This window comes from Quercus suber, unplaced genomic scaffold (assembly GCF_002906115.3).
Source record: "Quercus suber isolate HL8 unplaced genomic scaffold, Cork oak 2.0 scaffold_94, whole genome shotgun sequence".
Classification (NCBI taxonomy): Eukaryota; Viridiplantae; Streptophyta; class Magnoliopsida; order Fagales; family Fagaceae; genus Quercus; species Quercus suber.
The window spans coordinates 408,685-552,863 of NW_027069559.1; the positions used below are offsets into that span (position 1 = coordinate 408,685).

General features: G+C 34.4%; 6 protein-coding genes and 3 long non-coding RNA genes across 12 annotated transcripts in view; 1 reads left to right on the forward strand and 8 right to left on the reverse strand.

Annotated features, from left to right (window-relative positions):
* Window positions 1-13,250: 13,250 nt before the first annotated feature.
* LOC111984882 (AP2-like ethylene-responsive transcription factor BBM1) lies at window positions 13,251-18,012 on the reverse strand. The gene is made up of 9 exons (XM_024016511.2): window positions 17,537-18,012; window positions 16,493-17,174; window positions 16,287-16,369; window positions 16,115-16,123; window positions 15,915-16,003; window positions 15,507-15,580; window positions 15,345-15,395; window positions 14,763-14,839; window positions 13,251-14,493 (listed from the first exon to the last, which is right to left on the reverse strand). The coding sequence occupies exons 1-9, from the start codon at window positions 17,775-17,777 to the stop codon at window positions 13,625-13,627; spliced, it is 2,175 nt and encodes a 724-aa protein (XP_023872279.1). The 5' UTR covers window positions 17,778-18,012; the 3' UTR covers window positions 13,251-13,624.
* Window positions 18,013-40,049: 22,037 nt separating this feature from the next.
* LOC136067993 (uncharacterized) lies at window positions 40,050-40,543 on the reverse strand. The gene is made up of 2 exons (XR_010629379.1): window positions 40,432-40,543; window positions 40,050-40,185 (listed from the first exon to the last, which is right to left on the reverse strand). It is a non-coding gene; the product is annotated as an uncharacterized LOC136067993 (long non-coding RNA).
* A 6,531-nt stretch (window positions 40,544-47,074) lies between these two features.
* Window positions 47,075-89,597, reverse strand: LOC111989521 (alcohol dehydrogenase 1). The gene is made up of 10 exons (XM_065774550.1): window positions 89,395-89,597; window positions 52,591-52,727; window positions 49,165-49,211; window positions 48,638-48,963; window positions 48,459-48,541; window positions 48,288-48,363; window positions 48,146-48,207; window positions 47,877-47,972; window positions 47,609-47,770; window positions 47,075-47,206 (listed from the first exon to the last, which is right to left on the reverse strand). Exons 1-10 carry the CDS (start codon window positions 89,429-89,431, stop codon window positions 47,090-47,092), a joined length of 1,143 nt encoding a protein of 380 aa, XP_065630622.1. The 5' UTR covers window positions 89,432-89,597; the 3' UTR covers window positions 47,075-47,089.
* On the reverse strand, window positions 85,816-88,041 carry LOC111989518 (alcohol dehydrogenase). The gene is made up of 8 exons (XM_065774551.1): window positions 87,909-88,041; window positions 87,417-87,742; window positions 87,238-87,320; window positions 87,068-87,143; window positions 86,914-86,975; window positions 86,608-86,703; window positions 86,345-86,506; window positions 85,816-86,095 (listed from the first exon to the last, which is right to left on the reverse strand). Exons 2-8 carry the CDS (start codon window positions 87,625-87,627, stop codon window positions 85,979-85,981), a joined length of 807 nt encoding a protein of 268 aa, XP_065630623.1. The 5' UTR covers window positions 87,628-87,742; window positions 87,909-88,041; the 3' UTR covers window positions 85,816-85,978.
* Window positions 89,598-97,370: 7,773 nt separating the features above from the next.
* LOC136067974 (uncharacterized) lies at window positions 97,371-100,107 on the reverse strand. The gene is made up of 5 exons (XM_065774500.1): window positions 99,973-100,107; window positions 99,005-99,197; window positions 98,188-98,756; window positions 97,919-98,040; window positions 97,371-97,758 (listed from the first exon to the last, which is right to left on the reverse strand). Exons 1-5 carry the CDS (start codon window positions 100,105-100,107, stop codon window positions 97,371-97,373), a joined length of 1,407 nt encoding a protein of 468 aa, XP_065630572.1.
* A 4,560-nt stretch (window positions 100,108-104,667) lies between these two features.
* On the reverse strand, window positions 104,668-105,581 carry LOC136067994 (uncharacterized). The gene is made up of 2 exons (XR_010629380.1): window positions 105,210-105,581; window positions 104,668-105,051 (listed from the first exon to the last, which is right to left on the reverse strand). It is a non-coding gene; the product is annotated as an uncharacterized LOC136067994 (long non-coding RNA).
* Window positions 105,582-114,442: 8,861 nt separating this feature from the next.
* LOC111989553 (uncharacterized) lies at window positions 114,443-119,395 on the forward strand. Of its 4 annotated transcripts, none has more exons than XR_010629382.1 (3): window positions 114,545-114,747; window positions 116,534-116,623; window positions 117,174-119,395. It is a non-coding gene; the product is annotated as an uncharacterized LOC111989553 (long non-coding RNA). The 4 variants fall into 4 exon arrangements; XR_002880559.2 differs by having other exon boundaries at window positions 114,547-115,893; XR_002880557.2 differs by having other exon boundaries at window positions 114,443-115,893; window positions 116,534-119,395.
* Window positions 119,396-124,745: 5,350 nt separating this feature from the next.
* Window positions 124,746-136,047, reverse strand: LOC111989549 (auxin efflux carrier component 6). The gene is given in 8 exon segments (XM_024021340.2): window positions 124,746-125,401; window positions 126,771-126,847; window positions 127,032-127,147; window positions 127,150-127,188; window positions 127,461-127,546; window positions 128,388-128,589; window positions 134,221-134,879; window positions 135,542-136,047. Coding segments are annotated over 8 exon segments (1,674 nt in total). The 5' UTR covers window positions 135,970-136,047; the 3' UTR covers window positions 124,746-125,334.
* A 4,734-nt stretch (window positions 136,048-140,781) lies between these two features.
* LOC111989522 (putative transcription elongation factor SPT5 homolog 1) overlaps window positions 140,782-144,179 on the reverse strand; it is a 12,778-nt gene continuing 9,380 nt past the window's right edge. Inside the window, 11 exon segments of the mRNA XM_065774552.1 lie at window positions 140,782-141,105; window positions 141,393-141,493; window positions 141,929-141,967; window positions 141,970-142,071; window positions 142,179-142,296; window positions 142,396-142,450; window positions 143,242-143,320; window positions 143,492-143,586; window positions 143,656-143,716; window positions 143,798-143,965; window positions 144,084-144,177. Of these exon segments, the coding sequence (XP_065630624.1) occupies window positions 140,860-141,105; window positions 141,393-141,493; window positions 141,929-141,967; window positions 141,970-142,071; window positions 142,179-142,296; window positions 142,396-142,450; window positions 143,242-143,320; window positions 143,492-143,586; window positions 143,656-143,716; window positions 143,798-143,965; window positions 144,084-144,177 (1,158 nt within the window). The 3' untranslated portion in view covers window positions 140,782-140,859.

Sequence of the window (144,179 nt, forward strand, 5' to 3'; positions counted from 1 at the left end):
ATATATAAGAATAATCCCAAATAACCCATTAAAACTGGGTCCTTCTCCAAATGCAAAGTTCTTGGATTGCATTTTCTTTTTTTTTTTTCTCGAAATCTAAGTGTGCGTTTGCCTAAGGATTATTAGTCATTTTGACTTTTTTGGCTGAGTCCCATGGCATTGTTCATGATCCAGCCAAACTTCAAAAAACGCGCATAAGCAAGTCAGCCGTGGGTCCCATGGCACTATTTATAGTTTAAAAATTATTTTGTTACAGTATTTTTAGTAATAAGTTTTAAGTTTTTAACAAATAAGTAGTATCCAAACAGATCCTAAATAGAGCCTAGAAATAGATTGGGAGAAATATACTGGGTGGCTGGGTGTGCTTTATTCTGCATAGAATCCCTGAATTTGGAGAAACTACTAGCTATTATGGGAAGAGTTGACCGCCGAATTTGGGTTCAAAACCATTGCATTCCTCAAGAGGCTCATCTCCATCTATGAATTCGATCCCCTTTCACTGGCTTGATTTGTTTTGACACCAAATCTAATATTGCTTCAAAAATGAAGCTAAGGGCATCAGTTCCTCATATCTACTATGGTTTCCGTAGGCATACCTTGTACTCCAGGAGATATGCGTGACTTTGGGAATTTCTTCGTATTCGTAGAACATGGATACAACAGATTTATCTATTATTTAATTTTAGAGCTGGACCTGGTCTGTAACAATTTGTGATAAACATTGTTCTTATATGTATGCAACAAACATTGTTTGTTCATCCAGATTTATTTCAAGAATTCCGAGAAAGCACGGAGGAAACGAAAAATATATTTTAGGAATTTTGAATTTGGAGAAGGAACCGGTTTGGTGGGTTGATTACTTAAATTATTTGGGTTTACGTTTACCCGGTTAATGTGATGTGTAATTTTTTAATAATAAATAAGCTGTCACATCATTTAAAATATGCCATGTCAAATTTTTGTTAGATGCTTAAGAAAATAAAGTAACTGATTTTTTCATTTTGAGAAAAGTAACTGAAGTTAATAGTGGGACTAATAGTGCTATTTTTTTAATTTATTTTAAGGACTTTAAGGACCAAAAGTGTTTAATAGGAAATTTTACCGGCAATGTAGTTTTTCCATAATAGAAACACCAATCTTATCTTAATAGAGAGACCCTTGAACGCTAGCTTTAGATATACTGTAACTGCATCTAGAGAAAACAAAAGGTCTTAAGTTTATTTTTATTTTTATTTTTTGTTATGGTAAAATTTTGTCCCCAGATATAAGAGCAACTTCAACCTTCAACTTTCAGATTTGGATGAAATTCACCTGATTATGGAATTTGATCTGAGTTCGATTTTGTCTCTACAAATTTAAATAGTTTTAATTTTATCATTAAAATTTTTTAAAGCTATCAATTTCATCAACCCATCTATTTCCATCTATTTGTTTTTAAATTAATTAGATTTAATGTCACATTAATTTAAATCCATGTCCTTTTAGTTTATTTATTTTTTATAATTTCACATTAGCACTCTGTCTTTTACGTATGTAATTTCTTTACTAGGGAGAGAGAAAATGACATTATAATTTTAAAATTTGAATGAAAAAATTGAAATTAACTTTATGAGGGAGAGAGAAGATTAAAGGAAAACAAAAAATTCAATAAATATAAGATTGGGTACGGTAAACTACCACTACGCACCCTTGGTGTGGTGATCACTCCACAAGTATAAGTGTTTATAGGATGAGGGGGGGGGGGGGGGGGGGAGGGGGCAAAGTCTGGGGTTCAAGTCTCCAGGTGGGAGATTCATACATATATATACTTAGATTATGTTAGAGTAGAATTTCTATCTTGTATATAAAAAAAAAAGATTGGGTAAACTACGTATTTGGTCCCTATTTTTCACACCATATTTCAATTAGGTCTCTAACTTATCAATTGTGTAAATTTGGCCCTTAACATTTCAGTACCTTGTCAATTTAGTCCTTGCCATTTAGGGATGCTAATGGAGTGGGGCAGGGTCGAAGGATGGGGTCTTCACCCCGCCCTACATAGTTTTGTCTTGCCTCATCCCTGCTTAATCTTACATGATAGAGAAACTTTTCTTGCCCTTCCCCTCCCCTTTGGGCCTCGCGAAACCCCGTCCTACCCCGTAAAATTCTACTTCTTGTTAAATTTAGGAGTGACAAAATCTGACATGACCTGCGAACTTGATACGATTAACTTGTTTATAAACAGATTCAGGTCATATTCGAGTTGACACGGCTAACCTATTTAATAAACGGGTCGTGTTCGTGTTTAGCATGCGAACCTGTCTGACCTGTTTAACTTATATACTTATTAGTTATTTTGATATTATTACTTAATTTATGGTTATTTTTATATGTTTATTAATATATATATATATATATATATAGAAATACTCTATGTATAATTGTAATTGCATTTTAATTTTATATACATGGGAATTGATAAAAATTATATAGGCTAGGTATGACCTATTAATTAAATAGATCATAAAACGGGTTATTTGTATTCACCTTTATATTACTTGTTAATTAAACGAGTTAAACGTGTCAGGTCAGGTTGACCTATATAATAAACAGATCGTGTTTGGTTTGAGAATTCTTGACACGTTTAGTAAACAAGTCGGGTTCGGGTCAACCTATATAGCTAAATACTCATGACTTGACACGACATGAACTCGACCCACAAATAGGAATTGCCACCCTTAGTTAAATTTTTTTTAATAAAACATTTTTCATTAATAAAAATATACTTGAAACTAAATCTAAATTTATCTCATTAAATCAAACTAATTTTTAGCAAAAACTACATAGTATTATCCAATTGTTTAACAAGACAATATCACAACAAAAATAAAAATCGCATAATATAACTCATAACAAAATAATCGAAACTACTAATACATAACAAAATTGGTACCTTATTTCCAACCTTGCTAAAGAGAAAATAGAGGCACAGAGTCACGTTGGGCAAAATAAAATAAGCTAATATTGATACGTTTGTTTAAATAGTAGGTCTTAGCTAGGGTACAAAAAATTTAAAATTATATATCATTTATCAACATGGGGTGGGGTGGGTCTAAAAAGTCTAAATCCATCCTCTTTCTACCTCATGTGGGGCAAAAATCTCATCTCATCCCTGCTCCACCACTTTTGCGGGGTGGACAAAACCTGCGTGAGGCTAAGCAAGGAGGGGTGGGGCAAAATTATTGTTCCTATTGCTATTATCTCTTGGATAGAAATTGCTGACTTGGGTAAATTACCAAAATAAAAATTAATTTATTGCCACATCAAAATAAACTTTTTATTTTTATTTTTTTATTTTAGCTGTTTGTCATGTCAGAAATTTCCATTCAAGAGAAAATGACATGGACTAAATTGACATGGTACTGAAAAGTTATTGACCAAATTGACATAATTGAAAAGTTAGGGACCAAATATGTAATTTAGCCTATTAAATTAGCTTCAGCCGATCACAGGATTTCTCACTTTATTTTCAAGCTCAATTTTAGTCTTTTATATCTACGTTAAATGGCTACAATCATAACTCCTTAATTCAAGCTTTTCTTAATCCTTAAAATCTCTCACGAATCATACGTAACTTCATGAATTAACCACCTTAAGTTTGTGCTACCATTTGAGTTTTGAGGTTAATATATAAAATTCCATCATACAAAAAGGTATAAGTAATACGACTAGTAGTCTAATATTAAAAAAAGAAAAGAAAAAAAAAGGGGATAGTTTGCAATTCCAATGTATTTTGAAAACTTAACAGAAAAATCAGTACGAATTTTACTTGTATTTTCTAAAATTCAAATTTAGAAATGTTAGAGAATTTTGATAACCAAAAATGTAAATTGATTACCCTTGCCAGCTGTTTTGACCAAAGAAAAAAAAAGAAAAAGACTATGCTTCATTTTGAGAATAAAAAACGAAATATAATGTGTAAAAGGCCGTAGAAAACTTGAGTTTGAGAGCAAGAAAAAATGCTCACCAAAATATTATAATAAAAAAATTATATTTAGTTTAGGCATTATATATTATTTTAATAGTGTTGTTAGCAGTCCTGTTTGTATCCTTGGCTAGCTAAGGCTGCTTGTCCATCATTGCTATTTTTGTAAAGAAAGTGTTTATAAATTAAACTTTACCGTAAATCTTGTATTACATGGAAATGGAATATTATATATGTTTGAAACATATATATATATATATATATAGGGAAACAAAAAGCTTATTTCATTCACCCCACTTGTGCAAGTAGCCAGAAAAATCAAATTCTCACCTTCTCAGAATGATTAAAAAAAAGAAAAAGAAATGCAAATTAGGCAAGGTGGTACACCATACACGTGGAAGAAGAGTACCTTAATTAAGTCGCACGCAAAAGTGTATGTTGTTTACATAATAAGTTCATGCATGCCACCATAGAGAGATTTGGCACATACACACACACACACACGCATGTCAAGAGAGAAGATCAACGTAGCTATCTATATATGGAGTAAACACTTGAATCCAAGATACTAATCTCACCTGCATTTAGTTCAAGAAGTAACATGTAGTTTTCTTTTTCTTAATTTATATATATATATATATAGTATTCCCAAAAGAAAAAACAGTGGGTTAATCTCATATTAAAACATAAGTGTGAGTTAAAGAGATTTAAAGCATGTATTGTGTATCCAAAAGTTAGGTCCTTTTGGATATACACTATTGTAAGTTTCTTTAAAAAACCTTATTCTCTCTCCCCGTGTGTGTGTTAAAAATACTTAATATTCTCAATATATATATATATATATGTGTGTGTGTGTGTGTATGTATAAATTTGGGTTGTTCAAATGTAAAGAAGGGGAAGAGTTAAGTCAAGGCGGTCAAAGTCAAAAAGGTTTGAATCCCAAACAGAGTTTCCAAGCCTACTAGGGTTTTGGATTTAATCAAATCAAGATGAATGAAAAGCCCAAGAAAGAGACGAGAATGAGCATTCCTAGGGCTTGTTAGCTTATGAGAGGATTCTATTTGAGATAGTAAGGGACAAACACAGACACGCATGAGGCATGCATTTAAAAAAAAAAAATAATTTTGGACAAATGAAAGCCCAAATCCCATCTCTCTCTCTCTCTCTCTCTCTCTCTCTCTCGTTGAAATCCACAAAATTTGGTAGGTCCACACCGTAATTAACCATAAGCTTTTATTTGATTTGTTGTCGGCATATACATATAATTAAAAAGGTATGTGGAGTGTGTACTAAAAGAAGGGTATGGTAAAATGGCAACATTAATTATATGAATGTTCAATATATAATGTGATCTTGTAAATTGTCTTCTATCTAAAAAATAAATTAAAATTAAAATTTCACACATATATGCGTGCTTTGCTTAGAGAATTTCATTTTTTATTTATATTAATTTAATAGATGAAGGGTAGGAGATTTGAATTGTGAATATTTTTATTTATTTATTTATTAAAAACACTGCTAGGATATATCAACTTAAAAGGACACTTAATGAGTAAGCAGGAATTGATTTCATGGAAAATAAAATTTCTAATCATAGACATGCATGCAAATGTAAAATAAAATGGAGAACACGAAGTGATTAACGTGGAGACAGGGCATGGGAGCAAAAGAAGGGGCATGGGTTTGGAGTCTTTATGTGTAGTAATTTTCATATAGCTTTCTTTAATAAAGTTTTTATTTTTATTTATTTATTTGTTATTTTCTTGGAAATCTCTTATTCGATGGAGGAGAGAAGTTATTGCATGGATAAGGGTGCAAAGGTAAGGGTAGCTTAAGAGAGAGAGTCTGCAGTGCTAGTTGGTATTCTTTCCAAGAAGGCACGGGTGCTCCGCTGATTTCTCCAATGCAAATCCCAGTTCCCCACTGCTTTTATTTTGGCCTTTCAATATTGCTCTCCTCGGTTTTCTTGCTACTTAATTATGACCTTAATGTGCGCTTTTAATTCTTCTACTCTTGTGTGACTAAAAGTGTATAGTAAGATTATTTTATAAATTTATTTTATTATTTAGCTTATTTTTATTATTCTCTTCGTCTCAATTTGTTTGTCCTGTTTGAAAAATAAAACTCTTTAAGAGAATATCATTTATTATTTTATTTACTTTATAAAAATGTATAAGTTTACAAAACAGTTTTTAAATGAATTTATCAATTTTTTTTTTTTTTTAAATTTCAAAAGAGTTATTTTTAATGAGGCAACTAAAATGGTAATCTAATTAGATTGATTTTTTAAATATTTGTTAGTTTTTTTTTTCAAATAATTTTTTGAAAAGAAACAGGACAATAGTTAATTTACTAATAGGAACATTAGTAAATTAATGACTTTTATTTTTAGAAATAGGATAATATTTTAGGACATTCCAAAATGGAATAAAGAACAAACAAACTGGGACGGATGAAGTATTATTTATGAGTCTCACTTCACTTTTTTGTACTATTCATGGGTCACACTGTATTATTCATGGGTCTCATTATACTATTTCAGCTAATTTTTACCTTTATCTACCGTGCTTTCAATAAAAAGTTTTCAGTTTCAACAAAATAAGCGGATCCCAAACAGACCCTAATTAAGGACACCAAATTTATGATACTTATCATTGTACACATTTTTTTAACCTCTGTTTTTTTAAGTAAAAAAATTATATATAGAAATATATGAATACAAATATTTTTTTTATAGACAATAAATACAATAGAATATTTGTAACCCATAACATCCACTCTATGATAATTATTTTTTATTATCAAGTTAAGACATTTTTTTTTATTTTTTATTTTTTGTAGATAAGGTTCCAACCTTAAATTTTTTATTCAATAACAAAAAAACTTTACTAATCGAGTTACTTGAAATCCACATAAATAAATAATTTTACCTTCAAACGTTCATTATGCTATTCTCATACGATAATTTATGATACTTTATCATAATATATTTCATCTGGGTATTTTTCTTATTCAAAAATTCAAATATTTATTGTTCTTTTAGATGAAAGTTGAGGAGGGCATTGACCCCATTTAAACCCCACAAAAAGGGTTGAAATGCTACAAATGACCATTGAAAATGATGTAAGATTCTTGTTACAAAGGATTTTCTTTTTTAATTGTTGGGTTACACGATGGGAACAAAAAATTTATTTCTCTCTTGAACCCCCGATCCCTAGTTTGCACGAGATTCAATTTGAAATTAAGTCTCATGAAAAAACTTTACTAATTAGACTAGTATAGGCACCTATAATATAGAAGAAATACTTGTACAAGACTACGAACTACTATAATATTTGAAATGTTTTTTTTTCTTTTTGGGAAACAAAGGAAGATAAGAAAATATTAAATTTTTTTTTTGAGAGAAAAAAGATAAGGAAATAAATGATATAGTAAGTTAGTATAACAAAGGGTAAGCTACAAGATTCTTTCGCCAATTGGTCAAAGAATCCAAAAAAGTAATAATTAGAAGGCAAAATACAACAAAACCCCTACTTTGACATGCATGAACGAGAAATAATTTTCTTTATATATTTATTTCCCTAAGGGAAAGAAAGGATGTATATTAAAAAAGGTGGGGAATTATAGTTGATTGTAAATCCTTGTACTCAAAACAAGAAAAAAAAAAGTCATTGTAAAACCTAATCATGGAATTAAAGCTAGGGTTTCAACTCGTAACAGACTTTGAACTGCATCAATGAGATATAAAGAAAAATGAATTTAATTTTAATGTATGATGAACAAATTCGTTTGGGGGGGGGGGGGGTGGGGGATGATAAATTTATCATTCAATTAATTGAATTCAATGCAGGGAATTCAGAATTTCGGATATTGGCCCATCTCCCTTGCAAATGTGTTTGAACAATATTCATGCCATTTCCAGTTGATCAGAAATTGTCCAAAGAAAATAAACGTGTATATATATTGTAGGGTCAGTTTTTGCGGCCCAAGCCCAAGGAGGTATGGATTTGGGACCCTCTGAGCCCAAAACAATAAATTTTGTAGAGAGTGGGCGAAAGGCTAGGCAAATAATGAAAATTACAGTATTAAACAGCAACACCAATGAGAGAAGTTGAATTAATGTGCTCTCGGACTAATGAGTACTCTGTCCGAAGAGAAGTTGTTCATTGATAATCAAGGGTTACAATTGCTGGAGCTACAACCATCTAAGGTACCCTTTCTCTCTCCTGTTTTTCGATCCCCCTCTATCAGAGGTACCCTTCCCTTATATAGCATTGCCTTCTTACATCTCCTCCGTCCATTTGTTCGTCATCCAGGCACCCACTTGAGTACATGTCCCATCACTCCACTTTTAGCCTTATGCGAGTGGCGGTAGCTGAGAAAGCACTGTTCAGGGGTCCTATCCACATAAATGCGGCCAGGAAGGTAGGTGCAGTGCATTAAATGCGGTGGTTGAAGTATGCCTCCTTGATATTTCTCTGTTGTCGTTATCTCTATGTGTGTCCGAGGTCCTTCTCCCTCTTGACACTTGTCAAATAGATCACTTGAACCTCTCATACTCGTGTTTGATCAGACCTCTTCGGATCCGAGGACGCATGACTACTCGGACATATGAGTATCTCCTCGGATGGTATACGTGCTCATCCCCAGGCGTCCCCCATTGGCGTGGGCTTCCGACTGAAGGCCTTATCTCCTCGGGTGAAGAGTGTTCCTCATTCAGGGCCTCGGGCCCAATAAGTTGGGCTGGGTTTTTCTCCCCCCACATAATATATATATATATATATATATATGTGCGCGCGCATATATGTATTAGTGTATATTAAATAATAAAAAAAAGTCTAGATATATTATAATATTAAATCATCATGATAAACTTTTAAGTAGGCCACACTAGTCTTTTATCATTCTCATCAAAGATTGTAAAAATTTTAGCATTTAGCATCTCAAAAAGTCACTTTATCAATTTTAACAACCCATTTTACAATACACCTAACATCAAAGGTTCTATATTTTTTACCACTTCATTTAAATATTCTTTTTATTATTTCTTTATTCTTCAATATATATTTCTTTCTCTCTCTTCCTCTCTGTCACTTTCAACCCAGCAAACTCACATAGACCATCTCAACCCAGCAAATCCATATCCACCATCATTGGGGGGAAAAAAAAACACCAGCCACCCATACCCACCTATCTATCCAACAAACTCACACTCTTCCATCTCAACCTAGCAAATCACACCCATTGCCACTAGCCACCACCGGCCACACCCACAACAATCACTACCACCATCACCATCACCATCACCATCAACCACAACCACAACCACCAAAATCACAAGCCCAAAACCACAATAGCATCCACCAGTTAGAAAAAGAAAAACAAAAACATTAGATATATGCACGACAACACTAAACGACAATCAAACAAAAACAACAACACGGAGGAAGACCAACATTGAACCCAAACCCACAACAACGATCATCACACGGCAAAACACCAAATGACAATCAAATGGCATCACACAGAGGAAAATTCTTCAAACGGAGTCAATATGAGAGCAGGATTTGCATGCCAATCTCCACATTGGTGCTGATTTGGAGCCCCCCCCCCCCCCCCCCCCCACAAAAAAAAGAAAAAAAAGAGAGAAGCTTGATGTGAGAAAGAGGGAGATGGAATGATTTGGAGTAGGTAGAAAAAGAAAAAAGAAAGAAGCTTGATGTGAGAAAGAAGGAGACGGAGAGGCAGAGAAAAAGAGAGAAAAGGTAGAGAGATCAGAAAGAAAGAGAGAGAGAAAGGGTAGAGAGAATGAGAGATCAGAGGAAAGAGAAAATATTAAAAAAAATTACACCATCTTGCTACAGTGCGCTCTCATTTTTGAGAGTGACTTTAGCAAGATGTCAAAATTAATAGCATTTAGCATTCTTGATGGAGTGTGCTTTTTACAAATTTGATGTTAAAAAATAGCATATATAGTGTGGGGCTAGAAAATCGGGTAGCCTTGGCCCACTCCAAGCCAGGCCCAAATGGCCCACATCGAGAATGCATGATGGGTCTGAGGATGACCCTGTCCTCGGGCGTCCGAGACCTCGGAAAAACACGAGGACCATCCTACCAAAGGACTCCTGGAATATCCAAGGAGGAGAGGGCCCAGTGCCACGCGTTGACAACAGAAGTACGGAGAAGAGGCAAGCCTTGGGCGAACTATCACCTCGGCATTGAATACGCTCACCTAACCCTTCTGGCCGCATTAATAGGGATGTAACCCCTTGGTAGGGCAACATCGATCAGGGTGAGCCACCTGACCACGAATATGACCTCTGATGGGACAGACGGTCAGAAGGGAGGCTAATAGATGATCAACTGGAGGAGGAAGAGAGGGATATATAAGAAAGGGCAACAAAGTGTAAAAGGGGGGGGGGGGAGAAGGAAAAACCTCCTCGGCCATGGGCCGAGGAGTATCCCCCAGTTGTAAATTGGTCTTAGTATTTTTCAATAAAAGGAAAGTAGTTGATGCTTCATGGTGGCCGGTGAGCGCCTAAACCTTCAACCCACTCTCTACAAATTCATTGTTCTGAGTTCGTTGGGGCCTGGGGGAACCCATATCTTTTGGGCTACAAAATCGGACCTCACATATAGCATTTAGCATTCTTGAAGAGAATGCTTTAATTAATGGAGATAATCCTACATATGAATTGTTGGGGAATGCTAGAAATGGGTAGTTGTGAGAATCACAACCTAATAAGTCACAGATTATTTGGATTCTCTAGTAGCAAATCTCATAATAGAGATTCCAGTGCAGATATGTCCTCTTAAATTAAGGGACTTGTAATGAAGTTGCTACTTAATTTTTTAAAAATAAAAATAAAAACAAAAACTTTGACTTTATAATTTGAAAATGAATTACATTGGCCTAAAGTGAGAAGGTGTTTGGCTTTGAATCCTAATTACATTCTAAAGAAATAAAATTCATATCGTTGTATTTCTAGTTATAATTTACTGAGAAATTTAGACCTTAGTTATAGTTAATTAGTTATTCAAGTTGATTAATTAATCAAATTATGCAACGGTCCAATTTAACATGTGATGGGCACAATCATATCACAAAATTGAAGTGTAGTGAAAATAGAAGTACAACAAAACAGAATTTACTCAATCATAGTATTGCTATTTACAATAAGAGTAACTTACGTGACCATACGTAGCTCCAATCTAGTTGAACTCTTTTATCTCGTGAATCTCTTTAGCATATTAATTTCCAATTTGTGTCTTAGGCTGTGTTTGTTTCGTGTAAATCGTTCTCCGGAAAATACATATTTTCCGGAAATGTTATTTTCCGGAAAAGGAAAATATTTTTAAAGTGTTTGGTTGAATTATGAAAATTGGTGTGGAAAATATTTTTATGTGTTTGGATGTTTTTTAAAATGCTATTTTCCGGAAAATTTTTCGCATTATTACAAAAAATTTCAACATCGCATCCAATTCAACATCAATTTCCGGCAACAAATTCCAGCAACAACAACACCACAACAACAACAACAACAATAATAATCATTCGAGGAAGAGAGAGTGTGGAGGCGACGGTCTGGGTCGGCGACGAGCTCGAGGTTCGTGGGTTGCTCTGGGTTCGTCGGTTCGTGGGTTGCTGGGTTCGTGGGTTGCTGGGTTCGTCGGTTCATGGGTTGCTCTGGGTCGAAGCCGATGGGTTGCGCTGGGTCGAAGGCGATGGGACGTCGAAGGCGACGGGTCTGGGTCGGCGATGTGAGCTATGGGTTCTCAGATCAGGACGACGATCGGGCTCGCCATTGAGTGGTGGTGGTGGAACGGCGTCGAAACCGGCTCGGTGACGTCTGGGTTTCTCGGATCGGAGGTGGATCAGTTCGCGTTCTTGGTTCTCTCAACACCGATCAGCTCGCCGGCGTTCTCAATCGTTTTCTGTGGCTGTTGATGGCTGTTTCCTTGTTCTTTTTCGTTCTCCCTCAAGTTCTCTCAGAGCTCTCTTCTCCTTTACGTTTTTTGTGCGAGACCCGGAAATGGTTTGAAGGTAAAATAAAAGCGTAAAACCATTTCCGGGTCAAAGGTGAAAATATGGTCAAACTTGAGGCATATTTTCCGGAAAATAAATTTTTCTTTGCCAGCCAAACGCATGGGTCAGGTGGTAAATGATTTCCTGAAATCATTTACCACCAATTCAAACGCAGCCTTAACTTCACCATAAAAACTCTTTAATGTATTAGTCCTGATGTAATGTCTTCACATTAACACTTTAGATCTTTAATGACTCTTGGAGAAGCAACTTGGTACAAAACCCTTGGCGAATAGTCGTTGCAACATGATCTCCAACTTTCATGGGGTGTTCTCCCTTATGTTATGATGACCTAGAGAGGGCTTCAACCGGTTGATAATAGTCAAACCTAGAGTTGAAGTTGAGGTTCACTTAACCTCGATCGATCGAGCTGCAATAGAGGTAGCGAAACTTTACTATCTTGAGCAAATTTAAAATTGGTCACTGGAATGATCTATTTATCCCTCATCCATAAATCAAAGATATATAACACTGTATATGTATTGGTGTATGTATGTGCTTTGAGTTTGTCTTTAACGAATATATCAAAATCATTATTCGGCCCTCAACAAACTCCATCCTAACGCCCACTTGTAAGATAATGTTCAGCGGCAAAGTATAATGAAAATATTATAGAGTAACCAAAATTAAGGTATAGAAGTATAATGTTTTTAACTTAATTTGGACAAGCTAGCGAAGTCAACACGAATCACACATATGTTTAAAGAGCAATGACACTTTAAATTATACATATTCCTATAGCCACTTGCTAACAAGAAAACCTTGGAAGGTCCATATACTCACATATTCAAGAAAAGCAACTTCCTGGATCCTGGTTTGGTAGATATATCATATATGTCAAAGCTAACCTTTACGTCGTCTAGCAAGAGAAATTCGATCTTTTGCCCTTTGAAAGATCACATAATTTGTGGCAAAAGTATCTCCGACTTAAAAAAAGAGCAACTTTTGTTGTGACTTGATCATAAGCAATTTTCATTACTCTATTTCCCCTTTTCCCAACTCGATCAACTTTGTTTTTTTGAGCAACTCCTCTTTGTATAACATTTGATGAATTATCCTCTCATAAAATCTTTATGTCAAATAATTGTCACCATAATTCTTGACTAGTTAAAGCCTCATTAAGAGACCCCTCGTTTGTAATGCCATGCACATAATGAGTCATAACTCATAATCACATTCACAAAGAAAAAGAGTACAACAAAGAGGGAAACCCCATTCTTTGTATCATCATTATGTTATTCAAAATTACAAAGGCTGGTTGGGTTAATTAAACTTTCCGAGGATCCATCCATATATTTCTGAAGTTCCCAAAATTCATAGCTAGTGAACATGTAAGCTATCACTTGCTATTGCTGAACTTCAGCTATAGACCCTTTTAAATTTTGCATGATGCAAAAGTTAGAATCCAAATAAAGAGAAAAAATAAAATAAAAGGAGCCTATCTTCCTTAGGTCATTAGTAAACATAGAAGGAAGAGAGGAGAATGAAAAATCAAAATTAGGAAATCATTAGTGTATACATCCTTCGTTTCCCTAAACCCATTCTTCTTCCTATGCATTCTTCTTCCCTTTCCTTTAGGTATCATTCCATACTGTGAAAGTTGGAGCTCCATGGCAAACAGCCATATTGTTAGACCTTGGTGCAAGAGTTGGAACTGCAGTTGGCACCCAATTATTGCAAGCAGAGCCTTGATCATACGTGCTAGCCTTAACGACACCCGTTGATGATTGTTGTGAAAGATAATACAAGTTCCTTGCATGATAAGGATCAGTTGAGGCAAACACATTGTCATAACCAAGTGCCTTCACTTCACCATCCCCAAAACCATTATTTCCTTGGTTTTGGATGTTGTCTTCATTAGCAATCACTGTAGTCAAAGGCATTATATAGCCACCATTGCTTCCATACCCATCTACAGTTGCACCTCCTCCATTGCTATAAATGACAGAGTTAGAACCAGAACTATGTTCCATTGAAGCTGATTCCATGCCCATGAGGTTGTGCAAAACTGAATTAGGCTGAAAGAAATTATGGGTATTTCCCAATTGTAACTGATGAAGATCTTGAAAGCTATGTGGGGGATCAGAATCCTGTTCTTGCTTGCACCATATCCTTTGGCCATATGGGTAGTGCATGCTATAAGGCTGAGCTTGTTGGAATGCAAGAGTAGGCCAACCATGATGTGGTGCACCTCCATAATTGTTGATTCCATCAGTTAGCTGAGAACTCACGTTGTCATGATCATCTGTTCTTTGTCCATCCACAGTCATTTCAGCCTGCTCAACATCTTTCAATCGCTTGGCTGCCCCGCCAATTGGCAATGTGCTGCTCTCGAGTATGCTCTTTACATCGTATCTGCTCATGTCGAAGTTTGTCACTGCATTCAGTCCTCGGAACTTAATGGCAGCAATGTCATAAGCCTCAGCCGCTTCCTCTTGGGTGCCTAGATTGAAAAAGAAAAAGAAAAGTTGAACTAATTAGTATAGCGTACCAACAAAATTAAAAACACAATTATATTCTTAGAAATCAATTAGGGTATTTCATGCTCCATTTTACTTCTTATCTCATTTTCTGTGAGAATATTGGTTAAACAATTATATTAATTTTTGGAAGAATTGGTAATTTAGGTTTGGAAGGTATAGTGCTTTGACGTAACTGGCCTATTTATATCACAAGCACCCAAAGAAAAAGAAAAAGAAAAAAGAGACTTACTGAAAGTTCCCAAGTAAAGGTCTTTGTTCCCCGCAACTCTTCCAATCCTTGCTTGCCAACGTCCATGTTGGTGGTGTCTGTTACAAAAAACACACATTACAAGCTGTATAAGAAAATGCATATTGCTCCTCTATCATAACAGCTCGAGAATATTGGGATTATAATTGATCAAATTAGGAACATTATAGCTTAGTTAAGAAAAAGCATATTGCTCCTCTATCATAACCGCTCAAGAATATTGGCGATTATACTTGATCAACTTAGGAACATTATAGCTTAGTTAAGAGACAGATTGCTTTGCATGAATACAATGTTTTTTTTCTTTATTTTAAGAGCGACTTAAATCCATAAAAGTTACACTTTATCTGATAGAGTAGAAGTGGAAGTGCAACACATTCAACAAAAGTTAAAAGCATTGGGCTGCAGCATATAAAAAATCCACAACATGAAATTCAACTCAAAAGAGAGGATACAACCTCCACAAAAGTAAATAATAAAGACTACTGGAAATGAATAAGATAGATTGGGGGATTTTTTTTTTAAAATTTTTTATTTCATTCTCATCACGCATTAGTACATTACCTTGTTACACCTCTATAAATAGATGCACCCCGAGAAAAACCACTACTTTTCCTGCACCAAGAAAAATTTTTATTGTATAATTATTTAATCCAGAACTCCATGATCTTGATTCATCGAACAAACATAGTATTGTAGCATAGAGAAGTATAATTTTTTATGTACCTTCGCAGAGACGCAACATACTCTTGCCTGGTCATGTGCTTCATTTCTTCCAACTCTTTTTCATAGTTGCTAATCTGAATTTTTTTCATTAAAAAAGCAACAAAGATGTAAAATATCAGCAAACAAAACTCTTAACATATTTTGGTAGACAACATCCCAGTTAATGTGGATACTTTATATGAGTATAAGAACATGTATAGTGTGCATCTTAATATAATATTCCTAAAATTTCTCCACTGTCTTTAGGTAAAAGTACTGTATGTCAATGGCAATGCCAACATTGAGTAAATTTTTGAAATTCAAGTTTTTTTGCGCCCTAAAATAAAGTAAATAAGAAGAATGACTTGGAAATCACTAACTGTGAATCACTTTAATTTATTGGAAAAGATAAGAAAGGTGGAAACTTACTGGAAAATTTGTAGTGGTAGTGGTTCCCCAGTATTTCAATGCCGCTAAGTCATAAGCTCTAGCTGCCTTTTCTTCTTTGTCATAACCACCTACATAAAATTAAAACAGAAAGGGCATAAGCAACAAGAAAAAAATAAAATAAAATAAAATTGAGTAATAAGCTTAAGAAAAAAGAGTACAAAAGGTCCTTTTAAACTTACCTAAATAAACTGCAAGAAGGTTGAGGAAGTCCCACATCAAGATATGAGAAAAAACCCACATAAGAAAAACAAGAGTTAATACAGCATTAAGGTTACTTTAGTCTAACATTATAGATAAGAAACACTTTCCAAATTGGAGATGCAGCAATTGGCAGAAAATTATATGATGTACCTTGCCTTCCTTTACGAGTCTGTCCCTCTCTTCTACAACTATTATCCCATAGATGAGCCTCGTATCTTCCCGTCCATCTATGCCTGTAAAATCCAACCCCATTAAACAATTATATTTCACACAAACAACTAGAATAAGTCTACTATTGAAGTACAAGCATGCAAAGGATACTAATGAAGAAAATCTCATGGATTTTGTTAACAAACCTTGTTACACCACGATAAATAGAAGTCCTTTGTCCAAATGTATCAATAGACTTTCTTGGCACTGCCTCAATAGCACCAGTTTGGCTATCGAGCCCAGTTGTGGCATTAGGCTGCTTATTATTATCTGATGAAGAACTCTCTCCACCACTTCCACCGCCGGCAGTACTTGCAGTAAGAAGCGGCAAAGTAGAGCTTGATTGTGACCCTGTGCTCATAGAAAGAGACAAGGTTTGTGCACTTGTTAGGCTTCCATTGTTACCACCACCACTTGCACCACCATCATTCTTATTAGTATTATTATCTTGCTGAGTCTGTGGTGCTGGTTGATTCCTCAGCCAGGTTTTGATCATCGACAACCCAATAGAACTATTGTTATTGATACTACCATTACCACTACCACTACCACCATCACCAGCAGTACTATTTGATACACCATTTGTTGCCTCAGAAGGAAGCTGTAATGAACAGTTGTTGAACATGTAGTCACCAGTAGTGTTATTGTATGCAGTGCTTTGATCATGATGGCCAAAAGAGTGTCTTCCAAGAAAGTTCTCCAACTTTGGCTGATGGTCTTGGTTTTCAAGGCTTTGGCTACTGCATGAACTACCCATTAGCATAGACAGGTCTGAGGTGGTCTTGTAGTTTGCACTTGAGTTCATTCCTAAACTCTTCATATTCCAATCTGCAAAAAAAAATAAAAAAAAAAAAGTAAAAAAGGGACAAAAATAAATCAGAATCTTTCACTTTGTATAATAATATTATTAATTTTTCCTCTTGCACCAATTTTTTCTTTTTTTAAAAAAAAAAAAGAAAAAGAAAAAGAAAAAATAGCTCTGACTGCTTGAAGTTTGAAGATAAGAATGCAATTTCAAGTATTTTTATTTTACTTTTTCACAGTACAAACACAGCCAGATGATTTTGTTATGCTTTGTGAAAACCAAAAAGAAGCTTAGGGTTTTAAGGCTTAAAGTTGTACAAGAAAATATAATGCAAAAAAAAAAAAAAAAGAGGAAAAAGTGTGGGGTGAGAGAAAAAAGAAAAAACCTTGAGGTTGATTGTTTCTATTGAAAGCTTCGAGTATGCCAAAAGGAGGAGGGAGATTGAGGGATGGAGGGGTTGAGTCAGAAGTGAGATCAAAGCACTCGCCAGAGACATCAGTGCCAGAGATGTCATCAGAGTTGAAGCCAAGGCGAGAGACTGCGTTTTGAGAGTGATCTTGATCAGAAGGCTGGGATGGGAGTTCTTGTGGGGAAAGAGAGAAACCCAGCCAGTTCATTGAAGCCATAGTGATTGATATTTGTGTTTGTAAGTTCTAGTTATAACTTGTAGGTTGAGAGTTGAGAGTAATATATATTTGTTGGACTTGAGAAAGGGAGACGAGGGAACTAGTTCATGCATGAAGAAGTGAAATACAAAGGAGAAACTAGGAGAGAATCCATGAGTTTTTAGTAGAGAAGTGAAGGGAAGAAGAAGAGGAAAGGTCAAAAAATATTGAGAAGAAAATGAGAAATCATTTCTTCCAAAGCAAAATGAAGATTTATATAACTCTCTCTCTCTCTCTCTCTCTCTCATATACACGCATGAAGTATAAATGGGGCGCTTCTTATTCAGGGGCACTTTCTTAGTTTCAAACTCAAAATTCGTCTAGAATTAATGAGAATAGCTGAATAGGACACGTTGGGTAGTATAGTAATAGTGTATCACAAAAGGGTATGATTTTAATAAGAAAAATGAGGTGCCCACATCACTATAGAATAAGGTTTTGATATATATACACGTAATCTCCTCTCCCTCTCTCTCTCTCTCTCTCTCTCTCTCATATTGGGAAGATTACAACACCAAATCTCTCTCTCTTTCTCATAAAATCCAAATATATAAGAGTTGCTGCAAAACTAATGAAAAGGTACACGAGGAGGAATAATTATATTTTGAATGAAGCCTATTGTACTATTTGTCAGTAGAGGAGTAGTTAAAATCTTTTTTTGCTTCTCAAACCCAAAAAAAAAAAAAAATTTCTACAACCGCAGATTTGTTCACACACTTTAACACAATTTAAAGTTTTAAACACATAACAAATAATAATTAGATTATTTTTCACTATATAAGTATTATTGTATCAATGGTAGACTGTTTGTAAATAATGTAGTTCAATTATAGATTGATAAATATATAAATTGTGTCAAAATGTGCGAAACAAGTGTCCAAAAAAGAACTTATCCAAAATTATACAAGTTGGACTGATCCTCATGCCTTTGAAAGTTCATAAGTGAGTATTATATGAGTGGTAATAAGCCTAACACATGGGTCATAACTCTTCCACCATGTGCTTTCGTAATCTTAAAACAAACTTGTTATCCTCCCTACCCCTCTACCCCCCTTGGACTTCAAAGAAATCCCTGATTCTATTCACCTTAACTTATTCATCATATTTATTAAACTAATTAATTATTAATCAAACTCTAGAATATCACATACACTCTCTCTTTCTCTCTCTTTGCTGTGAAACACCTGTAGAAGATGATGATATAATATAATCTGACAAAGTGTGACAAAAACCCACACGCAGCCCCTCTCCACACCCACTTATTCATGCCCATTTGGACATTAGTCATTTCATGTCAGATATATTTTCTGCAGACTCAGACCCCCTCTCCTCCTTTTCATTGCATTGCATGCTTTCTTTCTCTGAGAGAGTCTTTGCCTACAAACAAACACCCATAACTTTCTCACATTCCATCCTTCCATATCACATTATTTAACTATTATCCCTTAGTCCTAATCATCAAACTGCTCCCCCGCTACAAACGGGAGTCTCTCTCTCTTTCTCTCTAACAAAGACTTTTCTTTCTCTCTCAACTGTGCACAAAACAATAATTCATGCATGACTGCCACTTTTTTTTTTTTAATTTTTTTAATTTTTTAATTTTTAATTTTTTTTTACAGTGATAGAGAAATGCAGAGAGGGGGAATCCTAAACATATTCTTATAAAAAAAAATTTTAATTAATTAATTGAGATAAATATGGAGATGCGGTTTGCACCTTGCACCCCTATATGAGGACACTAACCCTTGTCTTCCGGGTCTTGGAGAGCTTATTATTTCATTCTCAAGTTTTAATTGAAGGGACAGATTGTAAGAAAATCTAAGGATCTAAATGGAATTCTCAGATATCCCCCCCATTCAGTGCTTTGCTTTTGTCAACTTAACACTTTCTTTCACTTGTGAAACTCATTTAAATTCTTTTGCTTCTCTGAATATAATCAAACTGTATACCTTTTTCTTACCCACCAAAAATAACTCGTTTACTATTGAACGTATATTAATGCATGGTAGTTGTGAAGAAAAATACTCCTTATGCTTAGATGTCTCTCTTTCTGATAACTTAATTTATTGTTTACAAAAAATACATTTTACTCCTTTACTATTGGACCGTAAATATCAATGTGTAGAAATATAATATACATTATTTTAATTTTTTAATAATTATTCACTTAACCTATTATATTGGTATATTATAAAAATGGTGTAAAAGGTGGATATATTAAACTGTTATATTACTCTAATAACAACTTGCCACCATAATTAGTTATAAAGTTTTTGTGAAAAAAAAAAAAAAAAAAAAATCCCGTCTCTAGCATTGCTAGTAAAACATGGAACCTTATGAAGTTTAGTTTGTAACAAGTTATTGTTTATGGTTATATCTAAAATATAAAAGTCAACATATAAGCCATACAATTAGAACCTTGTTATAACGTTCAACATTTTCTTTCCTCATATTATCACTTGTTTGTTTATAATACCAACCCCACCCCCACCCACACACACATATAACTAATTTTTTATTAATAAAAGAAATTAAACAATGTCATTCAACTATAATACTCTTGACATTATTATCATCAATTAGATATATAGGATTGATGGTATGTATGGGATAAGGTATATAATTAATTAGCGACATAATATATATGATTGGTAAATTTGACTTTAAACTTTGAGCTTGATCACATAAAGAGGTTGTTTTTTACAAACTAATCTGTAGAGGCTCCCTATTTTATGGCTTAATTACAGGGGGAAAAATATATTTAACCCCTCTTGCTCTTTTCGTGAGTTAACAGTTTTCATCTTCATAGATCAAATAGACTTTAGGCATAATACAATTCTTTATTTATAAAGAGACAAAACTGAATATATTCTTGTTTCTTCCTGCTGCAAATATATATCTGGTTTTATAAGATAATTTGTGAAGGAGATGATGAGTTGCATAAGCCAATTTGCATAAATTATAAGTCTATCTTAATCCAAAAAAGAAAAAAAAGAAAAAAGAAAAAAAAAAGAAAAAAAAGAAAAACAAACAAAAAAAACTAAATGGTTTGACTAGAATGTAAATGAGGGATAAAAATTCAAACATTGCATTGCATAAAAAAGTTCATGTTGTATTCGCCCTTTTGGTCACACGTTATCAAACCACACTTTAAAAATATAGTTTTAAAATTTTTCACTCTTTTTAGGTTTTTATTTTTTTATTTTCAAAAAAAAAAAGAAGAAATTGTACCAATCGAGTATATCATGCTAGATTCTTTTATTTTATATATATATATATATATATAGAGAGAGAGAGAGAGAGAGAGAGAGAGAGAGAGAGAGAGAGAGAGAGAAGTTGATTTTGGTTCCTTCGTGGCTTTTTATTTTTTATTTTTCTTATAGAATTTCAACCAATAAAGTTCACTTTTAATAATTGTGTTTTTTATCATCAAATTAAGACACCGATCAATTTTTGGTGTAAACAAAAATTGAGCTTTAGATCTCTTATTCTATCCTCAGAGACTTATCAGTTGATCGAGTTAACTAGAGCCCACAAACTTATTATACATATTGCAAATTATTGCACATATTGCACTTGTATTATGTTTTTAAAAAGAGGTATGGTCAATGAACTGTTTTTTTGTCCTAGTTCCCGATTTTTCTAGTTTTCGACCAATTTTAGAGGTTTTTATCGAACTAGATTAGTGCTTGATTCCCGATTGAATTGGTTTAGTTTTTAAAACAGTGCTTGTATATGATAAATGTGATAGTCGCACAATTTTTAATTTTTTCCCCTTTGAAAAGTTAAAATCATCAACACTAATATGCTATGCAAATATCAATGATTTTTGATAGCTTTTTAGACCCAAAATTACTAGTTGCTTTATGGCCAAGTTATTAATTAAACCAATTATGAACCTTAGTTATGTGAATCAACACCAAATATTGTGCAAATAAGAATAAATTGTAGTACAAGTAAACAACGCATAATATGGTAACTTAGAGAAAACTAATGGAACAACTATTTCAAATAAAAAATCACTAAGGGGAAACCATTTCCAAAAAGAAAATCCATTGTATTGGGAGAAATCTACAATCTAGTACAAAATCTTTATATCTAGACTCTACAATTTGTAGATAACTTACAATAAAAAATTTCCATTGCTTCGTAACTTTTGAGCTCTTCAATATATATATATATATATATGTAAGCCTTCATGGATAATGTACCTGTGTTCACAATCGTGATCTCCAACCAACTCCAAGAATCTCTTGAAGCTTTCTTTCATAGCAGAAAGTATACGGTAATTCCATGACTTTAGCTTTGATCACTGATAAGGACAAAAACAGTGCTTACTCATATCAAGGCATAAACTGACGTTCACAGGTAAAACCGATAGGTATAAGCTGACGGTTATAGGTAAAGCCGTCAGCTTTTATTGGTAAAAGTTTCATTAGTAGAAATTGACGGAGAGAGATTTGATAAGGGTGCTTAAGGGAGTTCGCAAAGCACAACTAAGGGCTGACACCATCAGTAAGCTGACACTGATAGGGCTGAAGGTAGGATAAGTTGACGGCCCTAAAGCTAACGGTTCTAATATAACCTTGACTTGGCCATCACGCCTGAGTATATAAGGAAGTGGCTTGTATCCCACACTTGGTGTTAGTCTCTTACAAGAAAAAAAAAAAAAAACAAAAAGAAGAAAATCATGTAAATATTGGAATACTATATAAGTAGCACAAAACACATATTATATGCAAATACGTACGTACATGTAAAAATGTATTTGTACATAACATTTTTATTGAGCATGGACTCATAGGTACAGATGAAGATGAAAGATGAAGTGGTAAGAAACATATATGATGAATACTTTAATGTGGGGGAGATGGGGCAGAAAGTTAGAGAGAGATTAATCTCGAAGGGTGCAAAAACCTCACTGTAAGTTTGACCGTCAAGAAAGGAATCAAAGACGGTAAAACACATGGCCTCTAACCCTTTTTTAAAATATAGTTATTAATATTAAAAGCCTGCTCCCACTGTAAAAAATAAATGCTCTCGGTAATCCAATCAATAATCATGCCCCAACCTTAGCCCTCTTCTTAGACAGAGAAAGCAAAACAATGAATTTTATATACAGAGAGAGAGAGAGATAGTATGACTTTTGACCTAGGAACCGTCTTTTCGGGTTGGCATAATATGACTAATTTATAACCCTAGTATGAAAAAATGGTTCTTTAAAATTTTACTGTTTGAATTTACTGTGAACCCCATGCGTTGTGTGCATAACTTTTTGGACTGTATGTACGTTGTACACTTTTCTTTTTCCTTTTTGTTTGTTCCTTTTGGGGTCTGCGATTATGCACCTGAATCATGGAAAGAAACACTGTTCTAATGCAAACAATATTCAATAGATATATTTTATATATGTGTATGTGGAAGCCATCCATAATTTATGTTATGAATGAAGGCCATGTGTTAGTCTACGTATCTTGGCACCCATAATTGGAAAATGCCATATGTTTCTCATGTTATGATTGTTTGTGGTACCTTGACGAAGCATATATATTATTAATGGAGCATATGCAGGTTGCAGGATATGGTAATGTGAGTAGTGTTTCTATTATATTTGTGTACATGTACACTTTAGCCACCCAAGTATGACTATGAGGATCATATATATATATATATATATATTAATGGAAGACAGAGTAAATTATGATTTGCTTGATCGAATATACTTAGAAGTTCCTTCTTAATTCTTAAATCAGTGCATGTGTCAGAAAAGGGGGTTGGCATAGCCATGTAGGTTTCTAATTTCAAATACTGTTCAAATTTAAAAGAAAAAAAAAAAAATTGAGGGTAAACCAAGATTCAGGAGTATATGTCTAGTTCGGATTCTGATGTTGCGTGTGAAAATTTTATTTTAGAATTGAAAATGGGTAATTATTAAAAAAGAAGAGACCACTCATTCACATGAATCAGTTAATTAAGAATCTATTTGGATTGAGGGGGTAGGAAGGAGAATGGAAGGAAGAAGGGTAGAATTTGCTAAAAATAAGCTAATTCTGGGCTAAATTTATTTTACTCTACTCTACTCTTCTCAATTCAAAAAGGAAAATAAAAATACATTTTATATTGGACTCATGAAGTTGTCAAAAATTATGGCTATATTAATAAACTGATCTAAAAGTCGCGCTTTCATTTCATACGTACGTGAAACAAGAAAGTTAGACAATTAAAATGTAAATAATGGTCACTCTGATTGAAATTAATGCTAGAAAGTCAGAGAATTTCATTATATAGAATAAAAAGTGCAAGTTGTGCATGAACAAATTAATGTGCATGCAAGTAGGTATGATACATACATACGTTACATAAGCGCTTAGAAATTAATTAGAACTGCTGTTTATTTAGATTATTAAAAAAAAAAAATTTATAGAGGAGGCAAAGGTGGAGCAGAAGGAGGAGGAGAATTGGAGTAACAGTGATATTATATAGATGGCTGCCATATATGCATGCATAAGCATGTGATTGAATATATACAGAGCACATCGATCTATCATCAATACTAGCATATATATATATATATATATATAGGAAAATCCTAACAGATATTCTTAGGACAGTGATTAATAATTTATTTAAAGAAAAATTTTATGGGAAAAGAAAAGAAAAACAATTAATATTTTGACAGTTTTTTCTATTTCTTATAAATGTGGTATCAAAACTTTTCTAAAATAGATTGTTAGCAGTTGTCTTACAGGCACCTGTTAACATGATCTATATATATATATATATATGAGAAATTGAATTGTTGAGTTGAAAGGAAAGGTTAAGTGGCCACGATCACGGCCTTGGGAAGATGGAGAGTTGCTGAGCGTGAAAGATTTTCTTCGGGTGAAGTTTCAAAATTAATAGGGCAAATTATAATTTATCCACGTGTGATTTGATCAAAATTTAAATTGATTAACTTTGGTTTAAAATTTAACACTTTACTCACATAACGTTACCTTAGTTAGAATTTCGTAACTCACCTCTATTGAAAATATGACTAAATATGTAATTTTGCTACACTTTTATGTCACTCTCTTCCCAAAACAAAAAAACACATACAAAAACAAGACAAAACAAATTAAAAAAGGGAAGATTTTGTAAAAATTAATATTTGAAACCTATATTCAAAACCTTTCGTTTGTCTGTCAAATCAAAAGATCAATCTACAATGTATTAAGGCAGTAAATTTTGTTTCCAATGCATTCTCTTTTATTGTGACATACTACCACAATGTTTTACCATGATTCTATTTTCTGGGCCATCTAAAATGTATCTTATTTGTTCCATTTGATATCAGTTTTAAGAAGTTGGTCACCTTTTGGGAAGAGGAGATGAAGTGACAAAGCATTTCTGCCACTGAAAACCTACAAAAGCAACTTGTGGTTGAAAGCAGAGAGCCATTATGGTTTTAAGGACAATAAGATATTTTGTATCATCAAAGACCTGTTGGATTCATCTACTGGCTTTGCTAGACATGAAATATCTGTCTATGGGAGAATGGTTCTATATATAAAGATGCATGCCAGTTAGATGAACAAACGTGTCATTTTGATGTTAATATTCATGGCTTTTATTTCCATGTCAAGCCACTATATGTGAGTCAATTGGAGAATTAGCATAATTATTTTAAAGTTTAAACAGGTTGAAACTTCACTCATTATTCCCCATCATTTAGATTTAAAATTCTAGTTATGGACAAATATTAATTTTTACAAAACTCTCCTTTTTTGATCTGTTTTGTCTTGTTTTTTTGTATGCGTTTTTTGTTTCGGGAAGCAAGAGAGGTAAAAATGAAGCAAAATTACATATTTAGCCATATTTTTAACAGAAATCTAATACGAAACTCTGGCTAACTGAGTTAATCTTAGGTGGGTAAAATGTCAAATTTCAAACTACAGGTAGACAACTTAAATTTTAGTTAAACTATAGGTGAGTAAATTGTAATTTATCCAAATTAATAAGAAAATGTGATAATTAATTAATTAATTAATTAATGATTAGGATAAGGCTACACAACTCAGGATAAAAAAAATAGGGGACTCAAAATGATTAGACAAGGTTATACTTATGACTAAATCACGAAACTCAAATTTGAGATTTTTGAAGACGTACGCAAGAATTAAAATCTTAGGAAGTAATTAAAAGTAGTGACTGTCAAGTGGTTGTTGTGAGTTCATTATGTTTGTTGGGACCAATTTGGTTGATTTTACAGCTTAATCAATCAACTTTATTAAATTAACCGGATATGAATTCTGATTGATTTTCACGTTAATTACCACACATATGCACCAACATATATACACCATATGAAAAATAATAAACAACAAAAGAAATAACACGTACAATATATATATATATATATATATATGTATTGTGGTATACAGAAATTTAATAAGGTAATAGTGTCACATGTCATATTCGAGGCCGAAGAGGCTGATGCAGTTCAGAGGAGACCATACCCTCGGAGGGCAAGGCCGGGGAGGTAAGCCTTGGCCACGTCAATGGCACATTATCAAAGGAGGTCACACTATAGAGGAAGAGGTTCAGAGAGGGAGTTAGTCCTGACATGTCTAAAGGGATGGTAGCTGCCACCATTTTTAATGCACTCCACCAAATCTCTTAGCCGCATTTATGTAGAGAAGACCCCTGAACAGTGCTGTTTTGGTTGTTGCAACTCACAGAAGATTTGGGAAGGCGTCTGATGGAACAAACACTCAAGTAGTAGCCTACATGATCAACAAATGGAGGGTCAAGATCAGCTGAAAGAGGCTATATAATGTAAGAGGTCCTCCTGAAACTAGGGAGGGGGAGAGGTTTATTGAGAATCCCAGAAAGAAAAATACTATAGTAAATCGTTCTTGAGATCAATCTAATATGAATATTTGCCCTCGGACCTTGGTCAAAGACTAGTATTCTTCATTGTTCCTTGTCTTTTTCTTCTTCTTCAACTATGCTAGGTTATTTGATTCAAGTTCCCGCCTCTACAAATTCATTGTATTATGTCAACTCATTCTTGGCACCTACAATTAGCGCCGTCTATGAGAAATTTCACTTAATCTACTCACCTTCAAGGAGAACGCCAAAGGATGTCCAGCAAGGAAGGATCCATGAGTTCTCATCTTGGGTAGCAGGACTAGTTCGTAAACCTGGAAAACCACTGGGATCATGAGCTAGCTAGGTCTGAGTCCAGGAGCTTAATACCAGCCCATTCCAGTCAACGTAGCCATAGTTATTCAAGATCGCGAAGCCATCTCTCAAGTGAGACTGTTGGCCTAAGACAGGAGGCGAACCATCTACGCAGGTAAATAAGGTAGAACTAGAGTAACCGACAGAGTAGGAGTCTCACTGCGAGCTCAGGCTTTAATTCAGAGCTACAACGGGGCTGGCATAGGAGAAGTAGGACACCTCCCAGCGAAACGGAAACTGATTCTGCTAAAGATTCGCACAAAGAAAGGCAGCACCTTATGTGGCACAAACTCATCCCCGGGGGAGATAGGGGTAAGGACACCATGAGCAAGGCCCTTTCCTAAATATTCAAGTCACCCTTCACGAGGTGGATCGAGAGGGCCAAGCTGCCCAAACACTTCGCGTAACCCACCTTCATCGTTTACAACGGGAGGACCGACCCCATAGAGCACATTAGCCACTTCAATCAGAAGATGGCCATATACACCAAAAATAAGGCTTTGATGTGTAAGGTGTTTCCTTCCAGCCTCGGCCCAGTGGAAATGAGATGGTTTGATAGACTGTATGAAAGGTCTATTGATTCCTACAAGGAGCTCACCAGAGCTTTTGGTGTAAGATTCGTTACATGCAGTAGGGTGCCGAGGACATTGGACTCCCTGCTAGTGCTGTCAATGAGAGAGAGAGAAACCTTGAAAACCTACTCGGATAGGTATTGGGAACTGTACAACGAATTTGATGGGGACTTTGAGGACGTTGCGGTTTGCAACTTCAAGAGCGGGCTACCCACTGAGTTCGACCTATGGGAGTCCCTCACCATAAGACATGCTTAGACCATGAAACAATTGATGGATCGGATAGACAAGCATAAGAGGGTTGAAGATGACCGAGCACAAATTGAGGGAAAGGCAAAGGGCTTCCACAACCGGAAGGATAACTACTTAAATACGACAAGGGGAAATTGGCCCAAGGAAAACTTCCGCAATTAGGGATAGTCAAGTGAGGTCTAACCGGTCAACTCGGTGTTCAGGGTCCCAATCCACCAAATACTGTAGAAGATCCAGAACGAGCCTTACTTCACTTGGCCACACAAGATGGGTGGAGACTCGACCCAAAGAAATCAGTTAGTGTATTGCCAATATCATCAGGATAAAGGGCATACCATTGAGGAGTGCAAAATCCTACTGTCATACTTGAACCTTCTGCTTAGGGAAGGAAAGCTGGGAGAGTTCACGAACGAGACCTCAGCATAAAGAGGAGCCCTACATCAGAGATACCAGGGAGGGCAAGCACCACAGCCCCCTTTAGGGACTATTCATGTTATTCTCACCAAACCTGAATAGACGCTGGCCACGTCAACAGGGGTGATGTCCGTGTTTCCCCCCGTTATCAACTTCAGCAGAGAAGACCTCTGCAAGAGGGCCAGGACTAAACCCAGTCTGGTCATGGGTTTTTCTGAAGAAGACCTGGTTGGTACTGCCTAACCCCATGTTGACGCTCTGGTTGTCACAGTGCTTATTGGGGGCTTCGATGTCCTCAGGGTAATGGTCGACAGGGGAAGTGGGGCTAAAATCATGTACCCTAATTTGTTTAGAGGACTGGGGGGAAATGAAAAAGACTTGGAGAGTTACGGATCCCCACTCATGGGATTCGAAGGGAAAATGGTTATCCCAAAAGGAAGAATCAAGCTACCGGTCCAAGTAGAGAAGGAGGAGGTGTTGGTGGACTTCATTGTGGTGGATATGTGTTCACCATACACAACTATTCTAGATCAATCGTGGCTACACACTCTCAGAGCTGTATCATCCACTCTGCATCAAAAGGTGAAATTCCTCAATGAAGGTCGGATTGGAGAGATACGAGGATGCCAAGCCTTAGCGAGACAATGCCTCATCGTAGCAATCAACCACCGAACCCCTCTGAAAGGAATGGACGAGGCGCCACCAAAGTTATAGCAGTTAATACTTATCGCAGCTAAGGCCGAGGACGATAGGGTAGGAGTGGTAGAGGCCTGTGAGAGCCTTACCAAGGTGGCTATTGGGAGCAATCTCGACAAATACTTTCAGGCAGGAGCGCATCTGTTACCGGCAGAAAGGGATGAATTGGTGGCTTTCCTCAAGCAGCATATTGATGTATTCGCTTGGGACCCATACGAAGTGTCAAGATTGATCTAGATTTTATATGCCATCAGCTAAACGTGAATCCCAAAGCTCAGCCAAAGAAACAACCACCTCAGAGATCCTCAGATGAGCATTCCAATGCAGTAAAAGAAGAAGTCAACAAGTTGAAACAAGTTGGGGAAATAAAGGAAATTTTTTATTCGAATTGGCTGGCTAACACTGTGGTAGTAAAAAAGAAGAATGGGAAGTGGTGAGTTTGAGTGGACTTTACTGATATAAATAAGGCTTGTCCCAAAGACCCCTTCCCTGTCCCGAGGATAGACCAACTAGTAGACGCCACCTTCGAACACTCTCGGATAAAGCTTTCTTGATGCTTTCCAAGGGTACCACCAGATCCCTTTAGCACTCGCCGACCAGGAAAAAATAGCCTTCAAGACTCCCCTCAACAACTACCACTATTGGGTGATGCCTTTTGGGTTGAAAAATGCAAGATCCATCTACTAGAGGATGGTGACAAGAATGTTCGAGGCCCAGTTGGGTAGGAATATGAAAGCCTATATAGATGACATGGTGATAAAAAGTAAAGTTGCGTCCAAGCACATACAAGACTTGGAGGAAGCTTTTTCTGTGCTTAGGAAACACTAACTGTGGCTAAACGCTTCAAAGTGTTTGTTTGGGGTGAGCTCGGGGAAGTTCTTGGGCTTTATGATAACACACCATGGCATTAAGATCAACCCAAATCAGATTAAGATCATAAACGGCCTACATCCACCTCGGAACCCCAAAGACGGGTAGCGGTTGACGGGCATGACAGTGGCCCTGAATAGGTTCATATCACGGTTGGCTGACCAATATAGACCATTCTTCCAACTTCTGCACAAGTGGAAATTTCTCCTGGACCATGGAGTGTGATCAAACCTACCAAGAATTGAAGGAGTATTTGTCAAATCCGCTGGTGTTGTCTTGTCCTAGGCTATAGGAGGTCCTCTATGCCTACCTAGCTATCATATACCACGCGGTTAGCCTCGTCTTGATTCGGGTCGATTCTGGGGTTCAAAGACCAGTGTACTACATCAGTAAATCTCTACAAGATGTTGAGACTAGGTATCTTATGTAGAAAAAGCCATCTTAGCCCTTGTCCACGCTACCAAGAAGTTGCTACACTACTTTCAGGAACATACGGTGGTGGTCCTGACTCAGCTTCCCCTACAGGCGGTATTACCAAAATCAGACTATTTTGGAAGGGTGGTGTAATAGGGAACTATGCTAGGGCTTTTGACATCAAGTATCAGTCGAGGACATCGATTAAAGGCCAAGTCTTGGCTGACCTCGTTGTCGAGTTCTCAGAAGATCAAACCAAGGAGGGTGTACAAAACCAAGAAGGTGTTGGAGTTTTTGCCGCTGAAATTTCCCCTCCATGGACTATGTACACTGATGGGGCTGCCAACTAGAGGGGCTCGGGAGTTAGAGTTATCATTATCTCCCCAAACGGAATAGTTCTAGAGAAATCTCTAAGGCTGTCCTTCTTGGCCACTAACAATGAGGCTGAGTACAAGGCATTATGGTTAGAATTGGAGACAGTTAAAGGCTTGGGAGGAAATAGCATAGAGGTCTTCAGTGACTCCCAACTGATAGTGGGGCAAGTACTGGGAGCATATGAGGATAAGGATGCAAGCCTAAATGGGCAAGATAAAGCAACTCCAGGCACACTTTTAGGAGTTCACCTTAAAGTAAGTACCACGGTGCAGAAATTCCCTTGCTGATTCACTAGCTACACTGGCAATGATATCCGATGGTTCTCTGCCACAGTTAATTATAATGGAGGAATTAGACAGGTCGAGGTGGAAGGACTAGAGCCTAACCATGGTGCAGTCTGTCCGAGTTGGACCCAGCTGGATGAACCCTATAATGGCATTCCTAAGGAGTGGAGACTTGCCAAAGGATAAGGCAGAGGTCGTGAAGATCCGGAGGCACGCCCCACAATACTGGCTATCTTAAGAGCAAAAATTGTATCGACAGTCTTTTTTTGGGGCCATACCTGTTATGTATACACCCAGAAGTAGTGGAGCTGTTGTTGGAAGAGCTACATGAAGGGATTTGTGGGAGCCACACAGGGGGAAGATCCTTGGCCCATAGAGCCCTTACCCAGGGGTATTGATGGCTTAGTATGCAGAAGTCCACTTGGGATGACGTGAGGAAATGTGATCAATGCTAGAGGTACACCCCAAATATCCACCAACCTAAAGGGGTTCTGAACCCACTCTCTAACTCGTGGCCTTTCGCTTAGTGGGGTCTAGACATCGTGGGCCCATTCACTCGGGCTACTACAAACCGGAGATGGTTGCTTGTTGGGATAGATTATTTCACAAAGTGGGTAGAAGTTAAGCCGTTGGCTAATATCCGAGACCAGGACGTGAAGAAATTTGTATGGAGGAACATTGTCACGTGGATCGGTATACCAAACGCCCTCATATCTGACAATGAATCACAATTCGACAGTAAGGCTTTTAGGAGATATTATACTGAACTTGGAATCAGGAATAACTACTCTACCCTTGCATACTCACAAGGAAACGGGCAGGCTGAGGCCACCAACAAGGTGATCCTTGATGGACTGAAGAAAAGACTGGACGAGGAAAAAGGGAAATGGGTAGATGAGTTACCCCATGTACTATGGTCATACAGAACTACCCTGAGAAGATCAATCGAGGAAACCCCATTCTCCATGACGTATGGAGTGGAGGCAATAATACCCGTGGAAATAGAATTCCCGATGATAAGAACAAATCAGCTTGAAGAGCATAACAATGATAGTCAGTTGTGTGCAAGTCTGGACTGGGCTGAGAGAAAAGAGAGATGGTAATGATAAAACTGGCCCACTACCAACACAAGCTGAGGCAGGGTTACGATAAAAAGGTGAAGTCACGACCACTTGTGCCAAAGGACCTTGTCCTCCGGAAAGTGGTCAGTAATATGAAAAACCCATCTTGGTGCAAATTGGGGCCAAATTGGGAAGGCCCTTACCGCGTCACCTCAACATCGGGCATATTTGCATTTAGACTAGAGGATCTAGATGGAAACACTATATTACGACCCTGGAATGTAAGTAACTTGAAAAGATATTATTATTAATACAAGTATATCTCATTTGTTTTTCCTGAGTCATTGCAGCTAAGGTTTAAACAGAAATTCGGCCATGCCTAGTCCCTCGGACCACACACCTTGGGTAAATTAATGCCTTAATGAATTCTCTAAGGGTTAAACAGAACCTCGGCCATGTCTGATCCCTTGGACCTATGCATTGGGTAAATTAACGCCTCACATATCTCTGAGGGCTAAACAGAACCTCAACCATGCCTGGTTCCTCAGGGCCATGCCTTGGGTAAAATAACGCCTTATAACCTTACTAAGGGTTAAACAAAATCTTAGCCATGCCTGGTCCCTCGGCCACATGCCTTGGGTAAATTAACACCTTAACGAATTCTCTAAAGGTTAAACAGAATCTCGGCCATGCCTAGTCCCTCGAACCCATACCTTGGGTAAATTAACACCCCAACATATCTCTAAGGGTTAAATAAAACCTCGGCCATGCCTAGTCCCTCAGACCCATGCCTTGGGCAAATCAATGCCTCACATATCTCTAAGGGTTAAATAGAACCTCGGCCATGCTTGGTCCCTCGGACCCATGCCTTGGGTAAATTAATGCCTCACAACCTCACTAAGGGTTAAATAAAATCTCGACCATGCCTGGTCCCTCAAATCACATGCCTTGGGTAAGTTAATGCCCCAACATATTTTTAAGGGTTAAACAGAACTTTGGCCATGCCTCATCCCTCGAACTCATGCCTTGGGTAAATTAACACCCCAACATATCTCTAAAGGTTAAACAGAACCTTGGCCATGCCTAGTCCCTCGGACCCATGCCTTGGGCAAATTAACGCCTCACATATCTTTGAAGGTTAAATAGAACCTCAGCCATGCCTGGTCCTTTGGACTCATGCATTGGGTAAATTAACACCTCACAACCTCACTAAGGGTTAAACAGAACCTCGGCCATGCATGGTTCTTTGGACCACATGTCTTAGGTAAATTAACGCCTGAATGAATTCTTTAAGAGTTAAACAAAACCCCAGCCATGCCTGGTCTCTCGGACCACATGCCTTCGGTAAATTAATGCCTTGCAATTTCACCAAGGATGGGACCTAGGCATATGCATCATCAAGGAAAAACAAGGACTCATGTGCAACACCCAAATGAAGAAGTCAACCTGGGTTTTGGTTAAAGGTTCTGAAGGTACGTTCATGAGGTACTCTTGAAATAAAAGACCTCAAACACCTTTTTCTACTAAGTGTTTTGTTTGTCTATGAGGGCTTAAGCATTTTTACCAATTATACAATTTCTAGTGTTAACACATAGTCATTTTTCTCACTATTTATGTGGGCTTAATTTACTTGAATTAACAACAATTCATTATCGTTAGCTTTTTATTAAAGTATGGGTTTTCACCCTTAGAAGCATCATCAGTCTAACTTCTCAGCGAAAGACAGTACAATTTCTACAACCATTAGGGATAGATATTGCAGGGAAAATGAAAGTTCACTTGTTATAAAGCAAAAGTTAACATCTTTTCATTAATAAAAAAGGAAAGGTACATTGTAAACCATGGCAAACTGCCACAACAAAATAAAAATACATAAGAAGAAAGAAAGATCCTAGCTAAGTCTGGGTTGGACGAGGATCTTCTTTGTTAACTGGTTGGGGGACAAGAGGATCAGCAGCCTTGCTAGAGGTGGCCTTCTTTTCTTGGGCTACAGCTTGAGGCTTGACCAACTCGGACTTCTTTGTCTTTGAAATAGTTTCCTTGCCTTGGTCAGCCATTAGGCCCTTGGTCTCTAGTAGAGGTTTAGCTTGGGAGACCTCTTTGCCATGACTAGCCCCTTTGCCCTTAGCCTCTGGCCGAGTTCTACCTTGGGTAGCCTCTTTGCCCTTGGCCACCTTCACCAGGGCCTTGGTTACCAGCCTTGCCAGGCCCTTTGGAGGTCTCCGAGGGGGGAAGAGAGGCCTGGGTGATTGGAAGCTGCTCTAGTGCAGTTGTTACAGGGGTATCATCTATCTTAGGGCCCGAAGGTGCTTTAGGAGTTTCTCGAAGGTCTTGTGGATAGTAAAAATTCTCAGCCCTTCATGTAGTGGAGCTTTTTACGTTGCTCCTTGGCTTGCGCCTGAGCGTTCTTGAGGCCAGCCTCAACACTCTTCCTCTCCCTATCCTCAGTAGCTAGCTTCAGAGCAAGCTCTTTATTCTTCTTCTCGGTAGTGGCCGAGGACTTTCTAGTCTCTATGCGAAGATTATCCGTGAGTCTAGCCTTGGACCGGACATCTTTCACCCACTATTCGGCCATAAATACCTCCTGGATTGCCTACATAAAAATGACAAAGGAATACCCAATCAAATAAGAAGAAGATAACCTAGCATGAAGTTAGTAAGATGTGTTGAAGGACTTACCAATGCCAAGTCCCTCTTTAGGGATAGAAAAAGATCCTGTTGCTTCAAGTTTTTCAGAGCAGTCATATCCTTCGGCAATAGGAGGGGTTGTTCTAAGGCATTTGTAAGATACTGGGCGTTCCCTCTCTGAAACTCCCTAATGGTCGAGTTTCATGGTATAGTGGCCTTGTCCATCTCTAGTCAAGGATTCCACGTTGGGTTCGGAGGGCGCACCTCGACCACATGCTTAGCCTCTTTACTCTTGACCGAGGAAGCCCTTTACTTGCCTTTGGTTGTCTTTGGCACCTTCAAAGGAACCCCCTTATTGGAAGGGACCAACTCCCCCTCCTCGACTACCTCATTGTCCTTCTTTCTCTTCCTTAAATTGGCAGGCATGAAGGGGGAAGCTGAAGGAGGAGGAGAAAGTTGAAAGCCCGAGGCATCCTTAGACGCTAACCCCTTGGACCTGCCCACGAGGAGTTCATGGTGGCTTGGCCAGTTCTTCCTCTGTAGTGGCATTTCTTCTTCTTCTTCTTCTTCTTCTTCTTCTTCTTCTTCCAAACTACTAGTTATATGTGCAATGACAAATCCAGTGGAATGAACACCTGAAGATCTGTCAAGTTCGTTTTTTGAGTCCAAGACCTTAATCAGAGGCTCTCCTTGCTCTTCCCTCTCTTCCTCAAGCCTAAATTGGTCTATCTATTCCTTGAGCGACAAGCGCGAAGAAGCTTTTTCTTCTCTCGGAACTGCTTCTTCACAGTGAGAACGATGAGAGGGCAGCTCGACTTGCACGGTACCTTCTCAGGTTAGGAATCCGAGCACTGAAACGTCAAACTGAGCTAGCCGAGAATCACCTGCTCTGATCACATTGCCCACGTCCTGAAACTTATCGAACAAGGGCTTGAAATCAAGGATAAGATGGACAACTCTCAATTGTCCGTCCTCGCTCATGAACACCTTGGATCTTAGCACGCTGTTAAGATCTGGCACATTGACAAAGTTAAGATTGGGGGTCATGAATCTTTTATCTGCGTGAAAAAGCCAAGAAGCAAACTCACAGTTAGAAAGGTGAGTAATCAGTCAGAAGGAAAAAAACTACTAAAGAAATAAAGAAAGAAGCAAACTACAAAACTAATTCCCATGTTAAAGAACCTAAACCTCACCTAGTGCTCCCTTTTAGGTTGGGCAGTGAAGGCCGTCATGCCATTCACTCGAGACGAACATAAATTCATCTTTCATGCCTTTGTTTGAATTGGAGAGACATGAGATAAGCCTAACTTTGAAAGACCTAGACTTAAGGTAATAACCAAAGTCTGGAAGAAGATGGCACTCGTACATCTAGACAACGTCGTGCTAGGTGAGGCCCAACTCCATTTGCTCGTTGAGAGCGCCTACACTACCTAAGGCTTTAAACAGGTTCGACATGCATTGATGAGGGCAGATCCTATGGGTGATCAAGTAGTCCCAGGTCACTCTACCCATGGGAAGCCTCATTCCCCCTTCTACTAAGGCGATCATTGGAATAACGACCTCCCACTTCCTTCTGAGGGTGTGCCATTCACCCAGAGGGCAATACCGCAAGGAGACACCCCGGGAAATATTATACAGGGCCTAAAACCCCTTTATAACTGCGGGGGTATCTACTAAGTGAGCAAACCTACCTATCTAAGCAGACTAAGGTGAAGGGAAAGAACTTTTTTGACGAAAGAAATAAAAAACAGAAGGCTGAGGAGACTGGCCGGGGAGAAAAGAACCTAAGAATAAGATTGGGATAAACAGGGAACTTATGAAAATAATGACTGAAGTCACCTTAGGAGCTTTTGAAAGTTTGAAGATCTGGAAAATGGGAGAAATGAGTCCCTCAGGTGCCTTATATAGGAGGTTGAGTTGGCGTGGGAGCTACCCCGCCCAAATTTTGAGGAAAAATACCACTCGTATCTCTATCTCACGTAAAACGTGGGGAACAAGGCGCCATATGGAGCATTTAATGAGACGTTACGGACTCCGAAGCGTCAGGAGCGGTTACAGGGCATACAAAGTGACGTTCTCATATGGGAAAATCAAAGAAGCGTGTGGAGCCAATCACCCAAGATCAAAACCCCATTTTTCTCCTCGGACAAAAGGGAAAAACTAGAGTGCTATTGTGGGATATAGAAATTTAATAAGGTAATAGTGCCACGTGTAATATCCGAGATTGAGGAGGCCGATGCAGTTCTGAGGAGACCATACCCTCGGACGGTAAGGCCGAGGAGGCAAGCCTTGGCCACGTCAATGGTACATTACTAGAGGAGGTCACACTGTAGAGGAAGAGTTTCAGAGAGGGGGTTAGTCCTGATGCGTCTAAAGGGATGGTAGCTGTCACCATATTTAATGCACCCCACCAAACCTCCTGGCCGCATTTATGTGGAGAAGACCACTGAACAGTGCTGTCTTGGTTGCCACAACTCACAGAAGATTTGAGAAAGCGTCTAATGGGATAAGCACTCGAGTAGTGGCCTACATGATCAACAAATGGAGGGCCAAAATCAGTTGAAAGAGGCTATATAATATAAGAGATCCTCCTGATCCTCCTGTAACCAGGGAGGGAGAGGTTCACTGAGAATCCCAGAGAGAGAAATACTGTAGCAAATCGTTCTTGAGATCAATCTAATATGAGTATCTGCCCTTGGACCTTGGCCAAGGACTAGTATTTTTCATTGTTCCTTGTCTTTGTCTTCTTCTTCAATTGTGTTAGGCTATTTGATTCAAGTTCCTGCCTCTACAAATTCATTGTATAAAATCAACTCATTCTTGGCACTTACATGTATGTATCTTGGCACTTACATGTATGTATGTATGTATATGGTGACAATAAGAAAACTAACTAGAAGGCTCATAATTAATGAAGGAGTTTGATCTTGGTGTGATCAAGAGATGAAGTTAGGTTTAGGTATGGATGTGTTGTCCACAAACATTAATTGTAGTGGGAGCACACAATTACAAGTTAGAGCCATCAACGAAACTGAAGATTATTTGTTTGAATAAATTGTAGCACTTGTTTTTTGAAGGCTTGTCGCACTGATTATTAATTTGGAGTGTCCGTATGCATTATATTTATAAAATGGGAGAATAAAAGATGAGACTAGCTGCAGGTGGACATGCAAATCAATAATAATTTGAAAAGGCTTAAGATCTAATTACAAGATATATATAAAATTTGTTCAATATTAAATATATATATATATATGGAGAAATTTCATTACTAAAATCAAAGATACAAAGAAGTAGCTGAGTCGCAATATTAATTAAGCAACAAGAATTTATACTACAAGCTACACGTACAATCAAAACCAGCAGCTGAAAACTCATCCAACAAAATACACATACTAGATCTATAACTACATCAGTGCAGACTCAATTGGATGAGTAGTCTATGTTATACTATACTGCCTAGTGGAGATTAGTAGATCAGAAAACTTGAGTCCATTATCGCTCACATTGGGCCCATGCATGAATGCTGCTACTACGTGGAATTCAGTCCAATGATGCATGCAGCACAATTATAGCCCATACTCTATTAAAAAAGCATGCAGAGCATTATACAACATTTGGGGACCTACAAAAAGGGTTATATATTCTACTGAAAAACGACAACAGGAATAGAGACTTTTTTTTTTCTTCCTTCAAACTATTGCCTATATATAATATAGCATAGGATAGTATATATAGGGTTCTTTGGTGTTTAATAGATATATGGTCATGTTGCCAAAGACCTTGTAGATGAATTGACACCTCCATGCACAAAGTGCTTAGAGGTTTAGGGGGAAAAAGGTTCAAACTGCGGGGTTAGCAACATGTTGTAATTATTTCTCAAAAAAAAAAAAAAAAAAAATGGTCGTGTTAGCTAGACTTCAGTGTACAAAATCTTATGTCGTTGTTAAATATGATAGAGCAATACCAATCATCTAATTAATATAATCATGATTCATGAACGTATGAAAATTTATTATAGGAGAGATGTAACAATAAATTCCAAAAACTACTTGATCATGTAAACTTGAATCGACCTTTGTAATTTTGGATCCAATACTCAGCTCAACTGGCTATTTTACACTTATATAAGCTGGGGTTCAAAATAAAGTTTAAAAATAGCTTGAACTTGAATGTTTAATAAGTGTATATAACACTATGAACGTTTAGACCCCCAATTTACAAATTACCAATTCAAGCTTAATATCAAACAATGTGCGGAAAATGAATATAAGCTTATACCAGAATTGATAAACAATCAAAACCAAATAAAATCACATCCACAGCAGAAATTAAATGTCAAAGATTAAGAGAAGAGAGATGCAAACACAAGGACAACACAACGATATGTTATCGAAGAGGAAACCGAAGCCCTCGGCGTAAAACCTCTCCGTCGCCCTCCAAGTGGTCAATAATCTACTAAAGAATGAAGTTGGGATATATGAACAACAGAAGACCCTCCAAGCCTAATCTACCCAGTTTACCTAATTACTCCAACGAGATTGCGTCGAACTTTTGTCTTCTTTAGCTTACCGAATTCCGCTATAGCCCATAGCATCAACCAATAACCATTGGTCCATTCCTAACTGCTTCTCAAAGCACCAAATAGCCTTCTCACAGATGTGGGTATGGTAAGAAAAGGATTTGGGTAAGAACTTCTCAATGATATAACAATGGAGAGGGTGAGAGTAGAGGAATTTGAAGAGTCTCTATGTAAAAATTGTAGATGAATCAATCTTGTTTTTCTCTAAGGTCTCTCTCTCAAAATTCTCTCTGGAAGTTCTCTACATTTCGTAGGTATAAAGATCTATATATCGTGGTGTGTGTTTGGAATGCGAAGAGTCATTTTTCTAAAACAAGGTTGGCTGGCGGCTTGGCCTCGCGACTTGACTGAGCCGGGAGTTCAAGCCGCGAGATAACTGAATGGTTATTCTAGACTTTTTGTCCTGTAGTGCTCCAGTTGGCATAACGTTTCAGCTTCTCTGCATTCTTGGCACGTGAGCATCTTCTGGCGGCTTGCAAGCCGCGAGCTACCAGCGAGATCCAGTTGCGAGTCCCTGCATCACTGCACAATCTTGAGTATTTTTTCACACTCTCTCACACATTACTCTTACATGAATCCCACCTAAATACAGGGTTACTAAATGATAAATACAAGCAAATTTGGCACAGAATAAAACCAACAGAATGGTTGATTAAATTCAACCTTATAGAACTAAATTAAAAAAAAAAAAAAAAATAAAAAAAAAAAAGCCATAAAAATATAAGCTTTTTATATTTTCTATTAAAAAGATATCAAAAATTTTCTAAAATAGTCTATTAACAAATCCTCTAAATACATTGATGTAAAAATAAATAAATATATATATATATATATAAATATATCATCTGAAATCCAGTACCTTGGCTTCCCAGAAGTAAACATCAGTGTGGCAAAGAGCAGTGAAGAGAATCTTCATGCGGACTTCATTTGCCTGAGGTGGTGCCAACTCCACTTCTTCAATCACTAAAGGCTTTCCAGCCTCCCATGCCACCGCGGCTTACATTAAAAATACATACCCAATTTAGTCCATTAATTTCAAAACAATATCAAAATTTCAAGAATGAAGCAAGAGACATCATTTGACAATTTCTAAAAGTTTTAGTCACAGAGTTTATTTTTTAAAAAATAAAAAATGAAAAAATAGTAACAGAAAATGTGAAAGACAGAGACTACTGATCGCTGAAACCAGAAACAAAAGTCTATATAAAAGCCAATAACAAAAACATGATCATCTTGACTCACCTTTGCACTTAATCACCTGACCGGCTGTGCTTGACATGGCTTAAGTTGAATGACAACGACTGTTATTGTCTTACTGAGGTTAGTCCACTTTTGTTTTGAATGTGTATGCTCTGTTTTGTCTCTCTGTTGTGGTACTTATACTTTTGGTCTAGACTTATTAAGGAAAAGCCCAACTAAGATTTTATCTTTTATCTATCAATATCTAAATAAATACGGACAATCAACAGTTTTAGGTATATTTAGATTATTTTAAAAAAAGAGAGGTTATTTTTAAATAATTGATTGATGACGGAATTAAATCTAATATATTTTAAAATAGACAAAGTTTCGCTTTAAACATGGTCAACCATAGAAATATTAAATATGGCATTGTCATGTGCATTCATGACTCACTTAAAATAATTATATACAATTAATGTGTTTTGCATCTAAGAGTTAGACCCTTTTGGATATATACCATTGTTAATTTCTTTAAAACTTTCGCTTTTCTCCCTTTGTGTGTGTGTTAAAATACTTATGGTACGTTTGGTATGCTGTAATAGTTCTTGTAATGGAATAGTTTTTCATGTGTAATAGCAATTCGGTCATTTAATTGTCTTTTTATTACATGGATTAGTTATTACATTGGAATAACTATTCCTTAAATTGAAGAATAACTATTCCTCTTTAAAATGAATGTAATAGCTATTCCTTAATACATATAATACGTTTAAAAATTAATATATTTCCAAAAATATAAAGTTTCCTTATATATCATCATTTACAAGCTTTTCATATGTAACAACCAAATTTATGAGTAGTAATAGTTATTCCATTATAATGTTTTTTATTTCCAGTAATAAAGATTACTATCTCTAATGTAATCTACATGCAGTGTACCAAACGTACCCTTAGTATTCTTAAAAAAAAAGTGTGATTTGGTAAGTCTTGTACATTGCACATGTTAATTTTTGTTATTATTGGTTGTATCTTTAGATTACAACTAAATTTGTAGTCAAACTTCTTTTTTTTTTTTTTTGGGAGAAACATTTGTAGTCAAACTTTGTTCAAATAAAATAGGGACAATTATATGTTTACATTTATTGTTCATGTAAAGCATACACATTATGCTCCACCTCTTGAATTAAGAATTCTAGATAATTTTAATCCTCAACTTCTATCTCAATAATAAATCCCCCCCAAAAATAAATAAAACTAAATAAATTTGGGAATGCATACAAATTAAATTGCAACTATGCCCTCAAAGTAATAAGGAATTTTAATTGTGCCTCTTTATTTTTAAAATTTTTCATTTTAGTTATTGACATTATATATATTAGTGTATAACCTTATGCATATGCACAAATACAGTTAAAAATAATTACGAATACACACATATATGAGTTCCAATTATACCTAGTGTTAGAGTTACAACTTACACATTTTTTAAGCCATGAATTTTTAATATATGTAATGATTTCTTATTTTATATATATGTGTTGGGTTCAAGTTACACCTAGTGTAACTCTAAATAATGTTACACCACCTAATAACTTGTTATATAATTCATATTTTGAAAATCTCATCATTGAATTATATGATTTATATGTTTTTAACATTCATGCCAATTTTCATATTAATTGGATGTTATTTACAGTTCAAACTCATCTTTTATGTATTATTTTAAATTACAAAAATTTGAATTTAAACAATTGATTGATGACATAACTATTAATTTTTGACCACTTTGAAGTTTTCCAAGTATGGAGAATATACGAAGATAATGTAATTTAACGGTACATTTGTCAAAATTCATATCCAATTAAAAAATATTGAGTGGTGTCACACTGCTTAAAGTTATACTAGGTGTACCTTGAACCTATCCCTATATATATATAAATATAATTTATAATTTAATTGGATTTAGACTTTTTGGTTTTACACCCAATAATTTACTTGTCACAAATTTTTTTTAAAAAATTAGATAAGATAGGTGACGCAAAATTGAACTCCAATTGAAATCCAAGTTAGAATTTAATTGGATTTATACTCTTTCCATTTTTGCACTTAATAATTCATTGGACACAAAAAACTTAAAAATTAGATAGAACACGTGGTGCAAAATAGGACTCCAATTTAGAATCTGATTGAACTTTCTCTAAGTTATGGATTTAACTATATTTGTATTACTAATAACAGGATTCCTTATTTGGATTTTATTATTTTGCGTACTAAAATATCTTTACACAAAATTTTAAATTCTCTAAAATATCCCCATCTTTTAGTTAAATAATTTTAAACTTAAAATCAAATTGGTTAAAAGTATAATTTACTATTTTTTAAAAAGTTCCTAAGTTTTTAGGCTTTCAAACTTTTATCAATTCTTGCATAGAGAAAGATCCTAAAAATTATGACACTATTTCTATCTCATTTTTAAATATTATTTCATTAAACTCAAAATAAAAAATAAAAAAGAGTCTAATTGCACGCTTAAATCGCGTATGATGAGGCTAATGTATAGATAACATTTTACTTTGAACGATTTTATCATACCCATAAATGAGGTCGTCATCAAATGCTTTTTTGCACTTAATAATTCATTGGACACAAAAAACTTAAAAATTAGATAGAACACGTGGTGCAAAATAGGACTCAAATTTAGAATCTGATTGAACTTTCTCTAAGTTATGGATTTAACTATATTTGTATTACTAATAACAGGATTCCTTATTTGGATTTTATTATTTTGCGTACTAAAATATCTTTACACAAAATTTTAAATTCTCTAAAATATCCCCATCTTTTAGTTAAATAATTTTAAACTTAAAATCAAATTGGTTAAAAGTATAATTTACTATTTTTTAAAAAGTTCCTAAGTTTTTAGGCTTTCAAACTTTTATCAATTCTTGCATAGAGAAAGATCCTAAAAATTATGACACTATTTCTATCTCATTTTTAAATATTATTTCATTAAACTCAAAATAAAAAATAAAAAAGAGTCTAATTGCACGCTTAAATCGCGTATGATGAGGCTAATGTATAGATAACATTTTACTTTGAACGATTTTATCATACCCATTAATGAGGTCGTCATCAAATGCTACCAAAATTGGTCACATATGCCAGTTGGTTCAATAAAATCAAGTATTACGGAATTTTAACCTCCTAAAAGGGAAAATTTTGAGAGGTTAAAATTGTTCTTGCTGTTGGACTTGGAGGCAGATTTTGAAACTCAAGGGGCTGTTAGAGGTTTTTTAAATGCAAAGTTGGTGATGGTAGCAATATTCACCTCTGGTAAGAATTGGCATCCCATGGATGCTTAGTTAATTAGCTATATATTTGATGCTCAGGCTATATTTGCAACATACAGTTATCCTTTTGGTACGGAACTCTTGATCAGAGGCTTATGCATCAGGGTTCTCAGCCTGTTCAAATTTGTGCTGAAGATACATTGGTTTGGAATCCTACTACCAATTGTTGCTTTTCTTGCAAATAAGCTATGAGATATAGGAGTGCTGAAGTAACTGGAATAAGTTGGTTTGGGATACAACTATAATTCCTAAGCGTGTTGTGGGCATTAGGCCCACCTTGTTTACTTATACTACACACATACTTATATTACACACTCTACCTCCTATATAAAAGCACTCATGTATATTTTATTACTTGAGAAATACAATACATTCATTCAATATTTCTAACATGATATTAGAGTCATTACTCTAACTTTCTTGTGTCTTGTAATCTTGTCTTTGTCAATATTTTCCATTGCCTCAACTTTTTTGGTCAATAATCCTTTTTAATGCCCTCTCTGAACTGCTCTACTGTTGTCAGAGGTCCTCAAGGTTGAATCTCCGCCGCCAGAAGCCCACTCTCCGCCGCCAAGACCACTGCTTTCGTCGGATTTGTCACTTCTGACCTCCGATTAAGACACAAGCCAAATCATCGTGTAGACCGTCAACCGATCTACTCAACGCCGCCAGAAACGTCACCATCAGAGCATCCATGTGTTGCCACGCGCTGCTCAAAGTTTCAACGAGTTCACTCCACACGCCACTAGGTTTCCTATTGACGTCATCTCTGACGTTATCATTGCCATGTCAGCCTTAACGTAAGCCTTAGCTGACGTCATCCTCCACGTCATTGCTTATGTCATCACGCCGCGTCATCGCCACTTAGCATCCAATCAACTGCTTACGTCAACTTCTTACCTCATCTTGCTCACATCATCACCGTTGACTCCATTGACCGCGCCATTGACTTTTGACTTTGGCTTTAACAGTTGACTTTTTATAGTCTAGGTGCTCCCAATTCAGTTTTTCATGTAGATTCTATTTTTGCAGTCCATTTTTGCATATTTTGCTTCTAAATGAAGAATAAAGACAAGTATTCTTATTATTACAACAATCGTCTCTAACAATCCAGTAAACGTTTTTGCAGTTTTTGCAAATGTCTTGGCCATAATATTGAGACTTGCTATCATCGTAACAAATCAACTATTTCCATTTCTGCTGCTACTATTGCTAACACTGAAAGTATCCAACCAATGGCTCCCATCTCTGCAAAGTCCAAGTCTTTTGGATCCACTATCACCATTTCCACAGTTGACCTTCAAAACATCATCGCTAATACCATTTGAATGGTTGGTAATGCATCTTATTTCTCTTCTCTCTTAATTTTATCTGGTATGTCTCCTTCTTCTTGGCTTATGGATTCTACTTGCTACAATCACATGACACCTCAGTCGTCCTTACTTTCTCAACTTGAACTTGCACCACACCCTCTTAATATTCGCATAGCAAATGGTTCCACAATGTTTGTTCATAATATAAGTTCTATCTCAACCTCCAACCTCTCGGTTTTCTGGGGTCTTTAATGTTTCAAACCTTTCTTACAATTTATTTTTTGTGGGATAATTAGCTATGTTGGGTTATCACATTACCTTTGATGATTCTGGGTGTAATGTGCAGGATTCAAGTACGGGATAGGAGCTTAGGATCGGTCCCAGAGTTGGGTGTATGTTTCTGGTGGACAACCTTTGTCTTCCACCTGTTGCTCTTATTTCTCTTGCTACTGCAATTTCTTCTATTCCTTCTATTGCACTTTGGCATACCCAACTTGGTCATGCATCTTCCTCTTGGGTACAACAATTGGCTTCTAGAGGTTTGTTAGGTTCAGTGTGTACAAAAAATTTGGTTGTGTTTCATGTTAGTTAGGAAAACAACTAGTTTTGCCTTTCAATACTAGTGAATCAATGTCCACTAATATCTTTGACCTAATTCATTCTGATGCCAGGGAGCCTTCTTCTATCTCTAGTATTGGTGGATCTCAATATTTTGTTGTCTTTGTTGATGATTATTCTCGCTATAGCTGGATTTTTCATATGAAAGATCATTTTGAATTATTGCAAGTATTAGGGATGTGCAAAAAACCCACCGACCCGCCAAACCCGACCCGTCGGGTTGGGTCAGTTTTTAAGGCTTGGTAGGTTGGGTTGGGTTACAAAAAATTCTCAGTTCCTCCTACTAATACTAATTTAATATATATATATATAATATTATATAATTAATAAATTTTTTTAAAATAACCAGTTCTTCCTATTCTATATAAAAGCCAATTAGTTTACACAGACTCTAGTAAATTACTATTGTTGTTTAGTCATTAGTGTTGTTTGCCTTTAAGGAGTTACATTGATAGTAATCTTTGAGTTTTTTTTAATATATTAATATTTATATTTTTTTTCCACTCAATTTAATAATAATAATAATAATAAAAATTTGTTAAACCCAAGGGTTCAACCCGACCCAACCCGACCCATGTGGGTTGGGTTGGATTGGGTTAGATTTATGTGATGGGTTGGGTTGGGTTGAATTTTTTTTGACCCACCATAGTAGATTGGGTCAAAAAATTCTCTCAACCCGACCCAACCCGACCCATATACACCCATAGCAAGTATATTGTAATTTTGCAAAAATGGTTGAAACTCAATTTTCCAAACACATCAAAAATTTTTCGATCTGATAATGCTCTTGAATATACTCAATATGCTTTCCAAGCTATTTTGCATTCCTATGGCACTATTCATCAACTAACTTGTCTGGGCACCTCTCAGCAAAATGGTAAAGCCGAATGAACTTGTTAGTGGCTATGTTACAATGTGGTTAATGTAGGAATTTCAAAATAACATTTCACCAAATTAAATTCTATGCATGCAAGCCTACAATAAATCATTGTCTCAACTACTTGTGTTATGACACATCCATAAATTTAAATTGGACCAATCAAAACCAATTATTCTTAATCACAAATGGATGGACTTAATTCCTGTACTTGCATATTAACCGTTAAAATTTAATTTCGTGATATTTTTTTAAAATGAAGGTCTGATTGAGGCTCATGACCTGTTGTTTTGATTGTTATGCTTTCAAAATTTATCTTACGTATGCAATTGGAGATCAAATGGTCAAAATTACATTTTTACTCCTAGATGTGAAATGACCATTTTGCCCTTGAATGAAGTTAAATGTGAGTTACAAAATGGGATATTTAAATTAAGATAACACAAAAAAGTAACATAAAATCATAAATTGCTTGTTCTCTTTACATATAAGCTTATAAATCTTATTCAGAGCAAGATCTTTTGTTATAGATAATGCACACCATCTTTAACGGGAATGTTTTAAGCGTCCATGCGGATGATGCATCGGATAGACTCCCCTTTCAGCATGTAATCAAATGCTTTGTTGATCTCCGAGAAAGGGACTGAGTGAGTGATAAATTTCTCCACTTCCAACTCCTGCAACATCAATTAATGGTGTCATTGACTAAGTGATGAAAAAAGAAAAAAAGAAAAAAGAAAAAAAAGAATTAGGCCTGGTCGTTATGTAAAAGTAACTATCACATCCACTACCCATAATAAAATAAACTTGCACTCATTCAAAGTATGTATATTTTATTTCGGTCCGGTTAATGTATAGGAAATTTAAAAAACTATCAAATTAGTTAGTTATTTTTTCATTTTTTTATAAAAAAAATTTTAAAATGATTTACTAACATATGTCCTACGTGAATAAAACTCATTTCATAATAATCAAAGGAAGTTGCACTTTACTTATTCCATTTTCAGTTGCTTATATATAAAAGATACTTGTATTGATGAGAACGTCGAAATGGTTCAAGAATTGAAACATAAGCTTACCTTTTTCATGTACTTTTCCACCTGAGTAGGAATATCAGTGCGGGGCTTGTAATTGCCAAAAGCAGTACCCTTAAGTGTCCTCTCATTCAAAAAATTCATAGGATGAGTCTTGAATGCGTCGTTGTTACCTGGTACTCCAACAAGTACTGCAACACCCCAACCCTGAGAAAAATAAAATTTTATCGTCTGTGGAAACGTAATGGGAGACTTGGAAGGAAGCACTTGTATAATAAGAGAACATGGCTATATAAATTCGTTAAATAATTACATCATGAACGCATTCAAATGCTTGGATCATGGCCTGAAAGCTTCCAGTACATTCAACAGCCCGATCCACTCCTCCGTCGGTCATCTCAGCAATCACCTATAATTGAGAAGGCATAACCCTCATTAGTTTCAAAAGGGTGACAAGTGTAAACATTTTAAACAGAAAATATGTACTAGAAAAGAACAGAACATATAGAAAAAACCCAAAATACATGCGAGTCATGCCAACTGATTAATAACGAAATAGCAAGTCATGGCGTCGAAACTAACCTCTTGAACTGGCTTGTCATGATCTTTTGGATTCACAAAATCAGTAACACCAAACTTTTTGGCTGCCAAAGAGAGTAAGAATCAAAACCATCTCCAACATGTTAATAGGAACATATATTTATGTATACCATTAATGACTCACCCTCATTGAAACGATCAGGGTTCAGATCAACACCAATGATTCTTCCAGCCCCAGCCATCCTTGCGCCTTCACAAGCCTAAAATATCAGCACAAGATTAGAGATAGAGAAAACCATTCTAATCCTTTTGCAGTTGCCAAAAATTATAGAACATAGCAAAAAAGAAAACTCACTGCAAGGCCAACAGTACCCAATCCAAAGACGGCTACAGCTTGACCCTTTTCGGGTTTTGCAACATTCAAAGTGGCACCCATACCTACAGGTATAAAAACAAATAGATCGATGGAAACTAAAATTAGTATGAATATTATCACTGATGTTGTTAGTATTCTTGAAAAGAACTCCTCCAGACCTGTGGATACTCCACAACTAAGTACACAAACTTTGTCAAGTGGGGCTGCAGGGTTGATCTTGGCAACACAGCCAACATGAACAACAGTGTATTCGCTAAATGTGGAGGTGCCAACAAAGTGGTAAATGGGCTGTCCATTTTTGGAGAATCTTGTCTTGCCATCATTGAGCATAACACCCCTGTCGGTATTGAACCGAAGAGTTTCACACAAGTTGCTCTCCTCTGAATTACAGTGGCGGCAATCTCCGCATTCTCCAGTGAAGCACGGGAGAACATGGTCTCCTGGTTTGAGCTCAGTCACACCCTCACCTACACTCTCCACCAATCTGAGCAACAACAATACAATCAATTGGTACTTGTTCATGCCACTAAAAAATTATTAGCATTTTCAATTGTATTCTGCAGAGAGTTGAATTAAAAACTTATTCAGTTGAATGTTGGAAATAAACTTAACTGAGAGAGCATTATATTTAATTACTTAAGACTCATACCAAATAGACAGTGTCAAAATTTAGAGTTATACATACCCTCCAGCTTCATGACCAAATATGCGAGGAAACAACGGTGTCTGCCCCTGCAATGTAAAGGACAATTTAGTTTCAACTATAAAATCAAACGCACCAGTCTAATTTTACCATTCAGACTGTAAATACATTCATCAAATCCTGTTTATAAATTATATGGAGATAGCGGGGCTAACTTCAACCATTTGTTTCCCCACCTTAATACCAAATTAGATTTCAAAATTAATGACGGATCAATTACAAATATAACTGCATTTACTACTTTGCAATAATTCAATATGTTAAATTTTCATTTGCATGACCATAGCGCACCTTTGGTGCGATTGTCACTCTACAAGTATAAGTACTTATGGGATGTGGGGGCAACAGTCGAGGTTCAAGTCTCCAAAAAAATTCATTTGCATTGCATGGAGTTACTAAATAATATGTACTTGGCTCATCAAGCTTAAAAAAAGAATAAAATAAAATAAAAAACCGAAGTTCCTTCCAAAACTTGATACCCAATATTTAAAAAAAAAAAAAAAAAGTTATACTACTATGTTTATTGGTCTTATTATATNTCTCAAACTCTACCAACTAGATCCACACACTGCCCTCTCCTCCTCCTTATGGATTTCTTAGAGCAAGGCCAGGTTCAAACACAATGTTCAATCCCACTCTTCCTTACTTCACACTCTCATACATTAGCGCTTCATTAGAGCCTCCAAGAAGATTCCAAACTCAATGATCAGTTCTTATTTTTTTAATAGTTTTTAGTGTGTCTCAATTAAGATTTTGTTAATTTGTTAAAAGTGGACAAAAATATAATCATATATATTATATTAAATTGAAGTTCAATTTTAGAATTCAAATCGAATCAAATTAATTTGTAATTGTAATGTAATTTTGTGCTATGTGTCCAATTTGACTTTTAAATGTTAGTGTTAAGTTACCTCCATTCATAATGCTCAATGTGGAAACTGAATCTACCAAGATAAACATCTTATCATCACAATTGTTAATATTTCCGTGCGTAAGCACGGACTACATGCTAGTATAAATAAATCATAAAAAATATAATCATATATCTAACACTATATATAAATTTAGAGGAAGAGAGAGTTTGAATGATTTTATATTTATGAGTCTTTTTTTTTAACTAAAAACAATTCATTTGGCACAAATATATATATATATATATATATTAATAGGTAAAGTTTAGAGAAAATACAATTCAAAAAATCTAGAATAAGTGAACATAAAAATATTTTAAAAAATGGACAATTTAAATTTTCTACCTAATAACATTCTTACAAGACATTTTAAAGATTTAAAAAAAAAATATATATATATATATATATAAGAATGACTATTAATAATATTTAAATTATATATGTAAGATTATTATACTATGCATTTTAATATGTTTCTTTTAAGTATATTCATATATATGCATGGGGCTACAAGCTAGTATATATTACTCCCTCTGCCCTAATTTATCTGTTTTGTTTGAAAAGTCAATTTTTTTAAGGGGATATCATTTATTGTCTTGTCTGCTTTATAAAAATGTATAAGTTTACAAAATACCCTTAAATAAATATATCAGTTTTTGTTTTAAGAGTTATTTTTAATGAGGCAACTAAAAAGGTACCCCAATTAGATTGATTTTTTTAAAAATATTTGTTAGTTTTCTTTCCAAATAGTTTTCAAAATAAAGTAGGGGTATAATAGAAACATTAGTAAATAAATGATTTTTATTTTTAGAAATAGGACAATATTTTGGGACATCTTAAAATGGAATAGAGGACAAACAAATTGGGACAGATGGAGTAATAGGTAAAACCTAGAGAAAGTTCAATTAGAATTTGAAATTAGAATCCAATTTTGTGCCATGCGTTTAAAATTATGTGAAGATCACACTATAATTATCCACTTAAGTTTTTTAATTTTTGTGTCAAGTGTGTTAATGAGTGCAAAATACTAATAATCTAATATAAATGAATTATAAAATAATAATAATAATAAAACAATCACATATACTCAATAAAAATCACTGCACAACAAAGATCACCACACGTTTAATCTTATTAAAATTATTTAAAAAAAAAGAGAGAAGAGGATCATAAGTAGTATTAAATTTAGGTAAGAATTTTAATATGTGATTAATTATGTTTACTTAAAAAAAATTGACTAATTATTTATATTTTTATGATCAAAATTGAGTTAAATTTTAAATATATCTATATGTATGCATGTGCTACATGATATTTTTTTTTTAATAATTTAACTAATTATTTATATTTTATAACAAAAATTATGTATAATTTTAAATTTAAAATGGAATAGAGGACAAACAAATTGGGACAGATGGAGTAATAGGTAAAACCTAGAGAAAGTTCAATTAGAATTTGAAATTAGAATCCAATTTTGTGCCATGCGTTTAAAATTATGTGAAGATCACACTATAATTATCCACTTAAGTTTTTTAATTTTTGTGTCAAGTGTGTTAATGAGTGCAAAATACTAATAATCTAATATAAATGAATTATAAAATAATAATAATAATAAAACAATCACATATACTCAATAAAAATCACTGCACAACAAAGATCACCACACGTTTAATCTTATTAAAATTATTTAAAAAAAAAAAAGAGAGAAGAGGATCATAAGTAGTATTAAATTTAGGTAAGAATTTTAATATGTGATTAATTATGTTTACTTAAAAAAAATTGACTAATTATTTATATTTTTATGATCAAAATTGAGTTAAATTTTAAATATATCTATATGTATGCATGTGCTACATGATATTTTTTTTTAATAATTTAACTAATTATTTATATTTTATAACAAAAATTATGTATAATTTTAAATGTATCCATGTGTTTGTATGGGTTATATGCTAATTCACTATAAACAGACAATAAAAGGAGAAAGAGGAACTTTGGTAAACTAATCCAGATTAAATTTCTCATAAAGAAAAAAGAATTAAACTTGATCAATAGTAGTTGATCGGCCCCTACAACTTTTTTATAAGTACCTGTTATTCCTATTTTATGTTTTGCTCTTTTTGATCAAGAGAAAGAATTACGGCCTTTTGAAACGATTATTGTCTTAAAAAATTGCAATATTTTATTTTACACTACTCTTGCAAATCCTTCTATTCTTAGTAATTAATGGGCTGACAGTATGATAATTTATTCAATGGATTGCCCTTAATATTAACTTGGTCAATACCACCATTTAAAAAATAATAAAAAAAATTAAAAAAAAAAAACTTTTTTCCCAACATGGAATTTCGTATTTGTTATTTATGTTAGTTAATATTCATTTATAATGAATGTACCAAATATCCTTATATCCTATTTAAGAAAAATCTGATGTGGCAACATGGGGTTTTATAGGGAATTGTCAATCTAAAAAAAAGTATTATTTGAAATCCGTTACCTTAGCTTCCCAAAAGTAAACATCAGAGTGGCAGAGTGCGTTGAAGAGAATCTTGATGCGGACTTCATTCGCCTGTGGTGGTGCCACCTCCACTTCTTCAATCACTAATGGCTTTCCAGCCTCCCACGCCACCGCGGCTTAAATAAAACAAATACCCCAATTTAGTCTACTAATTCCAATAATACAACATCAAAATTTTATTAGAAATATCCGAAATTCAAATGGTCATTTCCTATTGTTGTGACTATCAAATTATTAAATAAAATATATAAATAAATAAAATGTCAAGAATGATGGAAGTGCATTAATCTATGATATTTGTCAAGAGTTTTATAACTCAACTGATTAACACTTGACTTTAAATCGCGCATCTCATCTATCAAATTATTCAAAAAAGTTTTTATCACAGGATTAACCAAAAAAAAAAAAACAGTTGAAAATTTATTTCTTTTATATTAATATCTTTCAACAATAACAGAAGCTGATCACAACCCATGAAAAAAAAGAAAACAGAAAAAAAGGCAATTCTTCTGAAACAGTCTGGATATATACAAATCTGACACAGAATAATAAGCCATGAAAGGGATCAACTTACGAAAACGCAAACACCAAAGCATGCATAGAAGAAGTGCATGTCTCTAAACAACAAAACTAAAAGGTGATCAATTTATGAAAGACAGAAACCAAAGCCAACAAACAGAATAGCTGCATAAGATCTAATAAAAAAATCATCATAGACAGAAACCAAAGCCAACAAACAGAATATGTGAAAGACAGTGACTACTGATCGCTGAAACTATCAAACTGAAGTTACTGAAGTATATAAATAAAGTCAACCCCAGTTCAGAAACAGAGAGGAACCCAACTACAAAAGCATGGTCATATTGAGAAAAGGAAGAGTGTGGTCAGTGGTGGCTCACCTCTGCACTTAATGACCTGACCGGCTGTGCTTGACATGGCTAACTTGGATGACAACGACTGTGATTAATTGTCTGACTGAAATTAGATCACTATTGTTTTGAATGTTTGTGCCCTGATTTTGTCTCTGTGATGGTACTTATATATACTGCTTGGTCTTGACTTATTATGGACAGTGCTACCAAGATTTTATCTTTAACCTGTAAATATCTAAATAAAGACGAACTATAATCCATTTTGAATATATTTAGACTATTGATGACTCAATCAAATCTAACCATTTTAAAATAGACAAAGTTTGGTTAAAAATTGTTTAATGATTGTAAGATAAAATTTGTCTAGATCATGTGCATTGACCTAAAATTAATAATTGTAAATAATCACCTAAGTTTAGTTTAGTAAGTCGTGTGTGCATTGCACATAACAATGATACATGTCATATTTCTATTGTTAACTATGTTTATACCTAAACTTTGTTCAAATAAAATAGATACATATTTAGGATTTTAAGCTCCACCATGGATTAAGAATTCTAGATAATTTAATCCTCAACTTTTAGTTCAATAATAAAGCCTCCTCAAAAATAAATAAATAAAATGGGGGGGAAAAACAAATTAAGTTGCAAGTTACTTAATTTGTGTTGAAAATTTTAGATTTTAGTTCTTGACATTATATAGCGTTTTACTTCGGACCATTTTGTCATACCCATTACGAGTTGGTCATCAAATGCAGCTGAAGTCGGTCACATATGCTAATTAGTCCAATAAAATGATCATGTCCATATGCTAATTAGTCCAATAAAATGATCATGTCCATGTCAATTAAATAGCCTATTTAAAAAATAATAATAAAGTCTCTATATATAAAAAATTACATAAAATTAAATACTTTTTTTTTTCCAATATTTTCTGGACATTCAAATGGAATGCCAAGAGTTTTAATCAACATATCAACCTAGAAATAAAATATCCAATTACAACTAAATAATCTCAACCCACCATACTTAACCACAAAAACAATCACTTCCCATGTACTAACAATAAAAAATAAAAATAAAATTCAATTAAAAAGAGAGTTAATCTATGAGAGACGGTGCCCTGGGCCCTTCAGCATTTTATTGGGCCAACTCCACATAAACGGGTGGAGTCGTGTTGGTGCCTCTCAAATTGATTGACTATATTCCCCCCCCCTCCCCCCCTCTCCCCCTCTCCCCCCCTAGATCGAGGGTTTATATAAGCCAAAAATTGCAAAAATTATAATTTTGATTCCGGGATCAAGGGAATGCTAAATGTAGTGTGATTTGTCCCAATTGAATGTTAGTTTACCAATTTTGAGTGTCTATGGGCAAAATGACCAAAATGCCCCTAATAATCAAAATTTCGTGTCCAAGGGAGAACATGGTCTCTTGGTTTGAGCTCAGACACACCCTTGCCTAAACTTTCCACAATTCTAAGCAATAACTATACAATCAACTAATAATTGTTCACGTAACTAAAAAAAACTATTTGAAATGTGCTATATTATCCCTAGCAAGTATTTAGAACCAAAACAAGCTTTTTACAGCTTAACCAATTTTAACCTAAACTAAACATACTAGTCCAATTATAAATGACTTGACCAATTTCCAAACAAAACAAGCTACACTATACAAAGCATGGCAATATAGTAATGTAAAGGAAATAAAGGGAAAAGAAAGCAAACCATATTAAACACCAAAACATATTTAGGAAGAGGAAAACCCAAGCACCGGGCGTAAAAACCTCTCCCCCGACCACCCGTCGGAAATCTCCACTAGAATAAATAGTTGTAGTACATGGATGAACATTAAACGTCCAAGCTTATTTCTCCTTGTGTACTTAATTCCTCCAAGCTCTAGCTAGAAACAAACTTCACCAAGCCTTTTCTTCGTCTAGCTTACCAGAGAACCTCCATTGAAGCACCCATAGAAACACCTCCAATAGAGATTGGATTTAAAGGTGGCTTCTCAAGTTTTCATAAGCTTTCTCTCATTCTCAAGGTCTGTGTTTATGGGTGAGGAAAGAGTTTACAAAATCTCAATCAAAACAATGAAAGAGATGGAAAAGAGAGGATGGAATGTGTTTTCCTCAAAATAAAGTTTCTCTCTTTTCTTATACTCAATGTGACTTCTCTTGGATATCTCTCTTATGATTTTTAGGGTTTGTATCAACCTTATCGAAAGTCTTTGTCATGCCTCACAACTGCATGTGTGTGTGTTGGCAAATGTGCATGGACCAGGTGCAGTCCAGGAAGCAGAGTACAGAGATCGTGTAACTTGCGACTTGGACGAGCCCTAAGGTCACATGGTAGTTGCAAGGTGCACGTTAGCACTCTCATCCAAACCACCTGTGACGTGGATGTCGCAGGCTAGGTAGGTTGCCTCTAGGTCATGAAATCTTTGTCCATGTAGCTTTCTAAATGTAAAGGAGAGACTCAAGTACATCTACCACAAATTACAATTAAGTCTCGGAAAGCTACATTAAAAATAAAACACAATTTATACAACTTTGTCATTGAATTAGGCCAACAAAAAATAGACTTCTCACTATTTTATAAACTTATTAGGATTTTTTATTGTAGCTTTTAGAGAGAGAAATTATAAACTAATTCAGTTGAATATTAGAATAAATTGAACTGAGAAAGCATTATATTTAACTACTTAAGACTCTAATACCAAATAGCTAGACTACTCGTCAAAATTTAGAGCTTAGGAGCTGAATTCCAAACCGTTGATTTATGTTTTGGTATTCTTTTCTAAAGAATATGGAGATTCTCTTTTGAAAAATAAAGTGGTTCTAATGTAAAAATTTTCCCCTTTTAAAATCCCCTTTTAAATTTAAGTGCTCCACCCTAAAAAGATAAAAGCCATGGATTCTTTGCTTCAAAACCCTTTTTAGAGAAAACCCATGAAAACCATTTTCTTAGAATCAAACCTTTTTTTAAAATGTTTAAATTAGGATTTCAAGGCATCTTTTTCCAAACAAGTTTGTTTTTCCCCTTTGTTTTGGATTCTATCCCAAATGATTTTTGAGCTTAAATCACAATTTTACAAAAACTCTTTTCTCTTTACCATTTCAAAACATAAAACTTGAATTCTTTTGAAAATGAACAAAAACCATGGTGTTCATCAAAACCATGGAATCCCTTTTCTTAAAAAACCAACTCTTTTTCATAAATAACCTTGGTTTTAATTTGGGTCTCTAAAAATTATTTTTCTAAATTTCCTAGATTCTTGCTTTTATGAAAATTCTTTTTTAAAATGCAATCTGTTAGGTTCTAAATATTTAGGATTAAATTTTTAGATTCTTATTTTGTGTATGTTGGTAAATTGAGAACAAAAACATGTCTAGATTAGGAGTTAGACATTGCTCAAGATTGTACAAATCAAGATTCAAGAATATTCAAGTTGCAGAAAGGAAAGTCAAGTTCTGTGAAGCTCGAAAGATCGAAAATCGCAGATAAGTAAATTCTGTAGAATTTAAATCAAGCCCAAGCCCGCGAAAATGTTTAGGGTTTCAATCCAACACTACAAGGTATAATGGAAAACCCTAATTATGTTTTAAAATCTTTTGGAAGTCTTGTGAGTTACTTCTGTGAGATCTGTGGGGTTTCTATAACCTTCTAACTCTACAAGTGTTTACCAGAACGAGATCTATAATCAAGAACTAGTGGAAACAAGTTGCTACATAAAGATTTACTACTGATGGTGATGTAAAACCTTTGAGTTGGATCTCAAAGTCACAAACGGAGAGTTTATGTTTAGCAAATCCAAGATAGAAGAGTTTGTGGAATTGGAGCTGCGCATGGTTGTGTTAGTAAGTTCTACTTAAGGTAGCTTTAGATTTAAAATTTAAATGTTTTGTAATCTTTCATTTTATCATCATGGATTTGTTTACTTTGAGGATAATTAGGTTAAATCCTCCCCAGGTTTTTACCTTAGAACGATTTGTTTTTATTGGTTTTCCTAGGTTATCACATTACTGTTTTCTTTACTTTTCCGCACTAATTAATATGTTTACATGTGTTTAACCTAGATCTCATAATTAACCTAAGTAAATACTTGGCTAGTTCATTAGGTTAAACTAATTTGTTTACAAACAAACACAATCATCTCTTCCAAATGTTTTAAAATCAAGTTTTAGGTAAGTTTTCTTTAAAAAAGTTTGATGTTTCATTCTATTAAAAAAGAAAGGTAAGTTTTCAAAAAGGTTTTTAAACTTTAAAAGTTTAGTTTCTTTAAAGTCATGCACAAAAAAAATGCTTTTATCTTCTTGAAATTAGCACTTTGTTTATGTTTTTTCATTAAAGGAAAATTCGTTTTCATGTAAAATCAAGAGAAGCCATTTTTAGGTCTTTTCCACACATACACAAAAAATTTTTTAAAAAAAAGTGTAAACCTTAGTTTCAAAATAAAAATTTTCCAAAAGTCATGAGTTTTCCTAAAAGAAATTGCTCATCTTTCCAAAGGTAAGTTTTGAGGTCTTTTTTGTATACTTTGTTTTAAACCTTTTGGAATTGCAATCTTTTTTAAGGTTTGTGTCCATGGTTCATTTCCATTGAACCAATAGACACCAATCAAGTTAACATATCCCCCCTTCCTCTTTGCACTAATGTTTTGGTTCATTATGTTTGTACATGAGAATAAGGAATTGGAGGATAAAATTGCAAAAATATGACATCTTTCCTTCCCTATCTTTTATTGTTTATGTATGTATTCATATATTAAATATGTAATAAATAATATTCACATGTTAAATTATATGTATTATTTTTCCAACACAGTAAACTCTCACATGTTATGTACATATATTTCACTTGTTTTGTTTGTAAATAATTATTTTCCAAAAATATTCACATGACATGATATATGTAAATAAATACTCATATATATATATATATATATATTGATTGTACATTTTTTCAAAAATCAAATGCCAAGTATCTAAATATTTTCTTTAAAATGTTAATGTTGGAATTAAAACTAAAATGGGTTACTATCCTTTGGATGGGTGGTGTGGGGTGACTAACACCTTCTTCACTCATAACTGAACTTTTGAATCCAAAATCTTTGGTTTTAGACATTGGTTTACCTTAATTAATTAATAACCCTTGAATCAGTTTTTAGTTAAAACAAACTAGACAAATAGGTGACCAATTACACCTAATACAAAGTCAATGGTTGGTGGTGACTCCTTAAAATAAAAATAAGAATAGAGACTCGAGTATCCTAAGCATGCATACGCATCCTCGAGTATCCATACGCATACTTAAATCATACATATGCAGCCTCGAGTATGCGTACACATTAAGGTTTCAGAAATAACATGCAAGGAAAGTTTTGATGGAAAATGCAGTAGAGCTAATCCTACATCACCTGGGAAGAGCCCTGCCTATTCTCTCTTAACACTATAAAAAGGCCACGTGGCTCTTTTCCCAAAACACACCAAACCTACTCCAAAAAAAATGATCAAAGAGATGCTTTTACTTTAAAAAGCATGCTAAAACTAAGGTTTCTTGGCTAGGACCTGTTTAAGTCAATTTATGCATGATTAGGTCTAGGGTCAATAAAATAACACGTTTTATTGCTTTGTAGTCTGGATCACATGATTAGAGTTTATGTCTTGGATGAACAATATGAGCATACATTGAACATAGTCATGCATTGATGCATAGGTGTTGTGGTGATGATGCAATAAGGTAAGTGAGGTAAAACATACATTATCACATGAACTTGCATATGAATCTGATTGTGAAAATGATATGCTTGATGAACATGATGGATATGCTTGGTTGATGCCATGAGTGGATGATGATATGCGTGCTGCCTTGTTAATGCTACCGCTATATGACATGCTCACTACCTTGATGATAATATGAAGAAGTGAATGATAGCATGAGATGATAAAATGTTTTGTGCTAAAATGTGTACATGATTAGATGAATGTTGGGTATATACATGTGTGGATGCATGCTTAGATGAATGTTAGGTTGGATGTTAAATGCATATTAGACATATCTAGCGTGAGAGAGAGAGAGTGAGAGAGGAGAGAGAGAGAGAGAGAGAGAGAGAGAGAGAGAGAGAGAGAGGGTGTTTGTAGTGCGGTTTGCTACAGTTTTGGCCATTTTAAGCACCACATTTTACGGTATAGTTTGGCCAAAATCATAACTGCACTACACCTCAATTTTGTAGTCAAATGTGAGGTGCGATGCGATTCAATGTATAAGGTGCAATTTGGTCAATTTTGGGATGGTATATTTTTCAAGATGGCATAACCAATTTCTAATTTACTATTAATAATCATGACAATAAGATAGTAAGTTTTTTAATATATATATATATATATACATAATATGTATTACAAAAAAGTAACACCAATATATACAAGACAAAAAAATCCATGATAAATTGATAGTAAACAAAAAGTACCACAAATATATATACAAAACAAAATAATAATATTAAACTTTTGAACTTTCAATTTTGTGAGAGTAAGAGTGTGAAATAGAAAAGTGAATGATGTTTTGAACTTTTGATTTTGTATTTAACTAAATCGAAGTCATTTTAATGTGAAACGAAGTCACTTTGATGCGAACCTCAAACGACACGCTTTGAGATCCAACAAACAGTATTGGAATAATTGCCCAAGAAAGCTAAAATTCAGATTTTGATAGAACCCTGACCCAACGTTTATAAGTGAAACGCGAACCAAAGGTATAAGTAACAGACCTTGACCCAATGATTATAATGGAATCATGAACCAAAGGTATAAAGTTTGAACGCCACAAGGAAGAATCCCTGATAAGTTCACAGTTCTTGAAGAACCAAAAGAAGAGCAAAGCCTCACCTTTTCTGATTTTTTATTCAATAATATATGAAAAACGTTTACAGACTTAGGGGCCTATTTAAGGGCTCCATAAAACTTGATAGACAAGAAAATATATTCTAAAATAACTCCTAATTGATACCTAACCATATCAGGAATCAAATTTGACCTAAAAAGCATTAAATGCACCTAAAAATAAGGAAATAAATCACCTAAACCTAAAATAACGTTTTTTACGTAAAAATACCAAAAATAATAAATTACAATAATTAAATAGTAAATTGTGTCGTTCATCACACTTACTTCATATAATATTTAATTATTAATATATATATTTAATATAAAATAAATAAATATATATGGGTGCGTTATGGTGCGGGTTTTTACGATTTTCGTATTATAAAACCACACTCCGCACCACAAAATGTTGTGCGGTGCGGTTCATAACCCCAACATGTGATTATTTAGTTTACAACTCTTAAACAATCTATTATAAAATATTAAGGTTACAAGTAGAAGCAATCTTACTATATCTTGAAGTACCTACCTACATTAGAACCTACTAATCTATCAAAGCTCAGCTCCAACCCAATTGAACTAATCTTTCTTGCGTACTTCTTCTGTGCATGAATCTCCTATCCATGACTAACTCTTACAACAATCCTTGATTGATGCAGTTGAACTTTGCAGTAGCTTCACACGAAACACCAATAAAATCTTCAATGGTTGGTGCCAAAGAAGATATATATACTTGGTTCAAAACCCAAATAAGTGGAGGTTAGGATTTTCTCTCAGAAATACTTAGGGTTTTTTCATTTTTGCATCTATAATATTATTTAAAGACAGGCTTAATGGACCTTTAAATAAGCCCTCCAACTAGGTTACAAAAAACCATAATTATAGTCATTTAAAATAAAGCATTTTTGGCAAATACAGTTGCCATGAATCTCGACAGGTCAACAAATTGTGTCACTACCATTAAGCTATCATTCGAGCTCCCATTTATACAATTATTAAGAGAATAGAAATTTTTGGTATTCACTTTTTAAATGATCCAAAATGTTGGTTATGTTTTAACCCATGGTATGGCTTTCTACTAAGTTTAACCAAATTCAGTTTAACCAAGTGAAGAACTAATTTTATTCTATTTGCAAGTTTGATAGATACAATGATAATAAATAAGTCACAATACAGCCACAACACACACACATACACACACAAAGACAGTATGTGATTTCAAAAAAAAAAAAAATTGTAAGGGACAAAAAATCTTCGAGACCTAGCCTAGTAAGTATAATCCACTATAAAGATAGTTGTAGTACATAACAACTTACAAAACCTCTAGTTATGCAATGTACATGTATTTGAGCCTCCAGCTCTTGCTAGCAACAAACTACACAAGTCATTCCTCTTCATACTCTCCATATACAAGTCGCGATGTTGACCTCAAGTCCAATCAATCAATGGCATTTGGTGTTTTGGTGAAATTCTCCTCTCAATGATGTTCAATGGAAGTGGTTGAAGTTATGTAAGGATACAAGGATTTCACTCAAGGGTCAAAGGAGGCCCCTACCTTCATTCTATATGGATTAGGGTTTTTTTTTTTTTAATATTTCATTCTTATACTTAGTACAGATCAAGGATTGGATGCCTACTCTTAGATTTGGAACCTTTCATATGGCAAGTTGCTAGGTAGCTAGCTTGATCGAGGTGATAGGTGAGTGTCAAGCAACTTTCTCTATGGCTAAATTTAATTCATTCTCTAGACATCTTGCTTGAGACTTAAGACTTTGCTCAATGATAACCTTCACAACAACAACTTTAGCTTTTTCTTTCAACCTTTATTCCTTGATTACACAATTGATTACAACTCAAATAAAATTGTTACATGAGAATCAATGTGAATACATTTGAAACTTTAACATGGAATTTGCTAACACTATTATAATCATTAGAATTTGATGAGAGAATTATATATTGCATTACTAGAAAATGAATGTACATCAGGTATATATACAAAGTTTGAGAGAAACTAATTTCTAACTAACTCCACGCTTTACGAATCTAGCCTCTACAACCAATCATATTATTACACGTGTATATGAGTAATAGCTATCAATTAAACTAATCCTAAACTATAGGTAGTATAGTTGTTTTAATAGTATAGCTGTTTTAAATTAAAACACCGTCGTTTATGTAGTCATAGCTACAACTCTTCCATTGCTCTGTCCTGATACTCTGCCTCTCTACCTGAGTCAACAACTGCAATCTAAACTTACTCGACCTTCAACCTAAGTCCTTGATCTTGTCTTTCTGATATTCCCCCTCAAGAGGAATAAGGACATGTATATTGATCACGTTCATCTTGGATAGAAAATAAGAAAATTGTTCTGAATTCAGTGCCTTTGTTAAGAGATCCCCAAATTTTGATTTAGTCCTAATGTGCAATAGTCTAATTACTTTAGCCAAAGCCTTATATTTGACAACATGGCAGTCTATTTCAATATGTTTTGTTCTCTCATGGAATACAGGGTTAGTTGCAATATGTAGTGCAGCTTGGCTATCACTGAAAAGTAAAGCTATCTTTGAGTGAGAAACTTGAATGTCCTTGAGAAAACTGATCAACCACACAATTTCACAGACTACAATAGCCATTGCTCGATACTTTGATTCTGCTGATGAACATGAGATAGTCTGCTGTTTCTTAGACTTCCAAGAGACTAAAGACTCACCAATGAAGACACAATAACCAGTGGTTGACCTCCTGGTATCTAGACAAGCAGCCCAGTCTGCATCCGCAAATGCTTTGATGTGTAACTCGGATTTGCTAGAGAATAATAGACCCTACCCAGGATTGCCTTTGATGTACTGCAGAATTTTGTTAGTTGCTAGAAGATGTGGCAGCCTTAGTTTAGCCATAAATTGACTAAGTTTGTGAACTGCAAAGGTAATATCTGGCCTTGTAATAGTTAAGTAGAGCAACCTCCCAATCAGCCTCCAATACATGCTGGGATCCTTCAATTCTTGCCCTTCATACTTGCTTAATTTCAGATTCTACTCCAGGGGAACTTTTGCTAGTTTACAAACCAACAGACCTGCATCTTCCAACAACTCCAAGGCATATTTTCTTTGACAAAGGCTTATGCCTTCCTTGGATCTTGCCACTTCCAAGCATAAGAAAAACTTCGAATCTCCTAAGTCCTTGAGTTTGAATTGTTTATCTAGCAACACCTTAAGATCTGCCACTGCTTGAGCATTATCACTGGCAATGAGGACATCATCCACATACACTAATAGAGCAACAAAAGAACTAGAATTGCTTCTTGTAAACAAGGAACAATCTGCTTTAGATTGATGGAAGCCTAGCTAGATTAATTGCTCTATTTTGATACTCTACCTCTCTACCTGAGTTAACAGCTGCAATCCAAACTTGCTCGACCTTCAACCTAAGTCCTTAATCTTGTCCTTCTGATAATAATCCTAACACAAAATACCTTTATACATTAATCACAATAAATAATTAATTGCACATATGATAAATGATAACACCTTCCCATATTTAGATAGTTTCTCACTATTTATTTGCACATAAAACAAGAGTCTTTTGGCTGAATATTGCTGAATCTCAAATTTATTTGCGTTATGGGCACTATTCCAAGTTATTTAGGGAATTGAGGAAAGAGAGTGAATTTCAGCAACAGTGTTGCTGAAATTCTAACAAAAGTATGAGAGAGAAAGAGGAAAAGTAGAAGAGAGAAAATTTGGAATTTCAACAATGGCATTACCAAAATTCTTGTTGCCCAAAAAGCTGACTGAGTGGGTGAGTGCCCGAAGTGTGCTTGTGTTAGGCGGGTGCCCAAAGGGAAATCAATTGTGGCAATGGCATTGCCGAAATAGGGGGGGGGGAATTTATGGGAGGGAAAAAAAAAAGTGGTGGCCGAAATCTGGAGAGGAATTAAAATAAAAAAAGTGCTACATACACAATATTTTTATAACATTTTCACAACATTTTCACAATAAATCTCATGTGATTAATTGTTATTAGTTCAAATTTAAATTTAACACTGAGATTATTTTTTTTAATCCAACAATAACAACTAATAACAACATGCCATTTATAATTTGTTGTTAAAATTATGTGCGCATATCATTTCTTAAAAAAAAAAATGGGGAATGGATTTGTGGCAATGACATTTTCGAAATGGGAAAAAAAATTGTGAAAATTTTAGCAATATCATTGCCGAAAATAGGGAGGAAAAAAAGTGGTTGATGAAATTTGGAAGGAATTAAAATAAAAAAAGTGCTACGTACACAATATTTTTACAACAAATCACATGTGATTAGTTATTATTAGTTCAAATTTGAATTTAACACTGAGATTACTTTTTTAATCCAACAATAACAACAACCTGTCATTTAGAATTTGTTGTAAAAATTGTGTGCACATATCATTTTCCAAAAAAAAAAAAGGAATGGATTTGTGGCAATGGCATTGCTGAAATAGAGGAAAAAAAATTGTGCAATTGTGGCAATGCCATTGCCGAAAATGGGAGGGGGAAAAAAGTTACAATTGGTTTGTGGCAATGGTATTGCCGAAATAGGAGGGAAAAAATTTGTGGCAATTGTGGCAATGCCATTGCTGAAAATAGGAGAAAAAAAAAATGTTGCAATTGGTTTGTGGCAAGGGCATTGTTGAAATAGGCGAAAAAAATTTGTGGCAATTGTGGCAATGCCATTGCCGAAAATGGGAGGAAAAAGAAAATGTTGCAATTGGATTGTGGCAATGGCATTGCCAAAATAGAGGAAAGAAAATATGTCAGGGCATAAAAAAGTACCCATATTCTTATGCATCATTATTTTTTTGACCGAAGCAGTTTGGTTTGTGTGTATGTCATGTTCTTTCCTTTATTGTAAAGTACCATATGAAGCAAATAAGGATAGATTCAAGTACAATGAGTACATTGATTCTTATTTTAAAAAAAGTACAAAGAAGAAAAAAAATGATTGAAGTGCACGCTGTAAATAAAAACAAAAAAAGTACATACATTCTTATAGAAGAAAAAAATGATTGATGTGCACGCCATAAAAAAAAATAAATAAATAAACAAACAAAGTATATAGATCCTTACAACAGGAAAGAAAAAAATGACTGATGTGCACACTGTAAACCAAAAAATGGAAAGAAAGTACATAGATTCTTACAATATGGAAGAAAAAAATGATTAATGTGCACACTGTAAACCAAAAAAGGCAAAAAAAGTACATAAATTTTTACAATACAGAAGAAAAAAAAATGATTGATGTGCATGCTATAAACAAAAAAAAAAAAAAAAAAAACAAAGAAAGTACATAGATTCTTATGTGTATAAAAAAAAAAAAAGGTGTAAACCTTAGTTTCAAAATAAAAATTTTCCAAAAGTCATGAGTTTTCCTAAAAGAAATTGCTCATCTTTCCAAAGGTAAGTTTTGAGGTATTTTTTGTATACTTTGTTTTAAACCTTTTGGAATTGCAATCTTTTTTAAGGTTTGTGTCCATGGTTCATTTCCATTGAACCAATAGACACCAATCAAGTTAACATATCCCCCCTTCCTCTTTGCACTAATGTTTTGGTTCATTATGTTTGTACATGAGAATAAGGAATTGGAGAATAAAATTGCAAAAATATGACATCTTTCCTTCCCTCTCTTTTATTGTTTATGTATGTATTCATATATTAAATATGTAATAAATAATATTCACATGTTAAATTATGTGTATTATTTTTGCAACACAGTAAACTCTCACATGTTATGCACATATATTTCACATGTTTTGTTTGTAAATAATTATTTTCCAAAAATATTCACATGACATGATATATGTAAATAAATACTCATATATATATATATATATTGATTGTACATTTTTTCAAAAATCAAATGCCAAGTATCTAAATATTTTCTTTAAAATGTTAATGTTGGAATTAAAACTAAAATGGGTTACTATCCATTGGATGGGTGGTGTGGGGTGACTAACACCTTCTTCACTCATAACTGAACTTTTGAATCCAAACTCTTTGGTTTTAGACATTGGTTTACCTTAATTAATTAATAACCCTTGAATCGGTTTTTAGTTAAAACAAACTAGACAAATAGGTGACCAATTACACCTAATACAAAGTCAATGGTTGGTGGTGACTCCTTAAAATAAAAATAAGAACAGAGACTCACATGCGCGCACACATACACCTCACCCTAGCCAAAGGAACTCTTTATTTGAAAAATGTTTTTGGAAGAGAAAAATCTTGCATAAACCCTAAGCATGCATACGCATCCTCGAGTATCCATACGCATACTTAAATCATACATATGCAGCCTTGAGTATGCGTATCCATTAAGGTTTCAAAAATAACATGCAAGGAAAGTTTTGATGGAAAATGTAGTAGAGCTAATCCTACATCACCTGGGAAGAGCCCTGCCTATTCTCTCTTAACACTATAAAAAGGCCACACGGCTCTTTTCCCAAAACACACCAAACCTACTCCAAAAAAAATGATCAAAGAGATGTTTTTGCTTCAAAAAGCATGCTAAAACTAAGGTTTCTTGGCTAGGACCTGTTTAAGTCAATTTATGCATGATTAGGTCTAGGGTCAATAAAATAACACGTTTTATTGCTTTGTAGTCTGGATCACATGATTAGAGTTTATGTCTTGGATGAACAATATGAGCATACATTGAACATAGTCATGCATTGATGCATAGGTGTTGTGGTGATGATGCAATAAGGTAAGTGAGGTAAAACATACATTATCACATTAACTTGCATATGAATCTGATTGTGAAAATGATATGCTTGATGAACATGATGGATATGCTTGGTTGATGCCATGAGTGGATGATGATATGCGTGCTGCCTTGTTAATGCTACCGCTATATGACATGCTTACTACCTTGATGATAATATGAAGAAGTAAATGATAGCATGAGATGATAAATGTTTTTGTGCTAAAATGTGTACATGATTAGATGAATGTTGGGTATATACATGTGTGGATGCCATGCTTAGATGAATGTTAGGTTGGATGTTAAATGCATATTAGGACATATCTAGCGTGTGTGTGTGTGTGTGTGTGTGTGTGTGTGTGTGAGAGAGAGAGAGAGAGAGAGAGAGAGAGAGAGAGAGAGAGAGAGAGAGAGGGGTGTTTGTAGTGCGGTTTGCTACAGTTTTGGGCCATTTTAAGCACCACATTTTGCGGTACGGTTTGGCTAAAATCATAACTGCACTGCACCTCAATTTTGTAGTCAAATGTGAGGTGCGATGCGATTCAGTGTATAAGGTGCAATTTGGTCAATTTTGGGATGGAATATTTTTCAAGATGGCATAACCAATTTCTAATTTACTATTAATAATCTTGACAATAAGATAGTAAGTTTTTTAATATATATATATATATACATAACATGTATAACAAAAAAAGTAACACAAATATATACAAGACAAAAAAAATCCATGATAAATTGATAGTAAACAAAAAGTACCACAAATATATAGTATATACAAAACAAAATAATAATATTAAACTTTTGAACTTTCGATTTTGTGAGAGTAAGAGTGTGAAATAGAAAAGTGAATGATGTTTTGAACTTTTGATTTTGTATTTAACTAAATCGAAGTCATTTTAATGTGAAACGAAGTCACTTACTTCATATAATATTTAATTATTAATATATATATTTAATATAAAATAAATAAATATATATGGGTGCGTTATGGTGCGGGTTTTTAAGATTTTCGTATTATAAAACCACACTCCGCATCACAAAATGCTGTGCGGTGCGGTTCATAACCCCAACATGTGATTATTTAGTTTACAACTCTTAAACAATCTATTATAAAATATTAAGGTTACAAGTAGAAGGAATCTTACTATATCTTGAAGTACCTACCTACATTAGAACCTACTAATCTATCAAAGCTCAACTCCAACCTAATTGAACTGATCTTTCTTGCATACTTTTTCTGTGCATGAATCTCCTATCCATGACTAACTCTTACAACAATCCTTGATTGATGCAGTTGAACTTTGCAGTAGCTTCACACAAAATACCAATAAGATCTTCAATGGTTGGTGCCAAAGAAGATATATATACTTGGTTCAAAACCCAAATAAGTGGAGGTTAGGATTTTCTCTCAGAAATACTTAGGGTTTTTTCATTTTTGCATCTATAATATTATTTAAAGACAGGCTTAATGGACCTTTAAATAAGCCCTCCAACTAGGTTACAAAAAACCATAATTATAGTCATTTAAAACAAAGCATTTTTGGCAAATACAGTTGCCATGAATCTCGACAGGTCAACAAATTGTGTCACTACCATTAAGCTATCATTTGAACTCCCATTTATACAATTATTAAGAGAATAGAAATTTTTGGTATTCACTTTTTAAATGATCCAAAATGTTGGTTATGTTTTAACCCATGGTATGGCTTTCTACTAAGTTTAACCAAATTCAGTTTAATCAAGTGAAGAATTAATTTTATTCTATTTGCAAGTTTGATAGATACAATGATAATAAATAAGTCACAATACAACCACAACACACACACACACACACACACACACACACACACACACACACACACACACACACACACAAAGACAGTATGTGATCTCAAAAAAAAAAAAAAATTGTAAGGGACAAAAAATCTTCGAGACCCAGCCTAGTAAGTATAATCCACTATAAAGATAGCTGTAGTACATAACAACTTACAAAACCTCTAGTTATGCAATGTACATGTATTTGAGCCTCCAGCTCCTGCTAGCAACAAACTACACAAGTCATTCCTCTTCATACTCTCCAAATACAAGTCGCGATGTTGACCTCAAGTCCAATCAATCAAGGGCATTTGGTGTTTTGGTGAAATTCTCCTCTCAATGATGTTCAATGGAAGGGGTTGAAGGTATGTGAGGATACAAGGATTTCACTCAAGGGTCAAAGGAGGCCTTTACCTTCGTTCTATATGGATTAGGGGTTTTTTTTTTTTTTTTTTTTTAAAAATATTTTATTCTTATACTTAGTACAGATCAAGGATTGGATGCCTACTCTTAGATTTGGAATTTTTCATGTGGCAAGTTGCTAGGTAGCTAGCTTGATCGAGGTGATAGGTGAGTGTCAAGCAACTTTCTCTATGGCTAAATTTAATTCATTCTCTAGACATCTTGCTTGAGACTTAAGACTTTGCTCAATGATAACCTTCACAACAACAACTTCAGCTTTTTCTTTCAACCCTTATTCCTTGATTACACAATTGATTACAACTCAAATAAAATTGTTACATGAGAATCAATGTGAATACATTTGAAACTTTGACATGGAATTTGCTAACACTATTATAATCATTAGAATTTGATGAGAGAATTATATATTGCATTACTAGAAAATGAATGTACATCAGGTATATATACAAAGTTTGAGAGAAACTAATTTCTAACTAACTCCATGCTTTATGAATCTAGCCTCTACAACCAATCATATTATTACACGTGTATATGAGTAATAGCTATCAATTAAACTAATCCTAAACTATAGGTAGTATAGTTGTTTTATTAGTATAGCTGTTTTAAATTAAAACACTGTCGTTTATGTAGTCATAGCTACAACTCTTCCATTGCTCTGTTCTGATACTCTGCCTCTCTACCTGAGTCAACAACTGCAATCTAAACTTGCTCGACCTTCAACCTAAGTCCTTGATCTTGTCTTTCTGATACTCCCCCTCAAGAGGAATAAGGACATGTATATTGATCATGTTCATCTTGGTTAGAAAATAAGAAAATTGTTCTGAATTCAGTGCCTTTGTTAAGAGATTCCCAAAAATTTTGATTTAGTCCTAATGTGCAATAGTCTAATTACTTTAGCCAAAGCCTTATATTTGAAAACATGGCAGTCTATTTCAATATGTTTTGTTCTCTCATGGAATACAGGGTTAGTTGCAATATGTAGTGCAACTTGGTTATCAATGAAAAGTAAAGCTGTCTTTGAGTGAGAAACTTGAATGTCCTTGAGAAAACTGATCAACCACACAATTTCACATACTACAACAGCCATTGCTCGATACTTTGATTCTGCTGATGAACATGAGATAGTTTGCTGTTTCTTAGACTTCCAAGAGACTAAAGACTCACCAATGAAGACACAATAACCAGTGGTTGACCTCCTGGTATCTAGACAAGCAGCCCAGTCTGCATCCGCAAATGCTTGATGTGTAACTCAGATTTGCTAGAGAATAATAAACCCTACCCAGGATTGCCTTTGATGTACTGCAGAATTTATTAGTTGCTAGAAGATGTGGCAGCCTTGGTTTAGCCATAAATTGAATAAGTTTGTGAACTGCAAAGGTAATATCTGGCCTTGTAATAGTTAAGTAGAGCAACCTCCCAATCAACCTCCAATACATGCTAGGATCCTTCAATTCTTGCCCTTCATACTTGCTTAATTTCAGATTCTGCTCCAGGGGAACTTTTGCTAGTTTACAAACCAACAGACCTGCATCTTCCAACAGCTCCAAGGCATATTTTCTTTGACAAAGACTTATGCCTTCCTTCGATCTTGCCACTTCCAAGCATAAGAAAAACTTCAAATCTCTTAAGTCCTTGAGTTTGAATTGTTTATCTAGCAGCATCTTAAGATCTGCCACTGCTTGAGCATTATCACTGGCAATGAGGACATCATCCACATACACTAATAGAGCAACAAAAGAACCAAAATTGCTTCTTGTAAACAAGGAACAATCTGCTTTAGATTGATGGAAGCCTAGCTAGATCAATGCATGAGAAAATTTGGAAAACCATTGCCTAGATGCCTACTTAAGGTCATACAAGGACTTATTAAGCTTACAAACAACCTCCCTCTTGCTGTGAAAGCTTGGGGGCAAGACCATGTAAACCTCTTCATCAAGATCACCATGCAAAAATGCATTGTTGACATCAAGTTGGAATATATGCCACCCTTTTACAATAGCCACTGCAAGTAAGGCTTTAATAGAAACCATTTTAACAACTGGGGAGAAAGTTTCTATATAGTCCAGCACCTCCCTTTTTGTAAAACCTTTTGCAACCAATCTGGCTTTGTATCTCTCAAAAGTACCATTTGCCTTATACTTAACTTTGTAAACCCACTTACAACCTATAGCGCTCTGATACCATATGAGAATTTGATGAGAGGATTCTATATTCCATTACCAGAAAATGAATGTACATTAGGTATATATACAAAGTTTGAGAGAAACTAACTTCACACTATACAGATCTAGCCTCTACAACCAATTAGATTATTACACGTGTATATAAGTAATAGCTATCAATTAAACTAATCCTAAACTACAAGTAGAATAGCTGTTTAAAATTAAAACACTATTGTTTATGTGGTCAAAGCTACAACTCTTCCATTGCTCTATTTTGATACTCTACCTCTTTGCCTGAGTTAACAGCTGCAATCCAAACTTTCTCGACCTTCAACCTAAGTCCTTAATCTTGTCCTTCTAATAATAATCCTAACACAAAATACCTTTATACATTAATCACAATAAATAATTAATTGCACATATGATAAATGATAACACCTTCCCATATTTAGATAGTTTCTCACTATTTATTTTCACATAAAACAAGAGTCTTTTGGCTGAATATTACTAAATCTCAAATTTATTTGCGTTATGGGCACTATTCCAAGTTATTTAGGGAATTGAGAAAAGAGAGTGAATTTCAGCAATGGTGTTGCTGAAATTCTAACAAAAGTATGAGAGAGAAAGAGGAAAAGTAGGAGAGAGAAAATTTGGAATTTCAACAATGGCATTACCGAAATTCTTGTTGCCCAAAAAGCTGACTGAGTGGGTGAGTTCCCGAAGTGTGCTTGTGTTAGGCAAGTGCCCAAAGGGAAATCAATTGTGGCAATGACATTGTCGAAATAGGGGGGGAAATTTATGGGAAGGAAATTATGTGTTCAAATTTAAATTTAACACTGAGATTATTTTTTTAATCCAACAATAATAACTAATAACAACATGCCATTTATAATTTGTTGTAAAAATTATGTGTGCATATCATTTCTTAAAAAAAAAAAATGTGGATTGGCATTGCCGAAATGGGAAAAAAAAAATTGTGGCAATATCATTGCCGAAAATAGGGAGGAAAAAAAGTGGTTGCTGAAATTTGGAAGGAATTAAAATAAAAAAANTTCAAATTTTAGATTAATGAATTATTTTTTATGGTTATCTAATTGAGTTCATTTTTTTTTTTTTTTGCAAGTATCACTCTATAATTCTCACTCTTTCAGTTGGTATCACAATTGTGGTAAGCATCTCAACTCTCTAATTAAATTTATGTATGTGTTTTGTTAATTTTGAAATTATTTAATATTATTTATTGTTATTATTAGTATATGTTGTTGTTGTTGTTGTTGTTATTATTCAAATTTTAGATTAATGAATTATTTTTTATGGTTATCTAATTGAGTTCATTTTTTTTTTTTTTTTTGCAAGTATCACTCTATAATTCTCACTCTTTTAATTGGTATCACAGTTGTGATAAGCATCTGAACTCTCTAATTAAATTTGTGTTTGTTAATTTTGAAATTATTTAATATTATTTATTGTTATTATTAGTACATGACCACAAAAATTGTAATAAATTGTATTATTGTGATCTTTTTATAATCAATATGTGTTTTGTTATTATCAATTATTACATCTATTACTTGGAAAAATTATATTGCATAATATGTTTGTTGGTTTATAATAAAGATATGTATGTGTATTATTATTATTATTATTTACTACAATAAATCGTACATTTGTGTTTCTTTTTCTTAAAAGTTTAGTTGGTATAAAAATTTATTAAGTTTCTTGAATCTTTACTTTTTAGGGTGGTTATAGGCTGGGAAATGAAAATTAATTATATGCTTTATAAATATTATATATGGTTATATTATAGTTAATACTAATTATTGTGTGTATGATTATTTTTGCTAAAACTATTATTATTATTATTATTATTTAAAATTATGCTTCATAAATCCTTTATTTCAGTTTCTTTCAAATTTATTATGAACTACAAGCATTGTAAGTTATATTTAATATCTAGCATAAAAAATTTTAGTAGTCAGTATATATTAATTTTATTATTTTTTATTATTGTTCTTTGTTTTTATTTAGGATTATATTTTTTTTAGAAGATATTTATGAATATTTGATTGTGTTTTTTTTGTTCTTTCTTTCTTTTCTTGCAAGTAGCACTCTATAATTCCTACATTCCTTCACTTCATATCGCAATTGTAGTAAGCTTCTTGGCCCCCTAATTTAATTGGAAATTATTTTCTTAGTTTGTAATTTTTTATATAGATGGTTTGTAAAAAATATGCCTTCAAATGGAAGTTGCATGGTTTAACTCATTGTAGCATTTAATGTAGGATATATTTGAAATGGAGCAACATCAATATCACATCTCTAATGATGCAATGGAAGGCAATGTACGTTGCGAGATCCAAATTTATTAATGTCCTAATAATATCTACAATTATTCAATTTACATGAAAATAGTTTCAACATGAGCAATATAACATTGTACATTTAAAAAAAATCAGGTTTCCACCTTACGAGTGCAACCCCGACCGTTTGCACCCCCCTGCAGTTAGGCGAGCGTATTATCCCATATTTGCAGCAATGTAGACTATACTGTGTTACCCGCCTACCACGTATAGATATTGACTGGGGTCTTATAACTTCTTTGGTGGAGCGGTGGCAATCTGATACCCACACATTTCACTTACTTGTAAAATGTCGATCACTCTATAGGATATAGCAATCCTTACAGGATTGCCTATTGATGACAAAGCAGTGTGCGGGCCCACTAATTTGAATTGGGAACAAGTTTGTGCTAATTTACTTGGGGTGGCACCACCTGCAATAGCATTGGCATATGGTGGCCTTAAAATAACATGGGTAAGGAATATATTCTCAAACCTACCAGAGGGTGCCAATGCTATAACAACCCAACAGTATGCTAGGGCATACATGTTCCAGGTTTTGGCTTTACAATTTGCAAATAAGAGCCAAAGTAGATTGCATTGCTGTTTTCTCAAGCTATTAGACGACTTTGGTGTAGCTGGGGAATATAGCTGGGGTAGTACCACACTTGCTTTCCTTTATAAAGAGTTGTGTACTGTTGTTATTCAAAAAAGTACGGAGATTGCATGTCATGTTTTCATATTACAATTATGGGCATGGGAGCATCTTCCATATCTGACCCCAATTCCAATAAATCCAACAAATTTAAATGGCGACGAACCATACGGTTGCAGGTATAATATTTACTTTTTATTTCTATACAATATTGTATACTGTAGCGTTTATCCTTGATACTTCCAAACCCTAAAATTAGTGGCAATCATTAATTGTGTATAGGTGGGATACCAGGAGAACGTTTACTCACACACCAACGCTTGTTCTACGTGCATATCGTTCTAATCACCACACACAATATAATGAACAGGTAATATATCACAATGCATCAATGGTTAATTTACTAGTTATATTATTAATTTGATTGATTATAACATATTTATTGTAATAGAAATTGCAGGTTGTTTGGACACCATATGATAATTATTTGCATCCATGGTGTCTTGTAGAAAGACATATATGGACTACAACAGCGCCATTGCTATGCTTCCAAATTGTGAAATATTACCATCCAAAAAGAGTCATGCGACAGTTTGGATTGTTGCAAAGATGTCCAAAATGGCCTACTGACAATTTGGATAAATTTGTGCATTGTGTAAAGATGACAAGGAAGTCTGGTGTTAATTGGCTTACGCAGCATGCACAATACCCCCGGCTTTGGAATGCGTGAGCTGAACATGTAGTTGGGGATGAGCATTTCGATTTAAGTGTGGACTACACAACATGGTACCATCAACATGGTCACCTATTCATGACACCAAAGGCAGTTGCCCATGTGTACCAGGTAATAATTTTAGCTTTTTCAATAATACTGCACTAATAAATGTTTTTTTTTTTTTTTTTTTTTTCTGTAGCAGCAAACTGAGATTAATAATATGTTAAATTTGGTTGTTGTAAACCAACAGAGGAATGATCTCACTGCACAGCAAGTCCTTACACCAATAGTAAAGGGCCTTACTCGAGTGAAGTTATCGATGGAAGAAAATATTTCTTCCGTCCCTACTCAAAGGGTGACACACTTCGGGCAACAACAAAGGCACCAAAGAAGACAGTTGCAAACCCAAATTGAAACCAAACTGTCCACCTCTACACAACGTGGAAATGATGAAGCCAGACCATCCACCTCTACACAACATAATATGTATAGCTCTACCCAAGCCGGGCTGTCAACATCTGCCGGTAATGAGCCAACCACCTTTAGTGAGTATAATTCAATTAATTTCAACGAGTACTGCATGAATTTATATCAACAGATTGGATTATCCACTTCCATAGGACAAGGATTTGAGGGTTTGTTTAGCTATGACCATTATTCCCAACCTATTTCAACACCTCCCTCCTATCACCCATCGCCACCTCCATCCTATGCTGGGCAATACAAGTATGGCCAAGATAGCCAGTATATCTATGATTTCAGCACACCACAACCTTCCCAACCAGCCCCTCATGTTGGTGATTTCTACACGCCACCAAATACATGGGCATGTGCTCCAAATAATGAGGAAGAGGCCTCCGTAACAGACTCTGAGGAAGAGGCCTCTGTAACAGACTCTGAGGAAGATGCCTCAAATGAGGACAGTGGGGAAGATGCAAAGGTTGATACTAGAACATAGCCGAGGCGCATGGGGAAAAGTCCTGTGTAAGCATGAAGGTACCCACAACGAGTAAATAGGCATCCTCCATGTTGTGGAACATAACAAAAACTTCATGTAACCCATCGTCGCAATGACTAATTTGATAGGCCACAAATTGAATTGACCCTTTGTGATAGAAATTAATTAATTAATTAGCCAAATTATTAATTAATTAATTTATCATGCAAATGCGTGGTAGCACAAACAAATCACCAAAAACTAAATATGCAGCAGAAATTAAATGACACGGTGATTTGTTTACGAATGGAGAAAAACCTGACGGCAAAAACTCCACGGGTGATTTTTAGGTCACCACTCTTGAATCTCCACTATTATCACAACAAGTGGTTACAAGTAAGAGAATCTCAAGTACCTTACCAACCTACAGTTGAACCCTTACCCCAATACCTAATTGAACTTATTCTGTAGTGACAATTCCCACTTTTGATGTACGGCTCCCATATGTGACTAACCAATGCGTGGATCCCAGTACGCGACTTCAACACCAACTTTGAAGGAGATGTTGGTTGCAAAATTCTTCAGTTTATTCTACACGATGAAGATCAAGAAGATGTTTGGTCACAAAACCCTTTGGTGCAAATACACAGCAACTTCTTCAGAAGAGATGAACTAGGTCAAGAACTTTGTCTTTGATCACAAATTGCTTGAACAGAGTTTGCTCAATGCTTTTGCAACTTGTGTACAATTTGACGCCCCTTAAAATAATCCTTTTATATGTCTAGGGTTAGGAGAAAAGAAGGCCCAAAGACACATTCATGGATCCCAAGAAGTCAGATCAGAAAATCTGATTTTATAAATCTCGACAGTTAGTAGGTGTCGAGAAGCTATCGAGCAGGTGTTGAGCTTTAATGAATTTGCACTTTAGCTTGTTTTTCTTGGACAAACTTGATGACTTCAACACTTGATCTTGAAACCTTGTTTTTTGAAGTATTAAAAACACCTAGAACTACCCAATTACAAGTAGAGTGCGTTTTGTCAAAGGATTAGCCAATTTACATAAAAAAAATGGCATATATTCTTAACAAGTGAAAACACATATGTCCTAACATAATTAATGTAAAATGACTGTTTATTAAAAATATATTAAAGTATTATCCTTGTTTATGCATCATTGTAGCAAAAAATATTATGCCTAGATAGTATACATAGCACATTATACTACTAACCGTAAGACCTTTGTGAAAATAAGAAATGTGTATACATTTTTTGGCATTTGAATTTAGTGCCCAATTAATCTAATCATACATTTATTTACTATAATTGTCAATTCCTACAAATCCAACATAGAATCTATATGTGTAGCCACAACTGTAGATGCAAAATAGCCAGAAAAAAAAAATTTGGTCAAACTTGTATTTTTATAGTTGATCCTTTTTCCTTTGCATGACGGCTACTGTGGTGTACATGTCTATTTTCATTCTCCACAGCCTCTCTTCCAAACCCTCGTAAAGTGTCAAAGAAAAATAAAACTTTCACCATCTAATTTTCGTCCAAATTTACAGCAGCAAATTGTGAGTTAATTTTGGCCAACAAATTTTGTGAATTTCAAAAAACTCAAAACATAAAAGTTGTAGATATTTAAGTCACGGTCCCATCCCATCTAGCCTTGAGTTAATTGGATTTTTGAAGAGAAAGATACGTCTAAAATACTGATAAGTGCTCAAATCTGATTTTTCCTCTTCAGATTATGGCCCTTTGATTTCTTTCCTTATTTGAGACTTTCAAACATGGTAAATGACCCAAGCACTCCATAAAATTTATACATTTTAAGGTGTTATCGAAACCCTAAACTATAATACACAATATATATATATATATATAGACACACACACCCACAGACACAAAATAAATAAACGTACACTCCAATCCAACTTGTAGTGATAGAAAACATTGTAGCATATGGAATTAGTACCATGTTCTTTCAAATAATACAAACTAACAATATGTTCCAACTCCTAAAAAAAATAATTAAATAAAAAAAAATAAAAAACAGTCTAACCAATCCATTGAAGTAGATTGAATACTTATGTTAGATCATTCAGTTTGGCCACTAGTAGAGCCAGCAACAGTTTGAGTGGGGCATGTTCTTCTATTATGGCCTTCTTGCCTACAAAGACTGCACAATGGCCTTGGTTGATGCTCTACCCCTTCATCCATTTCATTTCAAAGCTGAGTTATTCTTGGTCGACCTTTTTCACGGCGCAGCTTAACATTAGGATACAAGATCGGGAAATCAGGCTCATTCCAATGTACACTGTTTGGAACCATGCGAAATCTAGGTGCATAACAAGCAACTTGTTCTTCCAAATGGTAGCAGTGGTCAATATATCGTATTGCAGAGATGCCCTGATATTTACACATGGCAATGACATGTGAGCACGGCATCTTATAAACCTGACATTTTTTACAACTACAAGTGTTCTACCTCAAATTTACCTCATAACGATGATTACCCCTATATGCAGAGTTAGGGTTTATTGGTGTTCTGACTTCAAACATACCATCTTCATGACTGAACACAGTAACTGAATGCTTTGATGCCTTTTTTTCCCATTTATTGAATTTATTCTTTGCATAGGCCGTAATGAGTTCACCGCCAGTAACCTCTGCACGTGCCTTAGTATACCGATCGGCAAAGTAGGCTACACAACGGTAGTATGTAAGTTCAACTAACACAATTATGGGCAGATTTCTAGCACTCTTTAGAATTCCGTTGAAGCTTTTAGACAAGTTTGTCGTCATTGCCCCATAACGATGTCCACCATCGTGTGCTAACGTCCACTTGTCCACCGGTATTTCTGATAAATACTTCTCACCATCTGCACTTAATTGAGTAATTCTATCTCTGGTTATTTGATACTTTCGTAACTAATTCTCCATGCCTACCCACATTACCATAGCCTTCAAGTTTTTATTCCCAATTTGTTGATTGAAATTGTTAGCCACATGGTGAAGGCAAAAACAATGATACCAACATGTCAATTGACATATAGTCCGTATCGCTGCCATTATACCAAGGTGACGATCAGATATGACACAGAACCCTTCCCGATTAGTGACATTAATCTGAATACAAACCAAAAACCAATACTAGCTATCATCAATTTTCTTCTCCACAATGGCAAAGGCAAGTAGAAAAAGTCTGTTCTCACCATCCCACATTGATGCAATCAGTAACATACCTTTGTACTTACCATATAGGAAAGTTCCATCTATACTAATCATTAGCCTATAATGTTGAAAACCTTCAATTGATGGACCAAAAGCCCAGAACACTCTCTTGAATATTGCACAGCCTTGCATAGTAGTAGGTATTGTTCTCCAAATAACCTTGCTACCCGAGTTTGAATTAGTCAAAGCTTTCAACCATTTTGGCAATAATTGGCAAGATTTGTCCCAATTGCCAAATGCTCTACCAATAAGAAGGCCGGTATTGGTACTTATTGTAAAGAGTCTGTTGAAGTGAAGAAATATTTATGGTTAGATCATTTTTGACAACATCCCTCAACTCTTTCTCAATAACATGGGTGTCTAACTGCTCGTGATCTTGTGTGAGCGTGGACTCTGTACATGTGTGTGGACCATTTATTTCCTAACCTTAAACAACCCATGTGTAGCCTGAAAGCATGCTCGAAGATGCCAAGAACAATGTTTGCACCTTACAGACCAGCATGCTGGATCTGACTCTCTTACACAAAATGTTTGGTTCCTCTTTATGTGATAGTGTTTAGTAGTTCATCCTTATTGGCAAAAAGCAAGCTCACATAAAATTCTTGGGTAGGGTCCCAAATACTCTGAGTGGGCTTTTCAAATGGTAGGGTTGGATCAATCATATTATCTCACGTGTTCTGTGAAAAGCTTAGTGATAAAGGTTGATGGAATGCCATAACTGGATTGCTTTCATGATTACCTTCATTTAGAGGCTCCTATTCATCTCCAACACCATCAAGGACCTCGTCGTCATCAAGTTGGTCATTATTATCCATGGCTCGCATCCTTTCTGATAATGTGTGGACCACATTTTCAATAGTAGCAGCTATGCGATGTGTATCATTGGAATCATTAGTAATCTCTTGTGTGACATGCTCAACTAGATTATCATGGTCAGCATCACTAGTGTTCATTGGCCGATAAGGAACATGTTAGTCCTCAATTGCAACATGGGTATATGGGGCATGATAGTCAACACTACCAATATTGATTGGGAAATGAGCCGCATCTTTAGAATAATGACCAATACAAGTGGCATATGGATCATGGAAGTGCCCGCCATGTGAATAACTAAACAATGCACTCGGTCCTTCATTGACATATCGAATGGGAAAAACATCTCGGTGGCTTCTTATGAGCTCTACACCCATATATAACTCTGCACCTACAAATCCATATTGGCGATCTAACATATTGAATATTACATTGACAACATATCATCTTCTACCAAAACTTGCTAGTAAGTCACAGGATGTGGATGACATTGAAAAGGAAACCTATACCAAATAGTCAGTTTTGAATCTTCTCTGTTTATATGTAGCGTGGATGCTACTCCATCACATAAATCTTCAAATATAACACCCTAACTTAATGGGAGCATAGAAGGAGGTGGCCCTTCATAATAAACCCCATTTTCTCCATGTTTAATTATTCCGCGGGAATGGATGAGAAAAATGAACAACTTTTTTGCCATCTGCACTAAAACATAATAATAGTATTAATATATTAACACTACACAACCATTACAATGCAATACAAGAATGTAATCCATTAAAAATATTCAATGTTTAAATAGCTAGGGCTGAGAGAATTCTGTTAAAGATGATAATTTCACTGATAATAATAATAATATTAAATTCTTTTTTATTAAGGTTTATGAGCGTATACTAACCTTTTTTTTTTTTTTTTTCTTATAGCATACGTGTATATTATAGGCTAACAAACTAAGTATTTCTTTAAGGAAAAACTGGCCTGTCATGTTGAAATATATTTTTGCTATAGGAAATTTTAGGCAAGAATTCATAGACAAATAATTTAAAACATATCATACAAATCAGTTCATGTTGCAAAACACATAATACAAAAACAAGATTTGCATGAACAAATAATTTAACAAAAACAAGATTTTCATGCTTAGTTATGCCCAAAAACATATCAACATGAATATTATAAAAAGAAAAATAACTACTTAAGAGATGTAACTCACCTTCTAAGAGATAAAGAACGGATAGATATTTGCAAGTGTTGTTACTTATAGTTGTTTGTAGAATGTATGGCACGCATGAATTGAAAATGGTTGGTAGAATTATGAGGGGAATAAGAGTGGAGAAGAAGGTTGATGGAATTTATAGGGGAAAAAGAGTAGAAAATAAGAACCATGGAAATTTTAGTAACATTAGTGCTGTTTAAATAGGATGCAAGTTTCATATCAGTAAAATTCTTAGATTTTAAACTATATAATTAGATAGCAATTGACCAAATACAACACAACATAGATGGTTTACAGTGTGCACATCAATCATTTTTTTCTTTCCTATTGTAAGAATCCATATACTTTCTTGGTTTTTTTTTTATTTTTATTTTTTTTTTTTTACAGCGTACACATCAATCATTTTTTTCTTTCATTTCGTATTGTAAGAAACAAAACCAAACTACTTCGGTCAAAAAAATACTGAAGAATAAAAAGACAAAACAGGTACTCTGAGGAGTTGAGGGGAATATATTCGAGAGTTGAGGGGAATATATTCGATGCATGCAGAGAATAAGAATCAAATGAGATGAGGAGTTGAGTTGATTGGTTGATTGAAGCTTTGTTTTTTGTTACTTTGTTTACACGTCACATAAGAATCTATACTTCTTTGCTTTTTTTTTTTTTTTACACGTGCACATCAATTGCAGGTTTTTTCTTCTGTATGTAAAAATCTATGTACTTTCTTTGCTTTTTTTTGGTTTATAGTGTGCACATCAATCATTTTTTTTCTTCAATATTATAAGAATCTATTACTTTCTTTCTTTTTTTGGTTTACATGTGCACATCAATTATTTTTTTCTTTCCTATTGTAAGAATCTATATACTTTCTTTGTTTTTTTTTTTTTTTGGGCAGCGTGCACATCAATCATTTTTTCTTCTATAAGAATCTATGTACTTTTTTGTTTTTATTTCCAGCATGCACATCAATTATTTTTTTTCTTTCATTTCGTATTGTCTATGTACTTTTTTTAGAATAAGAATCAAGTTGCTTTGTACTTGAATCTAACCTTATTTGTTTTATAGGGTACTTTTACAATACGAAAGGAAAGAGCACGACGTACACACAAACCAAAGTGCTTCGGTCAAAAAAATAATGATGAACAAGAATATGTGTACTTTTTTATGCCATGACATATTCTCTGTCCTCTATTTCGACAATGCCATTGCCACAAACCAATTGTAACATTTTTTTTTCTCCCATTTTCGGCAATGGCATTGCCACAATTGCCACAAATTTTTTCCCATTTTTTCCCCCTATTTCGGCAATGCCATTGCCACAAATCCATTCCACTTTTTTTTTTTTTGGAAAATGATATGTGCACACAATTTTTACAACATTTTTACAACAAATTTTAAATGGCAAGTTGTTATTAGTTGTTATTTTTGGATTAAAAAAGTAATCTCAATGTTAAATTCAAATTTAAACTAATAACAACTAATCATATGTGATTTGTTGTGAAAATGTTGTAAAAATATTGTGTACGTAGCACTTTTTTTATTTTAATTCCTCCCAAATTTCGGCAACCACTTTTTTTTCCCCTCCCATTTTCGGCAATGGCATTGCCACAATTGCCACAAATTTTTTTTTCCCATTTTGGTAATGCCATTGCCACAAATCCATTCCACATTTTTTTTTTTTTGGAGAAATGATATGCGCACACAATTTTTACAACAAATCCTAAATGGCATGTTGTTATTAGTTGTTATTGTTGGATTAAAAAAGTAGTCTCAGTGTTAAATTTAAATTTGAACTAATAACAATTAATTACATGTGATTTATTGTGAAAATATTGTAAAAATATTGTGTACATAGCACTTTTTTTATTTTAATTCCTCTCCAGATTTCGGCCACCACTTCGTCTTTTTTTCCCCTCCCATTTACAGCAATGGCATTGCCACAATTTTTTTTCCCTCCTATTTCGACAATGCCATTGCCACAATTGGTTTCCCTTTGAGCACCCGCCTAACACAAGCACACTTCGGGCACTCACCCACTCGGTCAACTTTTTGGGCAACAGGAATTTCGGTAATGCTATTGCCGAAATTCCAAATTTTCTCTCTCCTACTTTTTCTCTTTCTCTCTCATACTTTTGTTAGAATTTCAGCAATACCGTTGCCGAAATTCACTCTCTTTCCTCAATTCACTAAATAACTTGGAACAGTACCCATAACGCAAATAAATTTGAAATTCAGCAATATTCAGCCAAAAGACTTCATAAAATAGTATTTTAAAACAGTATCACAGAAGAAGTTTTTTTTTTTTTTTTTTAATTTAAAAAAATAAAAAGGTAAAGAAGAAACCAAAAAAACAGCTATATATAGAAAAACAAATAAAATGACATAATCAAAATCGAAAGAGAACATTGAGAATCCCAGAAATAACATCACAAAGATGCTCCACCAGTTCTTCCCTCTTTACCAACATTACTGGATACGTTAGCCGTATAGTCCCTCTAAATGCATCCCCACAGTCTTTGGGATACAGCTTCGCAGCTTTCACCTCCAGCCTCGCAAGATTATACTGGTAAATACGCAAGGCCTTGCGTGACTCATCAAATGCTTTGCTCGCATTTGCATACATGTCTGAGCACAGCCTCACCATCCGCTGAAATTCAGGGTTTACACCATTCTTAAACTGTAGGTTCAGAAGGTAAAGGGACGTGGCTGAAGCACTTTCTTTAACTTTCTGGATCACAATTTCTGCTAAACCTTTTGTGATTGACGTGTTACTTAATGGGTCGGAGTTTATGGTTGATATACAAAGCTCAGGGTATTGGGTGCTTTGGCATGTCTTTAGTATCAAGTCTTGGTCACTTGCTACAAGAGAGAAATGGTGGAGTAGTAGATATGTGAGTGATGAGAGGAAAAGTGGTGGAAAGGAGGAAGCTGGAACCATGGGGCAACGGGAATAAAATATCTGTTGCTGCAATGGTAATAGGGAAACAATGAAAACATTAAATGGGTTATCTTTGCCTGCCACGAACTCTGTGATGTTTTAGGAAGGGTGTCCTCATCCAGAGTTTATGTGAGGAAATTTGAAGAGCATCTTTCTGAAAATTTACTCCACCTGTTTTGAGCTTTCTATTGGCCAAGATTGATGATTTTAATGAGTTTGAAAATGAATTCATTAATATTTCAGTAACACCCTGCAGGTTCAGTTACTTCCCCCCAACCATTAATGGATAGAACCGTTGCCATCGCAACAGCTTATAGATTGGGAGTCAAGAGTGTCCCAATAGCCCCAGACACAGACAGGGCCGGCCCAAGGCCTAGGCAACTTAGGCCTAGGCCTAAGGCCCCATAACGTTAAAAAAAAAAAAAAAAATATCCCTACTGAAAAATGGCCCCATCCCCCTCCGGAAAGTCCCAAAATTTTATAAAAATATAACATTTTTTAAATAATTAGTACTTTTTTTTTAAGAGTGATGTTAAAGATATCACAAATTTTATTATAGGTCTAAGTTTAAGTTTAATTGATATGTCACCAATCACATAAAAAAAGTAATTTAAACACAAATAAATTAAGTTATTGAAATTCATCAATTACAATCATTATAACATGATATTGTGAATATTTTGTAATATTTTTAGTATTTTTTCTTTTTCATTTCTAACAGAGCTTCCAAAATAGGAGGCCAATAGAAATTTAAACCTATTGAAACCTTAAAATGTTTCAAAAAAAAAATCTGCAAATGTTATAGGACTAATCCCCTCTACAGTTTGAGATCTTAATTTTTGTATACTAATCTCGTACAAAGCCACACACCAAATAATATCTATCTATTTATCTTTTTCTCTTTAAAAAAAATATAAAATTAAAATTAAAATTACTATTATACTTAACTATGCAGTCATATATTCAAGTTAAAGTAAGTTTCTTTTTTAACAAAATAATATTGTTTTTAGTTCTTTTTGTTTAAATTTATTGTTAAACTATGACATTCAATCTTATGTATGAAATTAACCTTAGTTTGATTAGTATTATTCATCAATTTCTATATTTACATCAAATTAGTCTTAATTTAATTAATATTATATAAATTTATTTAATTAATGTTTACACGCACACACATTCAACATTGTAGATAATGCTTTTTTATAAATAAATAAATAAATAAAAAAAGAGAAAAAGAAAGAAAGAAAGAAAGAAAGAAGATTTGACCCCATGGCATGACATTGGCATCATAATTATTGCTCTTATAGACCGGATTTAAACCCAAGCTTTCATCCAAGATTTAAACCCTGTGGATACATATTTGTTTGCTGAATAACCCTGTGGATACATATGCGGAAACAAATTTCATAATGACAACAACAACATAAAGATATCCATCTAATAGTGATATTACAGATTAGTCAAAAGGAACATAAATAAAATTTTTATTTATTGTTAAGATAACACAAACAAGTAACATAAACTGCTTCACTCTACATATCAAGTTCATAACTCTTATTCAAAATTGCTAGCAAGATCTCTGGACATTAATGATACACACCATCTTGATCAGTAATGTTTTAAGCATCCATGCGGATAATGCATCGGATAGACTGCCCTTTCAGCATGTAGTCAAATGCTTTGTTGATCTCTGAGAAAGGGACTGAGTGAGTAATAAATTTCTCCAATTCCAACTCCTGCAAAATCATTGACGATGTCATTGACCAGGTAAAACACAGAATAGGCCTTGCTTGTTATGTAAAAGTAACAATCACATCCTGAAACCACTACCCATAATTATACACAATAGCACTTAATCAAAGTATGTTTATTTCATAATAATATAAGAAAGTTGCACTCTGCCTACTCCATTTTCAGTTGCTCAAAAAAGACATGTATATGAAGGAGAACAATGCAATGGTTCAAGAACAGAAACATAAGTTTACCTTGTTCATGTACTTTTCCACCACAGAAGGAATGTCAGTGCGGGGCTTGTAATTGCCAAAAAAGGTACCCTTAAGAGTCCTCTCATTCAAAAAATTCATAGGATGAGTCTGAAATGAATCATCTTTATTTGGTACCCCAACGAGTACTGCAACACCCCAACCCTGAGAAAAAGAAAATTTTAGTCTACAAGGAAACATAATGCCATTATCAGAAGCACTTCTATAATAAGATTAACATGGGTATAAATTCATCAAATGATTACATCATGAACGCATTCAAATGCTGAGATCATGGCCTGGATGCTTCCAGTACATTCAAGAGCCCGATCCACTCCTCCATCAGTCATCTCAGCAATCACCTATAATTGAGAGCATAACCTTGATAGTGTGAGAAGCGCAAAAAGTTTGTACACCAAAACAGGTTTTTTGCCTACTAATTTCAGCAACAGAAAATATGTACAAGATAAGAAAAGAACTTAATTAGGAGAAAAAAAAAAAAAACCCAAAATCCACGTTTATTATGTCAACTAATTAATCACAAAATAGCAAGCCATGGCGTCCAATCTAACCTCTTGAACAGGCTTGTCATGATCTTTTGGATTCACAAACTCAGTAACACCAAACTTTTTGGCTGCCAAAGAGATTAAGAATCAAAACCATCAGCCACATGTAAATATGAACATAATAAGATTAGGAACATGCATATATACAATTAATGTTCACCTTCTTCAAAACGACCAGAGTGCAAATCAATACCAATGATTCTTGAAGCCCCAGCCATCCTTGCGCCTTCACAAGCCTAAATATCCACACAGGATTAGAGATACAGAAAATCATTCTAATCATTTTGCAGTTGCCAAAAACTATAGAACATAGCAACAAAGAAAACTCACAGCAAGGCCAACAGCACCCAATCCAAATACGGCTACAGATTGACCCTTTTTGGGTTTTGCAACATTCAAAGCGGCACCCATACCTTCAAGCATATAAATAAATAGATCAATGGAAAATAAAAATCATCAAGAATATTATCACTTATATCATTATTGTTCTTCAAATGTAGAACTCCTACCTGTGGATATTCCACAACTAAGTACACAAACTTTGTCAAGTGGAGCTGCAGGGTTGATCTTGGCAACGCAGCCAACATGAACAACAGTGTATTCGCTAAATGTGGAGGTGCCAACAAAGTGGTAAATGGGCTTTCCATTTTTGGAGAATCTTGTCTTTCCATCATTGAGCATAACACCCCTCTCAGTATTGATCCGAAGAAGGTCACACATATTGCTCTCCTCTGACTTACAGTGGTGGCAATCCCCGCATTCTCCAGTGAAGCACGGGAGAACATGGTCTCCTGGTTTGAGCTCAGTCACACCCTCACCTACACTCTCCACAATTCTGAGCAACACGAACAGAATCAATTAGTACTTGTTCGCACAGCTAAAAATCGATTTACTAAAATCATTAGGATTTTCAGTTGTAGTCTGCAGAGAGAGGAATTAGAAACTAATTCAGTTAAATATTGGAAATTAACTTAACTAAGAAAGTACTATACTATACATACCCCCCAGCTTCATGACCAAATATGCGAGGAAATAGCGGTGTCTGCCCCTGTAATAGAAAGGAACATTTCAGTTTCAACTACAAATTGAATACAACAACCTCAAGTCCTCAACCACACCCCGACCCAGTCCAATTCGAGCTCGTTGAAAGTTTCCTAATCCATTTGTAAATAGATTCATCAAATCCAATTTATAAATTACATGGAAACAGTATTTCCTCCGTTGAGCAATACAAGCTGATCATAATATCTTTCATTATTTTATCAACTTAATCACGGATGGTGGAAAAAAAAATTTTAATATGTTCTTTTTATTATAATATCTTTCAAAAATAACAAACGCTGATAATAACCAAGAGATTTATTTATTTTTTAAAATTTATAAAAAAAAAATCAAAATATCAAGAATGATGCAAGAGTCAACCTATGGCAGTTGACTATTTTTAAAAGTTTTAGTAAAGTTTTAATCAGAGTTAAAAATAATAATAAATAAATTCCTTTTATAATAATATATCTCTCGACAATAACAAAAGCCGATCACGGCCCATGATTCAAACAGGAAAAAAAAAAAGGAAAAAAAGGGCGATGCAAAGAAAAAGTGCATGCCTCTAAAAAAGAAAAGGTGATCAATTTATACATATATTCCCACAAAAACAACTACATCATATCAATTAAAACGAAAAAAACAACAAAAAAAAAAAACACAATAGAAAGAAACCCAATTAGCCAAAAACGGAAGATGTGAAAGACACTGTGACTACTGATCACTGAAACCATCAGANAGAGAGAGGAATTAGAAACTAATTCAGTTAAATATTGGAAATTAACTTAACTAAGAAAGTACTATACTATACATACCCCCCAGCTTCATGACCAAATATGCGAGGAAATAGCGGTGTCTGCCCCTGTAATAGAAAGGAACATTTCAGTTTCAACTACAAATTGAATACAACAACCTCAAGTCCTCAACCACACCCCGACCCAGTCCAATTCGAGCTCGTTGAAAGTTTCCTAATCCATTTGTAAATAGATTCATCAAATCCAATTTATAAATTACATGGAAACAGTATTGCTAACTTCAAGCATTATTTTCCCACCTTAATAAACCAAATTAAATTTCAGATTTGAAGGAGCCAAAAAAACCAACAAATTAATGAATGAATAATTACAAATGATCATTTATTTAATGTATTTATCTTAAGAGAGAATATTAAGGAAACCGCACTTAAGTACTGTACCTAAATTTTGCCCTTTCCAATAATAAAACGAAAAAAACAACAAAAAAAAAAAACACAATAGAAAGAAACCCAATTAGCCAAAAACGGAAGATGTGAAAGACACTGTGACTACTGATCACTGAAACCATCAGACTGAAGCATATATAAAAAGCCAACCCCACATCAGAAACAGAGAAGAACCCAAAAACAAACAAAGAAACAAAAAAATGGTCATATTGAGAAAAAGTGGAAGTGTGTGGTGGCTGGCTCACCTTTGCACTTAATGACCTGACCAGTTGTGCTTGACATGGCTTAAACTTGGATGATTTTTCTGAGTGAAATTAGAGATTACTTTTGTTTTGATTGTGAGTGCTCTGCCAGTGGTGGTACTATATGGTATATATACACCGTTGGCGAAAGAGAATAGATGGACAGAAGTACAAATATACCCCCAATTGGGTTATGTGATAATGTCAATAATTCCAGCTTGGTGATCACTCCAAACAGGTGTCAATCACGCAATACCATTAATGGTTTTCAAAGGCGCCCTCGGATTCTCTCAATAGTGCTCATTACTTTAGTCATAAGCACAGTTTTGAAAATTTTCCGTTAACTGTGGCCAATAGTAAACCTGTTTGTTGACAATTACAGATAAATATTTGACATCCACCCACGCAAGATATTATCCTTTTTACCCATTCTTTTTTCTTACAAATTTAATCTATTTTAAAATAAAAAAATGTTACGTTCACAATATTTTTATAATAATGTTACAATAAATCATAAGTAATTAGTTATTATTAATTTTATTTGAACCTACCACTAAAATCATTTTTTTTATTTCACTAATAATAATCTGTAACAAACCTGCAACTTAAAATTTATTCTAAAAAATATTATATATATAGCATGTTTTTTTTTTTATAAATATTAAGTATTTTTATCACACATCTTTTTATAAGAGAAATTTTTAAAAAAAAAACTTACATATATATTAAAAAAACCAAACTCTTAAATTTACTTCAAATCCTATCTAAAAAAATCTAGTGTAAAAGTAAAGTAAAAGTAAAACCACTGCTGCAAAGTAAATATCGTTGAGAACCCTACCGACTTGCGTAAACTATTGCAACTTTTGCTTAACCTCATTCCAAGGTAAAAGCCAAACCATCATTTCATTTCATGATATAATGGCAAAATCGCAATTTTGACTGTTTTATTTCCCCATTCTTAATTGAAGGCAAATCTGGAAGTCTTCACGGTTCCAATGATATATTATGTGATTAAATTAAATTATCGCTCTTATTTTATCTATTTAAGGCAAAATTTAAATACAGTTCTTTAAATATAGATACCTAGGTATTTTATTTAAAATTAAAATATTTACCTGCTTACTTAACAATAAAAATGTCATTTTCTTATCCATTTACATTTTTTCTTTCTTTTATTTTTTTCCTGTTTCAGACTATGACTTCTCACGAAAAAACCACAAAACCCCAAAACTGTTTTGGATAGCACAAACTAGTGGATACACAAAACAATGACATGTATCCTTTTGTCAAAACCTATAACAAGAAGATATGTGTTATCTTTTAAAGTAATGTAAACCAACATTGCCATATAGCAATTAGCGGATTATGATTTGTACATGTCATAAATAATTGCCACGTCATAATCAGTCTCCTTAAAATACCCCTAAATAAATCACTATTACATATATTTGAAATTTGTAAAGTTTCTTGCTTAAATATTTATATTTAATTAAAAATTAAATGAGTCTCCTAAAATTACTTCAAAAAATTTTTTTTTTTCATTTAAATCCTATCTAAAAAAATCTAGTGTAAAAGTAAAGTAAAAGTAAAACCACTGCTGCAAAGTAAATATCGTTGAGAACCCTACCGACTTGCGTAAACTATTGCAACTTTTGCTTAACCTCATTCCAAGGTAAAAGCCAAACCATCATTTCATTTCATGATATAATGGCAAAATCGCAATTTTGACTGTTTTATTTCCCCATTCTTAATTGAAGGCAAATCTGGAAGTCTTCACGGTTCCAATGATATATTATGTGATTAAATTAAATTATCTCTCTTATTTTATCTATTTAAGGCAAAATTTAAATACAGTTCTTTAAATACAGATACCTAGGTATTTTATTTAAAATTAAAATATTTACCTACTTACTTAACAGTAAAAATGTCATTTTCTTATCCATTTACATTTTTTCTTTCTTTTATTTTTTTCCTGTTTCAGACTATGACTTCTCACGAAAAAACCACAAAACCCCAAAACTGTTTTGGATAGCACAAACTAGTGGATACACAAAACAATGACATGTATCCTTTTGTCAAAACCTATAACAAGAAGATATGTGTTATCTTTTAAAGTAATGTAAACCAACATTGCCATATAGCAATTAGCGGATTATGATTTGTACATGTCATAAATAATTGCCACGTCATAATCAGTCTCCTTAAAATACCCCTAAATAAATCACTATTACATATATTTGAAATTTGTAAAGTTTCTTGCTTAAATATTTATATTTAATTAAAAATTAAATGAGTCTCCTAAAATTACTTCAATTTTTTTTTTTTCATTTTTTACCTTAATTGGTTTGTCACTTTTTTGTTTTTTGCATTTTTTTTAAAAGAAAATTAGTTTGTCACTTTTTTTTTTTAAATCATACAATATTAACACGTCCTTTTATTCAAGCAAAAGAAAATAACACATGATAAAACTCCTATATTCCTTCTACCCATTAACATTTCTGGCCATATAAGTAATAAATAAATAAACAACTGACAAATAACGTGATAATTTGTTCACATTCATGTACATAGTCCAATTTATATCTCACAAAAGAGAGAGGGGGAAAGCCAACCGTTATATTAAATTTTTTTTTTTTTTTTTTTTTAATTGACAACGAGCGGAGCGTTTAAGAATGAGATGAGAGAATTGCAAATTTGCAACTAATGAAAATTTGGAGATCTGAGCAGTATTGGTGTTTTGTCTCTATAACCTCTTCATCTTCCTTGACTTTTTATCTCCCACTTAAATTTAAAGCACTGTTCAATTTTTTTTTAGGGTTTTGATTAATTGATCTATTTTTTAATTTGTGCAATATTCTAATTTTCTTTAGCTCAATTTTGGTGTTACTTCTTCCTCAAATTTTGGTGTTACTTGCTTACTGTTATGGCTTTTTGACATAATAAAGAAATTGTTTGCCTTTCTTAGGTTTGTCAATTCCCCTTATATTAGGAACTTCGGGAATGCAGACAAAATTACCTCATTCGGTATTGGTATGCCCATGATTTCCTACTAAATGACTGATGAAACAATGTATGAATTGTTTCATCTTCTTGATCTATGTTATATTGAGATTAGTTTTTCATTTTATTGGGGTTTTGCAGATAAAAATAAACATTTAGAGAAAGTTGGAACCCAAGATGGAGCCATTGTCAATGAACAATGAAATATTTGGACTGCACACAAGAGTTAGACAGGGGTTAAAAGGTTAGTTAGGCAATTGGATTTGATTTGTCATTCCCCGTAGTTGATTTATACGTGTTGGTGTTGTAAAGTCCTTTGATGGGAAACATGTAGCTTTTAAAAAGTGTAAAATGAAGGTAAAGTTGACTTTGACTCTGGTGAATATATGTATTTGTTTATGCTAATTGATCACTGTTAACATGATTGCAATTTAGTTTCTTGTAGACAAATTTAGCACTAGCTTATTAGTTCAATAAAAAAAAGTTCCATTATATGCTGCAAATGACTTAGTATTGTATTCCATTGCTGAAAATTTTCCTCTTCTAAGTATTGTAATTCTTTTATTTACTTTTGAAATATATGAGAAAAATGTAATTCATGTGACTTTGTATACAATGACGAAAATAATTTCATTTGATATTTGAATGTATAGTTTCAAAATTTTAATATAAATTTTTCCATGTGATGCACAAGTTAATCACTAGTTGGATTAAAGTTATATCCAAATGCATTCCTACGATTAAAGTTGATAATGTGGGATTTTGATGATTAATTATAATTGGTTAAAATTAATAAATGAAACTAATAATATCAGACTCTAAAATTGATTAAATAAAATAAAAAAATAAAAAAAAAAAGCTTCAAAGTCAGATTTCTTCAAAGGATCATTAGAAAAACATTGAAAATTGCAAAGAAATCAAATATTGGATCAAACAAAGGCTTCTAAGTCATCCCTTCTTAAGAAAGTGCTAATTCGATCGGCGCCTAGAAAAAAAAAAAAAAAAAAAAAAAACTATAGCTTAGACTTCGAAATTTTAGCTTTAGAAAGTGCTAATTCGATCGGCGCCTAGAAAAAAAAAAAAAAAAAAAAAAAACTATAGCTTAGACTTCGAAATTTTAGCTTGATCTTTCAATTTTATTTTATTTTTCAACTTAATCCAACAATTATATGAGATAAAAATCCCAAAATCCTAGCATTGGAGAGTTTGTAATCCATTCCATGCACATCAACCAAGACTTCCATCTCTATGCTTAAAGGATAGATTCACAATTTCAAAGGAAAATTTCCTCTTTGAGAGAGTTATTTTATTTTATTTATTTTTTATTTTTTATTTTTTATTTTTGGGGAAAGTGTCTTTTAAGTTATTGTTGATCATTTCTGTCAATAATGACACTCTACCCCCTTCAAAATGCTCAAATTTATGACCTCCTTAGCATAAATTCAACACAAAACAGAGCACCAGTCACTTCTCACATTCAAGACATCCAGTATCTACTGTTCTTTGCTGAAATCTTAGAAGATTTAAAGCAAGTTTCAAAAGAAACATTGGAGTAAGGAGGTACTGCCCAACTTTCTAAAGCTTGAAGAAAAGAGGTATTACACAAATTCCCAACCTTCCAAAGAACCTTGAAGGTAGGAGATGTTGCTAGTGAACCTCATCTTGAAAAACGTTTGAACCTGTTCTTGAAACCAAACCTACATGAAAGTATAAACCTAGAGAAAATGGGCTTTTGCCCTTTTTTTTTTCTTTTTTCTTTTTTTTTAAAATCCAACATTTTGCCCCCTTTCCCAAATTAATTAGGCAAATGCCCTTACTTTGAAACTCAATTTTCTAAAAATCAAGTTTCAATTTAAAACTCATTTTTTGGACAATTGAATTATAACAAACTGAAAATTTGAAAAAAAAAAAAAAATTCTGGAACTCGAGTTCCATGAACTCAAGTTCCATGCAAGTTTTTTTTTTATAAGTTTGATCGCTCCATACCTATAGCTGCGTTTAGGGAGCCCTATAGTGGCGTTTTCATGCAAGTTTTTTTTTTTTTTTTTTATAAGTTTGGTCGCCCCATACCAAGTTCAAGGAGCCCTATAGTGGTGTTTTAAAGCCTTATAGTAGCGTTTTCATGAAAGTTTTTTTTTTTTTTTTTTATAAGTTTAATCGCCTCATACTAGGTTCTAAAAAAAAAAAAAAAAAAAACCTTAAACTCAAGAATGGACCGTTCGTGACCCTCAAAGCTTTTGGCATTCCGTTCCCGCCAGATACACCACATCAAACAGTGCAGCACCATCCTCCATATAACTATATTACGATGACACCTAAAGTTACAAGACCAACAATCCAACAAGTCCACTACCCTTTGCGGCATCACCCAACAAATACCAAACAAGCAAAAGACCATACTCTACATCTCAAAAGCCAAAGGACAATGAAGAAGGAGATGATCAACAAATTCCCCACACCTTTTGCACATAAAACACCACTCAAGGACAACAAAATGCCTCTTCCGAAGGTTATCCATAGTTAAAATATTGCCTAAAGCCGCTGTCCAAGAGAAAAAAGCTACCCGGGGGGGGACCTTCGATTGCCACACCATTTTCCACGGGAAGGAACTGGCGGTAGAGGGGGATAGGGAGTGATAATACCTGCTCACCGCGAAACCCCTACTATTGGCTGGCTACCAACAAAGTTTATCAAAACCAACACCTCGCACCTTAGTGGAGTAGTTCAAGACCATACACGAATCCAAAGATTGTGACTCTTGATCATTCACTAGGCAACAAAATTGTAGGTCCAAAAAAATTCTCCCATTAGCAAAGCACATAACCTCCAAAACTGAAGCATCCCTTGTCCTACTAATATTATATAAATCTGGAAACACCTCTTTAAGAGGACGATCCCTACACCATACATCATCCCAAAACTTCACACGAGAACCATCACCCACATCATACCGAAGGAACTTAGAAAAATACAGCCAGCCTCTTCTAATGAACTTCCACAAACTAACACCATATGCTCTAGACGCGGATTTTGTACACCAACCACCCCACTCATTCCCATACTTCGCCCCAATGACTCTTCTCCAAAGTGCATCATTCTCCGCACCATAATGCCACAACCATAAGGGTCGTCAATGGGCCGGGTCGGGTCAGCCCAACCTATTTTGACTTAGCCCATAAGCACAATGGACTATTAACTAGTTAACGGGTCAGGTCAAGTTGGGCCAAAAGAGAAAATCTCAGCCCATGACCCTGTCTATGGGCAATGCCTATTTTGTCTTTAGCGAGCTGAGCTATCGAGTTGGGCCTAATGGGCTACCCACATGCTTATGTTAGCATATTATTTTATTATTTTTATAAGGAAATAATCAATTTTTTATAAGGGAATAATCAATCTATTTTTTTAAAGGAAAGAACTAAAGAATTTAATACATAATTAAAAAAAAAAAATTCAATCAAATCTATTTAATTTTTTGTTTTGTTGATGGAAACCTATTTAATTTTTTTATTTATTAAGGCTTTAAATAGTTTTTTTATTTTAATCTGTAATTAAAAAAAAAAAAAGTCAAATGGTTAATTCAAATTTGCTAGACTACTAGAAAAATACATATTTAGTCAACTAAGTTTAGCACAATTACTTTGAGTAACTTAGTGGTTGAAGGAGTTTTCTTAAGAAATTCCTCTATAATATCTCAAGATCAATCCGTCATACACTTCCTCTATATTTTTGTTATGAATTATGAGTTATTAGGCTGGGCCAACGAGCTGGGCTACTGGGCTAGCCCACCGGGTACCCATGGGCATAAAAACTAGCCCACGGCCTCACCCACTGAGCTAGTGGACTACCCATGGGCCTCAATAATAACGGGCCAGGCTGCCTATTAGCCCAGTGGGCCATCATGTTTCTGGGTCGGGCTGTGGGCCATGGGCTATTTAATGACCCTTACACAACCATTTGGCTAATAAAGCAGAGTTAAACCTTCTCAAGCACCGAATGCCTAACCCTCCATTCTTTACTAGCCTACAAACCTTCGACCAACTTACTAAATGAATTTTACGTTTGCCACCAATACCATTCCAAAGAAAGTCTCTTTGTAGATCCTCCATCTGCTTTGCCACCTTAACTGGAATAAGGAAAAGGGAAAGAAAGTAAGTAAGCAGGCTAGAGAGAGTACTCTTAATAAGGTTAACCTTGCCCCCCTTAGATAAATACAATCTCTTCCAACCAGTTAGCCTTCTCTCCATCTTCTCCAAAATAGGATTCCAAACCGTCTTATCTATAAAGAAAGCACCCAACGGAAAACCAAGATATTTCAGCGGAAGAGTTGACTCTCTACAGCCCAAAATCTCCACTAGCTCATGCATATTAGACACATCCCCAACTGGAACCAATTCAGACTTATCTAAATTAATTTTTAGCCCTGACACCTCCTCAAATCTAGAGAGAATCCCACGCAGAACTGTTATATGATTGCTGTCAGCATCACAGAAAGCAAGAGTATCGTCCACAAACAACAAATGAAACACCGTCAACCAGGAACCATTTGCATTCCCCACTGAGAAGCCCGAAAACTGACCTGCCACAATAGCTGCGTCCAACATATAGCTCAAAGCCTCCATGACAATATCAAAGAGAAAAGGGGATAATGGATCACCTTGCCTCAGTCCTCTAGTACTCCCAAAGAAGTCAAAAGGACAACGATTGATCAAAATGGACAATTTAACAATTGATATTCAACACCTGATCCATCTTCTCCACTTATCGGAAAAACCACATTGTTGTAACAAAAAAACGAGAAACTCCCAATTCACATAGTCATAAGCTTTCTCAATATCCAGTTTGCACAACACCCCTGGAACCCTTGCCTTCATTCTACTATCTAAGTACTCAGAAGCAATAAGGACAGAATCCAAAATCTGACGACCTTTCAGAAAGGCATTCTGAGATTCAGAGATGATACCGTGAACCACCCTTCGCATTCAATTGGCTAAAACCTTAGCAATAATCTTGTACAACCCTCCCACCAAACTAATAGGCTGAAAGTCTTTGACATCCACAGCATCATATTTCTTAGGAATGAGAGCAAGGAAAGTAGCATTGAGACTCTTTTCAAACACCGCGTGAGCATGAAAATTATGAAACACATTCATTATATCAGTTTTCACCAAGCTCCAACAAGACTGAAAAAATGCTATTGAAAAACCATCCGGACCTGGCACTTTATCACCACTGAAATCATGGACCACTCTAAAAACTTCATCCTCATCAAAGGGTCTATCCAGCCAATTGGCATATCCCTCAGATATGCTAGAAAAGACAACCTCATCCAAAAAAGGTTTGTGTACCTCATTCTCCGAGTATAACTGTCTATAAAATTGAGAGATGCACCCCTCAATGATCCCCTAATCCATGGATAACTCTCTGTCCACCATAAGCCTATCGATGGTATTGCTTCTTCTATGAAAATTTGCAATACGGTGAAAAAATTGTGTTCCTGTCTCCCTAGAAAAGAGCCCTAGATTTCTACCTCCCGCAGATTTCTTCCAACAAGGTTGATTTTTCTAACTCTCCACAAATCTGATCCTTTTCCAAACTCTCCTCCGCTGAAAGCATACGATCTTTCTCGATAACTTCCAACACATTGAGATCCTTCCACAAATTCTATACCCTGAGACCTATATTACCAAACTCCTCCACATTCCATCTCTTCAAATCCAATTTCAACATCTTCAGTTTGTTTGCCAAAATAAAACTAGGAGAACCTTGGAAATGGTATGACCCCCACCAAGAACACACCCTTTCTAAAAATCCCTCATCCTTTAACAACATGTTCTCAAACCTAAAAGGTTTCTTACCTCCAAGAAGATTCCCACCCTCCAGAATAATAGGAAAGTGATCTGAAAGCAACCTAGATAGCCGACATTGACAACCAGATGGAAATTTCTCCTCCCAGTCAGCTGAAAGAAGGAATCTGTCCAATCTAGAACTTGAAACAACCTCTCTAGAATTAGACCAAGTGAAGTTCCCCCCAACCAGAGGCAGATCAATGAGGCTAAGCTCTAAAATAAATGCTGAAAACCTATGCATAGCTGAAGTAAAATTTGCGGAACCAAAACGTTCAGAAGGAAACCGCACCACATTAAAATCACCTCCCACACACCAAGGCACTTCCCACCAACTACAAACGCCTAATAACTCCTCCCATAAGAGACATCTGTCTCTATCACAATTAGGCCCATAAACACCAGAGAAAGCCCAAACAAATTGGTCCACCACATTTTTGAATCTACAAGAGACTGAGAAATGACCCACTGCTTCCTCCAACTTCTCCACAATCCTATTGTCCCACATCAATAACACCCCACCTGAAGCACCCACAGATCCTAAATAGAGTCAGTCCACATGTTGACCTCCTCACAAACTACAAATGACACCCCTATTAATTAACTCCATCTTAGTTTCTTGCAGACAAACAATATCTGCTTTCCACTTACGGATCAAATTGCTAACCCGAAGCCGCTTCTCCTACTCATTCAACCCTCTCACATTCCAAGAAACAATTCTTAAATTCATTGATGCACTACAACAGCCCGATCCCTAACTACACTCCTACTCCTTTCTGCCTCATTCTCCTCACCCCAAGAATTCAATAAATTCTTTAATTCACGATGCCCTTTATGCCCAGCCTTAGCCATCTTCCTCTGAGAGGCTACCTCCAACATCCTCTTTTTTCTACGCTCTTCTAGAGCTAAGAGCAAACCTGTAATTTGTTCTTCGAACCCCTCCAATGAGGTCCCAATAGATTTCTGGAAAGCTTTTATTCTATTAGTTACCTAAAGTGACAACTTGGAGTTGTCGACATCCATTGTACACCCTCTCTCCTCAACCATAGGGCTTTTTTTTTTTTTTTGATAAATAACGTAAGAATATTATTAATAATAAAAAGATTGCCAAACCGAGTACATTGGGAATGTACTATGGAGGCACAAATCAGAAAACAAAAGAACAACGGTCAAGAAAAAAAGAAAAAGAAGAACAAGAAAAATGAGAAAAAACCACACTCCATTCAAAGAGAGTGTGTAAGAAAAAAGACTTAATCTCCAGCAAAGCTCGTTCACACCCCTCAAAGCTTCTAGCATTCCTTTCACGCCAAATGCACCAAATCAAGCAATGAGGCACTAATCTCCAAACATCAATGTGACGATGACGCGCAAACTTTCCTTGCCAAGCCTCAAACAACTCAATAACAGTGCGAGGCATAACCCATTGAATACCAAACAAACAGAAAACCAAGGACCACAACTCCCAAGCTATGGAGCAATGAAGAAGAAGATGATCCACCGACTCCCCACACCTCTTACACATATAACACCAGTCAAGCACTATCACTCTTCTTTTACGAAGGTTATCTGTTGTTAAGATCTTTCCTAAGGAAGCAGACCAAGAAAAGAAAGCTACCCTTGGAGGAACCTTCGATTGCCAAATCATTCGCCATGGAAAGGAAACAAAAGTAGAAGGGTAGAAAGAGCTATAATAACCTCTAACTTCAAAACCTCTATTCCTTGTAGGTTTCCAACAAACCTTGTCTGGACCAAACCCTTGCACTGTTGAAGAATAGACCAACCCCATAAACCGGTCAAAAGCTTCTTCTTCCCAATCTTGTGGTGGACGCCGAAATTGCACATTCCAGTGAAACCTCCCAGCAGACCAACCCATAACTTCAGCCACCGAGGAATCCTTTGACCTACTAAGACAATAAAGCTCCGGAAAGGCCTCTTGGAAAGTACACTCTCCACACCACACATGCTTTCAAAATTTCACTCTAGTACCATCCCCCACCTCATAAACCAGAAATTTAGAGAAGTTCAACCAGCCGCTTCTACTAAAAGCGAGATAGCTATTTTCCTCCCATCCCGAAATTCAATCATCCAATCATTGGAGTTACCCCTAGTTTTGCTCAAATCACCAACAAAATCACTAAGAGAAGGACCAAAATCCTATGGTGCTTTGGTGAAAATCTGATCTGACTTCTCCAATCCCTCTGATTATTGAGAAGTCCTTGCTGAATCAGCCTCAAAATTCCCCTCCTCCAACCCCATTCCAACCTTGTCCCTTGCCGGTAATCTACTACCCACCTTTTGGACTGACGGCAAAACTGGCGACTTGCTTGAGATCATCTGCAGAAGCTCAAAAACAGATGGAGCAGCCAAAGACGAAGACCCCAAGCCTGGAACCACCTGGAAAGGCACCAAGAAAGGAGATTCACATGCAAAGGAAGAGTTCGCACAAGTAGAAATCGAAGACCTAATCCCTGAAACATGGCAAACCGATACACTAGGCTGAAAAGAAGACTCACGCAATTGGGCATCGGTGTTGCAAGCAGGAGAGGATAGCTTAGGCGAAGCAACTGATGATTGGGTTTCACCGGATTTAAAGAAGGCCGGTTTAGAGCTAACACGTAGTGACTTAGGCTTAAAAGGAAAAACATTATGAAGCCCAGCTTGGGCTTTGGGTTTCCAAGCAGCATGGGGCCTTAGCCCACTTCCTTTTGTTAACACAGTTTCAAAACTGTGTAACTTATTGTTACCACTAGGCTTCACAGTAGCCGGGCCCACCTCAACAACCTTAGAAAAAATCACCTGCCACTGCCCATCATTCCCACGTTCCACGCGCAAGGAGATATCCAAGGTCGGCGAAATATAACCACAGCTACACGCAGCACTCTTAATGACTGACGTGACAACCGCCCCATCACTATCCTTTTCAATCCCGAAATTCCTTCCCCAAGAAAAATCCGGATTCAAATTTTGAAAGCCTGACATCATCTCCTTCCCTTTGTAAACAAAACCTTCAGGATTTTGCCGGAAATTCTCCAACACCCCCACCGGCTTCATGGTGGTTCTTCTATGCTGAGCACCAAGTTTTTGGCTAACCGGAAAGATAATCTTCCCCAAATGGACACCAAATCTTCTCCAGCCACTCCCCAAGTTCCCTTCCGATATGACAATGGAACCCCTCCGGCGGCCTTTGCCTAGTTCAGAGAACAACAGGAAAGTGCCATGGGCATTGGAGCCCAACTGAAGGATAAGCGTTCTATCTCCCTCCCGAACTGTTCTCGCAAACTGACCTGGCTGTAGCTTGGATGTCAACTCCTCAATGTGAGACAAAATTCTCTTCGCACTCTCCTTACCCATACAGACAAAACAAGTGGTTTGCCTACCTCTTTCAAAGATACAAAGTGAGAAAAACGAACCCCCTTCCTCAACAGCAAACTCAAAAGTTTTAGATTCAATAAAAACAAAAGTAGAACCTCCCATAACTTACTTCAAGAGATAATTGTCACATCCTTCAAACTTCCTAAGGAAAAGATCCCAATCAAAAGAAGTCAATCCCAATCATGTTCTAGATAGTTATAAGTTAACAATCATATTCTAAATTTATGAAATGAGTAAATATACCTTCACAATACCCAGTTCAATTAATGTGAACTATAAATTTTTAGATAGGACTGAAAATCTGAATGTAACCTGTTTTAGCAGCATCACTTGCCAAGGGTGGTTGCCCAAACTTATTGAGTGCGGCCATATTGCACATATCAAATAACAAAGGAAAGACCAAATTCCTATCTATCAATTAGGAGGTCTTGGTTCCCTCGAAGTAACCAATAAACTTAATTGGGTTTGTAACACTATAGTTTATAACTTTGTATTGTATTAATCAAAGATATTCGGGGAGTCTTTAATAAAAAAAAATAATAAATTAAAAGAAAAGGAAAATGGATCCGTTTATGTGGATTTTATTAGTATTTTTTTTATGAATACATTAAACAGTTTACTTGGATCTTGAACTAAACAAGAAAGAATAGTCTTATGAAAAAAAAAATAAAGAATAGAGAATGCAAACTATTAGAAGTATGTTGTTAAATAATTAAATTTATCATATCTTAATAGTTTAAACTTTTGGAACAATCGGTAATTTAACACAAACAAAGTATTCTTCCTAACAATTCCATCAAACTCTCTAAACCCAAAATTCTCTTTGATTTGGAGAATAAACCCATGAAATGTTGCACCAACAGACTCTCTAAACGGAATTTTTTTTTTTTTTGGCTAATGAACAGTAACTCTCTTGGTTTGAAGACCTCATTAGTAGAAGAATTAACCAGAATAAAAAAAATAAACCCAACCAATTAAAATATTCAACTTTTGCTTAACCTTCACAATGGCTGCAAACACAACCAAATCTAGATCCTTTCTCTCTCCAACATCTCTAAAACAAACTCAAAAACACAATCTTAAAACTACTCAAATCAAAACAACAAAAGCTAAAAATAAAAAATAAAATAAAACCCAAAAAAAAAAAAAAAAGACAAAGAATCCGATCTAGCCAATCTAGGCTACATGCACAAAATCTCATCAAGTCATGCTCTGAAATGATTTAGTGGGTATGGCGATTTTTTACAATCAATATAAGAGCATAAAACCTTGCCGAAGAAGAAAGGGTAGGATCTCTCTCTCTCTCTCTCTCTCTCTCTCTCTCTCATTAATGATAAATATTTTTTTAGAAAAATTAATTATAAGTTAATGAATAAGAATAATAGATTAATTCCAAATTACATAGATTTGATAAATTTTAGACTACATAAAATTTTTAAAAGATTTGCACAAGACGAACATAGATTTGGTAAAGGTGGACAAATAATTTATGCAAGCGTGAAAATTAAAATTAGAAAGTTAGCAAAAAAGGTGGTTGGAAAATTTGAAATAATTAAAGATGGGAGATTTAAAAAAATATACTTAGAAATGAACAAATGAAAATTAAAAAATATATACGAAAAAATGAAAAAATAATATTTGAATGAGATAGAAAAATAATAGAGAGTATATTGAAAAGCATATTTGAAAAATAAGAAAAAAAAAAAAAAAAAAAAAAAAAAAAAAAAAAAAAAAAAAAAATAAAAAAAAAAAAAAAAAAAAAAAAAAAAATTAAAAAAAAAAAAAAAAAAAAAAAAAAAAAAAAAAAAAAAAAAAAAAAAAAAAAAGATAAACATTAAAAGTAACTGTCTCTAAACAGTAAAAAATTTTAGAGAGGCTATTAGTGCTGGAGATGCTAATTACTACAGCTTTTAACTTTGAACGATATATACCTATAAGGGAGGATGCAGGTGTAAATAATATCTCCAGTGAAAACTGTGGTTCCACCTTTTGTGGTGATGTATGTGACGAAGGATAACTTTGGAGGAAAAAATCTTAACAAATCATTGCAGGGCTAAAAAAATGCCGTTACCGTTAAATAGAACCTAAGGTATATTTTTTTCTACAACAAGTAACAGGCTAACAGCATGCTTGGTTTTCCATGGGTTTCCAAAATTGGGGCCTGTTTGGTTAGGGTGTTTATATAATAATTTTCAGTGTTTAAACAACAATAACACTTTTGACACGTATTTCTATAACACTCAAACACGTATTTTTAAAACACTGAAAACTGAACAACAACACTTAAACACTGTTACCAAAATATTCCACATTGGTGAAACACACAAAATCGTGTTTTATTTGCAATAGAAATAGGAGAGAATGCTCACCAAAGTAAATCCCCAGAGAACAGTTTTACATTCCCAATTTTATTTCCTAACACAGGATAAATGGACTTATTAAAAAAAAAAAGATGCAATGGTGCCAACCTCATGATGAGAGCAGAATGAGAGTGCTGCAGCAAAAAAAGCTTGAGCCCTACATGAGTGGACTCTCCAAACTCAACTTGCTGTTCAATTATATGCTCTGCAAAACCATATATTAAGCTTTTGCTGGTATGTCACTCGAACCATGAGCTAAGACAAGCTCTAAATGAGATGGAATTGTGAAAAGAAAGGATAAAAGGAAATATACAAAAAAAAACAAAAGCCATATTTCTCGCATCTACCTTGGCCTAGATCATTTCTCGTGATTCCTCTATCCCCAGGTATTGGGAATGAGAGGCAGCAAGGAGGGCAGCTCCAATGCTAGAACCAGCAGTAGAGTTTTGTTCATCTCTATTAAAAAATAAAAATAAAATAAAAACGAAAACCACATTTTCATTCCTTTTACATTTTTACGCGATTCTCACTTTGGTCTCTATCTTATATTTTTACCGCTTTTAGTCTTTATTTAAAAAAAATGCCATCTATTTTAGTCCTTTCCGTCAATCCTCTAACAGCAAAGTCCTACGTGGCAGATGGAACTATTAAAATAATTAAAAAAAAATTATTTTGACATTAAAAAATGTCACGTCAACATCTAAATTAAAAAAAATTAATTTATTAATTTTAACTAAATAAAATACAAAAATAAAAACCAAAAATTACATTAATTGAGAAGTAAATGTGTCTTGAATGCGAACACAAAATTATAATCCAAAAATTACAAACCCAAAAACACAAACACAAACCCAGCAATAGATCTTCATTGTCAACCAAACACAAAAGCAACAAACACAAACCCAACAACTGATTTTTCTTGTCAACCAAACACAAAAACAACAAACACAAACCCAACCTACCATTTTACAGTCTCACCATCTCAAATTCTCAAGTATCACTCTCAAAAGAAGTTGATTTTAGTTCTAAGCCAAATTCGAAGTCTTTTTTTCGTTAACTAAATCGGTCTCCACAAAATCATAGCACTGAAATGTGAACCAACAAATCACAAATCAAATTTATATAAAATAACAGAATAATTAAGCTAAACAAAATTCCTTTACTGGGTAATCAAATTCAAAATCAAAATAAACCCTAACAAAAGAACACACAAACACAAAGAAAAATGGCACTTGATTATTACCTTTAAGAAAATCGTCTTCTGAGGAGAAATCTTCAATGTCATCGTCAACGGCACGAGTTTCGGTGGTCGGGGTGGTGGTGGGACCTCGCCTGATCCGGGGCGGTTCAGGCCGGGATTCAGGATCCGAATCCATGACCTCAGGTCCGAAATCTTCGTCATGGGGAGCCGGTGTTTGGGTTTGGGGCTCCGAATCGAGACCCAGTTCGAGTCCTAGGGAGAACGAGGGAGGTTCGTGAAACAGGAAGAAGAGCTCAGTTTTGAATTTGGGGGAAATTATTTTGTAAAGCTCAGAGGGAAAAATCTTGTTAAAATAAAAGTTTCCTGTATGCCCAGTCTTTCGTGAGACCCATTTCTCACTAGTTGCGGGGCGGGCTCCCCTCCCGTTATAATATCTTCAGTTGTCTCATGTTTTCACTTCAATGAAAGACACGTGGCAAGCAACAAATCCTAAGGTTAGAAAAATCACACGTCAAATACCACTTTTTTCTCTCAATTTTTTGTCTTTCTTTCTTCTTTGCATCTTTCTCCGACATCCCCACCCTAACGGACCTCACCTACCAGAGCATTAGATGCAGATCGAAACTTGATGGCAATGGGTTTGGGCTAAAACTGTGGGTTTCACAACTAAGATTGGCATAGCAAAACAAGAAACCATTACTGTTTGGATTGACACGGGGGGTTTCATGGCTATGTCACTATGAGCATCAAGGCGTGTGAAATTGAGGTCCTCCGGCAATATTGGGGAGGTGAGAGATCGGGTTTGATATGGATTTCTGACCGTGGGAGTTCCAATGGGTTATGAGTTTGGCATGAGACTTCTGAATATGCTTTGAAAGCTATGAAAGAATCAGCCATGGAAGCTTTGAAAGCTTCCTTTCCTTCTTCAAAGCTTTGAAAGCAGCCATGATATTCTTCTCTAATCTTTTATTCCTTAATTTTTTTTATTCATTTATCCAATTAATTGGCCTTTCTCTTCACATTCAAATCACAATTAATAAAACCCAAGTCAAAGATCCAATTCATTGTTCTGTTCTCCATCAAAAGTTGTTCCCATCAAACTTTGAAGCTCTTGAAAGAGTTCTTGAGCTTCCTAGATATGGGTCTGGAGTGGCTGATCATTTTGTGATAGTGGAAACCATCAAAATATGATTTTGAAAGATCAGTTTTCGTAACAGGTGATTGAAGCAAACCTAGAAAATATTTATTGAAAACTAAAAAGGTTTAAAAGGGAGAGAAAATTATGTGGCTTATTTATAACCTTAGGATTTGTTGCTTGTCACGTGTCTTTCGTTGGTGTAAAAACATGAGAGGACCAGAGATATTATAACTGGAGGTGAGCCCGCCCCGTTGTGAAAGAACAGCTTTTTCTGCCCTAGACAGGGTAATCAAAGTCACTATACTCACTACTTTAATAATAATAATAATATATATATATATATATATGTAGGGGCTGGGTTTGAGCACTATTCTTGAGGGATAAGTGAGCTAGAGCCTAACAAGCCCAATACAATAAATTTGTAGAAAATTGGTAGAAGAACTGGACTTTGATGAGTGTAACAACAGCTAAAGATGATTTAAAGAATGAATAAGTAAAATGGATATGGACTTAGGCAAAGAAATTTAATTCTCGGCACTAATCCAAGGAGTTTCAACTTATTATTTCTTGAGTGACAGTGACAATGGTTGCAAAGTTAGCTCAGATTGTTACAGTGTTTTCTTTGGTAAAATCTCGATCCTCATTCTCTGAGTTCCTTCTTCTTTATATACTACTTTATTTCTTCATCTTCACCATACACGTGCAAGTCAGATCTATTGTTGTTGGTCTTTGTCACATCATCCTCTTCCCAAAGCTCTTAAGTAGTAGCTATGAGTATGAAAAGCTACTGTTTAGGTATTATTTTCACATTAATGTGGCCGGAGTGTTAGTTGTGGAGCATTTAATGTGGAGGCAGCAGCTTTTCCTGGAATTACTCTACCGCCATGCTCTAGTGTGCTTACTTATTGTACTTCCCTTTTTCTTTGGTGTGTTTTGGAAGGTTGTCTTTGTCGATAAATCACTTTTCTTCTACCTCGGCCTTGGTTAGCCGAGGACAGAGTCATCCTCGGCATGATTTCCTGAGTTGCCATGAACATCATTGTTTCTTTGATATGCGATTATGGGCCTTGGCTTGGGCCTCAGGCCCAGTACAAAAGGTGAATGTATATCACTAGGCTAATAACTCCACAATAACCCCCCAAAATTCTACTGTCTGGCTCCTTGAACAGAAAGGAGGATTTTGGTGTCCTCAGGCATACGTTAGGTTTATCACATCTTGTCATTTGCGAGCGTCAGTGCCATTTAACTGCCCAAGGCATGCTCCTGACGCTTTGGCATTTATAGTGTGCCTTCATTAAATTCTTGCTGCTGGTTGCTCCCCATGTTTTATTGTGTGATGACGATCCAACGGTGGAGATTTATTTTCAACTTATGAGCGGGAAAACTCCCACCGTTACTTTGATTTGGGTATAAATACCCATTCAAATCAATTCACCCAAATTACCTTTGCATCCAAGAGCTCCTACACACATACGTTGAATCTGCCAATAATTCTTACTCACTAGTGTCTCTTCAAAAGCCTGTCCAAGGATACTTTCCTCATCCTTGTAAGTTTTTTCCAACCTTTTCAAACTTTCTTTATTTTCCTTTCTCTGCGTCTTTCTTTCTTCGCCTCTTTTTCTAACTTTTTTTAGCTTCTCTGAGCTTTTCCTGGGGATGGGTAGATTTAAGAGTTTGGTAGAGTCTGAGGAAGGGATGGAAAAATTTAAGGCTAACTACACCACCCAATGTGGGCCTGAGATATTGTAAGGAAGGCAAATGGCATTTTTTAAGGCAGGCGGATGAGGTGGTGATTCCTATGATCGCCTTCAACAAAGATGGCGTGAGAATCCCTATAGGGCCGGTGATGAGGGATTACCTTAGATTTGTTAGGCTAACCCCCACTCAGTGCGTCCCAAATGTTTTCAGAATATTAGGATGTGTAAACGCCTTAAATGAAAAGATGGGGCTGCAGTTAACCCATCATGATGTGAATTGGGTTTACAACCTTCACCGGCTGAAGGGGAAGGGGTACTATCTTAAAACAAAGCAACCTGAAATCAGGCTTATACAGTGTCTCCCCGAGTCTAGCAAGGGGCTAAACAAAGATTTTCTTATCGTGTTCGGGGAGTGGCATGATGGCGTCCCTTGCCCGACGGAAGAAGGGCAACCAGGTGGGGCTCTAGGGATAGGAGTAGGACTTGTTAATTGCCTTTTCGTGATTTATGTTTTTAGGCTGCTAACCCTCTACTTTTCATGGCTCTGCAGACAAGCGTGCCATTGAACCGAACTTCAATTTGGTTAATAAGGAAAGCTTGGACAACATCCTCAAGGCCATGGTATTTGTGAACGAAGGCGATGGTCAGCTCAGGGTGGCTCACCTGATATTAGGATACACGTCAATCTCTAGGGCTTTTGATCAGTGCAAAACTGCAAGTACACAGTATCGTAGTTTTATAGTAAAGTAATGAGAAGAGTATCGTCCTCAGGGATTGGTAACTTACTTTTGACAAATACTAAAATTATGCTAATCTCGATTTTATCTAGAGAAGTCACTAAGGTTGTTGTAATTGAAATTTAAAATAAAATCAAATTAAAGAAAATAAGCAGAGGAAAAAAAATATGTTGTTCAAAGATCAAATTAATGGGAAGAAAACTTCTAGGAAATCGATTTCACCTAATCCCTCACTATGCTTTACTCATCTAGCTAATTGAATTTAATTCTCTCTATTTGTTAGTAATCTCCACACTCTTCCAAAAGCCTCTTTCGATAGTCAATTGGAAACCATCTTGTTCATCAATTTACACAAGAGTATGCAATTTAATAAAGCAAGAAAGCATTAAGACCAACGATTTTAATACTACATNAAAGAAAATTTAGTTCATGCTGAAAATTAAACTCAACAGAAACGAATTCACCATAATTTTTCTGAGAAGATTATAAGGAAAAATGGATGCTCAAAGAAAATATCTTGTCTCCGTCTCTGCTGCTTTCTCCTTTTCTGTTCAGCGTCGTCCCCCCAGTTCAGCCTCTCCTTTTTAGTTTTGGCCTCTCTGTCCAGCAAAGAACGTGTTTTTTTCTGCTCAGTTTTAGCGCCTCTTTTCTTTTCTTTCTTAGTTCTCTTTTAGTGCCTCTCTTTCTCTAAACGTGTTGCCCTTTTTCAGCCCAAAATGTTGCTCTTTTCAGCCCAAAACGTTGCTTTATTTCAGCCCAAAACATTACTCTGTTTCAGCCCAAAACATTGCTCTGTTTCAGCCTTTTCTCTTCTATTTGAATAAATCTTCATTTTCTTCAAATCTGCAATAAAATTTAAATAACAATAATGAAGTCTAACATCAACAAAAATAAATAAAATTAGACTAAAGTTTAAAGTTGAAAAGTGATAAATTATGCCAAATTATGCAAGTCATCAAACACATATAGTAAATGAAGAAAAAGAAACTAACGGTAGTAGGGAAAACACAGAATAAAAAGAGAAGAGACTGAGATAGGAGAGATAGCCTATACTTCTTCAAATAGATAGATAAGGTTTGAGATAAATAGAAGAGATTGTATTTGCACCCAGGAGAAGTTGGGACAGAAAGTGACAGAGCGGGAGGGCTTTCGGCTATGAACAAAGACAGAGATTTGAGAGTCTAAAGAGGAGAGGAAGAAAAAGTATCGAGATTTATAAAAGTGCAATTACCTTTTTTTTCTTTTTTTAATATTGTGCTGATGAGGAAAATTGTGAGAGTTTCGGTTTTGATTTCAGTTATATATATATATATAGATATAGATAATAAAAATTCTTATTTTAAATTATAAATACTACTTTAAAATATATCTATTTTTAAATAGAAAATTTGTAAAATAAAAATAAAACTATGTGATGCATATTAAAAGAGGACTAATATAAGATTCTAAAAAAAAAAAAAAAAACCTAGTGTGTGTGTGTGTATATATATATATATATATGTATAAAACCGAAGCATTTGATTTTTTATTGACTTTTCCAGAGCTTGCCACATTATTATCATTTTTTAAAAATAAAATTATTTTTATTTAATCCAAACCTAACAAGGAGTGAAACTATCTCTCTAACAAGTCCAACTTGAACTCAAACTCATCATTATCATTTTTTTTTTATACAAAATTATTTTTGTTTAATCCAAACTTAACAAGGAATAGAACTCTATCTCTCTAAGAGCATCCACAGCAGATGTTGTAAAAAAAATGTCATTTTGCCACATCAAAAACCTACTTTATTATTTTACCACATCATTTTACAACATCTCATTTATTAGATGTTTTATCATTCAATTCTATACATTAAAATAATATTTACTACCCATTAAAATAATATATTATCCCCTCCCCTGTTATCATCAACAACATCGACAGCCACCACCGGCCATCACCCCCACAGCCCACCACCACTGCCACTGTCACCACCCATAGCCCACAGCCCACCACCATCATCAGATCAACCCAAATTGTAGAAAAAAAAATCCACAACCAGAAAGAGGCAGAGTAAAAGGCGGACAGAGAGGAGAGGGAAGAGGGTGAGATTGACGGCGGCCTCGGGGTGAGATCGGCGAGATCAAGCGTGGCTGGAGCGTGGGTAAGATTGAGCTACGCCGTCGTCGCTAGAGCGTGGGTGAGATTGAGCTACGTCGTTGTCGTGCGTGAGATTGTCGTCGGAGCTACGCCGTCATCGCTGGAGCGTGGGTGAGATCGTCTCAGAGCTATGCCGTCGTCGCTGCCGATGAACATCCTGGACTGGTCAAAGAGAGAGGGAACCGGAGAGTGAGAGAGCAAAGAAAAGAAAAAAATGAAGAGAGAGGAGAAAGAAAAGAGAATACAAAACAATATAAATTTTGCAACATCTATTCGTACCGTTGCAAATTTGCAACGGTACTGTAGTAATGTTGTATAATTTTTGAGATTTGGCACATCTCATAAAGCTCCATTTTTGTGTTTGGTGTGGCAAATGTGCCAAATATTTAGCATTTGGCACATTTGTCACACCTGCTGTGGATGCTCAAGTCTAACTTAAACTCAAACAGTCAAACTCAAATGTTGATAATTTACCTCCAAATTTACAAAGTTAATCATGAACACTATAAAAGCAGTGCAAACCTCAATATATATATTATTATTTTTTAAAACTAAGTAGAGGTATGAGCTTTTTTTTTTTTTTTTTCTTCTCCTCTAATTTGTTAAAAAAAAAATATTTTATGATTTTTCATGTATTTTTTAAAAAGTAATTTTCCTACATGAACCACCAAACTCTCTTCAGCCATTTTTTACAAGATAAAAAGGCTTGCAATAATTGAAATTTAAGATTGTTGCCACTACATATGTCTTTGCTTCACCTCACAATATGAAAGCATGTTAATTTCTTGGGCAGAAAGCTTATATACGTTATATTAAAAGGAGGTATGACTTTTGTTATTTCAACGTAGGCTCCTGCTCAACATTTTTTAGCGTGGGCCAAATGCTGATAAGGTTTGTTTAAAGTTTAGACCCATTAAAATTTAAAACTTATTACTTTATGGATTTGTGTATGTAGAAATGATAGGCCCAGTTGTGTGTATATATATATATATAATTTATATATATTCGGCGGGGGCCTGGTCCGAGGACACCTAGTGGTTCGAGGACGGGTAAACGTTGCCATGGAAGTCCGCATTAGTGAATGAAGAAAGGGGTCTGGTCATGATGGTTCAAGAAGGTGGTTCGAGGAAGAATGCCTCCTCGGTTGAGCAAAGCAGAGGTCAGAATGTGTGGTCTGCCATCCAAAGCAACGTTCCGGGAGATTCTATTGATAATGATATACATCATAAAAATACATGACAAAGGGAATCTATGAAATATCTAAGAGAAAGCTGCTACTACCACATTGAATACTTTACAGCTAACTCTTTGGCCGCATTAATGTGGAAGTGATGCCTAAACAGTAATTTTCAGTCTTACAGCTACTCCTAGAGACTTCAGGAAGGTGCTGATGGGACAAGGATCAACGCCAGCAACTTGGTCTACACATGAAGGATGGAGATGGAGGAAGGAAGATAATATAAAAGAGAAAGAATACCACGAGGAAGGAGGATCAGAGGAGGAATAGAAAAACACTATAGCCACAAAAATTGGACTTGTAATCAAATAAAAAAGAGATATATACAAGAACACACCTTCTCAGATTATGCTAAGGACGATTTTCTTTGGGTAAAACCAGTTTATCTTTACTTTTTAGTCATCTGGACTTACTATAATTGTTATCTAACTCATTAGAGCCTAGTTTTTTGACCTACTCTCTACAAATTCATTGTATAGAGCTTTTTGGGCCTAGATCCTACAAGCTTTTGGGCTTAAGAACCAATTTGTGCCCTTATAGTACACTCTTTTCTTTTTTTTTTTTCTTTTTTTTTATATTTCTCTTTTGAATAGTCATATATTTTTTGAATTATTTCAATAACTTATTCTTTAATTATATATCTTTTTTGGCAGTTTGGAAGTTTTAACATCTAAATTTGTGTGATATCCCCAAAAAAAAAAAAAAAAATATATATATATATATATAAATTTGTGTAGTCACACACACACACATATTATCTATAATTTGTAGGCTCTGAATCTTTTGATTCCTTTTAATAGTTATAGCCATGAATTATTCTTTTGAATGTAACTCATCTTTCTCTTATATTTCTCTATTGTTTAGTCATATGTATATTGTTTTGTTTCAATAATTTCTAAGCAGTGAATCATCTTATTCTTTAATATTTTTTGATCTTCCAGAAGTTTTAATATCTGAATTTTTAAGTTATTTTTTTGCAATATATGAAATTGTTTAACAAATTTTTTGTAAACCATTGCACGTTTAAGCTCTTCATTAAATTGTAACACAAATTAAAGTCATACAAGAGCAAATCATGCAATGATGTAGTTTCTTAATCAATTTAAGATTTTATAAAATTATTTTAGTCTACCTCACAAATAGGTAGGTTCCTGTGCATAGCACGGGTTAGCGACTAGTGGTGTGTAAATTTGTGAGGCTTGCAAATCTAATGAGTCAAAATTTTAAAAGATCAATAAAAAGGCAAAGACTTCTAATGGTGTAGTGAAAATGCGCAAGTCTTATTTCGTCCGTATGGGTCGTCCGTTAGAGATGAGTGAAGAGATGGGACGTGTAAAGCATGCTTGTCCCTAATAACTTCATCCGTCCCTTATTAAGGATGGACGTAGACTCGTCCGTCCATAATAAAGTATGGGCGAGTCTGTTAGACCATGAGCATATTGATCTTTTAACAAACCAAGTCTTCCAAACTTACCGTTATAAAGCACCGGTATAAATAAAGTAACTTCCATGGCAATTATGGAAGTTACCTTTGAATCTTCTGAATTCCTTGACAATAGGAGCGGTTATTAAACAAAATAACCGTTCCATGTGCACTATATAAGCATTTCCTTATGAAGAGGTAAAGAGAGAGACATTTTCATACAAATTGGAATCCTAAGAATACTAACTTCATCATCGGAGGATCATTGGCTAGTCTTCCCCGGTCTCCTCTGATCTTGTGTTTATCTTTCAGGACATTCCAATTGACTTAGAGATCAACGCTCAAGGCATTCAGCCTATTGATTTCCTTACTTTCATCAACTTCAATTTTATATTATATATATAGATGACTATGAATAATAATGTATATAGTTTACTTTGTTAGGAAATAACACCCGAGATAGTCTTAGATAAAAAAAACAAATAAAAAAAAAAAACACCCAAGATAGTCTCCTTGTAAAGGGTTTTAACATAGTATGTATACATTCGGAAACCATTATAAAAAAAAAGATGCTACATCAACAATATTTTCACAACAAATCACAAGTAGTTAGTTGTTATTGGTTCAAATTTAAACCTAACGCAAAAATTATTTTTTTACTCTAACAATAATAACCAGTAATAACCTTCCACTTAGAATTTGTTATAAAAATATTATAAAAATGTTATAGATATACCATTCCTCTTATAAAAATATTGCGCTTAATGGTTTTGTGGTCATTCTCTACATATGTTTTAAAAAATAACACGGAAAAAGGGAAAGTCAAGTTAGTCAACTAATATGATGAAAAATTTTACATAGTTTAATCTACTAAGGTGATATACCTAGGGGAGTGTCATAGCAAGCGTCTAATACAAAATTAAGACACCTCTTGTCACCACCTCACGGGTGACATATTGAACTTATCTTCTCCTTGATAAAATTACAAGTTGCTCGTTAAAAAAAAAAAAAAAAAAAAAGCTTCTTGTCATTCAAGCGTGCACGTCATCCTTGTAATTTTACCCAGCCAAAAAAAACTCTAGTCGGCATATTACAAATCTAAAGTATGAATAGGCCAAACCTGTAACCAAACGGGGGTAAAATTGGTCATCCAGTGGTCTAGTGTCTACTCCTCCGTAGTCGAAAACTTCACCGAATCAACGAAAGGTTCTTTTCTCTCAAGAGTCAAGACTCAAAAATCCAAAGCATGTTCATGTTCATGTTCGCTTAAGTTTTATATTGAATTGTGCTTTGATCGATCCATCTATTTGTTTGATAGCATTCGTATGACATGGATTCTTCTATTTGTTTGATAGTGTTTTGGTTTCTTAGGATTATTGCTGTTGTGATCCAGTAGAGGCAAAGCTAGCATATGCTAATTATGTCAAATTGGTTAGTAAAGACATTGCTAGAGTTGACAATCATCATTTTATAATACTTGCTATAGGGCTAAATTGCTCTTATTTTTTTGTTAAGTTGATGAGTTTTTTCTTGATTCCTAAATGTTTCAACTGGTCAGTATTTGATGATGTGTTTTGGAAATCAAATAACAAAGTATAAGATTGCCATGTATTTGTGCTAATTGTATCATAATTTGTGCTTCTTGTTTTACATTTCTAGGTGAAATCTATTTTCCCCCTCATCCCACCAAAAGAACTTGGAGTAAACACAAAATTTTTAGTCACTATCCATTTTCAATTTCAATTTTTGATGAATTTTGCAAGTCTGTATATATTTGATTTCTAATCTATGAGTCCATGCCTCTAATGAGCTCTAGCTCTATTGGAACCTTCTCCCATTGTAAGTGCTAGGTGGAAGGTGAGGTCGTGAGTTCAAGACCATTGGGTGTGTGTAATTTACCAATAATAATAAGCCCCCACCTAGGGTGTCCCAGCAGCAAGAGAGAGTGCCTAGACTAATTGTAAGCCCAAAAGTCTTTGATTCGACTCCTAGCTGAGGCATTTCGCGATTTATCCGATGCCTATTCAGTGGGGGTATGTAGGCATTCAGGTTTTGCTCCTCAGGGGTAGTGCCATTGGCCCATACCTTGAGGGAATTCCTCATAAAAAAATAATAATAATAATTCGCTAAGACCATGCTGCAAGAATTTGTTGTGAAAGAAGCTTTTGGTATTGGGTTGGCTGTATATGACATGTAGTTTACGAGTGCAAATATCAGCTTGGCTTAGAGGGAGCTTGGGTATAAGCCCATGGCAGATCTGCAGACGGGTTTAAAGAAGTTTTTCAGGTGGTACTTCGGTTTCTGTTCTAGTGGGAAGAAGGCTGCTAGGTGACATATTCATTCAATGTTGCGGTAGGGTCCTTTGAACTATGTACATTGACATCTTATGATAATTTTTTTAACATTTCTATGTTTGTTGCACAGTTATTGTCTCTTCGTATATCTTAATGATGCCAAATATTGGATTAACTTTGTGTCCTACAATGAAGAAGTTTTATGGTTGCTGCTCACTCCCAAGCTTTTTATTATGATTAAACCAATTTTAAACCACATGGACAGGCTTGTAATTATGATTAACGAAATGAATATTTAGATGGCATAATTTTATGAGTTTTATAAAATGATTTTCCATATACATATTGATTGGTAAGCATCACACCCATCCATCAAACAAAATCAGAACATTTTTTCTTCTCTTGAATGTAATTGCTGCAGTTTCGCCCTTGTAGAATTCACAACTGGTAGAGGATATGCTAATTGAAGGACATGTATTATTGTTATGCAATTCAATTTTTTTTTAATGAAAACTCATGATAATTTGGTTTTTCTGTTATGTCACTAAATGAAAAAGTTTACAGCTTAATGTGTAAATTAACTAGTTTTGGTTGATTCAGTTTTTTTTTTTTTTTCCCCTCCTTTTGGAAACTGAGATGGTAACTTGTTATTTCATTGTTTATATTTTCATTTTATAGTGTGCAATTTTTTGTTTCAGAGACAAAGTTCAGTTTTCTAAGGCAATTATATATGTTTCAAGTCGGTGAGATTAGCGGCAGGTTTGAGAAGAAGGGCTTCTCTTTGAAAGGTAATATCTTTTTTACTGTTCATCCTATAATATGAACTGTGATAGTTATGCGCTGGCTCTAGTATTTGCCAGGGATCTTTATCTATATATATAATGGTTTGATTGGTTTCTAATATATGAATTGATAAAGTCCAAGACTCTGGAATCTTAGTTATATCATAATGGCCTACTCTTTGACAGATCAAATCTTAAATGCTCATGTTTTTTTTGAAGTTTTATCAAATTCGAAAAAAATTTCGAACAAAAGAAAAAAGAGGGGGCAGGGGGTCTAAAGGAAAAAAAACAAATCAAAACAATTTTTAAACCACATCAACGGGCTTTTCATTATGATATGAGTTTTATATATAAAACTAGGAAAAAATGCCCTAACACCCCCTAAACTTTTATTTTAGCCAATTTACTCATTTAACTTCACAAATGTGCCAAATCAATGCTTCTGTTTGTCTGCTGTTAAATGAACTAACGACCTCCCCCCCACACGTTAATAACAAAATTACCAAAACCAATTTACAGAGTATTATTTCCATGGTTGTTGAAACTTATGTATCAGGTACCATACTTCTCCAGTGTGGCACAAATTTATTTGCCGGGGGACACTTGGACTGCTTCAATCTCTCTATTGATGCTGCATACTCCTTGTAATTAAACTTTTTTTTCTCTTGCCCTATGAAGATATTTTCCAATTCAGTTCCCCTCCTCCTTTGTTTTGGTCAATGATTTTCGATTGGTCTTGAATTAGTTCCAATGGCTTAAGCTTTGATTGCAAATTTTACTTTGTTGTGATATTCTAAATGTTTTTCATTTGACCAAAGCTTTTAGTTCATTAATATCATCCAAGAAACCGATGGAGAGAGGAACCTCAGTTTGAGAGAGAGAATGGCGGCGGCGTATTTGAGATTGGCGACCTGTATGTTCTTCCATATTTTTACAGGAAAGTAACCAGAGTCTTGATGATTTTATCAAACTTCATAGTTTTGACTTCTCCACAAGTTTTGACATGCATCCATCACACAAAATCAGAACATCTTTTTCTTTCTCTCGAATGTATTTGTTGTAGTTTCGGTGTTGTAGAATTCACCACTGGTAGAGCATTTGCTGATTGGTGCACATATATCATTGTTATTTAATTTAATAAATAAAAATATCTCATGAAAATTTGGTTTTTCTGTTTTGTTACTAAGTGAATTGAATTAACTCACTTATATGCAGTGCATAATTTATTGGTCATTAAAGAGGCTTCTTTTATTCGTGCTGTATACAAATACTTGGCTTGTATGGCTAATGTTTTGATGATGACTGTTTTTTGCTTTGTACTTTTACCTTTCAGAACCAGCCTATTTTCGACATATAAACTTAGTTGGAAATGTCCACACTGTATCCCTTTAGTTTTTTCCTTTTAGAGTAAATAACAAATCTTATTCTGTCTATGATAGACAGTATTTCTCCATGTGCAATGTGGTATTAAACTCTCAAGTCATATCTTCTAGCAGAGGTTTTTTGTGTATATGTCCCCATAGAGTGATTGTTTAATTATGAAGAAAGAATATATTATGGATGAAGTTATTTTTAAGCTGTGTTGAGAATTGAGGGGGAAATTATTCTTTTAAGGGAGACAACAAATATATATTGGCAGGATGTGGCTACAGTTGAAATTGTTACCACCTCCTATGTTTAGGCTCTATGAAACAAAAATTAGAAATGGTTTTACTTGCAGATAATATATATATATATATATAATTTTTTTTTTCCATCCATGGTGTATTTGGTCTTTATATATCTTTTCTCCAATAGGGAATTTTTAGTTTGGTGCACTTTCAATGTGATATATTTTTTCCTTTCAATAAGCACCGACTTCATGTTCAAAAAATGGGGGTAAATACCTTGTTGGTCTCTATACTTTATTCCATGAGCAGCTTTAGTCCTTGAAGTTAAAGTGACCACTTTTAGTCCCTACAATTCAAGAATGATCACATGTAGCAGCATTTAGAATGACACCCTTGAGGTTTTAGCTAGTTCTTTCTAAAATGTGTTATGGGAACTTCATTAAGTTTGTCTTTCCTAAAGAATGTTATGACTCCCTTGTGGGGGTGATTTTTCCTGATTCCTTTTTTTTATTTTTATTTTTTATTTTTTTTTTAATTTTAAATTTTTAATTTTATTTTTTATTTACACATTTTCCAGAACATAGGTGCTGGGAAGTGTTTTAGATTGTATTTTTGTTCTGTATGCTTCCCACGTCCTAGGTTGAGAATTTTCTAATAAATAGTTTCCTAACAAAGAAATTAGGTATGGGATAATGAAAAAATGGTAATAATTGCCTTTTGGCATTCTTTTCCCCTTTTAAGATTTTCCCGTGTGTGTGTGTTTGTTACAACATTTCACCAATAATTTCTTTGCTTGTTTAGATACTAAAGATTCTCTTCCATCTTGCCAAGAAAACCATGGAGCAGGTAAAAGGTGAAAGGTACTTAAGAATGAATTGTACTTGCAGTATGCTAACGAGTTCTGTTATGAGAAGTTAATGGCATTGGATACTAAGGTAGTGGCAGTTCAAGCAATCGAAGTTGAAGGGCTAGATGATCTTCAACTTCATATTGTTTGGATTCAGTGGAGCGCCATTGTATAATGATAGGAATGGATAATTGATGCATAGAAAATGTCATCTCATGTGTTGAACAAATCATGGCAGTCAAGCAATGCAATTTATACTTTGTAAATTGTTAGAATGGTTTTTTGATTGAACATTGATTGAGTTTTTATGTTGTATGTTTACTAGCATTTACTTATTTTCTTTTGATTATTGGGCACTAGCATTTCCTTGATGTACTTCACTTTCCGATTCCATTTCAATGCCCTTGTTTCTTACCATGTATTTTGCCAGTGGTGACACCAAAAGTGCATTTATGTAGGTTTAATCAAAGTTTTTATTCTTGTATTTGCTCATAGAAAAGTTTCAAATTAGTTATTTGAATCTAAGAGTTTAGTTTCATTGATTGGATTTGAAACCATATTAAGATTCTCATACACGAACTTGATGAGAGACTCTTGGATGGACTCAAGGACTTGATATTGACATTCACAATTTTATTCTAAACTCGTACTAGTTTGCCCATGTAGTGTGTGATCAAAGTAGTTAGGTCTTGGCTAGGATATGGTGATGGCCAACACATCCTTATCTTGTTTGGGTGAGAGAGTTGGTGTAGGGCTTCAGGGTCTATGCTCTATGTTCTGAATCTAGTCTTCTGTCCTTGATTCATATGACACTTCTAAATTGAGCTTGTCACTAAAAATTACCTCTAGTCCAAGCCAATAATCTCCCTTCTTTCTATCGTTCCATGGTTTAGGAAATTCACAATACTGAAAGGACTCAGCCTCGTTGATGAAAATTACTGTTCAGGGCGGTAAACTTGTTTCTAGGGTTTTCCTTCATTCCCTATCTATATACCAATCCTTTCCTATCAGTTTAAGCCTTGAAATTAGGGAATTCATGGACTTGTTTTTTGTTTTTTTTTTTTATTAATTCATGGACATGGTAATTCCTCTTTGCTAGTCCCGTGCTTGGCATGTATCACAGTCTTCATGATGCGGGCAACAGTGAAGCTGTAGAAATAGACATATATAATTATGGATAATTTTCTCCTTCTCTACCTAGTATTTGATAATTTGTATAAACTCAAAACCGTTCAAATGGAGTTTGTTGGCCTCTTTCATCTCTCCATATATTGGGGCAATTAAGTCCCCCCTCTCCGTCTATGGTTAGGCCTCTTTTCTTTCACGACAATTTGATCTTTTGTTGGATAGTGAAAGGGACTACCAAGCCAAGCTCTCCCCAATAACATGTTATAGTTAGCCGTAATGACCATGATTTGGATCTCAGTCATGGCTTCTATATGCAAATTGTTTCCTACAACCCCACGACAGCTATTGTAATAGGTTTTCAAGGTCGGAGAGTCTTCTTTGGATACCCCAAATTTGGCAACAATGCGTAAACGGATATAAATTTAGATCAGAATTGTTGTGTATTGTAATTTCAAGACTTCACACACATACAACGACTCAATGTGGTTGGAGTTGGGATTGAAGATCCTCATTAGAGAAAGTGACAGTCTAGCCTTAGGGCTTAACCCCATCAAGATCAAGGCTACTATTACTTGTGCTGGGGTGGTCTCAACTCTCAAGGATTACTTCCTTTTATTGAAGCTATGAATAGGCCCCAGATAGAAATGTTCAATTGCCTCTCTTTACTCTTTAGTTTTGCTTCAGAATCAATTCTTCACTTTAAAGCCTTTCTTAATGTGGTTGGAGTCCTCCACATTTCTTGCCCTCTTTAATTATTCTGATGTGAAATAATCTTTTCATCTCAATTATGGTTAAGTAGTTAAATTCAACATTTTTAATAGTTTAAAGTTTTGGGACAAATAGTAATTTATCATAGTATCAAAGCAGAAAATCTTTATCTTAACTCTATTTCCCATTTAACATGTTAAAAATCTTGCTCCTTAAAAAAAAAAAAAAAAAATGTTAAAAATTTCACGTGTTGGGCCCCACTTATTAAAGGAGAGTTTATACTCACACGTGAGGAGTATTAAAATTATGATTAACTTATTAAATTCACAATTTCTTAACAATTTAAGTTTTTGGGACAATTAGTAATTTATCACTATTTACGCAAAAATTAAAGAAGAAAGAAGATAAATCTACATAGAGAATTTACTTAATTTGGCAATGTGCTTATGTTCACATGTGGCGATAAGTTCCATGGACATAGAAATGCGTAGTTCCTATGTATGGACGTGCAGAGTTAACATGTGGTTTCCATGGATAGCATATGAGAAGCTCATGGATAACACATTAGTGAATGAAAAATCTTATAAGTAAGGGGGAGCTAGTAGGATTTATTTGTGGCTCACAGGGAGGCAAGGACTCACATTGAACAATAATGTTAAGAGAGAATGGCTAAATATAACATAGTTGGACGCAAAGTCATTGGCTTAAAATTTTGGGTTAAATGGTATCATTATGTGTTATATTAACTACTCAATTGGATTTTCTACAACGTATTATCTCCCTAACGTCTTCATAGCTATCCCATGCCTTCATTTTCTCCCTAAATCTCTTCTTGGAGGCCTATTATGAAGGTGTCCATGATTGGTAAGATCAAACTCAAGAAGTATTGTGTCTCCTCTCTCATTTCCTTCATGTTTTAGTGTTCAAGAAGGCGAGACTCGATAGCAGTCAACTCAAGGGTTTGGGTGGACATTGGATTTGTCTAGGATATTAGGGTGAGGGATGATGTTGTTGTCTATAAGTTCCTCAATCTCGTGGAGAAGTCTAAAGAAATTCTTTGTCTTATGGCCAAATTTTTTATGATAGTGGAAGTATTCACTTATGTTCCAATGTTGGGGTATTGGGTTGAGTAAAGATGTAGGATTGAGGGGTGCATTCTTTCTTAATTAGGTTTTCAAAGTCTTAGGATAAGAACATTCCTAAGTTGGTGACACTCTTCATGGGTTGGAGTTGTGTTGGGTGGAAACTACACTAACTTTGGCTTGGTTGGATGGCTTAGGGCTGTTACTAGTCCCTCTTTCAAATATCTTTTTGGATTGAAGTCTCTCTCATTGCAATATGTTGGGGATAGTAGGGAAGGGGAGAACAAAGATTAAAGGCTTTGAGACGCATAGTTGCTGTCTTTAAGACTTGAATTGCCCTCGCTTAAAAGAGTTTGCTAAGGGTTACAAGCAATCAGTCTACAGGATGCAACAAAGTTTGAGTATTTGCAAATAGCAATTCTGAAAATACTCAAGAACTTCCTTATATAATGTATTTTGTAGAAAAATATTATATATCTTGCAAGAAATAACTAAACATGTCTCTATTTATAGGTGTAATGAGGATTCAAATGAATAGGCACCAACCATGTCTACACACCATTGATGCGATGGTCACTTCACAAGTATAAGTGCTTGTGGGGTGTGGAGGGTAAAGGCCAGAATTCAAGTTTCTAGAAGAGGGTTTCACACACATATACATTTAGATTAGGCTAAAGTATAATTTCTATCTTGTATAAAATAAAATAAAAAAAAATGAATAGGCACCATGAAAGGACACTAAATAGGTGTTAAACCCTTTCAAAAAATAGTCGGAACCATCTTTGGCCGTTGGACATGTGAAACCATGTCAAATAGATTAAAAAATCTCAAAACATTTTGCAAAAAATAAAAAATTAAAAATTAAAAAAAAAAAAAATATTTCAGGCTAGCCTAACACTTGCTCGAGCGAGTTATGCAAAATTTCAAGTCAAGAAGGTTCACTCATTTATCACCTAGTACTTCAGCTGACCAACTCATAGACAAAGACTCACAAAGAGTCTCACCTGTCATCTCGATCAACCCAACTCTTCAGCATTTCAAACAAAGAGCCATATAGAGACTCGCCTCTCACTTGCTCAACATCTCACTCGATTGAGATTTTGCATAAGTGTTTTTCCCCACTTTCACAATTGGATTCTTGTTAATCCCTTCTAATATTACAACCTGCATATATTTATCAAAATATACAACACAGTCCTCTTTGATCTTTGTACAATAGTTGTAGGGTTGATCAAAGGTCATGATGGGGAGGAGAACACCTCACCCACTTTGCTTCACTCCTCTAAGTAATTACTCATTGAGTTNTTCTCTATGAGGGTAATGCATGCAATTCCCCCCCCCCCCCCCCTCCATTAAATGGCAATTAAATGCCTCTTTCATTTTTTCTTTTTCTTTTTTTGGGTGATATAGTTAGAAATCCTAATATCCTAAACCCCACCCCAAATACACCTTCCAGGGTTTGAACATGCGAGCCCATGGATACCTCCATGCTCTCATGACAAGAGGAGGTACCACTTTACCCAATAAGGGCGGCGGTGACTACAGAATGTCTTGAGACTTATTATATCAAGGTAATCGCTACCCAATATCTTGGGTTTTTCGGTATTGTTAGTATTAATTAGTAAATTACCTAGGTGGCCCAACATAGATAGAAGACCTCCTTTGGACTAATTAATTTAACCACCATTTACCTTTTCCGTTGCATCAACTAGCAGTATACAATACACGTACGTTATTTTTTGTTTTATTTTTTTTTTTTTTTTGAGAATGAAGACTATTACTTTATTAAAAAATCAGCCACGATCAGCAAAGAGTACATCATAGAGGTGTGGTGGAATATCCTCCACCCACACCGACAAACCTCTAACATGTTTAGCTAGGTTGTGTGCTACTTTATTACCAATTCTACGAATATGGGTGAAAGCAATACATTTACTAGTAACTAGAGTGAATTTAGCAGATTCAAGAAGATGACCATAAGTTGTCAATGAGGCTTTTGTAAGTTATTTGATAATAAAATTTGTAAGTATTGTTAATTTCTAAGCAAGGCATTTTCTTTTTGGATTTTTCTCTTCTATTTTTTAAAAATAATTAAAACATGCTGCTAACCTCACAATTAGAACAATTTTTCTTCCTAAACCTTCAAGCACTTTGTGCATAAAGAAGCATCAATTCAATTACAAAGACATTGGCATTTTTTGAGATTTCACCTAATTAGCAAAGAAACAAATTAATCTATATCGGTTGCTGATTGACGTCCCTCTAGAATGAATTTTTTTTTTCATATTCATTGCTCTGGGGGTATCTAATCCAAATATAGGTCCAATTTGGTAGGCGTGAATGTTTGACAATAAATAGTCTATTTTGAAGCTAAAGATACTTTTCAGCTAAACAAACAAAATTATTATGTTCGAAGACTTCTTCCGCAAGGAAGTTCTCTTGTCATAGGCTTTGTGCACATGTAATCCTTATGCCTCCCTTTTCTTTAGGATATATTGCTTCATCTCGTACAAAGCTTGAATTTTAAGTCAAAATTTTCTCTTTTTCATACATGAAAGTTTTAGGGAGATAGCAACCCTATGAAAAATATTCTTTCACATTTGTTCACATTCACTGTTCTACACACATTCATAATTAATGTGAGAATATTTACGTTTTAACGCATAAAAATGACCATGAAAAAAAAAGGCATAGATATGTGAAAATCAAAATCCTGCACAGTATAACAATGATTGCTACGGGATTTTGAAAAAACAAAAACAGAAGTTGGAAATGACATAAATTTCTTTTCACTTTTCTCTTTGTTTTTTTATTTTTTTTAATGAATAAAACATACTTTGGTTGCCACAACTTTAAAAGAAAATAAGTCTCCTACCTTAATCATAGGTCATGATACTAGCTTTCCCTTTCGGCTACCACTAATCTATGTACTATAGGACAGTCACCCCTGGAGCATGAAAACCCTAATATATATAAATATGATCTTGTCACATTCTAGTTTGACCTTAATTAATAGCCTTTTGGCTTTTGATAATATATCCACTACGCAAGTCAATCTTTTTTTTTTTTTTTTTCTTTAGCGATTACAATAAATAGGAAAAGGCTACGAAGCATTGATCTAGCTAATGTAATGATATGGCATGTTGGCCAGATCCAACATTATGGGTCCGACCATATATGCACATATATAGATGGTCGGTGGTGAGGGACGTATGATATTGTTGGGACATGGTACTTTTCGTTGAACTCCTTGCTTAATTGCTTGCTACTAGGTGCGTAATACTTTGGATGCTCCAATATATATATGCTTTCTTCAAACTTTCTAATCCTCATCTTTTTTCTTTATAGACCCATGCATATGTAGTAGAGGAGTGTTACAGGCAATGAAACTAACATTCCAAAGATAACCCTGCAAAAGAAAGATTTATATATAGAGTATCATAGTCCCTTCATTGAAATTACAATTACCCAAAACAATTAGCAAAAGATAACCATGCGGATCTTAATGCGCGCACTTTTGCATAAAACTAAAAAAGATACAACTAAAATCGTGATTTTTAGTCACAATTTATTTCTAACTTTGAAATCATGACTTCAAGTCACGATTTCAGTTGCTTTTTCAATTGTGTAGAAAAGTACATATGTGCATTAAGGTGTGTATAATAAATACTACCATTTTTAAAATAAAATGAATTTTAGCTTTTTATAACACATTTAACATAAATGTTACCAAAAACTATATATTTTGATAACTACAACATAAAATAATTAAGCTATTGAAAATAAACAGAAGTCAAACACATGATCGTTGGAAAATATTGAAGTTACTGCCATTCTGCCAATGAAACGTAAGTTTTCAGCTACAAAATAATCTTCATACGGATCATCCTATTCCTAACTCTAATATACAAATGTAAAAAGGACTTCCACTGTTAATTGGATAACTAAAGTAAAAGGTCAAGAAACAAAAGGTAAATGACTTTCTAGTCACAAATCACAAATATAGTTATGTTATGTCCAAATTATTGTGTCTCCACAATTTCCTAGTTAATTATTCATTTCCTAGCTAGGCAGATCCTTGATGTATGATATTCTAGGGCTGCATTATGTAGCGTGGGGTAGGTTAAAAGTTCAGTAGTTTTTTTCTTTTTTATGAACATGCATGTGAAATTAGACAACATTATTCAATATAAAGGAAATCCTATAACCCTACATCTTGAAACATGGTACTTACTAGAGACATTAGGGGTTTCCAATGAGATTTATTACTGGTGGGGTACTGGTAAAGTGGTGATGAAGGTTAGGATATCAAAAAGAAGCAACTGAATTACACAAAAGGCATCCCCATTGCGCCTACAATATATAATCCGCATTCCCTTAGCTTTTAGGGTTATTCTTAGTGTAGCTAGAGTTGCCGACATAAATTCTAGGCATTCAAGCAGGATTTAGTGGCAAGATTCCAATCACATGCCTCAGAAATAAAGAAACAAGCATTTTCTTCATTCGGTTAAAAGAAAAGTCAAGGGGGGGGGGGGGGGGGGGGTCAATGTAGTGCAATCTTATTTGTTATAAGCCAAAGTAAATGTACCAGCTGGTTGCCGAGTATTTTCCAATGCATGGTGCTATTGATGAATTTAAAGCAAATTTAAAAACTCTCTCAAGATTTTTTTTTTTTTTTTATCCAATATTATCTTGGATATAAAACTCAATTATATATCAATATTGTTATTCACAAACGTAGGTGAAAATTCTTCAAAATCAGAGTTAATCTAACTTACCCTGTACTCAAAATGTCGGGATGAAGCCCATATTCCCTTGCAAAGACAAATGGTACTATCCCTTGTGGAAGAGCTGCCTGAGATTCAGTAATAACATTATCAAATACCCAACAGAAATGTTTCCCACCCGTAAAAAACATATACATGCATATTCTTCTACTCTCTCTCTTTCTAGTGTACTGTCCAAAAAAATAGGTACATACAACAAGAAAAAGCATGCATGTACATATATTCTTCAATTGTGCATGTTATATATGGTACCTGGACAATGGCAGCATGTAGTTTTACACCTCTTAATCCAACAGCAACCGATGCTGCTGACATTATTATGGGCCCACAAAGGAAGCGGATCACCATCCCTACTGTGCCCTTTTTGTACCACAAGCAATAATCCGGGGTTGGAGGGCCATGAACAGCCCTGCAGCAATTACCAATAGCTCATTATGAAAAAGTTAAATTCGATCACGATTTCAGTTGCTTTTTCAATTGTGTATTAAAATGTGTGAATTAAGTCGTGTGTAATAATAAACACTATTTTTATCAAAATACAATTTTGGTATATCTCATGCCCAACAAGAAAATTATATGAATTTTGAAGTGTGCCTGTGATTATGACCAAGTTTGTGCAAACAAATGTATGAAATGTCTGTATGTTGCGTTTGTCATATATTATGCTGACATAATACATACCTAAACTGAACATGGCCATTCCGAGACCTGCATCTGATATTATTTTTATTGAGTATTTCACCAAACTGGGCATCCCTACATTCCATCTGCAAGATCCAAAAAAAAAAACCTGTTATTATTGACATAATTACATATATAATTAGTCATTAAAATTTTCATGTATGATAAAAGATTGTACATGCCACTAGGAAAATCATGGCCTAATTCTTCTGAAAAAATAGNCATGGCCTAATTCTTCTGAATAAATAGGCAACAGTAAATGTAATATTTGGGAGACAGTAATCTCTCTCTCTCTCCCCAAAAAAAAAAAAAAAAATGATCCTCTCAATTTGAAATGGTATATTTGACTATTCAAATTAAATATTATAAATTTAAATATAATGATACTGTTAAGATCATTTGAAATTTTAATTATCATAACAATTTGAACACTCTTTAAAGGATAATATATTTTAGGTAAGTATTCTTGTTTTACTCTCATTATTGCACAATCTAATTCTTTTTTCGAGTAATCAATTTCAAACACAAGATATGAACTCATTCATGAACGATTGCACACTTCCTCAAGCAGGAAATAATCGATGTTGATGGAATACATCCACTGAGCAGATCAAACGATTTGTCTTAGTGACTTCCGTTTGTCCATATTTCAACAAAAAAGTATCTTTCTTCTATTTTGAAGTGAAATGAAAATGATTATATTCCTTCATTTTACAATATCTATTTGACTTGGGATTCATGATGACTTTGATAAAACAAAGGTATGTCAGTTGAAAAGGATGACTTTTTTCCCCCCCATTGAGTTTAAGTCGATAAGGATGAATTCAATGTGTGTGTTTCAGATTACTTATATATTTCCTTGGTTTATTTAATTTGAAAATATAATGCATTTACCTAATCAAATATAAACCAAATAAACCTACTCACTTGAATGAGATTAGAGACCACAAAACCCCTAATACACTTGAGTATGTATTTGGGTTGCGAGAAAGCTTCCGTCCAACCACAATTAGTATAAGCCTCAACATGACCAAAGCATGTGGCATTTCTTGACTAATCTCTGCACCCTTCGTATCTGTTTCCTCCGGAATTTGAACTTTTGTGCTATCTCTGAAGCTAATTTCTTTTCCTGGCAGAATAATGAAAGATAAATGCACTGTTAATATCGAAATGAAATACAATTAACTTGTAAATCCTTTTTTTATTTATATAAATACAATAATATTTCAAGCTTATGACACTTATTCTATGATAATTGTTTTTTATCATTAGAGCAAAACACAAAATAATTTTTAGTATAAGCAGAGAATTGAACATAAACCTTTTATTCACCTATAAAATACTTTATCTATTGAGTTAGCTTCTTTTTTTTCTTTTTCTTTTTTTTCTTTTTTGGTTCTTACATTTTCTTTTATATTTTTGACTTTATGGCCCTGAAAGTTATACCCAATTTAATCAAATTATCAACGTTAAAATCGGATGGTCATTCACGTGGCAAGGTTAGTAGTGTTACTGTGTTAGACTCTACTTTGCTTTTTCTTTTTCTTTTTTTAGGTTTAGGGGACACATAGACAACATAATTACAAAATGAAAGTTTTGGGTTGGGTTTACCATATTGGATTCTTTAACATGATTAACATTTTGGAAATGAAGTAGGCCCTCCTATATCATTACACACGTGCCTCGAACAAATGATGGCACCTATCAATTAAAATTCTGACTAAGCAAAATGTTGGGTGTATAAAATTGGAGATTACTTTTGACCACATTTGTAGGATTTTTTTAAACATATTTATTTAGCTATTGGTGGGGAGTGGAGGGGGCCACTTGTTTTGTTCTGTCAAATCATCTGGTGAGCACTCAATTAGGGGATATCCAAAAACAACAAAAGCAAAAATTAAAAGTCACAATTTATACAATGAATATAAAATATAGACATTTTGGACATAATATATATATATATATTCACAATTATTGATATAATTGCTATTGGTGGGGAGTGGAGGGGGCCACTTGTTTTGTTCTGTCAAATCATCTGGTGAGCACTCAATTAGGGGATATCCAAAAACAACAAAAGCAAAAATTAAAAGTCACAATTTATACAATGAATATAAAATATAGACATTTTGGACATAATATATATATATATATATTCACAATTATTGATATAATTTATTGTTATTATAGTAACATCATTTACATTTAGATGCGTTCTTAGTATCATTTTATTATATTTTAATTATAATAAATCGTGCGAATGTGGTGAAGTCTAGTCTAACTTTTTAGACTATCCATATGAAACTATTTATCATTAGACTCTAAGTTGGTATATATCCTGATTCTCAAAAAAAAAAGTTGGTATATATCCTATCTTATGTATGGGTGAGATTTGCATCATGTGCTCAAGGACATAAAATAGAACACAAGAATGCAAATGACCATTTTAAGACAACTGTCACTTCTGTCTCACTTCTGGTGTTCAAATGCATTGGAGGAAAACCAAACACATCTTGTATACTGTTAACTCCGTATTAAATAACAAAATATACTTCCCTAAATGAGATTGAGGTTCAAATTTATAATTTATCATTCTTTGAATTCTATTCATTATTAATCAGAATTAAGGAATTTTTTTTGGGGGGGGAAAGAAACATTTAAATTGCTAAGAAGGTTTTTTTTTTTTCAATAAATTAAATAATAATAATAAAAAAAAAAACTAAAAACCTTATAATCCTAACCATTCTTTTAAGAATGTGGTTTTAAATAAAGTATTATAACCTTAGCCCAGCCATAGCCTTTTCAACTAATCATTACAAACACGCATACTTTGTTATGCGAAATTTAGAGTATGTTTTATAATAAGATAGTTAATCTAGTAAACAAAAGCTTAGTTAACTAAGTAGCTTTTATATACTTATAAAAATTAAAAATTAAAAAAGAAGTAGCATATATATATTAAAGATTAACGGTATCAGTACAAAGTCCTAGTCTATATTCCCTGCATTGACTGGGACAAATTTAAGAACAATGATCAATCTATATTCACCAAACATCTCAAAATGATTGGTGATATATACTAAATGACTACAAACTCTGAATGAGGAATTGCAATTAATAGGACAAACAATTTAAGTACAAGAGATTATATAAATTAAAAACTACCTATGTATTTTGTTTTATTAGTTTTGCAAAATCTTGAAAAAAAATTCTATAAAGATATCATTTGATAAAGTAATGCAAAATGCTGATCTTTAGATTGCTTCATTTTAGGTTAAAATAAAAAAAAAGGTCATTTGTTGATCAATTTATGTACTTAATTGTTACTTTTCTAACGTAATTTCTGTTGTTAAATATGATACAATGATTTTGGTTAATGTTTAACTTTTTTCCAAAGAAGTTATTAAATTTCAGTTGTTTTGAAAATTTGTTGAAAAGGTTCAACGAGTTCTTTGAAACATAATCTGTAAATTTTCAATGAAGTTTGTGTGGAGTTAATAATAAGTTTTTGGAATTGTCAAAAAAAAAAAAAATTGTGTTAGCTTCAAATGGTTTGAAAGTAATTTTAAATAGAGTGAAATAATTTGTTGAAGTTGTTTCAAATTAGAGGGGTTTTTGATACAAATTGCTTAGAGTGAATTTGAAATATAATTTAAAAAATTTGACAAAAAATTAGAGTATATTAACCTAATCATACATATTGAATCTCTGTTTAAAATTGTTTAATATTGACTTAAATAATTTCTAAAAACCTTTAAATAAATAATAATAAAATCCTAGAAATACCTCCCCCCCCCCCTCCTTCCCCCCTTTGCTTTTAAGAGATGAGTCACTTGTTTTGTTCTGTCAAATCATCTGGTGAGCACTCAATTAGGGGATATCCAAAAACAACAAAAGCAAAAATTAAAAGTCACAATTTATACAATGAATATAAAATATAGACATTTTGGACATAATATATATATATATATATTCACAATTATTGATATAATTTATTGTTATTATAGTAACATCATTTACATTTAGATGCGTTCTTAGTATCATTTTATTATATTTTAATTATAATAAATCGTGCGAATGTGGTGAAGTCTAGTCTAACTTTTTAGACTATCCATATGAAACTATTTATCATTAGACTCTAAGTTGGTATATATCCTATCTTATGTTATGGGTGAGATTTGCATCATGTGCTCAAGGACATAAAATAGAACACAAGAATGCAAATGACCATTTTAAGACAACTGTCACTTCTGTCTCACTTCTGGTGTTCAAATGCATTGGAGGAAAGCCAAACACATCTTGTATAATGTTAACTCCGTATTAAATAACAAAATATACTTCCCTAAATGAGATTGAGGTTCAAATTTATAATTTATCATTCTTTGAATTCTATTCATTATTAATCAGAATTAAGGAATTTTTTTTTTTTGGGGGAAAGAAACATTTAAATTGCTAAGAAGGTTTTTTTTTTCAATAAATTAAATAATAATAATAAAAAAAACTAAAAACCTTATAATCCTAACCATTCTTTTAAGAATGTGGTTTTAAATAAAGTATTATAACCTTAGCCCAGCCATAGCCTTTTCAACTAATCATTACAAACATGCATACTTTGTTATGCGAAATTTAGAGTATGTTTTATAATAAGATAGTTAATCTAGTAAACAAAAGCTTAGTTAACTAAGTAGCTTTTATATACTTATAAAAATTCAAAATTAAAAAAGAAGTAGCATATATATATTAAAGATTAACGGTATCAGTACAAAGTACTAGTCTATATTCCCTGCATTGACTGGGACAAATTTAAGAACGATGATCAATCTATATTCACCAAACATCTCAAAATGATTGGTGATATATACTAAATGACTACAAATTCTGAATGAGGAATTGCAATTAATAGGACAAACAATTTAAGTACAAGAGATTATATAAATTAAAAACTACCTATGCATTTTTTTTTTATTAGTTTTGCAAAATCTTGAAAAAAAATTCTATAAAGATATCATTTGATAAAGTAATGCAAAATGCTGATCTTTAGATTGCTTCATTTTAGGTTAATTTTTTTCCAAAGAAGTTATTAAATTTCAGTTGTTTTGAAAATTTGTTGAAAAGGTTCAACGAGTTCTTTGAAACATAATCTGTAAATTTTCAATGAAGTTTGTGTGGAGTTAATAATAAGTTTTTGGAATTGTCAAAAAAAAAAAAAAAATTGTGTTAGCTTCAAATGGTTTGAAAGTAATTTTAAATAGAGTGAAATAATTTGTTGAAGTTGTTTCAAATTAGAGGGGTTTTTGATACAAATTGCTTAGAGTGAATTTGAAATATAATTTAAAAAATTTGACAAAAAATTAGAGTATATTAACCTAATCATACATATTGAATCTCTGTTTAAAATTGTTTAATATTGACTTAAATAATTTCTAAAAACCTTTAAAGAGATGAGAGAGATCTCAAATGCCTTTTTTTTTTTTTTTTTCCTAGAGATTTTTTTTAGAGAGTTTTTATGGCTACCACCTTTGTGATGGGTCACCAACTACAGTAGACTATATTATCACATTATAACAAAATGCGTAATCAGAGAATAATTGTCCGTAAACTATCTAAGATCTATTTTCTTTTTCCAATGACATCATAAAAAACAAGGTTAAAGTCATTTTCATTTTAAAGGGTAAAAAAACATATTTTATAAAAGAATTTGAATTTGGTAACAATGGAATGTAAAATTTATGTTTTATATCATCCAATAAGAAAGTGTCACATCAATATTTTACTTAAAATTCAGTACATCCTACCATGTTTAATAATATCTTAATAAACTCATAATTTGGTTAGATTTATATATGAATATTAGAATTAATTAGGTGTGGTTGTATTTATTATTAAATATGTGATAAGATGGTGTGACATATTAAGATTGAAAGGATAAAATATAGGTTTTACACCATATTTTTACCGAATTTAATCTCTTCATAAAAATGTTAAAAGCCATAATATTTTTCACAATTATTATTATGTCATGATGTGCGATTAAATCACATTTCATCACTTATGAAAAAAATTTGAAGTCTTTAAAATTATTAATGAAAAATTTAAAGTTTTTTTTTTTTTTGGGTGAGAATATTTGGGCTATAAAGACATAGACCAAATTAGAGCAGCTTTATCGGGTCAGATCGATACGAATGATAAACTTTGGAGACAAAACGTACAACCCCACCTGAAAAGGCTTACATGTTTCGCACATAATGATAAAGTTTAATACAGACAGACGTTTGTAGCAGAAAACGACGACGCATGGAGCAGATAAAGTTAGCATGTACACGGTACACTGTGTTATGGTATGGTCAATAGTGTGTGTGGTGGAGACAGAGAGACAGAGAGAGACAGAGAGAGAGCACGTTAAAAAAACGAACGTAAGTAACTTTAAAGTTTTTTTTTTTTTTGGTGAGAATATTTGGGCTATAAAGACATAGACCAAATTAGAGCAGCTTTATCGGGTCAGATCGATACGAATGATAAACTTTGGAGACAAAACGTACAACCCCACCTGAAAAGGCTTACATGTTTCGCACATAATGATAAAGTTTAATACAGACAGACGTTTGTTGCAGGAAACGACGACGCATGGAGCAGATAAAGTTAGCATGTACACGGTACACTGTGTTATGGTATGGTCAATAGTGTGTGTGGTGGAGACAGAGAGACAGAGAGAGACAGAGAGAGAGCACGTTAAAAAAACGAACGTAAGTAACTGCGTACGTACCTGCTGCAGCAAGTGCAACCACAACGTGATTGTTAGTAGATGACCCTTGTCTCTCTTCTTCTTCCTCTTCTTCTTCTTCATGATGAGTATTACTGAACTTCACCGATGATGGTGATGAGTCCCAAAGCATTTTAACGCCAGAGAAAACAGGAGATGGGTGGCGAAAAAGCCTCCCAACCGGTGATCTTGACCAAACCGAAACAGGGGTGTTGGAGTTGTTGGTATTGGCTGCGTTCATCATCTCCAGTTGATCCAACTCGTTGTTGTTGAAGTTTGATTGGCGAGGTGTGGGCTGGAGGGAATAAGCGTCGGAAGATGCGTAGCCTGACATGCAGTACTGAGGGCTGGCGCCGGAGCGGTAGCCGCCTCCGCCGCCGCCGAAGGTGTTGACGGAGAAGATTTCGGCGTTGGAGAGGTTGGAGGGTCGTGGGGTGTTGATGGAGTCTGCGGCGGAGGAGGTCGACTTTCGGATTCGGACGCGGATTCGGCCGTTGGATTCGACCTCTGATTCGGTGTGAAGTGGGTCACGGCCGTCTAGGGAGATCACGTCATTGTCTAGCTCGATTTTGGATATGGAGGCTGCTGCTTTGCCTGGGAACTGGGTTTGGATTAGGAGGGTTGCAGCTCTGTATTCGAACAAGATTAGCAATAGTGTGTACCTGCAAAGAAAACAAAAATACAACTATCATTTCTTGGATATATGTATATTATATACTCTTTGGACATATGAGAAATGCAAAACATTTTCATAGTTTCTTTAAAAATTAATTATTAATTAACCTAATATGTTGTAATCACAGTAATATCACTTTTACATTCATAGATAATATTTTTATTATAGTCTAATCATAATAAATCCTATTGTGAAAGAAAATCGTAAAAAAATACTTTATTTCTAAACTTAATGAATTTTTATATAAACATATGAGGTAGGATTGGTATTCTTTTTTTAATGTCACGAGAATACCAAGAATGATCTAGTGGTTGCCAAAACCATGTAAGATTAACAAGATTCTGGGTTCCAAACTTTTTCAATGTAATTACTTGGTATGTGTGATCGTGTCTAATTAAATACATCTAGAGACAAAAAAATTTGAACACTGTCGGGGAAAAAAATTCACTGTTTTAACTTTCTACATACTTTTAATAAAAGTTCAAGCTAAGTAACTATCACATACAGAGAGAGAGCAGAAAAAAGAAAAAGACCTTTCAAGCTTTTACAAGAGTCAAGATAAAGACTAGGCTATTTACATTGAAAATTTTATAATGAAAAATAAAAACTAAAAGGAAAGGAAAAGAGAATTAGCGGTGATCACAATACCATATGATGCACTGAAGCACAACTAATTGCACCATGAGGCTCTGAGTGAAATCTCCATACATGGCTTTGAGCAAAGGAATGCCCATGACAAGTGTGTTAGGCAACGTAGCTACTGAAAAGAGAGTGATAAGCCAATCCAAGCCTCCATTAAAGAAGACAGCCCAAACTGAGAGCAAAACAAGGACTAGAAGCTTAGAGAAAGTGTCAGCAAGTATGAATTTTGTGTCCATTTGGTAAGGATTGTTCTGAGATATGAAGTGAAAGGACAGCACTGGAACCGCAAACACAGCAACAAACCGGTTAATACCAGAGCACTGCTCAGGTGTGAATATCTTCCACCATTTCACTGAGCTATATGCTACCAGCATTGCAAAATACAGAGGAACCATTGCACACATCACCTTGTAGAAATCATTCCCACTTATCATCTTTTCTCTCTCAGTTATGTGAATAATAAGTACATGAGACTATGAGAGTTATATGAGCATTGAGCAAGGAAAGGAGGTGAGTCTTTATATAGGATATTTATAGACCAAAATGCCCTTCAATGAGTTGTTTATTCACTTTGGAGGTACTCTAGTCTGGTTGGCGGAAGTTACGGGTCTTTGCCTTTTTCTTTTTTTAAATCTACAAAAAGGAGTCCTATGTATGGTCACTGCCTCGTCGATCCCTCGCCACTTAAATTCTGCACAACGATATAACATGGGACCATCTGAATATTAATAAGACTTGTAACCACTCGAATTCATAGTTTTTAAATTTGTTAGTGTGAAACATTATATAACATAGGTACCGACGTCGTAGAAGTTAATGTTGGTAAGCTTAATGACAATTTTGTCATTATGTGTGACGCTAAAGTTGCATAATTTCCACGTGGCAAGTAAGGAGATCCAGTATTGTGTGTATGTTCCTCTCGGTAGTTGGAGAGTGATGTGAACTAAAAAAAAAATGCTTTGCTTTTACTGCGAGAGCACTAATAATGCACTTGAAGTATAGAATCATATATAGATTACACTTTCATGATAATACGATCTTACTTGAACGTTGTGCTTGGTGCCTCATTGATTAGGTCATTAATCAAGAAATTCAGGGGTTAGCCATGATGATGAATTTTATTCCTGTCATCTTTGCTTTATAAATTATAATGGTACTAATAATGAGTGACGGATAACGCTGAATCAAAGGACCAATTTTCCATTACAAATTCAATTTCATCTTAAGACCCCTCCTCTCTAAGAAAAAAAAAAGGACAAACATTTTTTTCCCTAATATCAACAAAAACAATAGCAAACCTGCAAACAAAATACAAGTAGAGAGAAGGATTAAACGCAAAAGAACGAGGTCGCATGTCTACATAGCACCCTTTAAATCATCCTCAAAGACACTCAAAATTGGAACAGGGGCCTTAGAGAACTGACAGCAACCACCCAAGGATTGGCTAGAGAATGGACAGCTCTTTTCCTTTCTCTTTGGATCCAACAGAACTCAAACTGAAGATCGGGTAAAGACAACAAGTTACTTCGAATGTCAAGGAGCGACTGCTGAATTTCCAATTGGGCGACTTCTTTGTATCCTTAAAAGTAGCATATAGCAAAACGCTTTTACACCTATTTATTATGAGAGTATCTAAATAATAGTGGATTTGTATAAAAGAGAAATAGATTCTAGAATAGATAATCAGCATAGTTGTGTTGGAGTTGTTTTGAAACCACTAGACATGGCAAAACGAGCGGGTCAGGTTAGGTCGGGTTCAAGTAGGGTCAATCAGGTTGCGGGTTGGGTTGGTTTAACCTGTATTTTTTACACTTTTTTTTTTTTTTTATATATATATAAAGAAAACAACATGTATTTGCCATTTAGAAATTATGCAATAAATTACTTGATGTAAAATGTATTATTTTGAATTCACCACTTATATCAAGAATGAACTCAATTAAACTTATTAATACTTATTCAATAATTTTAAAATTATACAAATCCTAACATTGCTATCAAAAACAAAATAACATAAAGATAAGTAAAACAAATACACAAATTTTATTTTACACAATATCAACATTCCAAAATATAATACAAAATTACAAATGACTTATTGGATAACTCATTTGATAAAGAATAAAAATATATAATAAATTTACAATCTTGAAAATTAATTTTATAATCTATTATCAATTGCAGTTGGCACTCTATTTCAATTTGAGATATACATTAAAGTTTGATTGTTTACTTGTTTATACATGGTCTCTTTTATGAATATCATATCATTGTTAAGCAACACACACTTTAGGAAATATCATAATTTATTTTGAAAAGCCGTTTATTTTGGACATAAATTGTTAAAAAGTAGGTGTAAGTATTCATAATTTATGCTAATTTGATACTTTGACTTCACTATTTTCACACTTGTGAATGTTTCCCATACACGTCTACAATTTTAAATCTATGTTTTTAACTCTACTATACCAGATTATCTTGGCATGTACTTTGCTATTTGATATCTAAAAATCTTTACTCATTATAAAATGCCCAACTATTTATCTTTCAATTAATTTGCATGCAGTTATGTAAATGTATCAATTGTTTCTTTAAAACTCACAACAAATAATTAAACTAATATTGTCTTAATTTTACTTTTTTTTTTACCCAAAAAAAAAAACAAATGGTTCGGGTTTGGGTTGGGTCGGATTGGGTTACAGGTTAATCCGTTTTTGCTTCGGGTAAAAAAAACTCGGGTTCAAGTCGTATATTTTTTAAGTCGGGTCGGGTCGAGTCAGAAAATTCTGACCCGTTTTACCATGTCTAGAAACAACATAAGCTAGATCAAATTTTCAAGAAGTTTTGGAGTGATCAGGAGATTGGTTTTTTTTTGGGGTTAACGAATCGACTTTTGGCAATAAGTAACTTTGAATGCACAAGGTAATTACGTTGACTACAATTGATAGCTAGAGCATAGAAGGGCTCAAGTAATTAGGTTGACCACATATACAGGAAATCATACATTGTCAAGACCACAACAACCTTCAATAGTGGACTTGTTAGGTTGAGTTTTGACCTTTTGAGTGTTTTTACAACTTTTAGTTCACCCCATGAATTTCTGTGTGAGTCTTCTTTACTGTGTTGACTTGAATGTCTTTATCAACATTTTTTAATATTGTCTTTGTGTAAGTCTTCTTTACTATTTTGCTTAAATATTGATTAACGAACTCCTCGACAACTAAGTAAATTAATCCATTAAAATTGGTAGTTAAGTTGTAGCACGAGTCTAACCATAATTCTCATTTTTTTGCAAAATATTCTTATTTTTGTAATTTTATGGGTTCAAATGGCTCTTTGGAATTCCCATAGTCTATTGCCTTTAAATCTTTTTTTTCCTATACCAATTTTAGTATGAGTATGAGTAATGTCTATTACATACTAGAGCATGTTACACATAGAATTGTGTGCACTTGTCAATTCCCCATTACCTAGTTTATACTTCATCAAACATCATTTAATCCTAGTGTAACTATGGTATAATTAAACAAAAAGTCTGAATGCACAAAAAAATTCACAACTATCAATTTGGCAAATTGTTATTTGTTGGTAAAAAAATATGATATCAATAGTGAGCCTTAATTGAAACTAATAAAAACTTGTCAATAACAATCAATTATTGGGAATATGAATTCAATTATAATGAATATGAAGGTTGACGTCTCCATAGCATTACCTAATAAAAATAGGAAAATATTTAGCTATAAAATTGATTGTAACTTTGAGTTACAACCTTACTCAATATCTTTTTATTGAAAGTAAATTTTAAAAAATCCATCATTAGATTATATTTTCTTTTTACATCCTCCAAGTTTGCAAAATTTATAGAAAATTAAAGATCAATAGTTATATCATCAATAAATTATTTAAATTACAAGTTTTTGTAATTTAAAATTATGCATAAAATAAAATATAAGCTTATAGATCATATAGTAAATAATATCCAATTGATACAAAATTTAACATATTTATTAAAAGTGTAAAGAACGTACAATTTAACGGTTAAATTTTCAAAATATAAAATAATGTTTATTTTATTAAAAAAAATTGTAGCCTTAAGTTACAACAAATTTTGTAACTAAATTTGTGTCCATAAAAATAAACTTTTTTACACTCTAACATAAAGCTAGACCGACTTGACAACTCACTAGTGAACCGCCCTGTTCAAGCTACTAGAATTCTGAAGAAGCATAAGTTCAAACGTGGCATGTGAGCTCAAAGCCTCAAACTACTTGAACATCCTATTAATCTTACCAGCCGAGTTCGAACGCTCATTACCAAAGTAACGAACCGCTTACGTGCCCCTTAAAAGGACTTCTGATAATATAGGGCTCTTTTATAGCAGCCATATTTGTAGTTAAAAGTACAGCCATTTTGAAAGATTTGAATTTCACTTAAAATGGGGATATAGCAGACATTTTACGCTTTGTTTAATTAACTATGTATATTCGCTTATCTATATGACCATATCAATATGTATGTATGGTAGAAACGTAGAATCCTTCCATCCCTCACGAGGTATATAGTTTTTGCTACCTCAGTAAATAGAACCCACATATACGTACGGTAACTTAAAAGAGAAGAGAGTGGAGCCATTACGGAGGAGGAGGTGAGTTGAGCTGAGCTGAGAGAGGGAGGTGAGGACTTTCTGGATGAGAGTGAGGTTAACACTACCCATATCTATGCAAATAGCTCTACAAATCCCACCCATCTGCTCCCCTGCTTTGAAAGCATTCTACCCCTACCAAGGCAAGTCCAACCGACCTCTACCCACCACCATTTCACACAAAATAACTCCCCAAACTCCTCCATTCCATTTCATTCTAATTATCAAAGCACCCACCCCCATCCTCTACTCCCAAGTCTCCCAACTTCTTTGTGATTTCCCATTTTGGCACCAGCTTCATAATATCCAACCACCTCCGCTGGCTCTCTGCCACCAGCCCTTCCACTGCTCCAAGCTCTTCGCTGTTTCCAACAGCTTCATCATTTCTGGCTGCCATCTCCATCTTTTCAGATCCAGGTCCACACAAGTGACCCATCTTTTAACAGCATTTATATTAAAATATTTCCTCATTAGGCTGTCATCCAATACTAAATTTAAATTCAACCCCTTTAACATACTCGTCTACCACCATGACCTACATTATAAACACATTTCAAACAACACAGAGAGATTTTCCAAAAAAAAAAAAAAAAAAAAGATGAATCCCTCAAAACCTTTTTTCCATAACTAACAATGATATATATATATAATACACATTTTCTTCTTATTGCCATGTCAATCATGGTTGTGCTAGCTTTGCCAAAAGAACCAAGTCTAAAATCTTAACGTCAAGAGTGTCGTCCACCTTTACAATTCCGTCACTGCCATCCACACCAATCAACTTACCAGTGGCACCACGTAGCACACCAGCCATGATTTTAATCTTGTCATTTTTCCTTGGTACAACCACATCCATTTCATTAGGAAGAACTGTTATGGTTTCACCATTGCCACTTGACCCAAGAACAATCCTACAAGAGCCATCCTGGAAGATATGGAACAAAAGCATTGTTAACACATATTATTACCCCATTCACACTAACAAATTTCAACTTTTTGGCAGTGTAGATCAGCAAAATAAATGAAAAAATGGTAAACGTTTTTGGGGTGACCATCCATTTAACATGTTAAAAAGATTTAGATATATCTCCACAGTTTTTGTTGCAACGCTCAGTCCCAAGTATGCCCAACTTCTCTTGCAGGGATTTCATATCATAATTAAATACAAAAAAGGCTGGGAAAGACTTAATATAAGAATTTAACCAGACATACCGGAAGCACCTCCCGGACAATTCCTACAACAGAATCCTCTCCTGACCTGCGTACATTTACCAATATGTCTGGCATGAAATATGGCCCTTCATTGTCCCCGCCTGCAAATCAGATGAATAGTTAAATTGATATTCACAAAAACAAAACTCTATCTTCAAATATTTTGAAGATCAATGGCCAAAAATAGCAGAGGGTTGGGGAGCTTGCACCCAACTCCAAGTAGTTAGACTTGGGCTGTTTCTAAAGAACTTTCATCTATTTATTTTCTTGAGAAGAAAATAAATATTTATCAGAAAACAGAGATAGTCAAGTACACAGCATGTGGACAGGAAAGTCCCAAAAGAGTTACAATTGGAAATTAAACATCCAAAAAATCAAGAGAAGAGAAAAACAGGATATTGCTAAAAGCTGTTGTCCAGTCATACGATAAAATTTTAAAAAAAGAATACTTAAGCAATATGAGAAAATGTTCTGACTATTGAACCATCAGTATGACTCTAAGGTAGCAAAGGTAAAAAGCCGAATTCAAATCGAACCTATGACAGGAGACATGGCATCCAGACCACCAGTTCCCGTGTCATTGGCTGCCCTCCGGGAGTGCCAGGAAGATAGGAAGCTGAATTTGGAGTCATTGGCTGTCCACCAGGAGTTGATGGCAAGTAAGGGCTAGGAGCATTGGCTGCAACAGGGACATAAATTGAGTTACTCTCATGCAAGATTAGAGCACATCAAACATTAAAAAAATGTGTTCATGTGTCCAGGTGTTTAAAAAATGTAAATCAGTACCATAGGCAGAACTGCTATCCCTTGGTGTTCCAGCTTCACTATAATTGCCACCAGGAGTACTGGCCCAACCAGAACCAGGAGTTGGCGCTTCATATGTACGTGAAGGAGGACTTCCTGGCTGGAGGAAGGGAAAAAAAAATACAGTTGCATCGAATGTGAAAGAACAAAAAACAAAAATATTCCCAACCCGTCAGACTGAATATGCAAGATTCCTGACCTGATACTGTGGACTGGTTCCCCAAGAGCCAGGGTTTCCATCTTCCCAATTATCCCTAAATTTTCAGCAATAAAATTTCAAAAATATCAGCCATCAGTCACAATGCACACAGTATTCTCTAGAGCATCCTAATATAATTAGATAAAAGGAAGCTTCCAACAAAAGGAAAAAAGAGCGGAAAAAGGAGACAGACTAGGAAGAGAGAGACATAACAGCAGCATTTATTAAATGAGTCACTTATAACTAGGGAAGTACAAGTTTATATGCTTTGCTAGGTAGTTTCGAATATCTAACCATAAAAACTTAAAACACACTCATGTTAATTCTCCATGCTTATGGTTTTTTTTTTTTAAATAAGAATTCTCCATGCTCATGCCAATCTGAAACTTTCACTCTCAAAATGAAAACATAGATTCAAATCTCTTTCAAACCCAAGACTACCAAAATGTCATCTTCGATTATCAAGACTGTTCTTGGATGTTGGCATTATCCCTCGACTCTCCAAAACAAAGAAGCAAAAAAACTATTCACATCTATAATCCAGTTCTGAACACAGGAAAGCATTACACACAGTTTATAAACATCGCAGAGTACACATGTACCAATTAAAAATTTAGAAGCTATTTATCAATAATGTGAGTGTTTGTGTGTAAGCTTTGAAAGCAAGGAAACTTAAAAGTCCTCTACTAAAAAAAGGAGTCCCAATTCACTAATGCCAGCATGCTTATCCAACCACAAAAACAACCAAGTCAATTTCATATGCAAATCTTTCTTCACCCATAACAAGAAAAAACAGGGGATGGGGAGATGGGGAATGAAAGGAATATAGCCAAACTTTATGACAACCTTGGCGGACTCATTGGCGTATAAGGATTCCATGCTCGATCACGCATAGGTGTCCTCATGCCATCATGAATGGGTGTTGCTGCAGAAATAGACACAAAAATTAAATAAATAAATAAGAAGATATATTTTCATGACCAAAAAGGGGGAAAGTTTCAAATAGCAAACACTAAATTTAATTGTATTTTAAAAGTTGAGTTGTTTAAGTTGCCCTTATTTCTGGAACAGAAACCAAAAGATTGAAAGAACAAACCTCCAGGATCTCTCATAGGAGTCATATACGGATGTAATGGAGTTCGAGAAGGATGCATGGGAGTCTCACTCCCACTGCCATAGCGAGGAGCATCACTGGTATAAAAAAATACACATAGTCAAATTTTATATATTTTTTAAACAAATTAGAAGAGTCAAAAGAACATTAGATATTTACCGATATGGGTAGAAACAACCACATTATCAGAAATAAAATTGCGGTCAACTGCACATACAACAAAAGTTATAAGCCACATTGAAATAATGGTAACCAAGGAAGCACTTCCCCCAGATAAAGTAAACTTGCCTGTGACAACCTTCATCTGTGACTCCAATTCAACCCGAACTAATGAGCCTTTAACTTCTACTACACGCCCACGGTAGCCTTTGAAAGGACCCTGGCGGACTTTTACTGTTGTACCAACCAAACCATCATGGCCTCCTCTTCCACCTCTATGGCTATGCCTTCCCCCAGCTAAACCATATAGAACTAGAGGTTAACAACAAATTCTTTCTGATACAAGAATTAACTTTAAGAAAGCCTAGTGGCATCATATGTACAAAAGAGGAGGCCTTGAAGAACAGAAACATACAGTCCATTGGATGACCTCCTCGAGAAAATCTCTTTGGGGATTGAGGAATACGAGGTGGAGTTCTGAGATTAGCAAATCTTGAGTATGAATCACCCT

Bases quoted from the DNA above. Each gene is read 5' to 3' on its own strand.
- LOC136067974 (XM_065774500.1), bottom strand. From the start codon at position 100,107: ATGGGTTGGTCTGCTGGGAGGTTTCACTGGAATGTGCAATTTCGGCGT. The intron at 98,041-98,187 runs GTGTGTTCTTGG...AATTTGTGGAAG, and splicing joins ATGAGGGATTTTTAGAAAGG to GATCTCAATGTGTTGGAAGT. The intron at 97,759-97,918 runs GTAGAAATCTAG...TCAATTTTATAG, and splicing joins TTGGAAGAAATCTGCGGGAG to ACAGTTATACTCGGAGAATG.
- LOC111989518 (XM_065774551.1), bottom strand. From the start codon at position 87,627: ATGTGTGACCTTCTTCGGATCAATACTGAGAGGGGTGTTATGCTCAAT. The intron at 86,507-86,607 runs GTAATCATTTGA...TCTTTTTCTCAG, and splicing joins CATTTGAATGCGTTCATGAT to GGTTGGGGTGTTGCAGTACT. The intron at 86,096-86,344 runs GTAAACTTATGT...ATGATTTTGCAG, and splicing joins TGGAAAAGTACATGAACAAG to GAGTTGGAATTGGAGAAATT.
- LOC111984882 (XM_024016511.2), bottom strand. From the start codon at position 17,777: ATGGCTTCAATGAACTGGCTGGGTTTCTCTCTTTCCCCACAAGAACTC. The intron at 17,175-17,536 runs GTTTTTTCTTTT...TTTTTTTTGCAG, and splicing joins TAGAAACAATCAACCTCAAG to ATTGGAATATGAAGAGTTTA. The intron at 15,581-15,914 runs GTAAGTTTCCAC...AAAAAAATTCAG, and splicing joins CTACCACTACAAATTTTCCA to ATTAGCAACTATGAAAAAGA.
- LOC111989521 (XM_065774550.1), bottom strand. From the start codon at position 89,431: ATGTCAAGCACAACTGGTCAGGTCATTAAGTGCAAAG. The intron at 49,212-52,590 runs GTAACGGATTTC...TTTACATTGCAG, and splicing joins TTTACTTTTGGGAAGCTAAG to GGGCAGACACCGTTGTTTCC. The intron at 48,208-48,287 runs GTGAGTCATTAA...TCTCTTTGGCAG, and splicing joins CCCTGATCGTTTCAATGAGG to CCAAAAAGTTTGGTGTTACT.